This window comes from Argiope bruennichi, chromosome 1 (genome assembly GCF_947563725.1).
Source record: "Argiope bruennichi chromosome 1, qqArgBrue1.1, whole genome shotgun sequence".
In the NCBI taxonomy this organism is placed as follows: domain Eukaryota; kingdom Metazoa; phylum Arthropoda; class Arachnida; order Araneae; family Araneidae; genus Argiope; species Argiope bruennichi.
Window position 1 is genome coordinate 140,046,697 of NC_079151.1, and position 144,179 is coordinate 140,190,875.

The window sequence follows — 144,179 nt, forward strand, 5'->3', positions numbered from 1 at the left end:
TCCTCTGGCTTTCAGTGGTTTGCTTTATTAAATAATGTCCGTTCTTGAGCTATAATGCATGGGTAAAAACTTCTAGTAAGAAGCCAGGGGCAAAACAGATTCTTTTGAAGGAGATATGTGAAAATTAATTGGATTCCTAAGTCTTATATTCACACAAATAATAGAAAAAGGTAACAATTTCATTGTTTGATCATAAAGATTTCTGGTGACTAAACAAAAATAATATTACGCTTTTCAAGTTATTATTTAACTATTTCTTGTTGTTTTGTCTACGACTTTTGTTATTCTACATTTAATTAATACTGCAATCATGTTATGAGATTTGAAATGCATATCTTATTGAGTTTTGTAAATTATGTCGTTCTCTGTAAAGAAAAATTTACATAAAAGTTTAATGAATAAATTGATATTTTCAATGCGAAGTTATTAATGGAAGAAAAAAAAAAAGAAAAAGGCATTACCCATTTAGAGAATTACCTTCTTAATCATATAGAAAGGGATAAAAAGACAATTTCTTAAAATTGAGAAAAAAAAAGTAAATATTGTTCAAAACAGCTAACATATATAGAGTTATCCTGTATTCACTTAGACAAAATATTCAGTTAACAATTATTTTTCAAATACAGTTTTAACTTTAATCTAATTTTTTCTCTTAATTTTGATTTTTTTTTAAAAAATTGACATCATCTTATCAATTATATATATCTGCGTTTCATTTATTTTCACATGTTTAGTTATAGTAAGCAGCTTTGATAAAACATTTATAAAAAAACATACTATTGTTAAAACAGGATGGGAACTCAAATTGTGCCATTTTTTTGTAATCATTTATTTTCACATGTTTAATTATAGTAAGCAGCTTTGATAAAACATTTCTAAAAAACATACTATTGTTAAAACAGGATGGGAACTCAAATTGTGCCATTTTTTTTTTTTTTGTAAAAAAACTAATTTGTAATTTTTGTTTCATTAAGAGCTAATTTTAATTTCTAAATAAAAATTTTTATCTCTATTTCGATTTGATTATTTTGATTTAAAAAAAAAGTCTCACTTGCAATATTAGTTTGGATGTTGATTTACATTTCCAATATTTTTTTTAACCAAGTGTATAATCATATAATCATTTAATTTTTATTCCATAGTATATCTAAATATCAGAAATCGAAACATTCTTTCGCTCTAGTTTATAAAAGTGTTCAAAAAAGATCTTAAAGTCGATGCACAATTTCTCATCTATTTCGTTAAAAAAAGTTGTAAATGCATACAATTTAAAATATTTTAGTTTACGCTTTATTGTTCTGATTTCACTCCAGAATGGCTTATATTTCGTTTAAATTATTTTATGTACTTTTACTTTTGCATATCATTCTAAAAACGCATTTTATGAAAAGAAAATCACATAATAATGAAAACTAAACTCCATAAGCAGGAATTGGAGAATGCTAAAATTCTCCTTTAAATGCCGGTAGTACATACCAGATATATACTTTAGGTAAAAGATTAAATATTTATTTAATTTTTATTCATTCGATTCATCGCCGATATGTGCCTTAAAAGCAGATAAGTTCCTGTGGGAATTGAAACAAAAATCTGTAAAGAGTCAGAGCTACACCATTTTCCAATTAATGATACCACCCCAAAACAAGTTTTTGGTGTTTACAATGATCTTACAACTGTCTGAATGTATTATGGATAAAACATGAGCGTCTTTCGATGTCTCTGCCACTTTATGATTATTACACTGTTTAAATAATCAGGAGGTGCAGGGGCATTAAGCGTTGTTGTGTGTGTGTCTGAATGTATTGAGATTGTTTGCTGGAATGTTGGAATAAAAGAATTCGACTTTTATATATTGGCGAAAAAAAAAAGGATCCCTGAAACAGCTTTATATTCTTAATCACTTTATAATTTTTAAAGCCGGCGTCCTGGCACGTACTCTTGGCCCTAGTTGGCGCTACTGAAAAACAAGAGACACACCATGGGCTTAAAATCGCTGATTTCGTCAGCGAGCTTGTCCATACCAAGTGCCATTAGAATCAACAACAATAACTTTTAGAAGAATTCTTCTCCAGGAATATTGCTGAGAGAAGCAAATTCATTTAATTAAAGAATTGGAGGGTAAGGCAGTTACTGCAATGAAGTGTTGGATGACTAAATATAGTCGTGCAATTCAAAATGTAAAATAATTTTAAGTTTTTGAAATAAACATAATTGTAAAATGTTGATTAAAAATATAATTTTAGTGAAAGTTTATAATTGAAGATATTCACAGTTAGAATATACTGCCCATTCAAAGTTCAACAGTTTATTCTCATAAACAGTAATTTTTTTCTCTTATTTTAATATTAATCATATCATGATTTAATAATAAAGTATGATTTAAAATGTTGTATTTTTATTTTAAAATATCAACAATACTTTTGTTTAACATTCTCCATCAGTATATGATGAATGTCAGCATTCGCCTCTGTAAAGAAAAAAGAAAGATTTTAAAAAAAATATTTGGTGTTTTACCGATGTGTTGGAAATGAGTCGAAATTGACAGGTAAATATCGTCATTAGCCAGAATTCAGCTACTTTTAGTAAAATACATATCTTCTTTTATCCGAAATTAAATAAAATGAGATTTCTCAAGCTATATTATTTATTAACATCTATTATTAATTAACTACTATTATGTATTCACATCTCTGGATAAATTCCAATCCAATTTTGTTCTTAATTCCTTTACTCTTTTTTTATTATTCTAAGAATTAAATCATGATTATTTATAATCATGTGAAATTTGTAAATCGTTTGTTAGGAAACGACAAGTAAAGTTTTATAGAATTAAGAAAAACTTGAAAAATTTAAAAGATAGAAATAACAAGGACAAATGAAAATAATTCCAGTAATTTTAAAAGAGTTATTGCTATTTTAAAACTTTTGCTTTTCAGAAGCTACATTAATTCCTTCAAGCGATCTCATTTAAACAAATGTTCTTATATTTATTGGATGAATGCTTCCACATTATTTAGATTATTCTTGGAATACATATTTAGATCATTTGTAAATGACCATAACCACTTTTTTGAAAATAAGCTCTATCTTCAAGGTATAGATTGAAAAAAAACCCCACAATTGTAAACCGTTATAATTTGTATGATTCATTTGGCGATTAATTATTTCCGAATACAAGAAGTTTTTCTTTATCATTAATAATAGCGTTCGTAGCATTCATTTACTTTAAATCTATTTCTAATATAAATCCTCCATAAAAAGTTTGGTAATTATAGTATTTGAATTCCCATCTCTTTTAATGTCGATTTCTAAATTACACGTTAAAAATGAATGAAAAACTTTTAATTTGTAAGATAGTTGATATCAAATGACGCATTAAAACGCCCAAAAAATCATTGAATTCACTTTTGATTTCGAATAGATAAAAAAACAAAACAAACAAACGTGCTTTTGAGCTACTGCGGTAAATATTTATCATATCGTAAAATATTGGACATATTTGATCAGAAGTTAATCAACATGAGTAGAAAAAAGCTCGTTAGGGTTTTTTTTTCGATTTTTAAATGTTACTCGCTCATTATCCAACGAATTATGTTCAGTGGAAATCTCTCATTTTGCTACAAATAAATTATGTTTTTTTTATAGTTTATTATTCATAATTTTAGTTATTAAAGATTTATTTTAAAGTTTTACAAATAAATATGGAAAGTTTGAGAAATGGCGATTTGATGCTTATATGTGTTTTATTCTAAAAATCAAGCTTCATATGTTAAGTAAACTGTTAACGAGTTTATATAATTTTTTTTGTAGGAAAATATCCTTTCATCCGAATGCTGTTTATCTTTCGTATATTTTCATGATTTTAAAGCGAGGTTAAATGGTATTTTAATTTTGTTTCTTGGAATCAGAGGCTCTCTCATGATATCCATAAAAGATTTTTACAATATTTTATTTTCTACGAGGATATCAGAAATTGAAATCTTGGCACACTTTTATTTTAAGTGATTTGTTTTACATTTGTAAAAATTTAATTTCACAATTGACTGGAGATAACTTCCTCTGTAGTGAATTTAAGGGAAAATAGATTTCAATATTCTATAATAAGAAATTTGAAATTCATTATATAAGACGTAGAAAATAATTTAAAAAAAATCCGTTATTTAAAACCTAAAATATTTGTGCTTCATAAACTTATTTTCTTTTATTCTGTCTATTTTTAAATCGAATTTATTTTGTACAAAAAGCACCAGAAATTGCAATCTTTTCACACTTTTATTCAAATTGATTTGTTTCATATTTGTAAAGATTGCATTTAATAATTGAGTTTTCATTCATTTGTTGACGCTATGATTAATGGTCTCAATAATTTGGGATTTTGTTTATTTGTGTGATCTCGAAGACAATAACCTATTTTAAAACCAACTAATAAATCCATTAATTATTAGTACATCTATTGATTTATTTAAATTTCGAATCTATATGAAATTACTTCACTTTGTTGTGAATTTAAGGGAAAAAATAGATTTCAGTGTTCTATAATTATAATTTTATATTCATAAAAAAAAAGATAAGGAAAATGAATAAAATAAAAAAAAACTCTTCTGTTTAGAACTTCAAACGATTGTATTTCATATACCGGTTTTCTTTTGTTCAATATATTTTTAAATAAATTACTGAACTCTTAATACATTGATACAGCTATTACAGGAGGGATGTTCTCATTTGATATTTGATAAAAGAAGAACAGCTAAAATATGTATTTTGATATTTCGTAAATATTCATGTTTCTGACCCATAGCTAATTTAGAATACATGTTGCCAGCGTCCTGGCACAGGGTTAGAGCGTCTTTCCCGTGATCTATCTTTGCATCCTGGGTTCGAGTCCCTCATCTGTGTTCTGACAGTGAAGTGTTTGAATGTGCCCCTCTGTGAAAAAAAGGTTGCGCAAGCGAATGTGGCGCATGAGTAGCTAAGTTGTACGCTTGGCCCTAGATGGCACAAAAGACGCTCTCTTGGCTTAAAATCACGGACTTTGTCAGCGGGCTTATCTACGATATGTGTCATAAACAACAACAGAATATATGATGACGTTTTCAGTTTTTGACTAAAATTGTCAAAATTTGAGTAATGACAAAATTTCAATTTTGAATTGCGCAGTTTGGATTCGAATTAGTGATTAATATTTATCTAATGGAATTAAGTTAAAATAATCTAAGGCGATCTACAATCTTATTAATTTCTTAATAGGATCTGTAATTCCATTTAAAAAGATTATTGCTTTGTAATAGTGCAAATAAAATTATATTTAAACATTTTAAATTCTTGAAAAGGTATTTGCATTAGTTTGAATTTAATAATATAAATAAAAATTACAAACTGAAAACGGTATTAACAGTTCAATTTTTTTTTACCAACATAAACGTCTTCGGCTATTAACTTGCTCACAAAATAATTGACCATGTTGAGCGTATCGAATTTTTAATTTTTAGAATTCATAATTCAATAAAAATAATGTGTAATTTAATCAAATTAAAATTAGTGACTGAAAATTTCCTTTCTGTTCATTTACCATACAATTTCCCACAAGTTCTATTTGTGCTATTATTTATTAAAAATAGGCAACAGTAAAATTGCAAAATTGAATTAATTACAAACAAAATGAACACTAAATTTTTCTCCAAGTAAATGCTCCTACTATATACTGTTTGTCTATAATTTTTGTTGTCGTTAATTAATACATGAAATGTGGATAAAATAACATAAACTGCTTTAATTACAAATTTCTCAATTATTCAATAAATTATTTAGATGTTTTGTTGGATTGAAAAATTATATAATAATAAATATTATAAATCTATAGAATCATTTTGAAATGTTCGATATTCTTTTTAGCGAAAGTAGAAAACATGCCAATAACCCTTTCTTATTACTTTAATTCAATTGTAGTTGAATATTTGATGGAACAACAGGCATACATCAAATAACGTAAGGTTTCTAACGCAATTTCGCTGTCCTAATCAGCAATAAGTTTGCTTAATTGGAACTAATCATGTTTCTTTATAACAAAGGACCTATTGAATTCCTTTCTGTCGTTGAATGGAATTCCCTGTCTTTTACTCTATTTATCATTCGTTACTTAGTTTGTTCTGCATTCTTTTTGTGTGTTTGTTCAAGTATAATGGATAATGAATTAACTTCCAAAAGCTTTCAGTTGTTATTTTATTACATAATTAGGTATATTTAAAAGAAATGATTAGGGAAAATGTTTCATTAAGAAGACTATGCTTATTTTCACATTCAGTTGATATTTAAATTTTTTTTCTGCTTTCTTTATAGTCACTGTTTTATTTGTGTGGGGTCTTTCAATTATTTACTTAAAGTGTGTCTTCAATATATTTGCTCACCAGCTTTTTTAATATATTTGTAAATTCAAAATAAAAAAGCATTCATTTTTGATTATGTTTATAATAAAACATAAAAATTTTGTTGAATGAAAATTATTACTCTCCTGATAATATTGAAGCTGTTTTAACTATTCTTTAATTAATAATACATATATTCTTGGAAGGCCATAAATTCATAAATTAACTTTTAATAACGTAAACTATGGAAAACAGTATGATAAAAATATACATTTTTTTCGTATTTTTCCAAAACAGAGTTTTTAAAAATCTAGATACATATATTTAAAACTCTTTTTATTCTCGTTTTGGAACTTTTGCATATTGGATATTAGCACACGGATCGTAAAGATAGAAAAGATTATCCTCAGCTTATAATAAAAATGGTAAGAAAGCGGTAAGTGTGGGCTTATTGAATGTTATAACTTTAACAAGATTATTTGGCCGTCAGAAGCTGAAAAAAAAATGAATTCATATTTGAATTAAGTTTTGATGATAAAACAATAAAAAATACGCTGAACGTTTTGCATTTGATAAAATTAAAAAGAATAGTTAAAAGACTGAAAGTTTGATAACATAAATGAATAATATTAATTAGCCTAAATTTAGCAATATTCATTTAACTAAAGAACTGTATGAATAAGAGATTCAAAGAAAAATAAGGAAGGCAAGAAAGTTTGCAATTAGTCTTTCTGTTAAAAAAAGAAATTTCTTATTCCTATCAATAGTATTGAATCTATCAGGAATAAGGAATACCGCCATACATAAGTAAAATCTAATGAAATATAATAATCTAACCAATTATTAACTTTTCTGAACACAAATTTGCTATTGTATGAAAGAACGTATGTGCATAAGCGACGAATTTCCATAAACTTTAAATGCATGTTTATTGAATTTATAGATCTTAGATCCCATTTGAAAGTAAATTGATACACCCCAACGAAGGCATCGTTTGAAACTATGAAGGATATACCCTATAAAATTACTTAATGAATTCACAGTGACATGAAATAAACTCTATTTACTTCCCTTAAACGTACCATGTACTCTCGATTAAATGGATCTCTGTCGAATGACTGGTGATTATACAATTTCGAATGGGGCCAAGATAATGACTCCACCATTGTTAAATGAGAAGCATGAAAGTGAATTATTTAGAGCCATCAGCTCCTCGGAAAATGTTTATTTTGGGTTAAATATTAGTGCTGAAAATTCACTTACGTTTTCTCAAGAATTTTAGTAATTTGAGTTTCCACATGGAAGCGTGGCTATTGTCTCGCAGAAGGTTTCAACTAATTCTTGAGAGACTGAATTGAGACTCAAAGTTATGCTTAATCACCTTTTTGATTACTTCACCATCTAACATTTTATTTTAAAGATATCAATCGTTAAAATATAAAGATACCATTTTATATATGATTTTTATGATGTTCCCGAAAGAGAACATTGGTCATTAACATTGTTATAAAATGGAAACATTGGCTATTTTTGACTTAGTTCATCGTAGGAGACATATGAAAGAATGTAAAACAATTGAGACTGAATAATAAGTACTTAGAGAGCAAATGAAAGAAAATAAGCGAATACAAATGTATTTTTTCACAAAAAGAGCTGAAAGTTGAGCCACATAACCGTATTTCATGATACTCTCGAAAGTCATTGAAGCACAATATGACATTTTTTGTAGTCTTTGAACTATAATATTGTTTTTTTGCACTGTACACATGTTCCAGGAATTGTTGCTTCCAGTCACAATTATTTCGTGGAAAATCTCAATCATTGACTTTCGGATGCGACAGACGCTCATTTTCAAAATAGCAGTTGAGTTCATTTGAATAACCATTGCCATCATTAAATAACCATTCTACTTCACCGAGTAAAATGTTTATTTTTTACTACTTAATTTATACCAATCCTTCAGCAACAGCCTTATTTAGTGCATTTTTAAAAACATTTCTTTATCATTCTTTATTATGAAGCTTATTGTAAGAGGCTAAACATTTTTATCCAACGGATCAATTTCAGGAACCGAAGGGATTTCATACTCTTTTTCCGAAGAATATTTATTGATGAAAATATTATTATTTACGTCAATTATCCTTTTGAAAGTATAACTGAAAACTGACATTTATGATGAATTAGAGAATTTGTTATTGAATAATCCTTTGCCATATAGCATAAATTATTAAAAATATTCTGTAGTAAAGGTTTAATTGTTGAACGATTCTATTTTCTTTACTCATGATTTTAAAATTAAGCCCGGTTTTAGTTTTTTTTGCATTCATTAAGGTTTCTATTTTTACTAAATTCACTCATTTCATTAAATGTTTGACCTCTGCACTAAATTCTGGAATTTTATTTATATAATTATCATAATTCGAAGCTTAAAAATATTTTACTTATAAAGCCATTAAGATAAATCTACATAGAATATTTAACTAAAAATTCGAATGATCATTTACTAATGCTAATAATACTAATGAACCGGGTGGTCACCCATACGGGTAATGTTATTATATTATTGAAGTGTCAATTATTACTTTTATTTTTTAATGTCACGTAACATTTGCAATGTATCGTAAGACGCTCTACATTTTTTGTTAATAAGGCTTAATTTTTAATTATCTTGAAATTACAGTAACTAAAGTATCAAGCGTATTAAAAAAAATCTAACATAATGAAATTTCATTTTATAAATTAGCAGGAATTTTTGCAGTTTTGAAAGAAAATAATACATGAAAACCAAAAACCTTTCCATAGAAAATAATTTTTTTCTCATTGAAAAATCAGAGAGTTTTGAAGTTTCTTTAAGAATGAATGGCATTTATTAAAATATTTATGATTAAAGATTTTGCTATTTTTAAGGTAAGAGAAACAATGTAAACAAAAGAGAGATGTTTCTCGAGGTAGATAAATAATTTTTTTTTTGTGTATCGCTGAAAATTATCAAGGTTGCTTGCACTTGTACAATACGGTGTGTCTTTGCGGAATTCAAAGTAATTTGCAACCATAAAAACTAAAAGTGAAAGAAATTGAAACAAGTGGGGAAAATATATTTGTATAAAATGTAAATTAAAACTAAAATCCAAAAAGAATTACATTTCTTGTCATATTACCAAAAAAAGAAAAAAAAAAAAGATCCTCGTCATTCTAATAATGATGCAACATTCCTATTTTTTAATAATTATTTAAAGGCAAAACTCTTTTATTGATTTCTTTTAACAAAGAATAATTTTTTTGACAAGCTGAAAGATGAAAAATAAGAAACTGAATAGACAAAATCATAGCCGTTCTCTTTCATGAAGCAAATATTTTTCAAGTAAAGTAGAGGATATTGCACAAAAGTTTATTTGTAACTGTAATGGGGCAATATCCTGTTTAATAATATTCTTTATATTAGTATTCATTTTTCTAAATATCACGTCTATTAATATTTTCGCTGACATGGAAATAAAAGCATTAAAGGAAATTCTTTCTGTATCTTTGAATTACTCAGACATAAAATTTAGTAGGCAAATAGTGTCAAAAGGATATTGATAACACATGCTGAAACATAATTCGAAAATTTCATGCCGAAATTTTTTTTTACTTTTAAATTAATTAAAATAAATTGAATTTAAAGTTACCGAATAATTCTAAATCTAATTATTTTTTAAAAAAAATCTCGATGCAAAATATATTTGGCCTGATTTCGTTGTGTTCTCTGTAATATCAGTCTAGAAGTAGTTATGAATGGTTTTTACGTCTTTCGCACTAATTTGAATTTTTTAAAAAGAAATACGATTATTAGATTTTGGTTCTTTTACTATTTTAAAGTAATAACTCTTGGCAGGAAGCAATAAAGATCCATAAAACTCTCCGAGTCCATGAAGACATAGTAACATAAAAACCAGCTTATGTTTACTAAACAGAAAAGAGGCAATTCAAGCATAAACCATAAGCGAACTGCATAATAAAGACAAACATATTAAGTCTTGTTAACAATTATGAATATGTCGAAATGAGTCTAAAGCAAAAATTTAATATATTCACATCTTTCTTTTCAAGGATAAGAAGTAGAAATTTTATTATTTCATACACACAAATTACAATCTTCAAAAAAAAAAAATCCTTGATTTCAAACTAATCTGTAGGATATTATCTTCATAATTCGGTTTCTTGGATTAAAAAAAAGTACCCTGTATTGGTTGATTTCGATAAGTGAGTAATTTCTTTCGATAATAACTTTCTACTATATTACATTTTAAGAATGTTATTCTATTTGTAGAATAATTCTTGTATACAACCGTAAATACTACTTCTATTTTTTCTTTTCTAAAATAATTTTGTTTACTGCTATAAAACAAAACAACAACAAAAATAAGATTTTCATATGTTGGATTTCTATTTCAGAAATGGGATTTTTAATAAAATGGTATTTATTTCTTACAATTTTTGTTCTAACCATTATAAAATTACTTCGAAAAAATTTAAAAGCATTAAGTAGACTTTAATAACTATAAAGTAACAATTACATATTACTTTTTGTAAAAAAATTCTTCCTCTCTATAATTTTTTTTACTGATGAATTTATATAGATTACAATATGACGTCAAACAGAATTTTTGTCTGGAAATTCAACTATCCCTTTAAAAATATTTTCAAAGAACTTTCTAAATGTTTTGAAAAGAGAATTAATAGCGTTTTCAAAATGGATTAGAAATGATAATAAATAATGTGGAATATTTAGTTAAACTATTTATCCATTAACAAATATGTAAACATGTTTACATTAAAAACATATCAAGATAAATTTATAAGGCGGCTTATATATTTAAGCATCTGTTAGATGAAAGACTTAATGCTATTATTTTCGTAACTCAAAGAAGAAAAACATTTTCACTGAAATTTGAAAAATAATAGTGTTTATATAAATTCAAAAGAAATATGGCATGTATTAAAAAAATTCAACCTCATCTAAAATGATTTACTTTTTATTTTAAAGCAAAGAATACCATTGTCTCTAAATTGCAAACCCTTTTTACTGTATTTGTTATTCTGAAACAGTGTATAAAATTAACTTATTTACAAGTTTATCAGTGTATTATTATTAATTTGAAATAATTGTGAAAGTCTTTTGTTTAAATAAAGATTTTAAAAGTATTTGCATGCGTTCAATAAAATTTCAAAAAATATCTTCATTGTTGCTAGAAGAAAAGGTCTAAGAAAATTTAGTGCAAAACTGTATATAAAAATGTTAACCACATCAACTTTAAAACATACATTCTGAAAAAGTAAAAAATTCTTAACAGAAATACATACTTTTAAATTAATATAGAATTATATCGTGTACATTTTTTAAATAGCTAGTAAAAAATAATAGTCCGATAAATTAATTAGTATTTAATAACGTACAAAATTTACAGGCTTTAAGGAAATTAAATTAATTTTATTCGAATGCTAATTGCAGTTTTAATTCTATTTTCTCGTAATGTATAAATTTGTATATTGCTATTTGTATAAAGAAAGAGATAATTATATAAGATTCAAACTTAAGAAACAATCCAGTTTTAACAGGTGTCGATTAAAAATGCTACTTTTTGGGACGTTGGTGTATAAAAACTTAATGTCGCTGTGAAAAAAAATCCAGGTTACATCAATTTTAATTAATTCTAAAAAAAATCTGAGCTAATTTTACAACTGTTGCAAATTAATCCCAGTTAAAAAAGTGCATTGTCATTCTAAAACAAGTTTACTTAAAAAAAAATAAGGGAGTTTCTGTGTTGGTATTTCTTTAAATTTGGACATCTATATTTTTCAGCTCTTGAGCAACCCTGTCGCATATATATAAAATAAATTTTTTAGATGTTTTCACAATGACGAAGTCAGAATCAATGAAAAAAAATGCTCAAGGGCACTTTGGGTGCTCTTACAAAAGATATCACAAAACAGATTTATTGCATTAGACTCTTAATTAGGTATTACTGCAAGCTTATTTATATTCATAAGATTTTTTTTTAATTTTGAAAGTATTAGACAAGAAGTTGGATATGATCACATATTTGAATGCGAAATTGATATATTTTTTGCATTTCCTTGAATACAATTATTTTTTAAAATGACACTTATCTTGAAGTTGAAATGATATTTTACAAATCCGAAAGTCGATGAGAAGTTTATGTCCTCTATTTAAATTTTTCTGTTTCAAGATAATTGTTATCCAAATTCTAATTTAAATGATGAAAATGTAAAGCACTGATTTAATACTTTGAAATTGTAGACAAATTTCAGGTTTAATTAGAAACAATTGAATATATTTCATTGGATTTTTAAAATAATGTAAATCGCATTTCTCTAAATAATTTTATTAAAGAATTCTTAAAAATAGTTAAATGTTTTGTTATTTATTTCAAATAGCAATAATTCAAAAATGCTTCATGTCTTAGGACTTATCATTTGATGAAAATGATGTAGCCTTTTTGTATTTATCATATCTTTAGAGTAAAAAAGAAAAAGAAAAAAAACATTTCAGTTTCTTTGATATATTTCCTTCAGTTATTGAAACTGTTAGTATTAAAAAAAATTCTTCAGAATTTTTATAAATATTTTTTTAATAGATATATTAAAATAGTTAATTAAAATAAATGAAACACGTTCTTTTAAGAATATATTGAAAATTAAGCATTATTACATACTGATAAAGGTTTTAAAAGATATAAATAACGAAGATATAATAATTTTACTGAAGGAAAAAAAATTATTTTATTTTCAGGAAAAACCCCCAGATGAACAGAGTATTTCTAGATATTGCAATTAAACATCGATAATAACGTTCGAAAGGATATAAATTTTAAATTAACCTTAACAAATGTTTTGTTTTTAACCATATATATATAAATATATACATACCATATATAATACCATATATTAACCATTAACCACTTTTGTGTGAAATGGAGCATAATAAAGCCACATATTAAAAATGGTATATCTACCAGAGAATGCAGGAGTAAGGTATTTATAGTAATAACCGAAACCATTGTAAATATTAAAAATGTGTTTGTTAATTAGTATAAGAATTCCTATCATGTATTTATTGCTTTAAGGTGCTTTTCAATATTTTCTGATAATTGTGACTAATAAACTTTAAGAGAAGATCTTGCATTCACCAGGAATAATTTACCATTCGTCGTTTTGTTTGTGATTGCATTTCTTTCTCTTCTCACCAGCTCACTCAGATCTAATAGATCGTTAATGAAGTTCCTCTGGCTTTCACTGGCTTCTTTATTAAATAGTATCGTTTCTTGAACGAAAATGATTAAATGAAAAGTTTTATTAAGAAAATTAGAACACAAGAGCTCCTTTAAACTAGAATCTGCGGAAATTAATAAGATTTTCTACTCTTAGATTCACACAAATAGGCGTAAAAGAAAAGACACACAGAGGCGTAAAAGAAAAGAATAACAATTTCTAAAAGCATTGTGTTATCATAATAGATTTTTAATGACTGTACAACATGACTGTACAAACAAACTGTCTAAATTATCAATAAGTTTTTTCCTTGTCCTTAGAGAGAAACATTTTGTATTTTTCTATGTTTTATTTTGCTTTAAAATCAAGTTATAAATTTGTAATTATTAATTACTTTAATTTCTGTGGATGTATGCAAGAAAAGAGTTACATAAAAATATATTTAAGTGTTAAAATGAAATTACTTGCTATGAAAAGGTAAGCAAAATTATGTTCTTTGGACCTTAAATGGATCTTTACCGTGCATAGTTCTTAATGAAAAAAATTGAGAGAATTAGGTTTTATCTATTCAACAACATTGGGGCATAAAATTGAAAATTTAAACCAATTTGAAAGAATTTAATTGTTATCAGAAAGAAATAATATACATGTACAAAAATAAGTTATGTGACGAGAATTTGGTTATTTCTGTTTTAATATTTTTGCTTTTCAGGAAATACATCAATATTTTTAAACGACCTCATTTAAACTAGTTTGTTTATGTTTGTTCGTAATTTTGCGAAACGTGTTGCGAATGAATCATTTGCGAAATTGCCTAGAACATATTTGAGGTACACATTTAACGTGCCCGTAAATGACCATAAACACATTTGAAAAATAATTCTATCATCAAGGTATAAAAAAAGGAAATCATAAAATCCGTTATTTTTATCGCTTTTATGGTTAATAAGGAAACGAATTTTAGCCACAAGAAAGTGTAATCGCTTCAATGCTAATTCTAATATAAAATAAAATGCACATAAAAATTGGACAATTATAGTATCTGGAATGACATCTCCATTAATGACAGATTCCAAATTACTCGTTAAAATGAATGAAAAAAACTTTAATTTTTACAGCAGTTGATATCGAATGACGCATTAAACCATCCCAAAATCGTTAAATGCTGACAGTAAATAAAATTCGCATTTGATTTCGAATAATTAAAAAAAATGTTTATGTTACGACGTGAAATATTTATGTTGGAAATATTTAATCAGAAGTTAATTGAGAGAAGCGGGAAAAAGATCATTAGAGTATTTTCCGATGGTTAAATGTGATTCACTAATTATGTAACGATTAATGTTCAGTGAGCTATCTCTTGTCTATCCATATAAATCATAATTACTCTAATTTCTAATCCACGGTTTTTTATACTAAAGATTTTATAGTTTCTAAACAGCAGTTAAATTTTGTAAAATGGCAATATTATCTTTATTTCTATGTAAAAACATCCTTGATTTAGTAAGAGAATCCATTAATGACTTTATGAAGTCCTTCTTAAGATCGAAAATCATAAACATTATCCTATCACCATTCTCATAATTTGATACTTTTAAACAACGATTAAAAGTAATTAACTTTTTTTTCACAAAGTTCATGCATTATTTCTTGACAGCATTTAAAATTTTTTTATAAGTATACTACTATTTTTTTAGTAATAGAATCTGAACTTGTTGTTTTTATAGACTTTTAATTAACTTGGTTTACTTCATGTTTATTAAACTGAATTTGGCAATCGATTCTTCCCGTCATTTGCTAATGTACTAAAAATTTGGCATTTTTATTTCTTGTATGGTCTCGAAGACAATAATGTAGTAGTAAGTAGTGCAATCATCAGTTCATCTATGATTAAAAATTTGCATCATTATTTAAAATTTGCTTTTTCCTGAACTGTACCCTAAGCTGATAGTGAATTTAAGAAGAAATGGAATTTTGTATTTATTTCTATAATTTACAATAATGAATTTTAAGTTCAAAATTAAAATACTGAAAATAATTAAAACAAAAATATATATATATACTTTTTAGAACATTAATAAAAATACGATACTTAAAAATGTTTTTTTAGCTTATTTATTTTACTGTGTTCTGAAATAATTATGTTGATAATTGCAGGCTTAAAATTGACACCCGGAATATTGTATGTTTGATAATTCATAAATCACCCCTTTCATATATCGATTATACCACCCATTTAGCATTTATGCTTACTTCCATTTTCGATTAAAATTATTTTCGTTGATTGCATTTGAATTAGTATGTGACTAATAATTTATTGGATTCTATTCTTATTCTTTTATTCATTGTAAATCCTTTAAAAGGTTTTACAATGAAATGGATACAGAAATTCCTATAATAAACATAGTTACAATAACTTTATGACAATTCAAATGAAACATAAATAAATGCTTTGAAATCTTACAATTGTTTCTATTAATTAAGTTTAAGGAACTAATTGGAAAATATAAATATTAACTGTAAAATAATTTAGCAACATGAATTTCGTAGACAGTTAACTTGAGTATGAAACAAACAATTACATTCTACAGATAAATGCTTTTATTTATTTAAATTTTATTTTTATTTTAAAATTGAGTGATTTAATCAAATTAAAATCTATTTCTAAAAATTATTTATTTAGAAGCTTTATGTAATTTTTATATGTCCTTCTACTTTTATCAACTTATTAATCATGCAGCAATGTAAAAAGTAAAAACGAATAAATTATAACTAAAAGAAAAATTCAGATTTTCATTTAGGTTAAAAGCAAAGATTAAAATTATTATTTTTTTATCTATTAATGTTACCTATTATAAACGTTAGTTTGTCAGCAGATAATAAAAGCAATATAAACCATTTCAGTTACAAGTTATTTAACTATATATTAAGAGGTTTCGTCGAATTAAAAATATTATTGTGATAATTTTTATATACAAATTTAGACATTTATACATATTTTCAATGTGAAATTGTTTGCAAGAATTGGAATACTGTCTGCTGCATGTAGAATACGATAGAATAATGCCTTCTTATTCCACTAATCGAATAGCTATAGAATTTCTACTGGAACAAAATGCATTTATTAGCTAATATAAGGTCTCTAACATGCAATAAATTCGTTATCCTAATTAGCAATGATTTTGCTTAATTGACACTAATTACGTTTCTGTATGATAGAGGACCACTGGCTTTCTTTTAGCCTCCGGGAGGAATTTCCTGTCTTGTTCCCCATTCACTATTCGTCACTTGGTATCTTGTTGCACTTCTTTCTCTTTTTTTACTGTTCGTTCTGATATAATGGTTAATGAGTGTTCTACTTATAGCTTCCATTTTGTTATACACTTAGGTATCGTCAAGAAAAATGAATAGCGAAAAAGTTTTACTTAGATGCCTATGATTCAGTTCACGAAAAGTTCATGCTTTATTTTTATTTCGCTGTCTTGATTGTCATTGTTGTATTTGCATGGCAATTTGGCACCATTTACTTAAAAGATGTCTTCATTGCCTTTTTTCTTTGTTGTTTTATTATGATTGTAAAATTAAAAAAAAAAAAACATTTTCATTTTGTTAACTTATTTATGACATCATATAATTTTATTCAATTGTAATATATATTGTTTTGTGTGTGTTTCAGAAACTGTCACTTTCATAAGCATAGAATTAAATGCTCTTTCTTTTCTCTTTTTATTTATTTTAATTCAAGGGACAAGGGTATTTTCGTGGCTTAAAAAAATCGATTTATCCTTTTAAACGTGTAATATAGGAAGCATTTCACCGATTCTGTTGAATATTTAGAGCTATAAATTTAGACACGTGTTTTAATAATTCTTTTCATTCCGTAAATATAAAATTATTATTGTATATTGTATTTATAAAAATTATTTTCAGAATTTTAAGTTATATTATTTTCAATAGTTTTATTTTTTTTAAATATAAAATAATGAAGATAAATTTATTGCAAATATTGAAGTTTTACAGACCAATTTTGATGATTTTTATATGAAAATTTTTGTCTGAATGAACAGATTTATCGATACGAACTTGCTAATTTTCTTTTCAAGGAACCTATTTTTATATTACCATTATATTATTACACACATTCATTGCACACTTTCAGAAAGCAATTATCTTATACAATTTCAGAACGGAAATTTCATATTCTTCATATTTATATTTATATTAAAAGTAATGTGAAATTTCGACTTAGAAAAAACTGAAAAAACTCTAAATTAGCAATTCTTATTTCGCTGACTTTTACCAAAACAAAACATTCCAGTTCCGTCAAAGTATGTTTAAAATAAAAGTCATCTTTTACAGTAAAAATATTTTTTGCTATGCAGGTAATGTTGCAATACATTGAGATATTATTTTTCTAGTGAAAGGAAATTTTTATAAACCATATATATGTTTTATTTTCATAAGTTGTGTAAATTCTCAAATTTTGATGATTAATAAGCTTTTTAAAAAAAGGGTTGTGAACGAAGGAAATAGTTAAATTTCTTTTGTTTCGAAAAATTTAGGAAATTCTAAATGTTAGTTAATTATGATACTGTATTGCAGATAGATAGTTATTTTTTTTTACTGCGGTAATCTATGGATTAAAAAATAATTAAGACATTACATTAAAGAAGTTTCTTCTCTTCTTTAATGTAATATTAATTACACTGAAAGGACGATTTAATAAGCTACTATATTTATTGTATATACTTCTGAAAGAAATGAGAAATTTAATTCAAAAAATTTCCATTCAATTTTATTTTTATTTTGAATGCATACGAAGAATAAAATTCAAGAAAAATAATAGATAGTATTGTATTTGCTTAAAAGAAAGAAAAAAAATCAGTCATTTCATCATTTAGTTGCAATCCACAAACTTTTGACAGTTTTCTAAAGAAACCTTTTGAAAATAAGTAACTAAATTGGAAATTTAAAAACGTTCTTTCTGAAAATTATTTACACCGATTTACTTCTAAAAAATATGAAAAATTCCCAGAGATAATTAAAAAAAAAACAATTATATTTTTCTGTTGATGAATCCCAAAGAAAATAAATAAAAAAAATATGTTGTAATCATTTGCTCGAGAATTATTTCGAACCTGAAATAGAACATCCAAAAAATATTAATAATTGAAAGTGATATGCTTTATAGCAGAATATTTCTTTTTTTATTAATGGTAATTACAAATTCCCACTAAAACGAATGAAATAGTTAATTTATATGGCGATCTGACTATAAGATTTATACCTGTGAATAATTTCTGTGCTTTTCGATTAATTAAATTATTTTCAGATAGGAGCAGTTGGGTAATTAGGAATGAGTTTTTATATTTTTTCTTTTCTTTTGTTTAAAACATTGGCATGAATTGAAAAATAACCATGCAATTTATGTGTGCTTTTTCATGTTTTGGAAAATTCATTAAATTATATATTCTTATTAAATTAATTTATTATCTATGCAGTCTCGGTTACAGTGGCATTCATAAACACCTCCGTATGCTCGCAATTATTCCAGAGGTCATGGGATAATTCAAGAACACCTATTTGTGTTTCTGATGAAAGTAATTTGAAGAGAATATATTTAAAATAATTTTTAAAAAAACTCTTTTTATTATTGCTTCAGAATTTATTTAACGTCTCTTTTCAATTATTATAAAGTAATGTATTTTAATGTTTATAAAAAAAGTAGATTTCCTGGAATATGGAATAAACAAAGATAACTATTTAACATCGCCAATTTAGAGTGACGCAGAACCATTCTATTCACAGTTTTGTTGGGTAACTAAATATTTACATAATTACAAACTATTGAATTTTATGAGTTGCAAAAAAATATTTAAGATTGAGATACGCATTTTCAAGTGAGTCATGGTTAGTAGTTCAATAAATCAGTAGTTAGTAGTAGAAAATATAGCTTTAACTTGAAAGAGAACTTTAATTCCGAATTCAATTTTTTTTGCCGCTTACTAAGTAATAATGTCCGATGGAATAATTTTTATCTGATTCTAAAAAAATCGCAAATTATCATTAACCAGAAAAATCATATTTTACTTTAGACAAATTGGCTCTTTTCAAATCTATTAATCATTAATTATGTTAACTAGCGTCATCTCTATCAAGTCGCAGACTCCGAATAACGAATCTTCCTGCTTGTATCTTCAATATAATAGATTAAAATATGCATATTTGTTGAAAAATTTGCCATGATGAATTTTTAATGTTATTTTATAAATCTCCAAAATCTCCATTTTTTTATTGAAAGTCAATTAGATCATATTTAGATTCCTCTTTTAGCATTAAGTTTAATTTCTTCTGGACTTCAGTTTTTTTTTTTTTTGTTTTCTTATACACTCGACATCAAACAACCTCAAATGGTTATTTATATGTGATTTATTTCGAGAAAATTATTATTTATGAGAATTATATTTTAGATTCTCTGAAAATATAAGTAACTAATTTGACGTAAAAAGAAGAATACTAGCAGGATGGTATTGGTTTCCTAGATTTAATACCACTTCCTATTCTAATTATTATACGATAAAAATTACCAGGGCAGGTCGAAGACGTTATTCGGTCCCTAAAGAAAAAGTCCAAAATGTTAAATTGAATCTTAGTCGTAATTACGTCAGATATTAAGTTAATAATACAGAGAATATGATTAATCTAATTATGCGTAGCATAGCTCCAAGATTCTTTATTTCTATTCTTATATGACATTTACTGTCATTTCATTACTGTCACTTTTTTACATACTGTCACATTTTCACTTACTGTCAAAGTTTCGTTTTGTTTCTTTTCAGCACCTATGCCTTGTAGCTTCATATATTTTTTTAAGAAAAGCGAAACAAACTTTCCAACAAATCCAAAGGGATTCAAAGACCAATATAAATGAACTTATTGACACATATGTACAATATATAAAAAGAAATGAAATAGATGAAAATCGTATTTTATAAGCTATAGAAAAAATTTCACATTTGATATTATTTATTACTAGCCGCCTTTGGCGACCAGCCGGCTCGCCAATCTTAATGTTCGTTAAAATTTTAATAATTAAATATTTTATGCAATTCCTGCTTTAATAGCTTCTTCATCAAAATATTTTAAAAATCATCAAATTTTGATAGTCATATAATATTATAAAGGCCTTCAGTTATAACTTAATATGTATCTCTCTAATTTTCTGTTAGCTCCCGTAGAATTGATACTTTAAATTAAAGTGGAAATGATTAATCTGCAATTAATATAATAATATTTTTTACTCAAACACAGTATTTTTTTGTAATATGATTACTGAAAACAGTCACTTGGCGTTTAAACTTTATGGGCACTAAAGAATATCTTTCTTAATTTATGTAATATTTCAAGAATTTGTCAACTAAATTTTCTCAGATTCATCATGACCAGATCGATTCATTAACAATGTTTCATTTTAAATGCATCAAACACTAAGAAAATAAACAGAATCGTTTAAAATAATCGGTCGAAAACAGGTAAAAAAATCACTTAAAAAACGATGAACTTAAACTAACATAAATACGATTTAATTACAAAAGCATACAACTAACCTAAAAATAATTTAAATCAAATCCGCTTCACAGAGAAAGAGATCTCTCTGTGGCCCGCTTCCGTTGAAAAAAAAAATGTAAACAATCAGAACACAATGCGCATGCGTGAATTTTCTTCGCCAGTTACGAAAAATTAACACAAATGCGTGAATTTTTCTACGCTAGTTGGGGTAACGCTATGCAGATTATACATTTTTAATTTCCTTTATTTTGTGTTATTTTAATTCAAAAGTACTTCAGAATGAATCTGAAACATGGATTAATTAACAACGTTTAATTTTAAATGCATAAAACATTAAGAAAATAAACAGAATCGTTTGAAATAATCCTCCGAAAAATGTTAACCCTAGCCTCATTAATGTTGGCAGGAAAAAAAAGCTGAAGCCTTACTCATTTGGTGGTGGGGAAAATGGAAGATTTTTTTGGCGGGTAAGTTAGTTATTAATTAATAATTAAAATTCTAATTAAAATTTCAAAAAAAAGGGACCCCAGGTGCACATTCCCGACCTCTAAGGTATACATATACCTAATTTGATAGCTGCATGTCAAATGACCTGGCCTGTAGAGCGCCAACACACACACACACATTGAGCTTTATTATAAGTATATATATTATAATTTTGTATTTAAATTTTTGCAATTGCGAATGTTTAAAATAACTTTTTTATTCTTTTTTACACAAACTTTATTAAATTTTTATCATTGTTTTCTATATGCATTATTTTAACGTTGATATTTTATTTTAATTTTTATTTGAGTTATTAGTATTGATTTTTATCCCGTCAATATTTTTCAAATTTTCCTGAATAACGGTATGCATGCCACGGGATTTATTTACATGATACTATATTTTTTTTACGTGTTGTATATGTATGTTTTTGGAATTTGTCCTACATACATTAATGCCACGCTCTCTATTTTATGTAACTAAATGAAGAAATGGAGGATCAAATTAATAAATAAGTATTATTTTATATTTTCTTTTATTACATATATTGAATAACTGAAGTTATTGAATATATTGAAACTTGCATTATTTAAACTATGTTTTCAATTTAAATATTATTCCAATAGAATTCGTAATTCATCTGTTGACCCAAACCTAAAAGCAATATTTGTCTCCAGACGAAAAATAATCCTACAAATATCGCATTATTTGCAAAACAACTTGATATATAATCATTTTTATTTCTCGTAATCTTAGCATACTATTCAAGTTATGTAAAAAATAATTTTTAAAAAGTAATTCCATGTATATAAATTATACAATTGAAACTTTGAAACAAGTTTTCTACAAAATTGCCTGACTACTCTAAAGAACTTCATAATCTTCCTTTTGAGAGGACGCTAAGAAAATTTCTTACCTTCAGATCGAAGATAATATATCATATTTAATATTGTTTATTACTCAGTTTAATGTTAGTTCTTTAGATTACTTATATTCCCATAAATTACTTTTTATGCATATAAAACATAACTTACAAATATATGATAACTTTCAATGGAATAGGATTAGATTCCATTAAGTTTCAAATAGTTAGACCGAAACTAAATTTTCATTCCAACAGAAACTGAGAAACATGAATTTTTATTCTATTTGTTAGAGTGTTTATAGTTAATCTCTAAAAATAAATGTTTCGATAATGATAGAGAGGAAAGAGTCATAATAACCGAGGAAAGTTAAGCTGTTTCATATGGAAAATAGAAACTGGAAACTTCTTCAAAAAATTTTTTTCTCCAATTATTGGAAAAGAAGAGGTTTTTAACAGTGAATTTTTTCACTGCATTAAGACAAATCACACTACCGACCGATAAAATATCTTTATCAGTACAAATTTTCTCAAAACTAAAAAAATATTGAATCTTTCTGTTTCTTTCTGATTTTTTATTTCTAAAATTAACTAATTAGAAATCAAAAATCATATGAAAAGAAAAGTTAATTTTTTTTCTCAATATTTTTCATATTCTAAATTAAATTTTTTACTATAAAAAGATTATCGTTGTAAATTTTGATAATTTTTTTTCAAAGTTATTTCATGTTAGTTTCCTTTGTTGTCTTTCATTTGCAGCCTCTGAGCCATAATAAATATTTCGATAGTTTAGAAGAAAATCCCTGCTTTAAACGATATATTAAATTTTTAAAAAAGGAATTTGTCACTTATTAATTGGTCTTGGTGTATAGAAGATTTTTCTATAAGTTTTAACTTTTTATAAAAGTTCAGCTTTGAATATAAGTTGTCCCTGATCGAATACTAAATTTTTTTTTTTTTTTTTTTTTTTTGCTTTCATACGGAAGACAATTTATTATATTTAATAATGTTTACTTCTCATTTTAAATTGAAATCTTCTGTATTATTTACATTCATACAAATAATTTTGCATATTCAAAGCATGAATCCAAGTATTACGCATTCAAGACAAGAAATATTCTAGTGTTTATCATTAATCAAACATTAAAATGGAATCAGTAAACGTAATGGATAAAATAGAATAAAATCAAATGAATATTGAGCAATTACAGCTTTGTCTCATTTTTAATTCCATTCATTAATATAAGAATTTTAACTTATTAGAATATTTTGATGATTTTTTAAATATTAGAAAGTATAATAGGAGAAATTCTATTAGCAATCATTAAAAACTGTTATAAATGGAAAAATAGAAACTGAATATTTTTATTAAAAATCTTATTTAGTTTATTTTTATAATGGGTTTTACAGTTTGCTACTGAAAAATCAAACACCCGTTTCATTAAACTAAAATTGTCTCTGAATAATTTCCTTCAAAACTAGATTCTTAAAAGATTTCGTTTTAATGCTTTTAAAGATGGTCAGTACAGAATGCGTTAACTAGAAATAATTAAAAAAACTTTTATAAATTAAGGTTTTTTCCCTATATACAATCAAGTTTATTTTATAAAAAAATTATGATTGTAAATTCTGACCCGTTATCGTGAAGATTCAATATCCTTATTTGTTGCTTTTTTAGCATTAGTAACCATTATGCAATACCTATAATTTCTATACAATTGAAATCATTCTTCAGACTGCAATAAACAATAACACATGGAAACTACGTTTATTTAAAGTGTTTTTCAATTTAGAATTGACTTTGATATGAAACTAATTTCCACAACTTTAAAATTTTGAATTAAAAAAAGAGATGTCTTCTAAAGTAGCTGTTTTGAAGAATTGATTCTCCATATCATAAATTCATCTCTAAAATTAGCAAATCTTATGTTATTATCAAAATAAAATGTGCAACATTTTTTTCATAACTAACTTCTTTATTTCATTTTAAAAATGCCTCTAGTAAATGAATTTCAAAACATGACTTATTATGGTTTTATTTCGTCCTTTCTCATCATTATTGTCATTGTAACTATTATCAGTTATATGCAGCCCTTATACAATATTATGGAATAGAAAGAATTGCATGTAAATAATTTAATCCATGTTCTACCCCATATCAGCATTAAAGAACAGTAGTATGGAATTCAATTACTTTCATTTTAAATATAAATTTTTATTCGATATTTCATTGAAATTCCTCATTTGGAAACGCAATTTTTTGTATGAATACTTTTCAAACTGGTTAAAATGTTTTACTATTATTTAATTGGTCGTAAATGTATACTCTGTTGCTTTTGCCATTTACTTATGCTGTTATAGATGATCATCCTTTATAGTTTTTTTTATTATCTTTTATGATCTATTGTTGATTTTCCTTTATAACTTAGAAAAAGATTAAAAGCTATTACATGTTCATTCATTAGTGCTTTTAGGACATAATATTTATGGTATTAATTTTTTGAAACATAAGAGTAAAAAAAAAAAAATCATATCACAATGTTTAGCATTAAAGTGAAGTATATGAATAGTTCTTTTCCTCTAAAATTAAGAAATATAACTATATCTAAACTTATTTAAGAAACATTCCATCTTTAAATGAACTGAAATTATATTTAGAGCTAACAATTATATATCTTTTCATTAGGTTTGTGTTACGCTGTTCGATTAATAATTTAAATGTCATGTATCTATAAAAGAACGTTAAAACAAGAAACAATAAGCAGAATTCATTTCATGTATGGGCTTGTAAGTTTTATTTTATTACGGGATGAATATTTTACACATTTTAATAATTATTCTATTTAAAATAACCTGCTTGAATTAATATATATATATATATATATATATATATATATATATATATATATATATATATATAAATATATATATATATATATATATATATATATATATATATATATATATATATATATATATATATATATATATATATATATATATATATATATATATATATATATAAATATATATAATATATATATATATATATATATATATATATATATATATATATATATATATATATATATATATATATATATATATATATATTTATATATATAATTCGATCATTTTGCTTTCTTAGTTCCTCATATTTCATATAATTGTTTCATATAGAAACTAGTTCGATATAAAATTACCATTATTAATAAAAATCAATCATGCAATATATTAGGAATTATTTGTTCTGATGAAATTTTATAAAATAAAAATCATTCCATAAAAATTAATTGGATATGTATGAAAATAATAAAGACATAAATGTTTTCAATGCCCTAACAGTTTAAAATTGTCAAAGTTTTGAATCCCCATTATGGTGTGACTAAGGAAGTACATAATTTTTTTCCCATTTTAACAGGTTCAATGCAAATAGTGGAAGAAGTTTTCTATCTAAATTAAATTTACAGGAGTAGTAATTCAGTTTTGTAAAAAAATCAAAATTTTCTACTTTTATCGCTTTCTATTCATAAAATCAATAAATTAATATCATTAGGTATTAAAAAAACTAAGAATGATGTTCCCAAAGAAAAAGAAAAACTATTACTAATTTTTCAGTAAAGAAGAAAAAATTATTATTAATAGTATTGAATATTAAAAAAAATGCAACAATGTTATAGCTTAAATGAAATCTCAATAGGTATGTTAAACCAATTAATGAATAAGGTTTTTGATTTACCAAATAGTATATAAAAGAAACGATACATTTCAATAAACATTAAATTAAAGGACATTAAATTTACGATCTAAGATCCTACACCGAAAATAAATGATACACTTCTACTCAAACAACGTTTCAAAAGGTATACCACTATGACGTTTCGTAGTGGCATGGAATGAACTCCATTCACTCCCTTTTAATATGATAGTGCTCTCTGGATTTAATGGATTCCTGTCAAATGACTGGTGGCTATGCATTCTGAATAGGGCAAAGATACTGATTCCTCTTTGTTTAAATAGGGAGCAGGAAAGTTAGTTGTTTATAACTATCCGATCACTCAGAAATTGTTTATTTTTGTTTAAATATAAACATTAATGAAATTTCACCTATGTTTATTTGAGAATAGTGATTAAGGTTTTCTCCTTTTCAGAGATGAGTTCACTCTTTCATAGAAGGTTTCAATTAAACTTTTAGAAACTAAATTGAGATTCAAAATGATTTTTAATTATTTTTCATAGTTATTTCAGAATAGAATATTTTAGTTTAAAGATACCAATCATTAATATATTTATCAGATTATTATTATTATTATATTTAAATATATTTATTATTATTAAAAATATATCAATCAGACTGAAAAATAAGAAAAACAAGGGAATAAAACCCAAGATAAACAAAAAGACAAAAACAAGTAAATGAATAAAAATATTTTTCTTTTTATGAAAAGTGCTGGAAACAGGAAGTTGAGCTTCATAATTGTATTCCATGGTACATTGGAAAGGCATTTAAATACAATATATTTTTTGATGTGATACTTTTTTTAAAAAAATTGTATATATCTACTGTGAATTATTACTTTAAGTCATCATCCTTTGGCTACAATTCAAAACCAATAACTTTTTATTGATGGGCGCAGCATAGACAAATATGCCTTTCGCATCAATATATATCACAAAACAAAACAAATTAACCGGCTATGGATACTGTATATTTCTTACCTTGAATCTAAAAAGTGCAATTGTAATTTCTTGAAAAAACTTCAGATAAGTAAATCGGTTATCTTTTTTATGAACTGCAAAATTTGGAAACATTCACAGAGAAAACCCATATTTAATTCCTTTTAAAATAATTTTCTTTGTCGCTCCTTTCTGAGAAGCAATCGCGGTTTTCAATACTGACCATACCAAAATTCTAAATACAAAGGAATCAAATATGTTTATTCCATGCATTTTATTTTTTTACATGTGAATATACCTAAATTAATTGGTTTAGAATGTCAACGGACATGAGTTTCAAAATTACATTTCAATAAAAAAAACTGATTTATAGAAATAAAAAAACGATAAAAATGGATATATGAAATGCATTATATTTCATCTTATAACTGAAATTAATTAAGGAATCCTTTTAATTTTATGAATGGAATGAAATATCTTTTAAGTGAAGAACCTGATTATTAGTTTCTGATCGGTAATAAGCACCATCATATCCATTATTTGAAGATCCAAATCATCTCTTGATTCATTATATGACTTTATGTTTGTGACAGTATTGAATTAAGCGTTTTATTAAAAGCAAGTTTAACAGTGTCTTTCAGATATTTTCAAAAGTTTCACTCTTTTCTTCAACTAACAAATAGATAAATAAATTATAACATGCAAATATATAAAATTATCTTTCACAATTTCGCTTATTTTGATGCTTAATAAAATTATGGAAATTTCTGTAACTGGATTAAGTGGTGATTTTAAGTAAATTCTTCTTATGTTCATACGGGGAAAAAGATGGAAGACATTTTTCTTGAAATCCATTATTGAAAATGCAAATGGTTTAAATATGAATCAAGCGCGATTAACCTGGTCATTATGAACTATCGGTCATCGTTTGGATTTACGTCTATGACCAGGATCACAACAAAATCTCCCAGTCTATTTCTTGTAGAGTTTTCAATTACAGCATTAGCAATATCAAAATTCTGATTCATCCCATATCGGGTTTGGCCAAAAGGCGACAACTTATGTTTTTAAATCGTACATATAAAGGAGGATCACGCATCTGATGTGTGAATGGTTCTCTCCATTCCATTTAGCCCATTCATTTAAAAGCTTTCGGTAAATGTTTCATTTTCAAAGAGGTTGGAGGGAACTAGAAATACTTTGCTAAAATACAACAAAATTCCAACCATGGAAACAATCCAAGATTTGCCATTAAATCAGGAATAGTTTGATATATATTCATGCTTCATCAAAACTGATCATATGTCTCTCTTGTAGCTGGATTGAAGGAGGTATTCGTTGTCATGTTTGTAAATGACCGGTTTAAAGCATTGTTCTCATAGTGTGTGACTTGGCTTGTCAAATGGGTATGCTTAATGATCTGTTGTAGCCATTTTCATGACGCATATTCTACCATTTTGCATTTTTATGTGTTGATATTTACCGATATTTCATGTTAAAGTCCAGACTACTGAAAGTTCCTTGCTTATACAAAGTATTTTTATGTTTCAATGACAGAAAATAGAGCGTATTTACAGAAAAAATCTTTTAGACTATAGACCATGGGCGCAAAGCTAGATTCTGAACTTGTCTGGCCAATCCACGACAAATGCATGGAATGGCATACCAGTTTCACTCAATTTTCAAAAATGCCATTTTGATCGATCTTCTAAGATCATTACACAACAAATATCTCCATTGTTGTTGTTCATTCATATATCACTGATGTGTATCTCACATTAGTATCATAAGTTCCCCTTGAACCTATTCCGTGCTCGAATTTCGCTTTGATGGATTGGAAATTCCTACTGAAATAGAGTTCTGTGATAGAAGTTGGGAGAACTTGAATGTTACATGAGTTATTCTCCTTCACATAAATTTTATCTTGTTTCTTCATTCAAGTTAAACGTTTGTATGCCACTTCTCTATCTGTATAGAGTGGAATGGACGCAAAAATTGGAACAATTCCGCACTTTTATAGAGTCAAATCCTTCTCAAATCTCATTTTCCATTAAAAAAATATTTTTCGATTTCTTGAATTTTTTTTTGCTTTTCAATCAGTAATAAGGAAAAATTGAGAGATTGTATATAAATTGGAGTGGAGGCGATCTTCTTTGCGTTATCAATTTTTAAAATCGATACATAAATCCCAAATCGGACATTCAGGTACTTGAACCAATTATTAGGTCATAAGCAGGTTAATTAGAAGTTTATATGAAATGGTTTAATTAAAGGTATATGAAAGTGATATTGTTGTAGTGGATTAATATGAAAAAAAAAGTCACAAAATTTTTTATTTGTCTCAATTTGTATGAAAAAGAAATCTTCAAAGATACGAACACCTACTGAAAAGTAATAAAATACGAGTTATATTAATTCATTATTAAAGCAATAAAATATTTAATTTCTTTTCAGGAACTTAGACTTTCTAGTAAGAACATTTTCTATGGGCATTTTAATAGCAAATAACTCATTAATGCTGTTGCAGTTCCAAGTATGAGATTCTGTCTATTTTCATTTGAACACTATTTTATAAATTCCTTGAAGGCTATATTCTAATCTTATGAACCAAGTTCAAGAAATGCACTGAAATTTTATTCTATTTGACTTAGTTGACTACTTTGAAAATAGATTTTTCATCTTCCATGATAATTTAATGCGAAATTCGTATATTGTTGTTTTCATTTAATAGAAAGTGGAATTATTGCTATTATAAAAAGGAACTAAAAATTAAAATCAATGTTAATCTTATTAATGTTATTAAGTTCTTTGAATTTTTAAAATCTGAATGTGAACTTCTGTCAATATATTTAGCAATAAAAGCTGATTCATTGGCTGTTAGGTGCTTAGGATAGTTGGTGATATTCAAATTTAAAACTATTTAACCAAGGGAAAAAAAGCAGGAGAGGAAAATTTGGAACTTCTTATGTAGGAATTTGAATGACAACCATTGGAAGCACTAATAAGAATATTAAAAAAATGGAAGAGTAATTCATAGTGGATTCTAATGCATTGAATTGAAGTAAATATCTGTCTATTGACTAAAAAATATTCTCTAATAAAATAAAGAAAATGCTTTCTTCCCTTGCACTTTTCTTGTACTAATAACATGTCTGACGGCAAAAATGATAAAATCAAATAATTTCGGCAATAATTGTTCTCTTTATTATATGCGACATACATAGATTTTTTAAACATAAAATTAAAAAAAAATCCAACATATTTTAAGAATAATTGAATCTTTATCAGATAATTTTATTGTCACATTTTTACAGAGGAATGAAGGAAAATTTCTCGAATCTCTACAACAAAAGACCCAGAATGATCTGTAATTGCATTAACCAAAGTACAGGAGAGCATTCGGTAAAAGAAAATTATTATCTTATGTAAGATCGTGGTGAGGCAACAACTTCGTTAACTTTATTATCAGCGAATTCTCTTGATTGACAAAAATCATCTTTTTAATTTTCATTTATTCACTTACAATATTTTCGGATCTTGCTGTCGCCATATATTCTACAACTTATATCTTGCTTCATTTCTTTTATCTTTAAATGGTTTAAAAGGGCATAAAGGATTGTTTAATTTTTTTAGTTACGTGTAAAAATATAATTTCGTATAAAAAATATAAGTTCATTTCATGATATTAGCGGAAAACCGATGCTGCAAATGTTTCAATATTTTAAAGCCATAATGTGCAGCAAAATCGCAAAACTTGAATCGATTCGCAAAATGATTATAAACATTAATGCAGAATTTAGATCGATGCAGATCAGAGCATAGGCATTGTTGTTAAGACACACGAAACGTTTTTATTAATTGATATTTAAAAAGTAAACTAAAACTATTTAAACTACTATTTAAAGGTACTTTCGAATTAGTCTGCAAATGCAACTGATTGTCAGAGATATTCAGTTATCAAAACACAAATAAAGCCAACGATTATGAATTTCAGGAAAACTGCATTTGTAAATATCAAAAATAAGAATTAATTTATTAATACTCCTTATAAATTTTTAGAACGAAGAATATATTCGATTACCTCATTAACATTCACTACAATTATATATTTCCATACCATTCCCCAAACCACTACAAATATATCTTAAATGGATTCCTTTTATAAATATTTTAATACCACCAGAAATTAATTTTGAAATCCTTTCCTGAAATTAACTTGCATGGAGTTTCAGTTTAATTTGCAATTTTAGTCACGACCGGCAATCGGAATGATTTCATCATTTTAACGGCAATTCGATTCCGAGCGAATGAGCCATATTTGTTAATAATCAGATAGTTTATTCCGCTGAAGTTCCATTTTCTGAATAAATTAATCCGAATTCATAAATGTTCATTATCGCTTTTGTCCTTTTCAGTTAAATGCAGGTAATGATGAGAAGATATTTTTGCAATTAAAATGAATGGAGAATTTTGAATTTTGAACTGAATTCTCAGGATATTTTGGATTGACGAATTCATACTTTCTTCCAATATCTTCGAAGAACAAATAATTTAATGTTGATTTAAAAATTCTTCGAAATAAACAATTTTTAGATATGTTTAATTTATCTCTTAAAATTATTTTGTTTTCAATAATATCTTTTATTTTTGTATTTAGTCAGATTCGATCAGAATACACAAATTGCAGGTTGATGAAAATTAAAGTATCCCTCCCGAGGGCCTGATAGGACAGAAAATAGTATGATTTGGGAACGTAATATTTTGTTAGTCACAATTTCAAAATATGAGAAAACAGTTTGAACAGATGTCGAAAAAGGGACTATAAAAAAAGACTAAGTAAAATATGCAAGTTTAAACTACACAGAAAGTAAGTCCTGTTCTCCACTCCTTCTTTTAATTTCAGAAAGGCGACAGATATTGTCATAAAGACGGTCTTCCCCAAACATAGTAAATTGGCTATTTGATTATATATAATTAGGGATTGCAATACCGGTATTTTGAGTCATTTGTATAATTTTGTAATACCGGTATTCACAAGTTTAAATACCGGTTATTCGGTATTTACTAGAAATTTTTAAAATTGTCTCCACTATATGTGCATGTATCGCGAACATAGCAAAATAGTATACGTTTTTGTTTTTATGTCCCCCTAACGGGGGAAATTAATTACTTAATTAATGGCTTAGTTAATTGCTTAAATCTAAATTAGCGAAACATGGATTATCCCTGAAAGAAAATATTGTATCCATAACGAGTGATGGAGCAACAATTATGAAAAAAGTTGGAAAGTTGATTGGTGCAAATCAGCAGTTGTGCTATGCACATGGAATTCAATTAAGAGTAATAGATGTATTATACCAAAAATATAAAGAACAGAAGAATACAAATACTGTGGATATAAAAACTTCGGATTCCAACTTTGAAAAGAGTAAGAGTGAGAGTGATATTGACAATGAAGATAATGACAAAGTAATTGTTGAAGAAGATATTGCTAATGAGGATGAAATATTAACCTATCAAGAATTGCTTAATATAATTTATAAAGTTTGAAAAATTGTTAAAATATTTAAACGTTCCCCTATAAAAAGGATATATTACTAAAACATATACTAGCTGAAAATAAAACAGAATATATATTTTAATATTAGATTCTAAAACACGTTGGAACAGTTAACTTCTAAGGATTTAACGATTTTTGAAACTGAGAAATCCAAAAAGAAGTAATCGTCTTAAACCTGTAAATTAATTTTTCAGATAGTGAATTCGACTTAATATCCAAAACTATATCAGCTCTACATCCAATAAAATTGACTATTGAGGCATTATGTCGGAGAGATTTTAATCTATTAACAGCTAATGCAACAATGAATTTCATGTTGCAGTCACTGAAAGAACATCACACATTAGTATCTGAAGAATTATATATTACACTGAAAAATCTCAGAAGAAAGGCATACCGAAATAGAAAATGTCTTATGGTATTTACATAATTCTAATGATTTTAAAAATGAAAATGAAAAGAAGAAAAGAAAATAACCATTTCAAATCTGATTAAGTTAGAGTAAAGTTTCTTAGAATTTTTTTCCTACAAACCTATCTACATTCAGAATTCGGTCCAATTATCGAGGATTATGATGTCACTACTGTCGATAGTGTAAAGGAATTGTCTCTTGGACAAAAATTAGAATTAGCGATAAATAAAAAAATTTCAACGAACCAAAATACAATACAGAAATCAGCTATATCCAAAACCATTCGACGAGAAATCGATTTATTTGAAGCTGAGGGATTTAGAGGTAAATACTTGGAAAAAGTATAATCCGCATTGCTAACAGTACCACTAACTAGCGCAGATGCCGAAAGAGTGTTTTTCGACAGTTGGTAATTTTTGCACAAAATTACTTTTCAGGCTTAATGACAGTACAATTATGTTTTTTAAGATCACGTTTCAAAAATTTGTAATAGTACCCCAAACTGAATAATGATATTTACAATTTTTTGTGATTTAAATAAATAAGATGTTTCTTTACTTTTTTGTGATTATATACTGTTATACTTTATAAGTTACAAATTATTTTTTGTGTTATTTACACTCTCTAACAAACCTGGCAAATAAAACAAAGAAACACCTGTGTTTCTTTCTTTTTCCAAAATTTCTAATACCGGTATTAAAACCGGTATTCCGGTATTAAGAATTAAAAAATACCGAATACCGGTATTGAAATTTTGGTCCGGTATTACAATCCCTATATATAATGTCCAATAAAATGCTGTAGATATTTTCACATTAACATTAAGAATAGTAACCATAAAATATAAGTTCTTTGATTGCGAATGTTAAAGTAATGATGCTAAGTGCCGAGAATATGTACATTAAATTGTTCCCTTTATAAAATATTGAATGAATGAAATGTTATCCGAAGCAACTAAAATATTTACATTTATTACTTATAGATAAACTGAGAGAGATTAACTTGAAAACAACAATAATTACTGACATAAAGATGACATGAAAATAGGCAGAAATAAAGTTTATAGAAAATTAACAGAATAAGAATTTTTAGTAATAAGTTGCTTAGCCCTATGTTTTAATTAACTTTCCTGCAATCTAGTTGCGTTTTAAAGCAATAAGAAGGAAATTGGCGACAGATATTTTTACGATATAAGATGTTAGATAGGTGCTTCATTGCTTTACGAGTTACAGAAACACATCTTATTTTTGGTAAACACAATCAAAAATATTCGTTTAATGTGTTTCTAATCTGCATATTAATAATGCATAATTTCTTATTAAATATTGTCTAATTAATCTTATATCTAGCAGCTAACTTGTTTTCTTTTCTGGTTTCGATCTATTTCGTTCTCGATATTAAAACAACATCGAAATTTACAGTAATTAGCATTATTGTTAGCCCCAATTAAGGATTGCAATACCAGTATACCGGGATACCGAATACCGGTATTTTCAGCCATTTATACAATTTTGTAATACCGGTATTCACAAGTTTAAATACCGATTTTCGGTATTTACTAGAAATTTTTAAAATTGTTTTCACTATATGTTCAAGGATCGCCAACATAGCAAAATAGTATGCGTTTTTGTTTTTATGTCTCCCTAAAGGGCGAAATGAATTAGACTGTGAATAGAAAGTTGCATCGTTCAATCAAGAGAAGTGATATGTGAATCATCCAAGGAGAAGGGTCAAAACTATCCTATTACAGCTCCAAGCGATACTGCATACGCTCAGGATTCGTAGTCTGATATTCGTACCTGTGAAAACAAGATTGTAGTTGTGAAGAAAGTGCGTAATATTTCGATATTTATTAAATTGGTGAGTTTGTTATTCACATTGTATTTGCATATCATACTTTAGGGTTCAAAATATTTTTCAGATTTATTATATATATATATATATATATATATATATATACTCATAAATAATAACCCATATTAACGAATAAGAATAACTTTAAAGAACATAAGAAATCAGTTGATAATACTTCGGTTTGATTAAATGATGAAAAGAATATGGTGGCACGTAAAAAATGTTAAAGAGTTATTAAAGTGAAATTAGGAAGTATAAGCGGACTTCATATACATTTAAAAACGAAACATGATACAAACTTGTTAAAGAGGAAAGAATCTAATTCTGATGAAGATACAAATTTAAGCACAGTTTCTAAACCCAAGCCATCAGGAATTTTAGATTATTTTGGAAAAAAAAAAGAAGAAGAATTTGGGTGAAATTATAAGTAAAATGACAGCATTAGATGGTTTGCCATTTCGAATGTTTTGCACTTCTACTGAATTAGGAAAATCATTGTCTGCCAAAGATTTTAAAAATCTACTAACATCAATTAACACTATAAGAAGAACTGTTATAAATTGCAGTAATGGTGTTCGCAATTTTTTAAAACACCAGCTAATACAATTAATAGTAAATGGTGAAAAATTTAGTCTTACATTTGATGAATGGACAAGTGTAAGAAATAGAAACTATTTAAATATAATTATTTAGTCAGAAAAAAATTTGGAATATAGGATTTACACATATCTCTGGAAGTATGCCAGCCAAAAAATGTGTGGAAGTGCTTAAATCTAAATTAGAGAAACATGGATTATCCCTGAAAGAATAGATGGTATCCTAACGACTGATGGAGCAACATTTATGAAAAAAGTTGGAAAGTTGATTGTTGGAAATCAGCAATTGTGCTATGCTCATGGAATTCAAGTAGGAATAATAGAGGTATTATACCAAAAACATAAAGAACAGTAGAATCCAAATACTGTGGATATAGAAACTTCGGATTCCGACTGTGAAGAGAGTGAGAGTGAGAGTCATATTGACAATGAAGATATTGAAAAGAAGAAGACAAGAATGGAGAATTGACAAGGAGACAATGACTTTGAAGAGAGTGAGAGTGATATTGACAATGTAATTTTTAAGAAGATATTGCTAATGAGGATGAAATATTAACCCATCAAGAATTGCTTCCTATAATTTATAAAATTCGATCAATTGTTAAGATATTTAAACGTTCCCCAAACAAAAAATGCCATATTACAAATATATATATATTAACTGAAAATAAAACAGAATATATATTAATATTAGATTCTAAAACACGTTGGAACAGTTTACTCCTAATGAAGGAACGATTTTTGAAACTGAGAAATCCAATCCAAAAAGCAATTAATTTTTCAGATAGTGAATTCGACTTAATATCCAGAACTATATCAGCTCTACTTCCAATAAAACAGACTATTGAGGCATTATGTCGGAGAGATTCTCATTTATTAACAGTTAATGCAACAATTTCATGTTACAGTCACTGAAAGAACAGCATACTTCACTATCTGAAGAATTATATATTACATTGAAAAATCGCACAGAAGAAAGGCATACTGAAATAGAAAATATCTTACGGTATTTATATAATTATAATGATTTTAAAAAGGAAAATGAAAAAGAAGAAAACAGACAGACAAATTCAAATCTGATCAAGTTTATGGTAAATTTTCTTAATTTTTTTTTATCCACAAACTTATCCACATTCAGAAGAGTTAGGTACATTGATCGAAGATTATGATGACACTTATGTCGATAGCGTAAAGTAGTCGTCTCTTGAACAAAAATTAGAATTAGCGATAAAAAAATCAACAAACCAAAATGCAATACAGAAATCAGCTGTATCCAAAACCATCCGACGAGAAATCGTTTTCTTTGAAGATGAGGGATTTAGAGATAAATACTTGGAAAAAGTATATCGCGCATTGATAACAGTACCACCAACTAGTGTCGATGCACAAAATTACATTCCAGACTTAATGACAGTACAATTGATGCATTATGTTTTATAAGATCACATTTCAAAAATTTGTAATATTACTACAGACTGAACCATGATATTTACACTTTTTTATGATTTAAATAAATAAGATGTTCCTTTACTTTTTTGTGATTCTTTATATAATGTTATAATTTATAAGTTACAAATTATTTTTTGTGATATTTACACTCTCTAATAAAACTGGCAAATAAAACAAAGAAACACCTGTTTTTTCTTCCTTTTTCTAAAATTTCTAATACCAGTATTAAAACAGGTATCCCGGTATTGAGATCTAAAAAATACCGAATAGCAGTATTGAACTTTTCGTCCGATATCGCAATCCCTAGCCCCAATGTAAAGTTTTCAGCTATTTTATTGTATTTAAGCACCACTTTACGAATTTTAGATATTATCATATTAAATTTAAATGAATTTAAAGGGCTGAATGCCGTACTAATTTTAATTTTTATAATGTATATTAATTATAAACTGTAAGTAATTTAGGAATGCTACATAAGCCGATAATAATTACTAGTGTTCGCATTTCCATTTAATTAATATTTATAAAACTTTGGTTTTTCTTATAAAGATATTTTTCTTCGATGAAAGCTCTAAATAGAGCTTTTTTAAAATTTTGTTCCCCAATACATTATAAGATCAAGACTCCTACTGTTTACTATACCGTTCCTTGAGCTAAAATATTGTTCACCATTCCTTTATAGAATAAAGCATTTGATGAACAAAAGAGTAAAATTGTGTTAGATACAACTTTATTGCAACCCAATTAAACTAAAGACCGAAAGTATTTTATTTTTACGGCCCCCGACTATTGTAAGTTGACATCATTCAATGCTACTTGAACGTTCATGGTAGCCACATGTTCTAATGGTCGCTATCCACAAATCGCGATAACAATTTCTATTTTGTTAAAGCAATGATTTTAATTCCAGAAAGATTCCTGTACTTGAAATAGTTAATTGCAAGTTCTTTCCTACCGACTTGGAAATATTACAAAACAAAATAAATTCAGAAGAACAGAGATGCTTAAAATCTATTTTGCATTTATTTTTGGTCACAAAACTAAACTCATCTTTTTCATTGTTCCTTAAACATTAATAAATATCAGGCAATTACACTGTATAAGTGTAATTATGTAAACTGCACGGTAAAAGAACAATTGAAGATTTTAAGAAGTCGAAATTTTGGTTAACCATGAGTAATGAAAATATGTGTGTGGCATGACTAAAATATTTATCATTTTTCAGTTATTTTAATCTTCAATGGTAGATATCACATCACAATTAATGGTACCTTTAATGAAAATCTAAAAATTGAGAAGGAATTATTAAACGTTTTATGGATATAACTAGAATAATTATTTGTTGTTATTCTGAATGGACAAGAGGTGAGATCCCATTTAGATAGAATACTGTAATATCTTAACTGACCACTCACCAAGCAATATTATGCAATTATGCATTGTACATAATTATCTCCTCTGAACACAAATTTGAGGAGCTGCTAAAGGATGAGCATACAGTTTCGGTGAAATTCAATAAGCTGTAAATGAAAATCTGTTAATTTTACGATCTCAAATCTCACGTTGTTAAATGTGAAGGTCTTTCACAAACCTAATTTTACGGCATGATGATATGAGCGCCTCATTATAGCGACTCATTTCCGTTCCACTAAAATGGCTTTCTGTTATACGTTTAGAGTATCTTCGTGAAATTGCCGATCACTGTGTCATTAAAACTCAAGAAGAGGCTGACTGATTGAGGCACTATAAAGAATGAACGAATGTTGGACAATAATGGAACTTGTTGATTTTTGGGAAGATATTTTATATCAATTTGCTCAAAGATCTTTAATTTGCCGTTTTTTTTTCTATACAGAATGTGGCCATTACACCGAGGGTTTCTGTATTATGATTTTTATTAATTAGATGGTCTATTAAATGGGAAAAAGTAGCAAATACTGAGAATCGGCAACATTTCTCAAAAGAAAATTTATAATTATGATATAAAAGAAGGGGTTTTTATTTAATAGTCTTAAATGAATTTATTTTTAACAAAACAAAAATGTTTCATTCAAAATATTAATTTATCTGAATATACATATTCATATACTCGGTTAATTCAATGTCCAGTTAATTATATGTATATACATATAGTTTGTTTATAATTAAAATAATTCTGTGGGGAGTAAGAGTCCTTGATGATATATTTTTAAGAATTTGTAATAATTTCATAGTAGGAAAGAATATTTACTCGAATTGATGCTGAATGTATACGCTGTTCATTATTCGATGATTTGGCAACGCACTTGGCCACTATTTGGTGACTTTGATTACAAAAATGAAGTACAAGAATATTTGAGAATCTTAGCAATATTTCCATTAGGACGGGATTTCCAGAATATCCTATCAAGGAAACTATGTCCTGGCAAGAAAATTATAAAAACAAAAAAATATGTAGATGGGAAGAGTGAAGAAAGTGAGTAGACTCCTGAAATCTAACTTTGGAGAGAGTTTGTCTCCATCGAGTTTTCTATCAGTACTCTATTGCAGCTATTTAGTAAAGATTTGTTGCGCTTGCGATGTTGAATTTTACTAGAGCTCTATAATTTTTTTTGTAGTCTGTGTTTTTGTAATAACGTGTTTACGAAATCGTTTTCGAATTTAATGGACGTTTACACCGTACAATCATAGGAAGAAATTTTATGTTAATATATTGTAAACAAAGTAATTCATTTTTTGAAAAATCTATTTGAAACATGTTAGATATAATTTTGATATTATAAAATGGTAAACTTCTTGAAATCTCAGGACATTACGACTAGAAAGAAAGTTCCATACGTTTTAAAACTAATATATTCTGTCTTTTCAATTGTAATTATCTTACACAGTACATACCTATCTGTTTATAATTATTACTAATATTTCTAGACATTAATTTCACAGTTTTATGCCAATACTTTTTTTGACAAATTATAATTGTAAAGAACTAAGCCATAATAGTTTTCTCTGTATTTAACGAATCAGATAAAGATTTCTTAAATTTCTGTTATTGGAAATTGAGCCTTTCACAATTACTTCAAATGTATGATTTTTTCTTCTTTCAAAAACAGATTGCAATAATATCACCTTAATGAGTGAACAGAGAAAGACCCAGAGAGATAAAGTACCATTTATAAATTCATGCGGGAACTCAATGAAGAAATTTCGTTATCGTGATTAGCAACGATTTTTCTTTAATTAAATTTAATCATTTTTTCAATATGATTGACGATCATGAGACTTGTGCTGCTTCGAAAAGTCATTTACCGATTTCTTTTACTTTTAGCACTCATCGCTCTGTCATTTGTTGTTGCAAATTTTTTTGCTTTTGTATGTTTTCTTGCATCTAATGACTAATTAATGAAGTTACTTTCGTCTTAAATAGCAGCTTTATTAAATAGTAGTCTGCCTGGATAGGAAATGATTAGTGAAGATGCTTTACTAATAAAATCTCCGCCCGAGAAGTATTTTCTTTCTATACACTTTTGTCCGATTTGCTTCATTTTTGCAATAATAGAAGTTTTGAAATATAATTTTTTTTGCTACTTTAATATGCACTAGAATTTGAAATTATCACACATTTTAGTTTTGATAATAATGCTGCGTTTTAATATTTTACGTAATTAATCATCAGATAATTTATTAATTTAATTAATCAATGGAATTTTGATTCCATTTAGGTGATGAAATCTGGTAGTAAATTTAAGAAAGTATGATCTCAATATTCCATATTATTATTAATATATTCCATATATTAATAATAATAATTATATATATATATATATATATATATATATATATATATATATATATATAAAATGGATATTTGTGCAGCAGGTGGCCAGTAATAACAACAGCTTCCATAAAAACAATTTATTTCTTCATAAACATAAAGCTCTCCATTTTGAGTAAGAAAAATAATATTGAACTGTTAAAAACAGGCGCATTTCACAAAAATTCAGTTTACCATCTTAACTCGATCGTAGCGAAAGCTCCATCAAGCAAAACAGGGCTCAAGCGTACTTACCGCGAGCACTATCGCAGATACGACTTGATAGTCTAATATGATCACTTTTGATACACATTGATCCTCCCCTCGGCCGACCTAAAATACATTTAGTGTTTGCAACTTTAGCGATGCCAACCGCGAGAGACATAACTTGGCAACGATCGGGTTTGAATAATGCATTTGAGATCATGGAACGATATTGGAAAAATACACAAGGACACCTCAAAACTTGGGTCCGAAAAATTTTATGTCCAACAAAAGTTATTTAACCTCTGAGCAAACTAAGAAAAATCTTTTTTAAATACTTTCTTTATTAAATTCATTCTCCAAATTTAAAATTTCTTTATTACTTCAGGCAGAGTTTATTCGCCTTTTTTTTCGAAATTTGAAAAACTAACATTTTATTTAGAATTTGTTAATTAAGACAAAAAAAATCCGCCGAATAAAAGATTTTTTAAATTCATAATTACATTTGGAGGCCTTGTAATAAAATGAAATGACATCCATTTAAAAAGTAATAACTTTGTAAACTTTGCCTAATGGTGCGGAAAATAATTTATGTAATAAATAGTGAATGCTGCAAAGAATTGAAAAAAAAAACATTTCAATGTATTAATATATATTATTATAAATAAATGTTCTTTTAATTATAGTGATAGGAAACTTTTATAAAGAAATGCGTGCATATGTAATTACTCTCAGTTAATTAATTGTGCTACGATAATTAATGCTTTTTAAAAAATGGACAAAAATAAAAATATTTAGAGAAAAAAATATAAATTTCAGTTTTGATTGTTTGTATTTTTTCAAAATAATAGATTAAAAGTTTATTTAAAAGGATTTTCGGAAATCAGTTTTTGTCGGACTTTATAGTTGTTCAAAAACGTATTAAAACCACTTTTAAATTATGTAATTAGGTAGATAAATAATCTATGCAAATTCAAAGTTTATTTCATTGTATATCAATATTTTAATTCGAATTATTTTTCATTAACGTAATGGACATTTAAATCTCATTTAAAGACCACCGAATATTTTCAAACGATTTGTAAGATTATTTATTTCATTTCTTTATATCATTTTAAATTCACAGGGATACAAATGTAAACAAAAATTTTAACAATAAATAAAGGGCTATTGAGCCATTAGGATTACGGAACACTTGCGTTCTGAGAAAGTGTTTGTAAAATATTTTTGCATTTTATTCTCTTTGATTTCTTTTCCACATTGAGAGCTCAATAATCAATGAAAACGGAACACATTAATGAAAATTAAGGACCAAGACATAAAATGAGTTAATAAATAAGAGACATACATACGAGATTGCAGTTCAAATAGTATTATAAACCATGAAAAGTTGCTGATTACAGACAGATAAGAAAACGAATGTTATGTCCCTATAGAATTTACTGTTAGCTAAGCAGTAATTTCTTGGATTTTAGCTCACAGAATTTCTCTGACTTTCTTTTTTTACTACCGTTTTCTCCCTTAACAGAAAATGTGAGTTTTCGCTTTCGTGATTTGTCTCTCTTTGGTACATCTTGTCGTTAATTTTTGTTTCTGGTTTTAATTTCATGCTGTCCGTGCTGGAATGCGCACAGCTTTATAGATATTCATTAGCGAGACGACCATTTTAAAAAAAGATGTGTTCATAATTTTTTAACATTTAATTTAGATATCCGAAATTAATAATTTTGGTTTTCCGTAATGATATGTCATTTTTCTGAATTTTCTAAAAATTGTTTTCTTTGAAGAGGTAGTTTTTTTGCACTGCTCATTTCCGAATTAATGATAAGCTACAGTGAAAGCTATTTTAAGCTAAAAGTCGCGGAGCACTCAAAACTGAAGACCCAGTTAGTCTGACTGACTAGAAAAAGGGGCCGATTAACAATTCAATATCATGTTGATTTCAGACGTTGCGATATTCAAAGATATTTGCTTAAAATTTCTGTCATTGCAAGTTTTGAGTTTCGCTTTATGATCGAAATAGATCTTTTAAAGCCCTTTTAAGAATTATTAAAAATTTAACTCCAACAAGTCTTCTTATGGTATCAGCCGAAACAAATGGTTGCGAAAAACAGTTTAAATATAGCTTATTTTGGTAGCATTTGCCTTTTGTTTTTATGCATGTTCGCTCTTTCTGTCATTTAAAACCTAAATCAAGTAATGACATTTTGAACAGTGATCGATCAAGTATGACAATTGACATTTATGACATTTGAGCTACCCACATTACTGAAAATTCCAGCTCCTTTTCAGTGGAACGGTGTTTGATACTTTAAGTTAATTTGTTTTAGATTCATAAATACATGCAATTTAAACCATAGAATTTAAATGCAGACCCTAGTATTATCAAATAATTTAATTTTGTAGAAATAAATGTTTTAAAAGGATTTGAAATTGTTTAACTGTAAATACAAATTCATGCGAATTTTATTTTGTTTTTCATTTAGAAATATCTACAGGATTCTCCATAATGTGTGAAACCTTTTCATTCGAGGGCCGGAAGCTTGCTTGTTGCCTCCTGTTAAATATAATTAAATATCATTATAGTTGAGTGTTTTTCTGCCAAGCCTGCTTGCACAACATATATGAAAGATCACAAAGATTTCTCGATGCTAAAGACGCATATCTGCATTAAATTTTGTTAACATAATTTTATAGTTGTGGGGTGATGGTGGAAATATAACGCATAAATAACTAGCATCGCCTTTGCAGAATATATTAGTAAATATGAATTCGAGAAAGCTTCCGGTATAAATTTATTACAGTAATTTCGTAGCGTAGCTTGTTTGTGCACATCCTGGAACGGAATTTGGAAGACCTTTTCCATAAGGCTCAAAGGGAAGATTAATGTCTTGGAAATTGCACTCAAAGAACCAAATTTGGGACAGTATTAAATCTGTTTCACGATGTTATAAACTGTTTTATCGTTTACTGCACTTCGTTCATAATTCTTCCGAAATCTTAAGCCACACAGATATTTTAATATTAAAGAGTTGTCTCGAAAATGGATCAAGCAAATATTAGCTTTTATAATAGATAATTATTTCTTCCACTGTAATCTAGGTTTTAAAATAATAAGCAAAATCAAGCACCAGTCACCCAATCCCAATCATTGCTCTGGTTTCGCTATTTTTTGTTTCATACAATACTTGTGAACTCTAAATATGTTATGGAAGGTTGATTACCTTCCACCATCCTTCATTATCGAGGGAAATTGAATAAGAAACAAAGTTTCACAATGCATTCTGTGTTTTGAAATCTTGCGACAGAATTCAGCCACTGAGCTAATTAAAAAAAAATTGCTTCATGTGAATGAATGCTCAAAAATCCTCGATGTATGCAACGATCGATGACTTCCTTCCTTTCCATTTCGAAATAATTTACAAAACACAACTCTCAACCCCATCAATTAGAACGATTTCGCTAATTGTTATTGCCAACTTGGCTATATGACTACTTGGAAGCAATCATAATTCTTCATCATTAGTGTAGAATTTTTAAATATATTATTGTAACTACTCTTTTATCTTGATAAGATGAAATTGACATGGCTAAATTATTCTTTTTCCTTCTTCAGGAGACATATTAATGACATTAATATAGCATGTCGAACAAATGTGATAAAATATATCTCATAGAAATAAAAGAAAGTACTATTTTGAATTATGACAGCATATTAATGGTAAATCATTCTGAATAATTAGCTATATTTATAAAGAGACAAAATAAATCGGCGAAATCGGATCAGTTGGGGGCTCTGTCTGTTATATTTTGTTATATTTTAAGGGCTCTGTCTGTTATATTTTGCCAAATATCTTAAAAAGTGATGTGGAGGGGACATCTGATCCTTGGTGACACATCAAAGCTAGAGCCACACGAGTATTCAAGCTGAAATTAAATCGTCAAAATTGTACAGTTAGATACTCTGGCGATTTGGTGATTGTAACTGACAAATTCCATCAAAAAGCATTTAACAAGCAAATGCGCTGTGGAATACTTTTTAAAATTTATTTGGAAAGTACTAGATGAGGGTTGACTATAGATTTGATTTGAAATTCATTTGATATTCAGATAACTGTTGATAGAATTAATTTAATATGGAATAAAATAATTGAAGTTAGTAAAATCGGTACAGAATATTAAAAGTTAGCAAAATCGGTATAGTTTTTGTGGCTGAGGGAAGGCTTTGCCTATTATATTAAATATATCGATGGCGGGCGAGTAGATGGCTGGTAAAGAAGGTCTAAGTTTCTTTGAAATTTGAAGAATCTCTAAATACATATGTGCATAACTAGGAGAACACTAATTAAATGTAAATTTAAACGTACATCTAGAGAATGCTAATTAAATGTGAACTTAAATGTATAACTTGAACAATATTAATAAGTAAATCTAAATATTAAAAGAGAAAAGAATCGCATTTTTTTCAGATTCTTTTCATCTTAATTATGCACAGCTAATGGCAAAAAACAGCAAAATGATACATATATGCGCCTTTTAATACTGAAAATACAACATGATATAAAAATTCAATTTTGGATTTAAAATATTTTTTTTAAATCCACATAAAATATTACGTGGTAGTTTTTCGGAATTTAATTCTTAGAATTTCCTGAATTTTATCGCTTGTGAAGAAATAAAATGCCGAAGAAGAATACGCATTGTCCGAAATAAGAGTGAGGAACCATAATTATATTTTAAAATATCTGTTATTATTTTTATTTATTTCGAACAATTCTAAGAATTATCACAGCATTTTTTTATTCTAAAAGATAGAAAAAAAATGCATTGCAAGCATTCCATTTGAAAACACCTGAAATAACAGCTAAAATATTTAATAATTTACATGATATTCTGCATTTAGAGAAAAATGGATATATCAGAGAGAAAAAAAAATTCAAATTTAAGTGTATATATGGCTTACACGAGTGAAAAATTAGTGGGAATAGTATCCAGAAACATTCAAGCGTACTCCATAAAAAAAAAAAGGTGTAATCCATTCGCAAAAATTTGTAGACTTTCAATAAAGTCATGAATGCAATGTTCCGTATTCCTTACTATGGAGTATATTTCCATAATATTCTTTAACATAATATCATAATCATCACATGAATGTTAAGTTTAGCGAAGCAAGACAAGGAATATTAGATTCATGGATACTAACTTTTGTATACATTGAAGAAAGTTAGGACCAGTTGAACTAATATTTTTTTCTCTTTTTTGCTAATTTTATCATGATGATTATTCATTTATCATGAACTTTGATGATTATGAAATTCACTCACTCAAATTTAAAAACAATTCAGAGATTCTATTTATAATGGTATTAAACAACTGTTTAAAAACTCATTAGAGGGAAATATCATACTTTGCTTATACGAATGTACTTTTAATTTGTTCGTCCAAATACGAAAGAATTTTAATGAGTTATTACTGATGTTATGAAACAACTCATTTAAAACAAATAAATAAATAAATCATATTTTGTAATATTGCATCTGACAGATTTTGTATATTTCTATAAAATATTATAGTTTGTGAATTTTCTGGAATGCGCAAAACAATATTAATACGTATAAGAAAATGAAAATAAATTTACTCATCAAATATGAAACATAAACAACAGAAATAAACAAAATTGTAATTTGTTATGAAATTTTGTTTTAACTTAAATGGAGCTAGTTTTAGACAATTATCTGTTAAGACGAAATACAGAGGATATAAATTTCAATTATATTCTGATTTTCTCATTATAAAAATCTTCTTACAAATGATTAAATGTACAATGTTTTGAATACTGAAAAAAAATCAGATTATCATCCACAAATACCGATGTCAAAATGGTCAATGCATACCTTTGTTATTTTACAATTTTTAATACTAATTTTTTTATGAAAGCAACGAGAATTTATCTTTTATTGAATATTAATATTGCTTAAGGTATAAAAAATAAAATTATAACTAAGAAAAAATATTTGGTTAAAGTAAATTTGAGAAATTGCAATTTTTGTGAAAATATAATTTTAATAAAAATGTATTGATGAAATAAAATTGAAAAATCATAAGTATTTGCTATGTTCCTCTTATTACTACAAATATGCTAGTGGCAGCTGTTACATTAAGACTGCATATCGTTTTCAGTAATTTCAATATTTACTCATTTGCAACATTTACAACAATTTCTTGTTGAGATTTCGATGATCTTATGCAATTAAGAGATAATCACTTAACTAGCCACACCAGACTATCAACATCGTATATCCATAAAGCAGAAAATAGATTATTCAATTATCAACTGAAACCTTAAATTAAATGAAAAGGGCATTTCTTGTTATTGTTTACTGTAACTCAAAATAGTTCAAAAATTGCTTTGAATGCATGATAACTAGGGATTGCAATACCGGAACAAAATTTCAATATCGGTATTCGATATTTTTTAGATCTTAATACCGGGATACCGGTTTTAATACCGGTATTAGAAATTTTAGAAAAAGAAAGAAACACAGGAGTTACTTTGTTTTATTTGCCAGTTTTATTATAAAGTATAAATATCACAAAAAATAATTTGTAACCTATAAATTATGACAGTATACAAAGATTCACAAAAAAGTAAAGGAACATCGTATTTATTTAAATCCCAAAAAAGTGTAAATATCACTATTCAGTCTGTTCTACTACAATTTTTTAAATGTGATCTTAAAAAACATAATGCATCAATTGTACTGTCATTAAGCCAGAAAAGTTATTTTGTGCAAAAATTACAAGTTATCGAAAACTCTCTTTTGGCATCTACGCTAGTTCGTGATACTGTTAGAAATGCGCGACATACTTTAGAGGTAAATACTTTTCCCAAGTATTTACCTCTAAATCTCTCATGTTCAAATAAATCGATTTCTCGTCGGATGGTTTTGGATATAGCTGATTTTTGTATTGTATTTGAATTTAGAATTTTTTTTTATTTATCGCTAATTCCAACTTTTGTTCAAGAGACGATTCCTTTCACTATCGACATTAGTGTCATCATAATCTTCGATAACTGAACGGAATTCTTCTGAATGTGGATAGGGTTGGGGGTAAAAAATTTTTAAGAAAATTTACTATAAACTTAATCAGATTTGAATTGGTTATTTTCTTTTCTTCTTTTTCATTTTCATTTTTAAAATCATTATAATTATGGAAATACCATAAGACATTTTCTATTTCGGTATGCCTCTATTCTGTGCGATTTTTCAATGTAATATATAATTCTTCAGTTAGTGGCGCGTGCTATTCTTTCAGTGACTGCAACACGAAATTTATTGTTGCATTAGCTGTTAATAAATTATCATTTCTACGACATAATACCTCAATAGTCAGTTTTATTGGAAGTAGAGCTGATACAGTTCTGGATATTAGGTCGAATTCATTATCTGAAAAATTAATTTACAGGTTTAAGTCGATTATTGCTTTTTGGATTGGATTTCTCAGTTTCAAAAATCGTTCTAATATTAACATATATTCTGTTTTATTTTCAATTAGTATATATTTTAGTAATATGTCCTTTTTTATAGGGGAACATTTAAATATCTAACAATTTTTTGAACTTTATAAATTATAGGAAGCAATTCTTGATGAGTTAATATTTCATCCTCATTAGCAATATCTTCTTCAACAATTACATTGTCATTATCTTCATTGCCAATATCACTCTCACTCTTACTCTCTTCAAAGTTGGAATCAGAAGTTTCTATATCCACAGTATTTGGATTCTTCTGTTCTTTTTTTTTTGGTATAATACATCTATTACTCCTAATTAAATTCCATGAGCATAGCACAATTGCTGATTTGCACCAATCAACTTTCCAACTTTTTTCATAACTGTTACTCCATTAGTCGTTATGGATACAATATCTTCTTTCAGGAAAAATCCATGTTTCGCTAATTTAAATTTAAGCAATTAAGTAAGCCATTAATTAGCCAATTACTTTCGCCCGTTAGGGAGACATAAAAACAAAAACGTATGTTGGCGATCCCTGAACATATAGTGAAGACAATTTTAAAAACTTCTGGTAAATACCGAAAAACCGGTATTTAAATTTGTGAATACCGGTATTACAAAATTGAACAAATGGCTCAAAATACCGGTATTCGGTATTCCGGTATACCGGTATTGCAAACCCTAGTTGCTGCCAAACAAGGCAGAATTTCCCTAAATACTCTGGCTCATTACTTAAAAATTTTGTGCTTAAATATCAACTAATAAAATGATTGATGAAACAGATAATCTAAAATGTTTTCATTTATGCATTTTTTTCACCATCAAATGTTAATTTGCAGTTTTTTTTCTTCTTGATCTAATTACAATAATCTAACGATTTAAATTACTCTTATGAATTAAGTAATTCCATCATGATAATCAGGATTTTCCATCATGATTATCAGGATTTTCCATCATGATTATCATGATGGAAAGTGAAGAATAATTGGACACATTATATTGTATTAAATTCCATATTAAACCACCTAATGTATTAATAAATATATCTTCACTTTATCCACGAATAATTGCTTGATATCGTATTAAATAAATTTGTGTTTTGAAAATTTAAGCAGTGCTATTTTTTTTCTTGGTAAATTTGAAGTAATTGTGTAACAAAAACTCTATTAATAAATCAGATCTTATGTTGAATAACAGTTGCAACTGGATATTTCCATTTTTGTTTTGTTTTGTATCAATGTATTAATTCCTTTAAAGTCTTTGAAATCCTTAGTAAATTGATATTTTCATTGAAATTTTCAGTGTTTTTTTATTCAAAATAATTTCAAAGGAAATTTGTTAATCTTTACAATTTTAAAAAGGTAGAGTAAAAAGGGATAGGTAAAGAAAATTTACTTTCAAGTATTGCCTTTGATAGCTAGTTTTTTCTAAAAATTGTATGTTTTTTTTTCAGGTTCATTTTGAGGAAGAAAAGCATATATATATGTTACGTTATCAATTCACATATACTTTTTATGGTCTTTTTTCCCTAAAAATTTCAACTTGCTAGAAAGTCGAAATTTTTAGAATTTCATAAGCTCTGTCGTATCCAAAAACATATATATTTATTTAAACAAACATTTATAGTTTTTCCTAAACAGTGAGAAATAGAATTGAAAATTCGCTCTTTAAATATTACGTTTCTCTAAGATGTCAGATTGTTTATTATTTTTATGCTTATTCTTTTTTAAAATTCACAAGAAAGGAAAAAAATCTTTTTATCCAGAAAAGTTAAATTTAACTTTGCCAGTATTATTTAAAACTTTTTCTAGCTCTTTTATTTTTCTCAAATGAAAATGCAAGCGGGTTGAAAAATATTTGTAACTATGATGAACAGTAATATGTTGATATATGAGCTGAAATTTTATTCAACAAAGCCTTTGAAAGGAATATTTAAAAACACACGAAACATTAATTTATTTTGTTATTCATATCCATTTCGTTTCGAAAAATAAATGGTCCTAAAAATGTTTTACAATAATATAGATCGAAAAAGTGAAATGGAATTGAATGAATGTATGGATTTATTCGTGTAGTTAATTTTCTCCCATTTTAGGATTTTGAAATGTGTTGAAGACTGTTACTCAAATAAAAGTATTTGAAAAAGAATATAGTCAAAGTAACACTTTTAAAGTGCGAATTCCATTTTATGTAAAATTCTGTAATGTTTGAACTAATGTTATGTTAACTCTGTAATGTCAAACTCTGTAATGCCCCTCAAAAGGAATTTATTTGTAAGCTTGAAAAATATCAAGGTTTAAACTTTATTTTAACATTTAACCTTTTGGTTTAAATTAGCAAATGTCTTTCTTTGTATATAGAATATGGATTATGAAAATTTCTTAGATTAATTTTTTAATAAAAAACAGTGCACTTTTTCCTTTATGATCAGAATTGAATTTATTGTTATACTAACTTTGGTTCATAAGAAATTTAGATAGAATATGAGAATTATATTTTAAACTTTATAGTAATAGAAAGTAAAAAAAAAAGCCGCCTGCAATTCTTTCTAATATTCCATTTTCTACAGTCTGTTGCACCTGAAATGACACGAAGCACTCTAAATTACTGACTCACTTAGTTAATCAGAACATATAATCGTCTGCCACCGTTTGTAATGCTGGGTCGAGTTAAAATTATCCCTCTCTTTTGATGTACGTTATTATTGGATATTATTTTAATACAATGTAGTTTTTTATATTATTAGTATAATAATGAATAAATGAGTTGATGTCTGACAATTTTTTTATTTCATATTTTTGATGTTTCATTAGATTTTTCCTTTACAAATAATATTTAAAGTTATTCATAATATTTTCTATTTTTTTCATTTAGTATTCAGCATTGAATTTTCTGTTAGTGGATCACTATTTCTTACAATTCAGATTGTTAGTTATTATTTTTATTATTATTAAAATTTATATCTAATATTTTCTAATTTTTTCATTTAATATTTATTGCATTTTTGTAAGTAAATCACTATTTATTTTTATCTTGTTTTTAAGATACTTTTATTTGAGTGGTTTCAGGAGTATTATGCACAGAGATAACCCTGCAAGGAAACAATGGCCATCGAGATAATTGAACGATTGAAAGCGAGAAAAAGTGGTATTTAATCAGATCTGATATTGCTAACAAGATAACAGACTGTCTAGAGGGCCATATCTTCTAATCTGAGAAGAATATCCCATAGCACATAAATCTGTTGACTCAACTAAATCGATCTCCAATCAAGTTGTTAAAAACTAATTTCTATTTGTGTAACTTTCAGCAATTTTTTAGTTATTTAAAAAATTGTATTTATCTCTTTAATTTTAAAATAAAATTAATAGTTTTTATGTTGCTTATTAATTATTTGTATATTATTATGATTTTTTTTGCAATGCATTAATTTCGCTTAGCAATATGATTTTACTAAACTTCACTCATACGAAAACTCTAATGACTGAAGCATGCCATGTCTTAAAATAAACGAAGAATAAATTTTCGAATCGTAATATACCTTCAAAATGTTTATTTTATTATTCATGACCGTTTCATGACTCCCCAGTTTTCCGTGGAAGAGGAAAGTCTACAACCCTGAAACATGAAAATCTTCCGCAAGGCCTAAGGGAAGTATCCTTCACAACGTAGTAGCACCGTATCTCCTTCATTCCGATGTCAGTTAAGTAGAACGGGTCGCATAGTGTCTTTAAGTACCGTAAAACCGTTGAATCTAATTTGTATTTTATTTCTATTCCAGCACTTTCCGCCCTTTAATGGTCTACCATAAGTCATAATAATATCGAATATGTTGGGGAAAGGGAGAGAGTATGTGTTCTGATCTTCCAGAAGATGATGAGACTGTATTTCAGATGAGCGATTAAAACTCATCCGACCAAGGATATTCCGCGCATTCTGATCTCTTTTAGTTTTCGTGCTAAGATTTTATTTTAAATTAGAATTTTATTTTTTAATAACTTTTATTGATTCTTTCGATAAAAGAGCAATAATGTAACAAACTATGGAAAATTAATTCATTCTTATTTGTTCATTATTAGTTGATTTTTGGGACTCGTAGTTCCACAAGATCATCGCTACTGAAAATTTTATAATTATCGCATAGAGAGAGTAATATAGAGATGTATACACACACACACACACACACACACACACACACACACACACACACACACACACACACACACACACACACACACACACCCACACACACACACACACACACACATCTTCAGAATTTAGCAGTTTCAAAATAAACATCCCATTGGTGTCATTTTTCACCACCACCAATTGAGGTTTTTCACCAATGGTGAATGATAAATAAGCACCAATTTACAGTTCTTTTTTTTTATTTTAAAGGAGGGTGACCTTTATGGAATATCCATTATATTCCCAGCTTTGTTTATCAGTCTTTCAGGAAATTATTCGTTATTTTCATTTGAATACGGCCCAAAGATAGGAGAGTGTGAAAACCTCTTAAATATCACAATGTAGAATATAAAAATTAAGTAACTCTGCATGTATTCAATTTTCAATGTCAATGAAGAAAATGCGAACTGTTTAATATTTCTACATCTTTTATCTGTCTTCATTTCAGTGTGATAGAGCAAACATTGTGTTCTTGATAAAATCGCTGCTTATAATTTAAGGCAAATATTTATCTCTTAACTACAGACTACATACACAGTCATAAGATTCTTGTTTAATAATGCGTGCAAGATCATGTTTTCATGTATAATTGTCTATAATGAAAAATAATTTGTGTGTATTCATTAATTACGCAAATAAAAAGAAACAGATACTTGTATGCTTTAATGTAAACTTTCTGCATCAATTTCGTTTTGATTTTTTTTAGTTAGAAATTATAAACCAAGTATTCATATGGATGGCATTGCATTCCCCAGAGGGAATATTTGTCCATAATCTTAAGGAAAGCTCTTTAGATAATATTTAAATATAATTATCATGTTTTCCATTATGCAGTTCAATCAATGGCCATGTACACATTAACTCTGAATTTCAATAAACTCGAAATGTAAGGATGCTAAATTTATGATCCCGAATCAAACTCTAAAGATAAAAGTTATTGTCTTAAGTGAACCTCATTTCAGATTACGATTATCTCTGAGATTCATAGGGGCATGGAATGAACTTAACTCTGTCTCAGTAAAATGCCACTCATCTATACATTTAATGGATTTCAACAAAATTGCCTCTGCTAACGTTATTAAGAGTCGAGTAAAAGGACCGATTCCAGTATGACGGAGGAGGAGGCATTAATAATGAGTTATTCATACCATCCACTGACTTGGAACTCATTTATTTGTGAGAAGCAACATCATCGAAATTTTGCTTTCACTGGAAAATTGTTGATTTCCAATTTTCAGTTCCTGCAAATAAAGGTTATGTTTGATTTCGGCAAATTAGAGAGTTCCAATTACGGTTTATTGCTTACGCAGTAGATTCACTTACTAAAACAATATCTAGAGAAGAAATAGATTTTATAGAATATTTTTAGCTAGTATCAGCTGAAATCGATTGATTGATAATTGCTTTGAGCAGCTTGATTGGCCATTGAACAAATTCATTACTTTCAAAAATTTAGCATTTCAGAATTGCATTTTTATTGCATCGGATTTTGAAATTCTTTAAACACGTATTAAATCGATATCCTTTTTAAGTAATCTGCATATTTGCAGAGATCAAACTCATTAGAGGCTCATAATGGACTCTATTTTCAATCGCTAGGCTCATAATTAATTCAATGGTCTTTTGGCCTAGTAATGTTTTTTAAGCAAATACCATCATATAGTTATTGAGTTTCCATAATATATCCTTGGGAGATGATAGATTATTACTTATGATATTTATATTAGCTTGATGGGAAAACATACAAAAACATTAGACTGGTTTTGAATGTTACAACAATATGCAAAACTTTTGTTTAGACTACAAAGTTTGAAAAATATTTCCGGATAATCCTTAATTTTCTATTTCCCAATTATTCAGAATTTATTTCTAACTGAAAAGCCCAGGAAATTATAAAAAAAAATGTGTTTTAAATTTAAATGATTTTTCTGTACAATATAATAATCCAGAAATAGTTGAAATGATTTTATTTATTAGAATCAAATTAAATCCGAAAATAAACTGCATAATTGTAATGTTGAGTTCTGATAATTTCGGCAATTGAATACTATTTTTATGTGTTATTCCAAAAATACAAATTGGGGCAAAACATCTTATGAATTAGTAGAATTTTTGTACATTTGTTAATAGAAAAATAGTTCAGTTATTGTCAAGTGCTCCAAGATATTCTGTAATCAAAACTGTAATCTCAATATGAAGAATATATTATTTTATCTATTTACTTTGGAGGGTGTTTGAATACTACCAAAAGAACTGCGTAGAGTGAAAATTCTCCTACTACGTACATAAAATCGATCTAAAGAACCATATTCTATAACGCTTAGATTTCGAAAAAAATGTGAAAGAAAATATGATGTCTCTTCCAGGATATAAAAAAAAGTTGTATTTAAAGAAATTTTACAACAGATCAGAAACAAAATTAAAAAAATAATAATAAAACATTTAAAAGATGAAAGTCGCTTCACAGTTTTGGAGAAAAGTTTCGAAAAAAAAAAGTCTCCTGAAAGAAAAATGAATTTTATTACATCTCATGAAACTAAAAAAAAAAAAATATGTGAGAAATAACACAAAAAAAAAATTAAAGTTTCAGAGTTCAGAAGTTTTAAGTTTTTAAGTTTAGTTGTTTTAAGTTCAGACGTGTGTCTGTAATGTAAATGAGCAACTATCGCTTACCGCAGTTTAAAATTATGGAATATTATAGCCACTGTATTGGATGCAGAGATCCATTTGTGCAATCATCAAGATCACCAGGCCTGATTTTTTTTTTGGATTTTCTATGAATTCGTCTAAGGTCATTGGCATATCTAACACCGGTTTCTAACAGAAAAACCTGTTTCTAACATGCAAAACAACCAAATAAGCCACTTTTTAAAAGTGGCTTAATTGGTTGTTTTGCATGATTGCCTCGAAATGCGAGGTGATCATTTAAAGCAGCTACTTACATTAATATCATACGATAAGATCCGTTATTTTCTGTATATATTAATGCTTAATTTCCTTGAAAAGAAGTTTATCCATTACATTTGTTCTAGCAATTTTCTCAAAAACTATATATTCTAGAAATTTGATTATCCGGACATTTCTTATAAATTCAAAATGAAGATAATCTTCGCAAATTTTTCCTAAAGCAATGATTCCTTTCTTCACAAAATGTCCTTAAAGCGACGATCTCTTCTTCACAAATTGTTCCTAAATTGATTATTACTTTTTTCAGAAAATGTCTTCAAAGCGATGATTAGTTTCTCCACAAAATAACCTTAAAACGATGATTCATTTCTTCACAAATACAATAACAATACAAATTCCATAAATAATTATGTTTCAAATCACTTTATGACGCAAGTAAATGATTAAATAGGAACAAAACTCCTTTAAGGTAAAGAAAAGGTTTTAGAAAGTATGTTTTTCAACCAAGTATTTAAGTAATAATATACTTTTGAACTATTTGAAATAAATACTCTTCCACTTAAAACAATTAAATACAGGAATCATATGAAATGATAGTAAATAATTGAAACTAAGCATCTATTGAAACATGAACTTTTAAAGAAGTAAACTTCAATATATTCTGCAGTGTGTCAACTAAAATAAAACTGCTTCAAAGGAAAATTCGTTATTTTATATGACGCTTTTGAAAAGTTTGTATGAACTAGTAATTCAGGCAATTAAAACATGTTAACATATTCTCAGAATTCCAGGAAATTACTTTTTCTTTCTAGGGAGTGAAGAAGAGCTTTAAAACAAACTGAGAAACAAAGTGAATTTACAGCGAAATCCCTCTTTCAATTTCTGTTTTATTTCTGAGTTCTAGTAGTCCCTTTGAAAGGATTGCAAAAATGGCTTTCATCTTGCTTTCCGTTTTCACTTTGTCAAAACAGAAAACTTCTAACTAAATGTAAATTTACACTTGAAAATAAATTTTATTTTTCAAAGTCTTTTCCGTGCTCCAGCGCAAAGTTAGATTGAATTACTTTCCACCACACATACACTTCGATGATAAGAGTTCGGAGAAATAATCTCCTTATCAGCTTAATATATTAAAATTTTTCTAACTATTTAGCAGTTACGTCGCTGAACAGAACTTTTTAGTTGCTTTATGCTCACTGATTTACAAATATGAAGAATTATGAAACTTCAATGCGTGTTCCTCAAGCTATTAATATAAGATGAAAAAAATTGGTTCTGCTTAGAAGTGTCATTTTGTATAAGGAAAACACAATAAATACTGATATATTATATATATGGAAAACAATTATAATTTATTTTTTACGTCACAATTTCTTATAACATTTAAATAAGCTAAAGAAAATGCACTAATGGTTCTTTTTTCTTTTTTTCATCAAAGTTGATTTATTATGTCAAGAATATGTAATTTCTTTTTAGATTTCTGAAACACTTCTTGGTGCAGTACAATAATGATATTTTGTTTTATCCTGAGAACGAGTTTTAGCTGCAACAGATTTGTAATATTGCTTTCCATTACAGTAAATATCCTATTCAAGAACACAGTTTTATAGATAGTTTTGATGGATGCTGAACGGATGTCAAATCAATAGCCTCCAGCCTTGAAACCATATTTGAAACCATTTGGTTGGGTGCTTGCCGAGGAATCTGGCAATTTTGATGACAAAATCGAAGATTCTTGACTTTACAGGTGTCTTTGCATTTAGTGTCTTAATAGTTATGTAGATATTTCTAAAACCTTCATTGACCTATTCTGAAAATATAAAAAGCCGAGAGAAACATCTGCAATCAGTCTTGAGTTGAACAATTAGTTCATTGACTTGAACTCAAGCAAATAGTTGAATTAGTTCTCTCTGAAAAGTTGATGTTGCTAGGTTATTTATTACTGTTCTTATGATCATTTATCTATTGTAGCGATATACTCGCGATTTATATTATATTATCATCTACTTTCTTTTTCTATTATAATTTGTTTAGTTTAGTTATATTAACGCCCCGTTTCAAAGCAACTCTAGGGCTACATGGAAAGGACCTTGTAATTTTGAACCATAGCCAGATGTGGAGGATGACACCTGAGCTGGTATCCCTTTCTCTATACCACACTGTCGGAAGGACGTTTGGCCCCCCGACGATTTAACCCGAACGCTTACACAGCGGTTCTTCGGTGGAAACGGGTCTTGAACCTGAAACCTTCTGGTTCCGCAACCGAGACCTTATCATCAGGCCTCCGCAGTCCTTTTATTTTCCATTAGGACGTCCTTCAATTCATGAACATCATTATTATTCTCCAAATCTTGTAACCAGAATAAATTAACAATTTCTTCTTTTACATGAGGAAAGCAATCAGTTTGATGTCTATTTTGCCTCTTTTTTGAAAAAGGACGGGGCTTTTCCATTGCGCTGTTTTCATTTCTGAATATTTATATTTATTTTACATCATATCAATATAAATATTATATTTATTTTACATCATCTAAAACGGGGAAGGTTTCAACCTGTGTTTGTTGTGAAAAGGATGAGGAACATCGTATAGTTTCTTCGAGCCCGAATAAGTTGGGGTAGCGTAAAATGAGCTAATGTTCCATATACTGGAACATTTTCTCCGAAGCACCCAGGATTGCTCGTTTTAGGACCAACAACCTCTTTCGCCTCTTTCAAAGCTTAATTAAATATCATTATAGCTGACTTCCTTCTTGTTATGCAAGTATACAGTGCATATGCGAATAGTTGAAGATTTTATGAGAAGTTACAAATGCGTATTAAAGGAAGCTCCCATTAAAGTCAGTCATTGTTGCCGCAACTTCATCTCTACTAATGACAAAACTGAACGTTTATTTTACTGTTTTATAAGTGGAACTGCTTCATCCTTGGACTTCATATATTTCTTTGGACGATACAAATTGCTATCAGGTGTATTTCGAAGGAAATTTTTTTAAACAAGCATTTCAGTTATAATTTAATCAATTAACTTTTTGTACTTGGAAAAGTAAACCGATGAATAATTATTCATCTAATGCAAGGACTTATTTATAGCTATGATAAGTAAACATATATAATTATTTGAAATTAAATTTCCTCGAAAACTTAATCTACATCTTTTTATCTCTCAGTAGGTATTTTTAACAACCAAAATAGAGAGAAATAAAACACCAAAATGATGTACCGTTTTGAATGATGTCTGAGAGGAGAATTCCGTGCAGTAAGGGTTAAAAATTAAGCAACAGTTTTGCTTTTTTCACTTAAGAAAATATTGCAACTAAACAATGATTCTTACGTCATCTTAATATTCAAAAATTTATTTTTTCAATGAGATCGAAAATTTTATTTATCCATCCATCCATATCCACCTCAAAAATTTCTTTAGCACAATTTTAGGTAACTGCATTCTCTTTAAAGCTAAGAGCTGGGGAGTGATTTTTATCGTATTTTAGGAACGTAGAAAATAAGTCAAGAACGTATTATGAATAAAATGTGCTTCATACTAATTTATTGACATATAAACATTTCTGTTTGACATCATACTGACAGCTTTGGTCGCTCATCTACTCATTTAAAAACTCTGAACTGCTCATTTTATTAAAATTTATCTTTTATTATTTAAAAAAATTATTATTATTGAACTATATTTAGAACTGCATTTTACTAAGCTTGTAGTTGAAAGGAAAGAAATCAATTTAAAAGGACCATTTGAAGATATTAACGCTTTTATCGGATTCTACCAAAATGCAACTCTGATTACAATTGCATTACATTTTACAATTAACATTTATGTTTGTCATTTTGTGATGTTTTCTTTTAATTGCAAGGTTATTACTTTAATTAAAAATGAATCGCTGATTGCGAAAACAACTTGATCCTTTTTTATATTGCGTTTACGTTTTCTCACATTCTGAAAGTTTGGTCATTCATGTAAAAGAAAAAAAGATTAAGGACTCAAATAAATTATTATTAAAAGTATATAAAACCCTCCAGGTAAAAAGGAGATGTTACTGATTGTTTTAAAAAGTTTGTTTGTTAGTTAAAAAATCAAAAAAATCAAAAATAAAATAATAATCTAAATTTTTAATCCCAAAGATTTGATCTGTTAAATCATATTTTTTCTGCAATAATAGGATCATATGCGTTCCATGTGAAAACTGAAAGCGAATAGCGAAAAAACTTAAAAATCTTTTACGTATAGACTAGAGAGGAACTTTGCAAAATCGAAGATTTTATGGTAAATATATAAAAAAAGTAAGTTTCCTTAAAAATAATTAAAAACTGCTTCCTCGCCTTTGCATTTTGTATATATGTAAAATATATTCTCTGCATATATAAATTATAAAATAAGAAATAATTCAAACATATAATTTAAAACAAATGTTACATTGTTGTATGCAGAGAACTAGATTTATTTTATTCTTCTCATATATTCTGAATATTATATATTCAGAATATATAATATCTTCTTATATATTCTGAATTATATTATAGATTCTTATTATATATTCTGAATATTGTAATATCTTATATATTCTTAATTCTTATAAAATATTCTGAATATTTATTTACGTGTAATAATTCGATCATAATAACCTATATAATTCATCTTCTAAGTTAAGAGTAGAATCTGATTTGAGTAATATTATATATCCGATTTTATTGACAGAAAGCAAACCAATGAAATTTTGAAGAAATAGATAAACATTTCTCATAATAATTAATTGTGGTATCATTAAATATTGTAAATATTATTGATGCATTTATAGAACTTTAACTGACAAAAGAAAGTTTAACTATTAGTTCGCAATTCGGCCTTCTGACATTGAGTAAGCATTCAATTACAGATCACGGCGTATCAATGTTTATCAGAGCCCATTTATAGACTCAATAATCTTATATTCAATTACGATGTGAATTCTAAGCAATTTCTTTGATAGTAATCATACACTAGAAAAGAATTGCGTCATTAGTCTAGAATCTTGCTTGTAGCAGTTGTTAGCATGAGAGAATAATGTTTGGGAATGATAAACACTTATCATTTTTATTTTTTTCTTCGGTTTGATCAATTTCTTTTGAATGTACAAAATTTCAAAAACTCAAAAACTTTTAAGAAAATGTATTCCTTTTAAAATTTAAAACATAATGGTAATTAATCTAAAATTTGGTAAGGAATTTAACTGTAAAATATTTTTTAATAAATCAATGGCATTTCCATTCGGAATTGTTCTCTACTTACAATGCTCAGATGAAATTTAACTGGAACTGTATGAGATTTTAAAGAGGGTTCCTTTTTGAACTGTGGCATTCTAAGAAGTTATAATCGTAAAGGAAAAAAGTTCATAAAAATAAATATTTACTTCACTACAACTTTTTGAAATCTTATAAAATACTCAAAGAAGAGTATCTTTTGAAAGTGAGAAAAAATCATGAAGGATCTGTTTAATTGAACAAACATATTTATCAAATTAAAAATAAATCAGAAGGAACGATAATGTACTTTCATTGCAGTCCAAGGACTGTTTTTGATTATATTAAGATATGAATTTTCAGAAGAGTGAATAAGAACACACACGATGAAATGCTATAAAAGAAAGATATTAAGTGCATAATAGAAATAATAAAAACCTCTATAGTTTTCTTAAATAAATATCATAAATAGTCCTGATGTGTCAATATCGACATCGGAATAATTATATTTAATAATCAAGTGGTTTCAGTGTTCTTAGAGAGCAAAACACTGTCATTTTATTTAGGTGATGGAAAAGGTGATGGCATCTAATAAAAGTTTAGAAAGAATATCGTACAAGCATTTAAAGTAAATATAGAAAAATATGGATGCACATTGTAGAAACAATTATTAGATGTATTGATTTTAGAAAACAAATAAGAAATTTAAGCAAGATAAATATAATTTTAAAACAAAGGCATGGATTACTAGCTTTTTTATCAACTAAAATTTAATTTTAATTGATTTTAAACTGTATAAACAATAGTAATTAAGTTCTGCTTCCTTTATCTAACTAGATGAGAAATAATAAAATTAATATTTTAACTTGCACTAATAATCTTTTTAAAAAATTGAATAGCAAATTTACAAAATAAAATATAATATTTTTTGAAGTTTAAATAATAGAACAATGAAAAACTAGTAATTACAAAATGGCATTTTAATTATTATAATATTATGAGCTTATAATAAATATCGGTACTAAGAAATATCTAGAGTCTTCTAGTTGTCTTAATTTTTCCTTTGAATAATAATATAATAATTTATATCCATTTTTCGACAGAAACTATGCTTTTTTATAACCGAAAAGTTTGCAAACAGAAATTTTGTGACATGACACGTTTAATAACAGTTATATATATATTTACGATTTTGAATATATGTGTTGTTGTGTTATAACTTACTAACTTTACTTTACACTTTACAAGCCCGCTGAAAGTTATCTGTCAGCGATTTGAGCCGAGTGAGCGTCTCTAGTTTTTTCAGGACCGCCAACTAGGGTCAAGACTACGACTTAGCTACTTCATGCGTCACATTCGCTTGCACAACCCCTTTTTGCAGAGGGGCACATTCACACACCTGCCAGATAGAGTACAGAAGTACAGAAGAACAACCATGCCCGAACCGGAACTCGAACCCGGGACGTCCAGATCAATGGGGAATTTTGAATATATAACGAATAAAACAATTGTATTGTATTAATTTGTTTTGTAATAACAGTCAATAATATTTTTAAATACAGCAATATTTTGTCATTTAACTGCAATAAATAATTTATTTGTAATTAAGTTTTGCTCATTTAATATTAAGATTAATTTTTAAGTAATAGATGCTGAAAGTTAGAAAACTTACCAGACATTTGATAATTATTTTCCGGGTCATGCTTTCATGATAACATTCAGTGACACCCAGTATTGTAAAATATTTTGGAAATATTCAATAACATTGTGAATACCGAAAAACACCCAATACTATATCAACAATGTTGTACAATATGTAACATTTTTGAAAAATAAAAGCAAAAAAAAAAACAACCCGAAATTTTTAAAGTTATTATTACGTAAAATCTAGCGAAATAATTTCTTTAAACTTAATAATTCATTTAATTTAGCATTTTAATCTAAGACACGTACAAAAAAATTTCGCATTAAATGCCGAATATTACATAATAGTTTACAGCATGCGGAAAATAATTTTACACTGAAATTCTATATTGAATGTTATTGCCAAAATTTTATTGAAAGTTGCTTGCTTAACTACTTTGATGAAACCTGAGATATAAAAATCTTATTTTCTTGATTAAAAAAGTTGAAAAACATTTTCATGACAGTAAATTCTCTATTTTATAATATGATATAACTTATTTTTATTATTTATTTTTCTGTGTTATACTTGAAATGATTGGTGACTCTTGAGACATTTATAGATATTTGGGCTTTGAATCTTTGTCCTAATTCTAGAAGGTTGGAATTTTAAAATGTGCCTCAGCTTGTCTTTCATTTATAAAAAGTAAAATAAAGTAAATTTAGAAAATAAATAAAAACTAAAATAGTAAAATAAAAAAAGTAAAAGTAAAATAAAAAAAGTAAAAGTAAAATAAAAAAAAGTAAAAGTAAAATAAAAAAAGTAACTCTATAAAGACATCAAACATTTTGCTTTTGGAATGTCCACCATCTTAACATTAACTATTTGCACAACATGCCGAAATTAATATGTCGAGGTAAACAATTTAGAGCTTTAATGAGCGACAGCTGTTTTAAGCAGTTACTTGCGAAATTAACTGCCATAATTTATTTCAATTACAAATCTTAGTTACGACAGAGAAGCACTCGGTGTTTGACTTCAAATTACAGTTTTAACTCAGAATTGTAAAAAAAAAAGAAAAAAAAAAAAAAGATATCGAAGGGCATGATGCATCCGAAGTCGCTAAGCACTCCATCTACCGCCTTAATTCTTGATTTTAATAGTTCTGTGGGTAAGATGCAGTCAACACAAAGATGTAGCATGTTTAAATCTAAAGTTACTTATAAAATACATAGATTAAAAAATAACAAAGAGATACAGTAAAAAAAAGCAGTTATTTCCATACTCGAACTGGTAGTCAGATGAAATTTTAGGAATAGAAATGATAATGAAAATAATATAGGATGACATTTATAAAATTTATAATTTAAGAAAATACCTTTTACAATGCCAAAACTTCATAGCAAAATATTGGAAACTAAATTATTATAATGGATATGACAAATTTTTTATATTTATGCTGCTTCAGTATTGTAAAGCATTATTGAATGATATTGTTTTGCCAAACTTAACATTATTGATAGAAACAACATCAATATAAGTATTTAAAGTATAAAAAAATTTCAAGCAAAATCATGTAGCATATTTAACATTGAAATATGTTACATATGTTAAAATCCTAATACAAATTATTTATTATATTTAGAATTAAGATTATTTAGGAATAAATATCATAAAATATTTATTCTGTTTACTTACTATTTAGGATTAGTGAAATTATGTAGAACTATTTTTCATTATTATGAATACCATTTTATTTAAATTCAACATTATAGCCTTAGATATTATAACAGTATGAGAAGTTTATACTCAAAATTGCTTTAGACATGATGTCAGATAATGAAAATATTTGCCCTAACCAGGTTTTTACTTACTTTTTTTTTGCCACATAATATTTGCTTCGCATTTTGGGAGAAAACAGAAACGTCCATTATTCTTGGAAATAAATATAACCACAACATTGATATCAGTACATTTATTACACCAGATTATTTTACACCAGAGTAGTGCACCAGATTATTTTACAACTTTTATCTGTAAAGAAATTTGTTCGAAGTATCCAATAAAACTGGAAAAGAATCGAACTGTACTTTCTTCAACGAATGGGAATCATTTTATTTTCTGAAATTTTAGCCGTTTGTCTTTGTCGTTTGAAAATGATGGATGGCGTCTTTAAATGTTGATGTGAAACATCAATACTGCCTCAAGGAGATAACGGCCAAGGGCCTGAAAAAGATACGACTTTGTTTCCAATTTCTTTTTGAGATTCTTGTTTCACAACAGCTGTTTTGATTTCAGAGTAATTCAAGCGGGTAAAAAATTCATTTAGATTATGTAATTGAGGTTTTCTTTTTAAGTTTTCGAAATTTTTTTCCTTTTTTATGGAAGAATTCAATATTTCTTAATAATCGTTTGATAAATTTTGTTATTCTATTGAATTTCTTCTATTTTACACTCACATGCATTCAGCGATCTTAATACATGAGTAATTTTATGAAAGTTTTGAAACTTTATGAATATTTTCATCTTTCATCTTTATCATTTCATCTTTCCTCTCTACTTAGTTTTGCTCAGTTTAGAAAATCATTATTTAAAAAAAAATTACTCGTAGATTCCGGTTTAAGTGTAATTATAAAGGCAGCTGGCAAAAAAAAAAAAATATTCAAGAAAAAATATGGCATATGAACTTACAAATGCCTAGGGAATTGTCAACCAAAAAAGAAACAATACTCTACTAGAGGAAGATAACAACAACATTTCTTGCAATGACTCGAAAAGAAAGTTCTTTAACAAATACTATATACAATACAAATAAAAAATATTCAGCATATTATAACCCTTATTTCCTAATTTACTTAAATCAATATATCCCTATCTTATCTATATACTTATAATAAAGCTCAATGTGTGTGTGTGTGTGTGTGTTGGCGCTCTACAGGCCAGACCGTTTGACCTACAGCTACCAAATTTGGTACATGTATACCTTGGAGGTCGGGAATGAATGTGCACCTGGGGTTCCTTTTTTCGAATTATTAATTAGAATTTTAATTATTAATTAAAAACTAACTTTCCCGCCAAAAAAATCTTCCATTTTCCCCACCGCCAACTTTTCCGCCAAAAAAATCTTCCATTTTCTCCACCGCCAAATGACTAAGGCTTCCGTTTTTTTTTCTCCCAACAGTAATAAGGTTAGGGTTAATATTTTTCGGCGGATTATTTCAAACGATTCTGTTTATTTTCTTAATGTTTGATGCATTTAAAATTAAACATTTTTAATTAATCCATGTTTCAGATTCATTCTGAAGTACTTTTGAATTAAAATATCACAGAATAAAGGAAATTAAAAATGTAGAATCTGGATAGCGTTACCCCAACTGGTGTAGAAAAATTCACGCATTTGCGTTAACGTAACTGGCGAAGAAAATTCACGCATGCGCACTGTGTTCTGATTGTTGCCATGACAACCGTTATGAACGGACGATTTAAATTATTTTTAGGTTAGTTGCATGCTTTTTTTTAATTAAATTGTATTTATGTTAGTTATATATATTTTTTGTATATGCTTATAGTTTTAAGTACATCGTTTTTTAAGTAGATTTTTTAAACCTGTTTTAGACTGATTATTTTAAACGATTCATTTTATTTTCTTAGTGTTTGATGCATTTAAAATGTAACATTGTTAATCAATCGATCTGTTCATGATGAATCTGAGAAAATGTTGTTGACAAATTCTTGAGATATTACATAAATTAAGAAAGATATTCTTTAGTGCCCATAAAGTTTAAACGCTCAGTGACTCTATTATCAGTAATCATATTATTAAAAAAATGCTTTGTTTCAGTAAAAAATATTATTATATTAATTGCAGATTAAACATTTACACTTTAATTTAAAGCATACATTCTACGAGGGGTAACAGAAAATGAGAGAGATACATATCACGTTATGACTAAAGGCCTTTATAATATTACGAGTGAATTATATGACTATCAAAATTTGAAGTTTTAAAATATTTTGCTGAAGAATCTGTTAAAGTTGGAATTGCATAAAATATTTAATTATTAAAATTTTAACGAATATTAAGATTGGCGAACCGGCTGGTCGCCAAAGGCGGCTAGTAAAGAAATAAAGCGTTGAATCTAAAAATCCAGTATTGTACTGGATTAAATTAGCTTTATATCTAGTATCTGGAGTGTAAAAATTACTTAAGTGTGAAATATTATATCACGCTAATTCAATTTATAGCCTAAAATGTGTTTTGCCTAAAATAGAATATACAGACGATTTTTTAAACCGCTAATTGCTAATTTTTGCCACAATTTATTAACATTTGTTATACGTTTCCAATTTCTTTTACAAATACTGAAATATAAGAAAACGTTCAATAACCGTTTTAATATAATTAAAAATACAAATATAAATTTTTCATTAATTAAAAATATGAAAATGAATCAAATTAATAAATTATTCCTGATATAAATCTTTAATATTCTACTTCAAATTTTATTTTAATGATCTTGTAGATTTCTTCTAATGCTTTCTGGCAATATTATTTCGTATGCTTTATTGGATTATTCACAAATTTCATTAATTCAAAATTGTCCACATTTATTTAATTATTAATTAATTGGAAAAATTCACAAAATTGAAGGAAAATTTAATTAAGAATGAATTTGTTTCATTAAAAAATAATCAAAATTTTTTTGTCAAATTATCTCAAATAAAATAATAAAAACATTCTTGAACTTTATAATGGCACGAAAAAGATCTTGTGAGAATTCTAAAGTTTGGTTTATTTCTAATTCATTTAAAAATCATAATTTCTAATTTTGATTAATTTCTATTTAATTGAATAATTAATAAACCTCTGTATTTTAGAAAGTCGGGAGCATTTCCCCCTTATTTAAAAAAAATGTACAAAGTTTGATTGAATTCCTTATATATATATATATATATATATATATATATATATATATTAGGTATTGTTTAGAAATTAGGTATTATTGTTTTTGCCAAATTGAATGCTGTTATGAAAAAGAGACAGTATTTTTCGATAAAACTAGAGAATTTATGTTATTTTTCTTCAATCATTTTTCAATATTCTAAATATTTTTGTATCGAATCATAAGGGAAATTATCAATGCCAATTGTTTTTGCTATTTGTTTTAAATTTCTACCATTTGCTACTGGAACTGAAAAAAAAATAACCCTGAAAAGTTATTTTAATATGATAGCTACCTGAGTATGGAAAAAATCGATTTTAAAAATGTAGCAAAAATTTTAAAAACATTATTAAATGCCGCAAACATTCTTTATTTGTTCGAAAATTATACTTAAGTAGCGTGAGATTGTTTTGTCTTATTATTATAAATATCCTCTCTTAAACACTAAAGCCAGTCTGCGAATATTTTTGAACATTATCTGAGCTTCGACTGATTGAAAATTTAAAACTTTCTTCAAGCAATACTATGCTGAACATCTACAGTTCTTTGCACAGTTTTCTGGAAGAAAATTCAGGACTTTCTAGTTTCATGGATTCCTTACAGAAAATAAATGTTTAAAAAATTGGCATATCGAGAAAAATTTAATAATTAAAAATATCAACAAATTCTTAAGATATGCAAGAAATTCTTGCTCTTTCAATCGTTTCTTTCAATTTTATGAATGCTTCAGCATTTAATTTGTTCTTTACAAATAAATAACATAACCAGCAAATTATTCTATGGATTTGTTGAAATATATTTAAACGAAAGTAAAAATTGTATGTTAGCAACAAAATATTCAGACTTTTTTCTGACAGAGTCGCATAATCAATATTGATCGACTGAAATTTGCGCTAAGGATTTCATAAATTTTAGATTATCTTTCATAAATATTGATTTTTGTTGAATTCTGTGGATTATATTCCCATCTAAAATTGTCGCCAGAAAAATTTCACGAGAACAAAGCATTAAAACCAAAAAAAGTGTAAAGAATTATGTTACAGATGATATTTCAAAATAAGTCATCTACATTTCTTGATAAGTACGAGTCTTGTGTGAATCAGATTTCATAATGAATATTTTTTCCTTAAATATTTTAGAGGAGAAGGGAAAACTCGTAATAATGAGAGGCACATTTTCAAATCTGATAAGTTGACTTTCATTTGACATATAAAGAAAAAACAACATCACTAGGCTCATTGTATTTGTCTTGTGTTTAAGTTGCCAGCACAGCTCACATCCAACTGAGGTGCAACTTATGCTATTCTTATATTGACAAACGAAAAGCCTTTCTACATGTACTCACTTGCCGTTAGTCTTTTATGAAAGCACAAGAATTGAGACTTCAAAGGGCGAATGTTTTGGAAGTTAACAAAATTAACTGTGCGAAACTGTCTCCAACTTTTGAAACAGTGAAACAGCATTTCAGATTTAAATCCATGCCCTACTTTAATTTTACCAAAATTCCAAACATATTTATTTAATGAATAAATAAATAAATATTTAAAACGTTAGGAGCCAAAGTTCACGAATGTAAACATTAACCTCCAATTCTCGGGGAAGAATTTGCAAAGCAGCAACTCGTTGGTGGAAGTGGGTAAATTTTCTGTAATAATATTTACACAAAAATGAACAACCTGCGAGTCGGTGACTAATTCGAATAGTTGATGATTAATGCATTGCACTTCAGCTTTGCCTCTTTCAGTGATTAGAAATGATGCACCCTTTGGCTGTTTTACCGACGCCCATTAAATTTAGAGTAGAGTGCTATTTTAATGGGGCAAAGTTCAATCCTTTCAGTATCTCTGTAAACCTTTTATAATGCTTTTGCGAAATGAGATTTACGTGGAAATGTAGTGCTTGTGTCGCACGGGTGGTATGGAATCAAACATTCAGCATCTACGCTTTCATTTAATATTTATTGAAATTTACTTTCATGTTTATCTTTACGCTGATAGCATAAAAATACACTAAGATAATACTTGAGAATCGATTTGATTATTGTGATTGCTTGGTGAGTTCTGATCCGGAAGCAACGATATTTTCATCTGTCTAAAAAGATATCGATTGTTATCATTTAATATAATGCTGCTGAATATTAGAATTGTTTATCTAAAATTGCATGCATTTTATCATATATATATATATATATATATATATATATATATATATATATATATATATATATATATATATATATATATAACTTCCCAGCATAGTTGGTTCCATAGGAGGTCCCAGAGCCTGGCGACGAATTTGGTGACTTTGGCGCCAAAATAGATTATACCCGAAACATCGAGAATTTTCCCGAACCGTCCAGTAGGAACCGAGTTACGCCTCGAACGTTCCTGATTGGTTGAGAGGCTTCTAGCCCCGCCTCCTGAGACCTATAAAAGGAAGCAGCCGCAGCTGCCGGGCAGTCGTGGACCAGTGGAGTTGTCGTAGTCGGAACCGACGCTAAAGAACTGACCTTCCAGAGTAAAGCGAAGTAGCGACGGAGTGAAGCTAGTGCTGAACTAAGCTGTGTGCTACTGTCTGTAGTAGAGTCTGTTGTATGCTGCTGGTTATGCTGTTTTGTATGCTGTTGTATGCTGCAAGTCTCGGCTGAAGATAATCGTCTTCTGTGCTGTATATAGTTGTCGTCTTTGTGCTGTCCTGTGTGTCTTCGTGTAAATAAACGTCTTTGTTTTATTTTCTACTGCCGCCTGGTGATTGAGCGTTCTTCACACCATATACCCCTCACTATCCAAACGAACCCCAGAAATTTCGTAACAATATATTATATATATATATGTATGTGTGTGTGTGTGTGTGTGTGAGGTTAAAAGTTAAAATGTTAAAGGAAATCCAGCATCTAGCTGACGGCGAAATGCAACCATCCATCGTATTCTTGACAAAAGGGGAAATCTGCTGCTACTGATTAAAAAATATGCAAAGTTTATATTAACAATGGAATGAAGGATAATGAAATGACGAAATCGTGCAAGGAATGTTGGGAAAAATGTAAACGTTGAATCTTTAAATAACGAACCATGCTAAAGTGAAAAACTCATTTTACAGCTCAAACTAAAACCTGAGCGAATCTTTCGGGTGGTCTGTACTTGATCACTTTTCGTTGCAGTGCGGACTTTGCACCTAGTTGCTATCACTTCTTCTCCAATCACCCTGTTTCTGGACTGTCAGAGTTTGGTACACTAAGGTGAAAGGATATAAAAGTGACTGTGAAAATTGGTTGTCAGGCTGACATCTATGAGGAAATCATCAGAAGTTTATGATAAATGATTAAATCGACCAGGAAATGTGTAGAGAAAATGGAGAATCGCATGTAAATCGTATGTATTTACTTCTCTTTCATTTCAAAATGGATGTTACTTTATTTAAAATCCTAGTAATTAATAATCACACTGATTTTTTCTAAATACTTGGCAATCGACTACTGATTTCGTTTTACCATAGGTGAATATAAGTAAATCTCAAGCTATTTGAAATATCAAAACCTAGATTAACCTCTGGAAAATAATTCTTTTATTATTGAAACAAACAAGCAATAAAGATTTGCTGCTTATGCCATGAAGGATCCTGAAGTTTTGAAGGATATTACCTTTTCATATGGAAGGGAATTTAGTAACTTCTGTGCAGACAAAAAAAGTGCTAAATTTTATTGAAATAAAAAGAAATTTAGGACGAAAGGACAAATATGGCGGAGGTCATGCATAGGCTGAGGATTTAAATAAAATTGAATTGGGAAAAATGACCTTAATTTATAATAACACTAGCGGCCTTTGGCTTGTCTCTTAATAGCTTCTCAAACAAAAAATTTTTAATCTTCAAATTTTGATAGTCATACCAAACTTATACTGTTGTTTAGATAGTTTTGTTCAATTTACTATATATATTTTGCTAATTTGTTGTCATTTCCGGTAAAACTTCAACTTTAATTTAAAGTGGAAATGCTGAAATTGCAATTATTGTAAATATATTTTTTAATGAAACCAAGCGTTTTATTTTATTTATCATTTTTGTTGTTATTTATTATTATTATTATTATTATTGAATATGAGTACTGCAAACAGAATCGTTCGGTATTTAAGTCTTATGTGAACTACAAAATATTTTTCATAATTTGCGTAATATCTCAAAGAATAATTCAACAAAAATTTCTCAGATTCAGCATAAAATTCAGTTTTTAGTTTTGCTTTCAAAAGGATTGAAATGAAATCAATAATAATATTTTGTTCCGGCCTATAAATATATTTCAAAAATTATGATGTCTAAATTTTATGCAGTAAGGTATCATATTCTGAGAAATATTCCGGAGACACCAAATTTTAAATAAATGAATGAATGTTTCTATTTCCCACGATTAACTAAGACTGATTTATGAAGTTTTGAATGTTAAAAATTTAGAAAAACTCAACATTTTCATAATCTTAGGCCAATTAATCTTGAGAAACCTGCGCGCTGATTGGCGTATTTTCTTTGAAACGATCGATGGAAAATCTAAAATTATCGTTTTTTTATTGAATAGTGATATTCAAATTTTCATAAATCAGTCAGTTTAAGTGATTGATTTAGTTGATTGGAAATTAATTCTTTATTTAAAATATTAGTGTTTCAAGAACATTTTGTTAAACGTGATTTCCACAGCAGAAGCTTTATGTAAAATCAAAAATTCGTTATATATTAGAGTATTTATTGGATCAAGTTACATAAAATATAATTATTTTCCATTTAGACCATTTTAGCAGATCTGTGTCTATTACTAAAGGTTTACAAATTAGCAGTGTGGCCCTGATTTGAATGGATATAATGGATAATCTTGTTCATATTAAACAAAACTTGCCTTAAAATAAAACTGATTTATTGGATTAATAATACAGGTAGTGTAAAAGATCATAAAATAATTTTTCTTGAATTTATTTTTTAGAAAAAAATAATATTTCATACTTGTTTCATTTCCTACAGACACGTGACGAAAATCATATTTTTGCAGATTTCATTTCCAAAAAGATTTAATTTATTTTTAAATGGAACTTGTGATGGCAACACTTTGAAATCGATGGAAATCGATGTGATGGCAACACTTTGAAAAAAGCTAATTTTTTCCCCATGAATGCGAAGCGTGCTCGTGCAGCTTAAATTTTATTTTTATTTTGTACGAAAAAAATTGTTAAAAAATATAGTTAAATTTTTTATTTAAAAATTAATTAAAAAAAGAAATTTAATTTTAAAGTTAAAACATTGGTATCATTTAAAAGATAAATTTTTGTTCTTTAACTTGATGTAAAAATCTTTTTTGTGCGGTAATATTTTCCGAAGTTATAGCAGAAACACGCTAAAATTTCGCTTATTTTTTAAATAAATAAAATTTTAATTAAAAATTCGAAAAAATAACCCCGAGGTGAACATTCCCGGCCTCCAAGGTATACACGTGCCAAATTTCGTAGCTGTAGGTTGAATGGTCTGGCCTGTAGAGCGCCAACACACACACACACACATTGAGCTTTATTATCAGTATAGATAAATGTTGAACAATATATTAAAATATCACCAGATAATTTATTTAAATGAACATTGAATTTGGGAATTATAATTTATATTATTGTTAAAAAATAATATTGATTTGGCGTGGAAATTCACAGCCTACATTATGGGTAAGTAGTTTCTTTACTTTGCTGATATTGTAATAATATTATCCATCAATTTTGATTTAGAACTGTTCTGAGTGTTTGTGACATTCTTTGGATAAGCAAGCGAGAAAAAAAAAACTTCGCAGTAGAAACTAAGCAAAAGATATTAATAAGGAGTGGTTAAACATCACAACAGAAAATTGTCACAAGTCTATGAACTGCGAAATTAATTTGTAAGTAAAGAAATAGATATGAATGCCAAATGTCAGTAGTATTTGATAATTAGAAATATTTTCTAAATTTTTATTATATAATATTTTATTAAATATTATTGCTAAGAAATAAGATGAATTATTCACTGTAATTTTTATTTTAGTAAACTCAGCTAAGGGACATAAGACAACTGATAGATAAGAAAATTAAGAAAAAGGACAATTAAATATGAATTCTTTTAAATTCGAAATGCTAAACTGATGGAACACATTAAATCATTCAAACAGTTTATAATTTTTAGAGTTGATGATTTGCTTCTTTATTTCATGTTCATGGTTTATAGAAGATTTAAATCAATTATAGACAATATTCTTCAATTTAGATGCAGTTTCTCATTTTTAGAGTTGATAATTTGCATCTTTATTTCATTTTCTTGCTCACACCCATAGCAAGATTTATGTCAATCATAGACAATATTCTTTAATTTAGATATAACGTGGAATTCATTACGTATGTGTAATTGCATTTGATTTTTTGAAATCCAAATATAGTGTATTAGAAATTGTGTATGATGAATTTATTCCAGTGACCTGGATAATGGATGATTCTTCTAAGAAAAATTCTAAGCGCAATTAACATAAGCACTAATTTGTTCGAAAAGTGAACAAAGAATAGCACTTGTAAAAAATAACAATACACAGCAGACAATAAGTCGCCAATAAAATAATAGCAGAATCAATAGGTCACAACATCTTCAAATCATAATGCGCTTAGACCTTCAAAGACGGAATGAATTAATAGCTCTATTGGGCTTTAATAGTTTTCAGGCAGGAAATGACGTTACATTAATTCACCTCAAGAGTTTAAATGGTTTCCTGACAGGAATTGACGTTACTTGGAATTCTATAGAAGTATTCTATAACTTGGTACCCGATAGAGACAGGGCTTTAAAACTTGAATTTTCCAAAACCAAAATTTTTGTCTCCAAAGTTTCCATGACATTGTAAATCGTTAACAATACAATTTATTGAATGAAAAAATTCTTATTCTTTTATTTGGAGTTTTTGGAATTTTTTTTAACAAGTCTGATTTTACATGAAGCCATTTTCCAAAAAATGAATTAACATTTAAGATTCATTAAATAACTGGTCATTCAATAATCAAAACTTCTTTTTAAAAATAAATTCCATAAGTTAACTTCATTAAAGAGTAGTATTTACTTGAATGATTTATAAAATTCTAGCACTGTAAAAGCAAAAATATATAGTGAAAACAGGAAGGGGTTTTAATATGTAGGCAGAATCCTTGATTGGATGAGGGCTCAACGACTCTCTGGAAGTGCCCTCGTCGCCATCCGCCAGGAATTCTGATATTAAGAGAGTATTGTGATTTACGGTACACCATTAAAGGGCGAAATGCGCTAAAAGAAGTGGAAATTACAAATTAGAGAGAACCCTTCCATAGCACTTGAAACACGCCCATTACACGATATTTTCATTCAGCTGACATTGGAATAAAAATAGGTTCGCTGTAATTGTACTTGAAAAGTCGATTCTCTCATAGTTGATTGGATCCTTTGGAACTTCGGGAATGTAATTTTTTCTCTGTCACAGAAAACAAGCCTTGAAAGAACCATGAATTTTTACTAATAATAAAGATAAATTGGTGTGTACTTGATTTTGTGTATGTATAGGGCAATTCTTTAGATTCAGTCGAAAATTTAGAAAGATTTTAGAGATAACTTTCAAAAATATTAAACCACCAAATTGCTTTTTATTTTTTTATTTAAAAAAATGAGTATTTTTTTATTAGAATCAGCATTTATTGTAATCAGTTTAATCAGCGATCAACTATTCTCTGAATTGTGACATAATAAATAATTCATAATTAAATATATTTTGCATAATTTTCAACTAAATATTTGATATTTGAAAAGAAATTTAAAGTGCTTTCAATGTTTTACCAAATATTTATGGAGTGATTTCTACTGAGTAGAAAGCAGAAGAAAGATTCTGTCAATTATGTATGCAGTATTCATGAGGAATTGGAAAGAGAAATTAATTTCCAACTGAGACAATGCTCATATTTAAATTAATTATTTAGTAATGAAAGTTTTAATAGCACATTTATGTCATGGAACTGGAATTCGTAATCAAAGTTTATTTATATAATAAAAAGAAGTGTGTGAAACTATGAAAATGACACTCTTTTTATATTGCTCTCAATTTAGGGTTTAAAATATTTTTCTGAGGGATTTATGAATATCAAGTCACAGATAAAGAGATTTAATTGAGATTAAACACAGTAAATATTTCCAGCGAATCAGCTGGTCCCCAAAGATGGCTTGTAAAAAATAATAAAACTGAATTGAAATAAGTTGAAAATAAGAAATAAGAACATTGCTATAACAAATAAAAATATTTTAAACATAATTCTTTCTTATTTTTCGAATTATGACCGAATAAATTTTTTCTATGGCATAGAACTGTAAATGAAAAAAATTGAATGTGTAGTAATTAATTGATGGCAAATAATAAAAATATGAAATTCAGAAATTGGTAGACATTTAAAAATAATATTAATTAAATTAAATGGTTTTTGTTTCTAATTTAAATAAAACATAGCTTTTAAAAACCTTTTAAAAATGAGAGTTAATATCTTTATAATATGCTGAACCATACTTAATTTCAAGAATGAATTTTTTTTTGAGAGGCTTATAAAAAGAATGAGATTGGTAAAAGGCTTATAATTTTTTGTTTTAATCAAAACTCGAGAACTAATTAAAAAAATAAATTTCTAATCTAAGATCAAATATTAAATTAAACAAGAAAATATAGCGTAAAGGATAAATAAAAAGTTCACTCAAAAGTACCATCTATCATATTTTAAGCTGCAAATTCTGATGGGAACTTATTCCAATTTTGATGGCGGAAAGATAATTTTATCACGTGAGCAAGGAATAACACTATTATACTTTCAGAAATTTTTTAGATTTTTGAATTGCTAGAACATGGCCTAAACACGCAAAAACAAATCTTTCCAATACATTGATTGCCTAGCTTATATCTAAGCTTTAATCAACTAATCTTATTTGTACATTTGGATGTCACACATTTTAAAGTATTGCGTTCTGCTGTGGAAATGTAAAAATGAAACTTTTTATTTGATGCTCTTCAAATTTAATACTTTGAGAATGAGTTCTTCATTTGAATAGTTCTTCAAGTGCCATTCGGATGCTGGAATATGACTTTTTAAATTTATTCTGGAATATAGAAATGTTATTCTTTAAAATAACTTTGCAACACAATTTGATTTATTATTTTTGAATATAAATAAGCTTGCGTTCCAATTCGAAAACTGGTTTTAGAGGCTGCCGTATATGTTTTCACTTTATTTCAGTTTTGAAATATTCAATATGAGTTAAGAAGCAAGAAAGAGGAACGATGACATCCATTTATAATATTTTCAAATCAAATGAAGCATAAAAACGATTCAGGATTTTAAGTAAAAAAAATTAGTTCAACGAATTTTGTTACTTTAAAAAAAATAGATAAAGATCTTTAATTTCATTTCAGTAATATTCGATCAAAATCTGGAATTTTAAATTATAATAAGCTCCCTAGAATCTAATCATATCTTTTTAATTATATTTTAAAATCCTTTTGAAATGTTTCATCGAATAGCACACAGTAAAACATTTGCAAAAAGAAAAGATAGTAGAAGAAAATGCAAGTGTACCTAATACTATATTGTATTCAAATTTGCTATATTAAAATTTCCATCATGTAAAATAGTTAGCCATCATATAAAATAGTTCCATAAAATAAAATAGTTAGCCTGATTTCATTCGTTTAACTACCGTTTTTTTTAAAAATTTGCAAGTTAGTTTTGAGACATTTAACCGCCATTGGAGCATTTTTAAAAAGGCTTATTATGCATTCCTTCCCAAAAGAATAGCAACTGTGAAATTAGCAGTAATAAATTTTAAGCATGGGCTAAACTTAGTGAATTTATATCTGCTAATAAGCTCTGTTAAGCCGAAAATACTCATTAATACATTAATTTCCATCGCTTCCAAGCATGAACGCGAACCTCCTTTAGTGCAGATATGAGTATATGCCCTCGCGAAATGCCTGCGACACTTCACTCATGCATTAGCATAAACTTCTCAGGAAGGCTCGATGCAGCCACTTCAGAAGCTGTTTAATTATACGTGGAAGGCGAAATGGTGGCTTTCGATCTTAAAGCGAAAAATCAAAACACGCTTTGGAGGTAATTTTCGGGTAAATATCCTAGGGTGGAAAGCATGATAAAATCCAAGCAACTTTTAATTACAGAAGAACGTTGCTGTTTTTCTCTTAAGAGAATTATCAGGTTTATTTATATTCTTGAAGTTTATGTTCTCTAAGGTTTTTCAAAATGAAAGAGACATATTGTTAAACAACAACAAACAAAAATGGCTTATTTTAACAATTTCCCTACTGTAAACTAAGATGAAATTTTACTATTATACTATAAACTAAGATGTACGTATTCTATACGTATTCTAATATAAACTAAGATAGCATTTCTCCACATACGTGCATCACTTATCGTATCGTATGTGGCACTCTTATCAGTGCGCAATTTTTTATTAACTTGATTGAAGCTGAAAGTAAAGCATTCTGTTATTTTTATCATATTATCGCTTATCCATTTATGCAAATGATGATGAATTAGATGCTAAGTATTTTTTTTAGAGAAAACTCCGTTTTGACATTTCATATTAATCAGTTTATTTATGAAAATTTATGTAAAAAGACTCATAATTAAACTGCTAAATATAATAATGCTTCATAAACTGCTTATGTAATAACGTTTCGTAAACAAATTTTAGTGACCAACTGTTCATCAGTCATCTTTGATGAACAATTGGTTCGCCGGAATGAATGGTGAATAAATTCTCAATTTTTATTGAAATTTTCAATTAATTATATTTTATGCAGCTTGATCTTAAATACTTCTTCAACAAAATATATACAAGCTTCAAATTTTGATACTCATATAATTCATACTCTTTTAGAAATGATACACCTTTATTTTCAATGCAGTATGTAGTTTTAATTTTCTGTTTCTAACATTGCAATGAACTTCCTAAATTTCTGTAATCTCCCCTTAAATTTGAACTTTAATTTGAAACTGAAATCATTAAGATTTAGTAGCTAATGCAAAAATATTTTTTTTGAAAATGTTTTGCTTTTTATAAAAATATGGATATATAAAATAGAATTTTTCAACATTGCAATCGTATATGTACTTTAAATTTTTTTAAAATGATTTTTGAAATTCACTGGGAGATTATTTAATAAAAAATTCTCTGATTCAATTCAAAATTCAGCTTATTACAATAAGACAGAATTTATAAAATAAAGCTCATATTATTGAGGATCTAAGTAAAAATTTAAAATCTGTAACTCATCAAAATATTTATTACATAAGATATAATTATTTTCTTTATTTAGAGTATTTTCTCTATCAGTTATATCTGCATTTTAGTAATGGTTTAGAAATCAGTTGCTGGGATCCGATTACAGTGGATTACCTGTACATATAAGCTTATTTGCCTTATTTAATACAGTATTTTTTGTATAAATAATATAAATATTTTGAAACGTCAAATTTTTTTTCTTTTATTCATTTTCTAAAAAATAACCTGATTCATATTTATTAAATTTCAAACAGACATGTTTTAAAAACTACAATTTTTTTTAAAGATTTAGTTTCATCGAGAGCTAGCTTAACATTTTCAGTTGATCTTTTGTCAACATGAGGGCAACTCTAAAATAAAAGCTAATTTTTTTCATATGTGCGTACCTTGTTCAAGGAAGATAATTTTATCTTTTGACAAGAAATATATTGCTAGAAAGTATGCTTAAAAATTGATTAAAAACAGAAGATAATTATACAACGTACTAATTATCTTTAAAAATATGCAATTTTAAATTTTGGTGATATAAATTTCATTTTTGTGCTGTAATAATTTTTGGATCAAATGTTTGATTAAGATCTTTGCTAATTTTTTTTAAAAAAAATTTGCTCTGAGTTAACACTTTTGCCCTCCAAATTATATTCATACTTCGGTTTAGTACCTCTAAGTCAGACTGTCTAGCTTTCTTAGCGCCATGTAAACACGTAATTCTTATTAAAATTGCGTATAATATGCATTAGCACATTCATTTTTATTATTAATAGATATAATGTAAAGTTTAATACTTGTTCTAATACCAAGCACATTTTTTTCATTCGTACAAATTTTTTCTTTATTGAATTTGTTTATAATAATAGAATTTGGATGATATCCTAATTCAAAAGTTATCACTACACCACATCTAGAAGTTTTTAATTGCGTATGGATTAATTATTCTTTTTCATTCAGATTTGCAATAGGTTACATTTGTAATATACATGTAGTATGAGCCCCTATGCTACTCCCTCTACCTCGCCGGCAGATGGCAGTAGTGTTCCAACTAGAAGTATACGTGAGGCAAACGGCAGAAGAGAAACACTTGGTGTGAGAGTGTGTGAGCTTCGAAGTTGAAGGATAACAGCCATGCTATGTTCGCCTGAACTGCAACCAACCCTATACTTTGTTCTTTTGCTTAATGTTCGTGTAGTCCTGTGTTCGTTTATTAAAATATGGAAAAGACAAACGTGTAGTCTTCTTTCGATTGAGGACACGATCCTACATACATCATTGTTTTTAAGGTTATTTCTATTTTTACACTGAGTGTAAATGGAATTAATTTTTTTTCCACAAATTGTTGCTAATTTTGGAAATTTATATAATTTGAATGAGAAGAGTATAATATCAAATATAATATGTCAGTAATTCACTTAACAGAAACAACCGAAGAAAATTAAAACTTGAATTCTATTTAGATTACTGATCAAAAAATAATATATTTTAAATACACCTGGATTTTTTTTTTTTTAGCATATCTTCATACTACTTACATATCTTTGATAAACAATACGCTTAATAAAGTTTATGAAATTATTGCAATTTTAAATACGTTTCATAGATGAAAGACAAAATCTACATTCAGAATAAAAATTTTCTTTCTTATAGATACTCTAAATAAACCCTTAATCTGCTTTTATATGAATTTTTTAAAAACGAAATATGATGCATGTAAAACAGTTTTCAAAATTTCCTTAAGCAAAATATTTTCATAATAAATAGAATAATCAATGAAAAATAAACTACGAAAGTCATAAAAATCGTATTTATGAAAAGAATTCTTGCATAATTATTTTTAACTTCAGGAGAATGGTTTGACATATCAGGATTGAGCTTATACGTTGTGAAATAGAACTACTTTGCAGAACAAACAAATGTTTGAACGCATGGCATTGCAATTCTCTGAAATTGACAAACAAGGCAAAGTGAACAAATTTGAACATTAAATACAAAAATAAAAGTAATCTAAGGACAAAACACAATAAGCGTTTTAAATGTCAAAAGTGAAAGTGTTAGAAACCCTACAATAATGATAATAATAAAAAATAAATAAAATATATAAAATAAAAAAAATAAAAAATGCAACGGTTTACATTTCTTGTAGAAATTTTCATACTATATACTTTCTTATAAGCTCTTCTAAATTACTTATATGACAACCGGTTACATTTCATGTTTACCATATTGTAAACCCCTGCTTGTTTGAAACTTTGATATTTAAAAGGAGGCTTGAATTTTATGACTCTTGCATTGCTAATTATTTTTTGTCATTTTCTATTATGAATCTAACATCATACTAAATATCAAAAACAATTATTCTTTGAAGTATTAATAAGTATTATAATGTTTCCTTTATTTTCACATAAATAAATATTAAAATTTAAAATATTTAAATACGTGTAATACATCTAAAATATTTAAAATACGTGTAAGACAATTCTTGTTTTAAACAAGATTTCTTCATATGCTTTGTAGCTGTTTAAATGAGAAATATATTTCACAATATTTGCATTGTTGCCTTGTCTGATTAATTGGAATTGCCAGAATAAAAATAGATTTATTGAATATTTTTGATGAGACCAAATGTAACTAAATTTAAATGCTGAGGAATTAAACAGTTATTTAACCGGTATAAATTTAGATATTTTGAAAGATTATTTATAATAACATATCTAATTTCATTATTCTTGTGTTTACACTAAGAATGCATTTTTTTTACAGGCAAAGTACTTCAAAAATAATTCTGTACATAAAATATGTGCTATTTCTAATGGCGTATTATCCAATGGTTTAATATTTCACTTCAGATGTCAGAGAAAAAAAGATAAAGAACTTTCAACTAGTGCATATATTATTCCATTATTTTAAATCTTTCGAAATAAGAACTGTATTGCAATGTTATATAATTTTTTAAAACAATATTTCTTTCTATATTTATAAAAAAATATGCAATGAATAACTCCCCATTAAGGGTAATAAAATGTGACAAAAATACTCTTTTGTAATTTTTTTTTGAAGTTTTTAAAAATTTATTTTTAAATCAATAACCTGATGATTATGCGTTCATTTTATTTCGTTATTTGCTTTCGAATTAACATATACATTTCAGATTATTTTTATTTTCCTTTTAATAATTATTTTGTGATAATAATTATTGATGAATAAAATAAAGAGTTACAAAATATAATTCGGTCTATGTTTTAAATTGGAATATTTTTTATGTTCAAATTAATACCAGCTGAGATCGCTGCTGCCAAAACAGTTTTATTTCATATTTTTTAGAAAGTATAAAATGAACGACATATAATCGACTTTTTTTCATTTTTATAATCACTTTATTTGATGGGCAACATATTTTATAGGGTCTCATTAAAATGATATTCGATAATCATAGATATGCGTTTTTAAATGTGCAAGACAATTTGCAAATATGCTAGCTGGCGCCTAGTCTGGAAACACTAATTTAAATAAGATTTTCTACAAATATTAATGGTTTACGGAGAAATTGGAAATTTTATGGAAATGGTTTAAATCCTGTTACATAAATTATTCCTATTTATGATATTCATTCTAGTTCTCTGAAAATTTTCAGTCATTTTAAAATATTGATTCAGAAATAAATATAAATTAAAATAATGATTAGAATTTTAAATATTGATTAAGAGTTTCAATTGCTAAAAAAAGCAAATCATACTTTTATATTCTTTGTTCTGTTCATTTCTTTAGGAGATATGTCTGCCATTATGATTAATTATTTCCAATATAAGTTTCAGTTAATCTTTGATTCAATGTTTTGAGCATGATTTTAAATTGTTAAATGTTGAATCATAATTTTAAACAAATGACACAATTTGCGATCAAATTTTATTTAAAAAAAAGTCAGGCAAAAATCAAAATTCAGCATTTAGCAATACAAGTACTGAATTTGAAATAATGAATCGTAGTAGAATCTTTCTGTGTTTATGAAAACCAAATTGTAAAATTAATCTTTATAATTAAAACTTCGAATTAAGTGATTCTCGAGAGATGCATGAAAAATTCCAGTGATTAAATATTTAAAAAATAAACAAATTCTGAGCCACAGATGTATTTGAATAATTCACCATTATATGTTTCACTTCACCAGCGCCAATCCCTTGTCTCGATTCAAAATGACAGTGCCACTGGCCATTTTGCAGGAATCCATTAAGTTCAGATCGGACTGCCATTTTAGTGGAAGAGAATTGAGTTCATTCTGTGGCACTCTGAATCGCTCAGATCGTCATGCCGTGAAATGAGGTTTGTATAGGAGCATAACGTTTATCTTCTACATATTATCCGAGATAATAAATTTCAGCTTATTAAACTTCAGTATTGATGTGTATGTTTCTATTAGTAGCAAGCCCAGTTTCTGTACTTGAAAGGTAATTAGTAATGAAACAGAGATAATGGTTGATGCAATAAAATAAAAACCATGCTTCGGTTCAATTTTTGGAGAAGGCATGACATTTTTAAAAGAAAGTTACTCGTTTCCATATTTTACCAATATAAACTAATAACAAAAATGGGAAAGACATAGTTACCTAACACAGAATAATATAATAATACATCTAATTTAATCGTTCATAATATCTAATTTCTAAATTGATTCAGGTAGTTATGAACTTCCAGGTTAAAAAAAGTTTCAAAAGACGTACAGAGTTATATTTTATGTTAAATAAACATTGAATAATAAATAAGTATTTTAATAAGTAAGTAATTGTGAAATCTATCTTTTTATTAGCTATTAGTTATATTAAAATACTTGATATCCTAAGAAAAGTAGATACATTAAAGCGATTCAATTTTCTAATTATAAAACTCATCGAATAATGGTCGAGTTTAAAGCGTATGTGGATAGTGATTTTGGATTGCAATTACCAGCTTTTAAAAATGTAAAATATTTCAGAGAAATTAAAAATGTAACTGTGTAAAAACTGTGTTAAAAATGTAAATTAAATTTGAAATGATAAATTTTTGAATGTTTTGACACTAATGAGGGCACATGCATTAGCTACATGTTCCTTTATTACTTTTTGATAAGTTACAATATTAATTGTCATTGAGAAAGTGATAAAACAAAGATTATGTAAGATTACATACATTAAGGATTCATTTATTATTTTAGTTTCTAAGTGTTATATTATTACGAATCCGAAATGTTTAAATTCTTTTAACATGCGTCAGAAGCTCGAAGCAATTTACAATTTTACTATTAGATTGCATGCATTACTGATTTCACTTTCTCTATAATATATAATTCTATATCATATTAGGTCGTCTTTAAATCATGAATTATCTTTTGAAAAGAAATTTGACATTTATTAAGATTATCTGCAGCTAAGCTTTATTATTTAAAGAAATATTTTGTAAATATTTTTGCTTATTCAATATTTTCCATAATAATTAATTTAACCTTTTATAGAAAGTAAATATTTGTTGTTTTAGAACACGTGCGGATGAAAGTGAGGTGTTTACAACTGGAAGCAATGGATTAATTGTCATCTATCGGCATCCTACACAAATTAACACTTGATACACCTCTTCCAAAGGCTTGTATCCCACTCATTTCATCCTACTCCTTCGTCTTCCTAATTTTGAAAATATGCTTAGATTATTATTCTACTAATTAAGTAACCTGATATACCTGAATGAGAAATCAACAAAAAATTTAAGAAGGAATTTAGACTGCAGACTAATAAAGACACTTGATAATTTAGTTTACATGAGAATATTTTTACTTTGTAAAATTTTTATTTTCATGCTTTATTTTTCGGATTAAATTTATTTGATGTAAAATAATTTACTATTTATTTATAAAAGATGTATGATCGAAACAATGAAAGTAAGAAATGTTGTTGTTGTTTCTGATGGCACTTGCCATTGACAAGCCCACTGTTTGAAAGTCAGCGATTTAAGCCGACAGGGAGCGTCTCTTGTTCCAGTAGCGCCAACTAGGGCCAAGAGTACGATTTTGCTACTCAGGCATCATTCATTCGCTTGCACAACCCCTTTCTACAGAGGGGCACATTCACGGATCTCACAGAGCAGATGAAGAACAACCATGCCCGAACCGGGACTCGAACCCGGGACTTCCATATCACGAGGAAAGCGCGCTACCTCTATGTCAGGACGCCGAAACAAAAGCTCTTATTTATAACGATAGACGGCTATTTATTTATAAAAGATAAAGATAACGAAATTTACTAAATTCTCTATTTTTTATTGTTAATATTGATACATTTAGATAGAATTTATATAATCCTATTTATTACTATATAGTAGATTGATAAAATGTAAACTGAGATACAATGTATAAAATTATATTTATCAATATATAGATTGATATTATACAAATTGAGATATAGTTTATACGATTCTATTTATTAATATATAGATTGATAACATATGGATTAAGACAGAATTTATATAATCACATTTATTAAATGAATAGGTCTTATTTTTTTAGTTTATAGTATTGAAATTATAACTCAAAATTTATTCCAGCATGATAAGGCATATTTTCTGTCTCTCAGAACGCTTTTAAGAAATTTAAAATTATTGCAACACTCAGAAACATAAATAATATTGTTTATTTTGATGATATTCCAAATGCTCGCCTGTATATGGCATTCTGAAAGAATCTGTGAGGATCAATAATTCAGTAATCAATTGCTTGTACACTCTGGAAACTGACAAATTAATTTTCTGGCCAGGATGAATACCACTTATAAAATACATAAATAATGAAAATTCGAAAGTTACACCCCGTGCTCATTCCGTTCCCCAATCCCCATGATTCACGATGTGATTCTTTTGGGATCACTATGTGATTCCAGTGCACCATGCTCATTCGTCACATAGTTATGTCATTCCACTAGAAAAAAAACTAAGATACATTGATTATAAAATGAAAAATTACATTTTTTTTAATTGTATGAATCACGAACATTAACTTTTCATCAATTGTCAAAATTAAATTAACAGTATCTAAAATTAAAATTTTCTGGTATCAGAGATATATGTGAATGTTAAAATACAAAAATGTATCATTCTATGATTTTTAGACTTCTCATTCCTAAGAGTAGTGTAGTTCTGGTACTCCAAAATACTCAGTTTCTCGCTTAAACATAAGAGAAATTTCCCATTGTCCTTCCAAACCCAAAATGGATCCCTGGTTTAAAAGTGGTTGATATACAAAAGAAGTTTCCACTGAGTTGATATCTATTAATCAAGTGTTATATTCGGACATCCTTTGGATTTTCTTTCTTAACCTCCGAGTCCTTCTAAACTACAGGTTTAAAGAATAAAGTACGCATCTGTGGTGTTTAATCAATCAGCCTTAACGGAAGGAATAAGAATTTTTCAGAGATATCCTGGGTGACTCGAGATACTCCTTAACTTCGTTGAATGGGAGACATTTTCGTATTGATAGAGTTGAAAATCAAAATTTAATTTACTTCTGTTTCCCTGTTTTGATCATCAATATTGGTCTATAAAATAATAACAATGAACTATTTACCAAATGCTGCAAGTTTTATAAGATGCATTTACACATGTCAATCAACTTTATTGGACTAGATATTACTACAAAATGACGTCATATTATTTTTATTTTAAATTATACTTTTGCAAAAAGGATAGAGCACACTGAATGGTTGGCAATACTTCAAAACTGAAAATGTGAAATTAATTATGTGTTATTAATGTGAATGTGTGAAATTAATTATGTGTTATTAATGTGAATGTGTGAAATTAATTATGTGTTATTAATGTGAATGTGTGAAATTAATTATGTGTTATTAATGTGAATGTGTGAAATTAATTATGTGTTATTAATGTGAATGTGTGAAATTAATTATATGTTATTAATGTGAATGTGTGAAATTAATTAGAGATACTTTTGAATTTAGGAAAATTCGCTTCGTATACAAAAATGTAATGCATTTATTAAGTTAGTCTCGATTGTATCTTCTTATGAAGGATTCTTTAATACTTTCGTTTGCACTAACATCCCATTTTTAACTATTTCGATTTGAGCTCATTTTTTTGTTACCCCCAAAAATATCACTTCCACAGAGGCAACCGTGTAAATAATATAAAAATGTGAGCGTCTGCTAAATGAAAAATAAGTGATTCAATCTGATTTTGCATCCACATAAATATTTAATATATGTATAAGTTGGTCAGAATTAAAACACTCCTATTCTGAACTCTCTATACGTCGAACTACTCAGGGTAAAGGTTTCAAAGCTATTGAACATAGTATTCAGGATTTGTGGAAAAGAAGTACACGAAAAAAATCAGTTCCTCAAACACTGATAGATGCCGACGTATAACAGAAATATATATTGAAAAAACACAAATAATCATTAAAAAGAAAACAAACACATGCGGTATGGAAAATTTTCTTTTTAATTTCTATTACTGATATGGAAAAAAAGATTAAAAAATTGAAGGAACTTAAACCGTCATTGTAACCATAGCAGACTCTTTGGAAGTATTAAGCACATTTTCATTTAAGTGGAACAATCAACACTCATAGCTGTCATATTTGGGACACGGAAAGCCCTTGTATTTTCCAAGAAATTCCACTTCATTCACCGAAAATTACAATCTGTTGTAAATTTACATCCACATTTATTCTTTGACCCTTCTTTTTCAAAGAGGCTTCGTACAATGACCTTGTGATATGCACATTGATGGAAGAATGCTCTGAAATATGCTCGAAAATTTTGTTGTACTTCAAATGCAACAGTGCTAACGTTTTGATTCAATTACTTTTATGCAAGATGGATCGCTTCCACACATAGGACTCTGTGTGCAATAGTTTTACCGTAACAATTTACTAATGATAGAGTAATTAATCACGCGTTTCCAACAACCTGGCCATCCCGTTTTCCAGATCTAAATCTCTGTGGTTTTTGACTGTGGGGATACTTAAAAAATTCTTGTTTATTGAGGACGTCTGGTAACCTTGGCAGGTTTGAAAGACAGTATCACTCTGCATGTGAGAAGCATCTCAATCGACGTTACGATCCACAGTTGAACAAGCTATCCGCAAGAAACAAATTTTAAATCTAGAAGAAGGGAACCATATTGAGCAGTTTTCCCTGTATCGGTAAGGTCCTTGTGATTGAATGTTTGATATGTTCGAATAAAATGTTTTACAAATGTGTATCTTGTGCCTTTTCAGCATATTTTCTGTTATACAGTGTCATCTATCGGGATTACTGAAAATATTTTTTTCAAGTATTCCATTTCCCCATGTCCTGAATATTATGTTCAACAATTTGGTGCTTTTACAATGAATAATTTGCTGTATAGAGATTTCAGAGTAGGGGATTTTAATTCTGGCTACCTTGTATATAAATATGTCCAATAGTTTCTTTCAAGTGTTGCTGGGTTTATAAAATTATGATGATGCGAATGGATGCGAAGTAAACATAAAACAGTACTAAAATAATTACAGAAATAGCTGTGGGTTTATGGAATAAAAGGTACACATAAAAAATGAAATGTTGCATCGAGATATAGTGAACGAGGTATGTACATCATTTAAGATTTCAAGCTATTAAGCACGGCAATTAAAAAAATTGCTATGAATGAGATTTTAATAAATAGTCTTGTGTTCCAATAAAGATAGATTTAAAAAAATACTAGACATTCCTTAAATATGTTCTTTATTCTTATAATGAATATTAATGAGTGTCATGACAAGAAAAATGTTAAAAAAATATAATCATAGGAAACGCCAATGTGAGAGCATTTAATAATAACTAAAATGTCAAAATTTAGCATTAAACATGCATAAAGGTCTTCAAATGATGCATTAATTTCGCTCTGAACCTAAAAATTTCTAGATCGATTAAATTTCTTAAAGTTCTGATTAGTAGATTCCATGCAGATTATAAGCTCTATCCAGCTTAATGGAAACCCTGGAGCAACCACATAATAAGTTAATTTAATAGTAAGAAATGCAATTTGTACATTTCGATTTTAACTTAATGGCTGAAAACTCTTCGAAATTAAATCACAACTTTATACATTTCATTAATATTAAAGAATTAAACAAATAATTCAAATCTTTTATCATGCATGGAATAATTTTTGAGGAATATTTATATTTTCCATAATAATATGTGCAGGCTGACGAAAACGTTGTCGTTTTTTTTTTTTTTTTTTTGATTATTCATAAAATGTTCGCACTTTTCTGCCTTACAGCATTCTCCCATTTTCAAAACATGACTTTCTTTAGAATATCTTCTAACATGATGAGATGAAAAGCCATTACTTGAAACAAGGCTAGAAAAAAAAAATTGGAGAAGCAGGCAGGAACAGTTTCTCTGCTCGGATACGCGCATAATCACTCACCTGCAATTCCTGGCTGCCGACAAGCAAGAGAGCGTATCTCTCCCCGCTATTAAGAGAGTATTATGATTTACGATGCACCATTAAAGCGCGAAAAGTGTTAAAACAGGAGGAAAATACAAATTAGTTGGGGCCCTTTCACGCCACTTAAAGCACGAGTCATTATACGACCTTTTCCACTCAACTGACACCGGAATGAAAGCAGGTTCGTTGTAATTACATTTCAAGGAGTCGACTCCCTCGGGCTCTTTCGAAGGTTTTAGAGTTTTAAGGATGGAGTAATTTCGATGCGATGGAAAACGGAGCAAACCCTGAAGAGCTCATGAATATTATAATAAATAAGTTAAAGTTTGTACAGAAATGGAAATTTTGCTTTCTATTATCTCCAAGACAAAGAGTTCATTAGATCTTTGTATATTGCCCAAAAGATATATTGTTTAAAATTAAAGATCTGTTCCATTACAATAACGTAAATTGAATTGTAAAAAAAAACAAACAGGAAAATTGACTTAATAGATGGAAAAAGGAACCCCAATACCGGAAAATAATACTTTTTTCAATAAATAAAAAATATATATATTCTAAATATTGTGTTACAAATTCAAATAGTTATGAGCGTTGTGTATTCATCCAGAGTTTTTCAAACGTAGAAATAATATACTTTAAAGGCACATTTTCAAAAATTCTGATTTTTTTTCTTAAAAGATATATATTTATATACAAAAACACCTTAGCTTTTTCTTGGACCTTGGAAAGCATGGAATTATGTACATTGTCATAAGTTTTGACAAATTTTTCTGTAAAACAAAAATTTAAATATTCAGTTTTTTTACCTCACATGAAATGGTGTACATTAATTTGTTACTAAATTATTAATTAACCAAACTAATTAATTGATTACATTAAATTAACTAATGACTTAAATAAGCCAATCTCAGTCCTAAAAATATTTTTAAGTACATTGACTAGAAAAAAAGTGGTCCTTTAAAGGATTTGATTATGTTAAAGTGAGTTGGTTTATTTATTTAGAAAAAAAGGGTTGGATGAAACTAATAATGGTAATAATATAATGGTAATATGAAACTATGATATCAGTGAAATCTTTCAGTTCAAAAGAAGAATATTTTAATGGCTCTGGTAGTGTTGAATGTAGTTTCCAATTATGGAACAGTTTCATATTACCATTAACAGATGGTGCGGTTATAATTGTACAGCATTAAAACAAAGAATGGAATGCTGGATATCACAGAGAAAATGAGTCCAAGATAGAGAATTTTCACTGGTCCAGAAATACTATATCTAGGCATAAAGCAGCTAAAAATCAATTTTTCAAACCACTTTTGATTTAATTGTGTGTATCGCTTAATCGGGAATAAATTTGGAATTTACTGTGTTTAGGGAAATGTTCTGGAATACGATATTTATATATTTTTTATTTTATAAGATGGCAGTAAAAAGAAAGCAATTTGTAGAATATTCTGAATTAAAGTGAAGAGTACTTCGGGCACTATGTGGACGGAATTTTCTCAAGACATAATTTTTTATTATATATTTAAATTATAAGTTGACATCAGTATTACGAAAGATTTTGATTCTGATAAAATTCTCCATCTAATTAAGTTTCTCATATAATTTTGGAACAATATAATACTCGATTTCAGAAGCATGCTTTTAGCTGTGATCAGACTTGTTAATGATAAAATAATCACAAAAAGGTGGATTGTAAAGTTATAAGAAATTAATTAAATGCCCAACTTCTATTAATTCATTTTTTCAAAAAAAAATAATATAATAAAAGATATAAAAAATTCTTAGTAATTATTTTAATAGGTAATGATATACCTTCGATATTAAAAGAAGATAATAAAAATATAACATATATACAAAACTGGAGAAAAATTAAAATGAAATCTACGATTGCAAATGTTAAGTTATCATGTGAGAACATTAATTTTTTTATACTTTCATTTTCAATTTTTCTAGCGGGCAAACAAAGTTTTGGAGCTCGACCGATTTTGAGTTGGAATAACAGCTATGATGTCATAGTTCTACGTCAACCTTTTAAAAACGCACCTGAAGCCAAAGAAGCATACGTAATAATAAAGCAATGCTGGTAAAAGCTCATCAACCTTTTAAAAACGCATCGGCTTTCAAAGAATCATACGTAATAATAATGCAATGCTGGTAAAAGCAGGTAAAAAAATATATGCGATTAAAAGATGATGATGAAAATTGCCATTTATGCTTTATTCCTTGCCTACGCGATTTCGAGCTTCAAAACCCCATAACCAAAAAAACATCATGTTCTCACATTATAATAGAATGCGATAAAAATGATATCATAGAAATAAATAAATTAATATACATCAGATTAATTTAGGCGAATGTTTCGATCATTATATGGGCATTGATGATTTTGATGAATTAAATGAAATGAGCCGAAACAATGTATAAAATTATTATCAACAAATCAAGAACACATTTTTAATATTCGGTTTCATTTTAAAAAGCTAAAATATTATAAACTAACTACCGCAAAATTATTATCAACAAATCAAGAACACATTTTTAATATTCGGTTTCATTTTAAAAAGCTAAAATATTATAAACTAACTACCGCATTCAAAAATATCTTTAAAAATTTTAATTCCTGTCAAATTCAGATAAAACGCTTTATAAGTATTTTTTTTATAACTGTATGAGTTACTTCGGAATACATTCATAAAAAAATAGGAAGCGAATTAAAAAAATAAATAAAATACATCTCTGACTTGCTATATGGCAGTTACGAATTACTCATGTCTGAAATAGCTATTAATAAATCTTGAGTTTATATTTTCTAATATGCCTTTCAAGTCCATGATTCTCATTTCCCTCTGTCTGACTAGCATTAACAGAAGCCGCGTTTAATGCAGATATGGATCTCTGGTCTCTAGATGCAACTTTTCTCGCATGATGTATTGGCATGTCCGGAACGAAGACTTAATCCACCTCGCTAAAACGCTATTTAATTATTCTAAATAGCAAGTGAAAGGGGCTTCCAACCCTAAAGCGAAAATTCTGGACACGCGTGGATGGAAGAGTTCTAGAATACATGCCTTGATGGGAAGTATGATAAATTTCTCATGGGCTCCCAGCTACAGAAATGTTTTGCTTCTATTCTAATGATAGTTATGTTCGTTGCACTTGCAATTTACGTACTTTGTAGCTTTTTAAAACTTTCGAATGCTAGCTTTTAATGAAAATTCGTGAATTATGATTATTCAACTGTTACTCTAAAGTAATAAAACTCATTAATTTGTTCTATATAAATATTTAAAGAAATTCAATGAATATATAAATATTTATGTCAATATAATATTAACCGTATAAATATTTAAATGAATCGGTAAGATAAAAATTGAATATAGTGGATATAGTTCATATGACAGTGCAGACTAAAACAGATGTTTATTAGTGGGATATAAATGAAAAATGTATTACTGATATCATAAATTCTGGATGGACCAGACCTCTACCATAATTTTCTATAAGTGATAAGACACGTTAAGATAAATAACTTAGCAATAGAATATGATTTCATAAACGCAATGTGTAATGTCACAGGGGCTCGATATCAGTGATTTTAGTAAAATAAATTAAAAGACATAACATATAAAGTGTAATATACAAGAAAACAAATTTGAAATAGTGCAGCATACACTGCATCATTATCAGCACTAAATTTCGCACTCAGCATGAATGTCAGAAAAGGATAGACCACCTACCATCAATAAACTTAAGAAATTACTGAAAATAAAGCGGATTTTCGATTCAGAACTTCGAGAGATGCTCCTCGCATATTTTTGTTGCCATGACATTGTGAATTTCGGTACCATTACACATGTGGTCTATCCTTTTTCATTTACTGAATTTACTGGCAATGAATCCCCTACTATGTTTGATCTCTGCATTTGAAACCGTCATTCTCTAGTGCAAAATTTGTTTGCCTTGATGTGTATGAAATTTTGCAATGGAGTTCTAATGTAACCTAACTACGCCTAAAATAATGGATAACTTTAAGTGGATGGATAACTTTAAACTAGCTACTCCGACCCCCCCCCCCCAAGGCATACGGAAAAATTTGAATGACCGGATTGCCGCAACAGCAACAACTGTGGTTGAATTATAAGTGCAATCACCGGTCACGGTGCATTACTTCCATTGGGAAGTACGTCCCATCATTGATGTGAGGAGTCAGACCCCCTCCCCCCACCTTTTTCTATTCCCATCAGTTTGGCGAGAACCAACTCTCATTCCGGAAGCTTCTCATCCTCAATTACCAGGTGCCCCCCGAGGGGATTAAATGGACGGTTAAGAAAGGCGTTGAATTAAGCATTGTATGTATTAAAATATTTTGAATTATATATAATTTTCTTTCTTTGCTTACATTAAAAGAAATTAAAGCAATTTGCTCTTTATTTTTAAAAATGCATAAACTTTAATATTTTTTTATTAAAATAAGAATTTTTCTGATACCTAGACACAAAGAAAATATATCTTAGTGTTTTTTGTTAGAATATTATTTTACAATTCAGTTCTAATTTAATTCTTTTTCCCTTCACCGAATGATAAAAATATATGTATAAATTTTGTTGAGATCTCATGAAAATTGCATTTTAAAAGAAATCGCACAATAATTTTTTATATACTTTGATAATCCCAAAATGTTAAAAAAATGCAAATATAAAAGAAAAAGAGGTGTTTTGATGCAAAGTTAAAAAGGCATCTTATAATTTTGTAAAATAAATTAATGAACAACGTTTAAGTCAATTACAAAAATCTTATGTTTATATAATAAAAATTAAATAAAACATATTCAAAAATTATAAAATATGTTTGAAAAAATAATATTAAAATTAAAAAAATTTTTTAAACAAATTATACCTATATCCTTTACTTAAAATTAAACACTTTTCCAATTGCACTATCAAAATTTGAAAGAAATTAATTGTGAGTGAATAGGAGATTATTTTTCTTTCTTTGACAAAAAACAAAAAAAAATTTTCTTCATTCTAAAAACACAAAACAACAAATGCACAGAACTAGCACTGTATGAAATATTCATTAAATAAATGATTTGGAATTGTCAGCTAAAGAAAACACAGAAAACCAAAGCAAGAAAAATGAAAAAGAAGTTCTTGAGTAGTTAGTTAGTTTCTTAGAGAACTCTTTCTCCAACCATTTTATCTCAAGACACGTCTCTACTTAATAAAATTGCCACTGAAAGCAAGAGAAACTTCATTAATTATCCATTAGATGAGAGTGAACACGTAAAAGAGAAAGAAATGCAACAATAAACAAAACGACGAATGACAATAGCGCTGCAAGATGGCGGAATGCTGCCAATGAATAAACGGAATTCTTTAGTCGTCGATCATATTCAGAGATAATTAATCTCAATTAGGCGAAATCATTGCTAATTACAGAAATGAAATTACTGTATGTTGAATTTATTTAGGAAATTGGTAAAATAATTTGTTCTTTTGAAGCCATTGATGTGTCATGATTGAAATAATTAAAAGATGTTACTAACTTTTACACTTTATGACAGGTATATTTATTGTGTTTAAATATAAAGAATTTTAAATATGTTTATTTTATTTTTGAACAAATTTTACGAGATGACTTTTCTGTTTTTAATTCTGGACAATCTATTGAAAAAAAATCTTGGTATTTTGCATGCTGTTAAAAGTTTAATGCAAAATAATTTGTTGAATTAATCTTTCAATTACATTAATATTTTTGTTGTTTTTATTGAGAATTATTTAAACATTTTCCTTGCTTTAAAAGGATAAACTTTTATTTCAGAAGATACACTATAAATATATTATTATATAAGCATGCAACTCATAGTATATTAAATTATTTCCAAAATTTTGTAATATTATAGTATTTGTAATATAATTTTGTAATACCAATTTCATAAATAAAAATTCCATTGAATTAAATTATTTAAAAAGAATCAATAATATATAAATTTCCAATGCATTCAAACCTTCTTTGAATGGAGCAAAGAACATTAGTTTTTTTTACCAAGGGCCGGTGTAAAATCATTCTAATCGCAGATGAGACCTAATTCAACCTAACCAATAAGTATTGAAACAAGCTTATCTCCGAAGAATTCAGAACTTGTTATTTGTCCTGCAGTGTCCTAGAAAAAAACTATCAATTTAAATTTAAACAGTATAAGTATGCTCGACAAATTAAAAAATTTAATATTTTCAAAAGCAAGGGGAAAAGAATTTAGAAATTAGGAATTCTTCTTGTCAAAAGAAGAAAGAAATTATTAAATTAATAAAAACAGCAGTTGCAAAATAAAAGCTGTTTGAGGGTTAAAGCTAATGAGGGTATAGATGAAAAGTTGCCATATTTCCGCTTTTTCCTAGGAATATTTAAAAAAAAAAATAATTTGATGCAATTAATGTAGTAATCCTTGTACTAGCCGAAGAGAAATTGGTGCTTACTAAAAAAATATATGTATTTTTATCGGCAATTGCTTTTCAGAAACTGAAGCTCAACATTTTTTATAATATTTAAGCATTTTGGAAAATAAGTAATAACCCCCTCAACCTAGGAAATATCCAACCTGTTGTCTAGATACATTGATTTGATACTTTTATTCGCCAGATATTATTTTATAAGATTTTGAAGTTTTGGATCATCATACGAAAGATTTGAATTCAGGAAGAAAACTGAAAATCCTTATTATCTTTCAAAAGTGTTACTGTTGACTAATTTTGAAGTATAAAACTAGAATTTGAATCCGCATAAGATAATTTTTTTAATTAGTTACTCTACCAAATTTCATCTGAATGATCTCAATTTGAAAAATAATGACCCTTAAATTTCTTTTCTACTGTTTCTATAAAAATAACTTTATTGTTTTATTTGAAAAAAAACTCAATATCTGCTAGGTAATGGTAGATTAATTAATTAAGAGTAGATTAAATAATAAAGTAGTAGATTAATTATCAGATTATTTTTTTAATTATATACTCTATCAAATTTCACTTGAATGAATCAATTTGGCAGTGGTAGATTAATTAATTAAGTGATAGTTAATTATCAAAGTGGTAGATTAATTAAAATTCAAACTACATATGGATAGTTCATCATAATTTATAATATGAAAGCCATTCTTTTAGGAAATCAGTCTTTATTTTTCTTATTTTATCAAATTTTATTACTTTATCAAAATTATTTATTAATTTATCAAATTTTGATTTAAACTGATTATTTTTTCGGACCATACGGGTTACCTCTCATTATCAAATTATGCCATTTTTTATTTTCTTGATATAAATGTTTTAAATCTTAAAAAATAATATCAGACTTCCTAATCGTTTTTCGATATCTATACCTTAAAAATACCATTTTCATTAGTACAGTTTTTATGCAAAGATGTTAAGCATTTCCCTCGTGTTCGTTTAGGGTTATCGGTTTTGATATTAAAAACGAAAAAGAAGGGATAATGTTTGTGATAAATTAAGGAATTTATTGAAAAAACATAATTGCATAGTTATTGGGCTCACTTCTTTGTTTTACTTGTGTTTAAAAAATCATCTGCCTATCTCTCTATCTATGTATATATATCAGGTTATTTTCTTATTTATTCTTTCATATATATGCTTGTAAGACTACGTTGTCTTATTTATTTGAAAAATAATTCGTTAAAATTTTCAATTTCATTTACATTTTAAGTCAACAAGGGCTTTCTTCAATTCAATTATTCTAGTTTCAATTTCGTTCCAGGTTCTTTCTGATCTGGTTCTTATTGCCGCATGTTATAGTGAATTCTATAAGGTATAATGCTATTATAAGAAAGCAAATAATCTGAGATATTTATAAGATACTCTAGAAAAGCTCTTCTTTGATAATAAAAAATAAATAAGCTTTTTATTTTGCGTTGTTCTAGATACATTTTTCTTGGAATTGTGTAAGATTTATGGCGAATTTAAATATATAAGATATGTAATTTTATTTATTTAATATATATATATATATATATATATATATATTAGATCAATTTGATAATCAAATGGGAAATTTATTTAATTATCATTCTGTAAATAATATTGATGAATTTAATATAAAAAATAAAGATAATTTTGAAACAATACTGATATATTTGATGAAAAGAATCCGACATTTTAAAATTAGGGTTACATACAGCTGAAGAAGAAGCTATTCTTCTGAGAAATATTGTAAATACATTCTCAGAATAAGCTTACTAATAGAATAGAATACATCATTGCTTTTACATCAAATACAATTATACTCAATGAAAAGAGTTCTTTTTAAAGAGTTATGTTAAATTTGTGAACTATTAGTTATGTTCAAAGCAGACATTAATCTGTAACTGGTATGTTTCTTGCACTAAATGCTGCAAAATAGGAAGCTGGCAAAATTATGATGAATTTCTTGGTGATAATGATACTTGCAGTTAAGATTTCAGTTACAAGTGCTATCGTAATCTATAATTGTGAATCAATTTTACCATGGTTTTGTTTTTAAAATAATCTTCTGTTAACAATCTGCACAGCTGTTCTAATGTTTTTAAAGCGTGAAATTTCGAAAATGATTTAGCTATAAAAAGTTGTATTCATGCAACTACTAAAAGTATTAACAGTATAAATATCAAATTTTTTTCGAAATTAGATTTGCTATCTTCTGTAAGAAATTATGTCCTTTATTAAATAATCGGATGCAAAATTATTCTTTTAAATTTATGGAAGGAAAAAAATATCTGAAATAAAATCTAAAAAAAATATTATTTATTCCTCATGTACTAATAATAGGCAAAATTTTTACTCTTCACAGAAAATCGAAATTATTCTTTGGCTGCCAGAAAATTTTTAGTCATATGATTTTGAAAATAAATAAATAAACGAATAAATAATGAAATAAATAAAAATTAAAAGGTAAATACATAAATAAAAATAAAATAAATAAAGTTTCTTTTCTCACTCATCTCTATTTAAACCCATCATAGTGGTGGAATTAACATTTCAAAATATCAGAATAATATTACTGCTTTATCTATTAAGTGTAGTTTACCTCAATGAAATTTTTTTAATTAAATTTAATGTTTGTAAAATATTGTGTTTAAGATATATTATGAAAGCATCAATTTATTCTAGAAATGTCTTTAAAATTTTTGAATTCATTTAAGTATGTCTCAGCAGTCTCCACAAAATTATTTTGGGCTTTATCTTCAAGCAAGTCGAAACACTAAAATTATAGAAAATAGTAATTGACTTGCTATAACTAATGGAAGGTTTAGTAAGAAAGGGGGAAAACAGTGAGCTGTCTTTCCGAAATTTTTTCATATACTCTTTAGTGGAGCTCTTATTATCTTCTTCCACAAAAAAAATTAGTAAGGCTACGAATGCCCAGCATGGCATTGGTAAACAGTTGGTATATCCATATAAATTTTTACCGAATTTATTGTGCAAATATACATTTTGACACCTTTCGATTGATTGTAATTACAATTTGACACGGAATTGCAGTCACAACATGAAGTAACGAATTTCATTGAATTAAATCTCTGTATTTATGAGTTATTGTGTTTACATTGTATGTGAGAATATAAGTCAGCAAATAATCAATCCTTTGACAGAATTAATTAAACGTTGATGAGAATTTACATTTTAGATACTATACCTGTGTTATAGTATCTAATTTGTAACTTCGATACTATATTGAGAATTTTATATAGAAATTTATTTGAATATTCTTTACGCTTTAAATATATTCGTAAATTTTATTTGTATACTCTTTACGTCTTACAGTTATTGAGTCCTTGTATTTGAACAACCAGACAGGCAGGCAGACTTTGAATGGATTCAGTTAAACATTGATATAAATCTACAAATTTGGACTAAGAATACATCAGATTTCATTTATCTAGCTTAGAGAGTCTTTGAATTATCACGTTCAGAGAGACATAATGACCAACATATGTTTCTTTGAACTTTGGAAGGTGTGTAACTCGGAGATTCATCAAAATCTGGAATTCGAATTTTCGAAGATTACAATACTTTCTTTATACTTCGTATACAATAAAGTAAATAAAAAACAGAACTTCGATTTTCATTTTTAGATATCAAATGAGCAGTGCTTTATCTATATCTATACTTATAATAAAGCTCAATGTGTGTGTGTGTGTTGGCGCTCTACAGGCCAGACCGTTTGACATACAGCTACCAAATTTGGTACATGTATACCTTGGAGGTTGGGAATGTGCACCTGGGGTTTCCTTTTTCGAATTTTTAATTAGAATTTTAATTATTAATTAAAAACTAACTTTCCCGCCAAAAAATTCTTCCATTTTCCCCACCGCCAACTTTTTCGCCAAAAAAATCTTCCATTATCCCCAGCGCCAAACGAGAAAGGCTTCAGTTTTTTTTCTCCCAACAGTAATGAGGCTAGGGTTAAAATTTTTCTGCGGATTATTTCAATAGGTTCTGTTTATTTTCTTAATGTTTGATGCATTTAAAATTAAACATTGTTAATGAATCAATCTTTCAGATTCATTCTGAAGTACTTTTGAATTAAAATAAAACAGAATAAAGGAAATTAAAAATTTCTAATCCGCATAGCGTTACCCCAACTGGCGTAGAAAAAATCAGGTATTTGCGTTACGTAACCGGCGAAGAAAATTCACGCATGCGCATTCTGTTCTGATTGTTGCCATGACAACGTTATCAATGGATGATTTAAATTATTTTTGGGTTAGTTGCATGTTTTTGTAAGTAAATTGTATTTATGTTAGTTATATATTTTTTGCATATGCTTATAATTTTAAGTACATTGTTTTTTAAGTAGTTTTTTTAAAACCTGTTTTCAACCGTTTATTTTAAACGATTCGTTTTATTTTCTTAGTGTTTGATGCATTTAAATTTAAACATTGTTAATTAATCGATCTGCTCATAATGAATCTAAGAAAATTTTGTTGACCAACTCTTGAGATATTACATAAATTTAAAAAGATATTCTTTAGTGCCCATAAAGTTTAAACGCTGAGTGACTCTATTTTCAGTAATCAGATTATAAAAAAATGCTTTGTTTCAGTAAAAAATATTATTATATTAATTGAAGATAAATTCTTTCCACTTTAATTTAAAGCATAAATTCTACGGGTGCTAACAGAAAATGGGAGAGATACATATTACGTTATGACTGAAGGCCTTTATAATATTATGAATGAATTATATGATAATCAAAATTTGAAGTTTTAAAATATTTTGATGAAGAAGCTATTAAAGTAGAAATTGCATAAAATATTTAATTATTAAAATTTTAACGAACATTAAGATTGGCGAACCGGCTGGTCGACAAAGGCGGCTAGTAATCTAATAAAAATGAAAAGCGGCAAAATGCTCAAAAAGCAATGAGAAAAACAGTGGTTCAAGATATAAAAATATAATGTCGTTCCAGCTAAATTGAACTTTTTTTCTTTCCTTTTACAATTTTCCAACATTTCCAAGTTTGGTTTTTACAGCTTTTACTAAGTTTAATCTTCGATTCGTACTGTGCCATATTCGATTCATATTGTGACAGGTAAATAAATCAAAACCGTAAGTCTTATATAAGAGATTAAACATAATAGCTTCATTGACATAATATAATAATCAACATTATATAAGAAATATATTTACTTTTATACCAGTTCCTTATTATTTTATATTTCAGATAACTTCAGTATTTATTTTTTCTGAGCAGTCAGAAACGGATTGCTTCAATGCTTCACTAATCTGATTAGAATTGATCTTCAATAGAACTTTCTATTTGACCGATATTCTTCACATTTGCTAAAACAACACTTTTTCTTCAATTTAAGATATTTTAACTTTTTTTATTCTCATGGATTTAGTTTGCAATATTATTTATATTATGAAAGTAATATTATCCCTATCATTACTATCATTATATTTATCCTTACATTACTATCTCTATCATTACTATCATTCTAGTATTAATAATTGAAATATTTTTACAATTTCGGGTTTAAATATGCTTTAAACATTCCATGACTAGCTTTTGAAATACGATACTGTGGTAACAAATGTACTTGTGCCCTAAGATTTTAATACTTCAATAAGATGAATGATTATGTCACATCATATAGTTATATCATAATTATGTAATTTCTAACCATGCGCATCCTGAAGGAATATTTGAATTGATGCAAATAAATAAGAAAATGAGAAATACCATCAAAGGATATTAAAGTTACCAATATTTGAAAAGTTTATTTTTAACTATATATAATGTTTTGTCCACAAAATTGTAATGTCTCCTTAAACCAAACACAAATATTACAAAAACATATTGCATTAAGTCTTTGAAGTAACCAAAAACAGATAAAATATATCTTGCATTAAGAATTTTATCTTGTATTAAGAACTTCGTAAATATATCCTACTTGATATATTTACGAATGAAAGAGAAAATATGTTGGTACTTCCAAAAGTATTTCTATTTGTTAACAGTTAACATTTTGTAGAAAACAGGATTTCCATTTAAAAGTAATGTAAGAAAATTGAATTTTATTTGTTTGATAAATATACTTTAGTTCCAAATCTTTTGGTTTTCTTGAACTATTTAAGAATGAATTTGCCGACTAAGAAATGTTGTATGTTAAGAACGTAAGTATTATGTATGTTTTACGTTTAGAACTTAAGTATTATTATGTATGAAAATAAGTATGATAAGAACTTTAACATACTCTTGCTCTAATGTATACAGAAATTTGGTTGGGACGTATTTATGATAAAATGTATGATTTTTCAAATTAAGGCTTCAATAGAGCTTAGTTAGATTTATAGTATTATTGTGGGAAACAAATTTTATAAAATGTCATAAAATTGTTTTGAAAAATCGAGGATTAATTTTTAGATCACAAATTGCTTATAGAATGATTCTTTTCAACTTGAATAAATTAACCTAGGAATAAAATTTAAAAATAGGACTGGAACACTGAGATTTTGCATCAAAGGAAAGTTAGAAATTCTAAAGAAGAAACGTATGCACATTTTAGACAAAAATTCTTTTAAAAGACTCGTCATAATTATTCCAGTAGTTAATTCATTGCATAAGAACTTTAACATGCAAAAGAGCGATGTTAAATAAGATATCTCCTACTTTCTTAATATGCATCTTTTGTTTAACTTGGAAAAAAGCTTTGAGACTTTCAGTTCTTGATTCTAACATTGATTTAAATGATATTATTAATTTTCAAAAAGTCAACCTTTCCACTTCATGTTATAAACATATATTTAAATCTCACAATTTTAATAAAGATTCACATAAACTTTTTTTAAATGTTACTATATATATATATATATATATTTTAAGTTTCTTGTGACTAATAAAAATTGTTGCTTATATTTATGTAATTTTTTTGGTATACGACGAGAAATATTTGGAATTTTTCGAAATTATTTGCCACATCAAATTTTCTTATTTTAAATAAAAAGAAATTTACAATTTATAAAAAAAAATCATTTTGTTGAGATTATATTGAATACTAATATTAAAAATATTTACAGTTTCTTATGCACTTTATTTGCAAGTATTCTAAAAATAGATGTATATCTTTAAACTTTGCTATAAAAATATGTAATGATATAATGACTTTTAATTCTGCTTTTGGATCACTTTTTCTTGCCTTAAAAATTTACTTCAGTTTTGAATAATGTTAGTTAAATCAGCCATTTAGTAATTTATTTTCTTTCATTTCATTTCTTTCAGTTCTCCACGGTTTAAAACTAATACTTATTAATAGTAGTAAGAATTATCAATAATAATTACTAATTTTATAACAAATAAAATTAGTAAAATTAGCAAAAAAGTCACCTTAAAGAGTCAATCAAAAATAGGTATTTAATATAATCTGGACACTGGACAATTTACAGATCAAAAGGAGGGAAATAAATTATCAGAAGAATGGTTATTTCGCAGCTGGCTATTATAAATAATTCATTGTAGAAATGGTCAAATAATTAAAATAAAGTTTTAATACATCATTTTATAAATATGAAGCAGTTAATAAATAATTCGGATATTTAATAAATTTTAACATCGATAAAGAAAGGTTGCGATTAAAATCACTCTAGTAATTGGAAAATATGTGAATGCGAAACACATTCCCTGTGAAATGAAAGAAATTACTCAGATGTTTGGAGGTGAATTGTGCTATTAAACCATCGCATAAATTAAAATGTTCACAATATTATTTAATGACCATTTTTCCATTTTTTTTTCTTTTATGAAAAATGAAAGCTTCGTCGATAAATGTCGATTTATTTTATGGCTACTTTATATTACATTTGTAATGACTCTGTCAGAAATGATTAAGCTGAAACTATTTCATAATTTTTTTGAATTTAGCAAATGCGCATTGGTAAAATGTTTAAGAAATTTTAATTTTGATATTCATTCAAAAGTTGTTTATGATTATTAACCCAGAAAATATGATTTTAGTTTGTTACCATAAGTAAATTCGGGAGCGCAATTATTAAATTCACTATTAGTACTAATATTGAGTCAATATTATACTAAATATTAGTAATAATATTATGTACTAAATATTATACTCATAATAATAATTATAATTAATATTGACTGATAATAATGATAATTAGTCCTGAATATTATACTCAATATTACTACTAATATTGAGTTTAAGTGTTCAGAATATGAACTTTATCTCCTGACACCAAATTTTCAAATTCAGATCTACTATGGTTTGAGTTTAGCCACTTCAGCACTTAAAAGTATTTTCAGAGTTGAATTCTACTTTTTAGAAACAATACAATCACTTTCTGTTAAAAAATAAGAACATTAAACGTCATTTTATTTTGTTGCTGTTCACAAATGTAATTAGCTCATACTCGATGAAATCTTGTTGGTGGCACCATTATTACGTCATATAGTTATTAAATGAGTCAACTCAAAAAAAAAATTACAGAAGAGGAAAAGAAAATATTTATAATTTAATTGGAACATAAAACTCTAATAGTTAGTTGTAAAAACGTATGGAGCCACATAAAACTGTTAAGACGAAGTCTTACGAAATAGGAGAGATTCAATAAATTAGTTTCAATCCAGGAGATAAAACTCCTTTTTCCCTTTATTGAATACGAAGTGTTGAAAAAGTATTGCAATCTTCAAAAAAAAAAAAAAAAAAAAAGCATTCTTTTGTTATTAAGTCACTTTTTCTCTGGCCGTATAATTCAGAAACAATTCGAACAGTTTAGGAAAATTTTAACGAAATCCATTCACAGGAATTCTATTTGTCTTCTGTGCGAGTATAAATGAACTCGATAACTTCAAAATGCGAAAAGCTTGAAAAAATAAACTGGTAAGCAAGATTAGCATTTAAAATACAGTATATATCCTCAAAAGCAAATTTTGAATCAAATACGCCCAACAATTAACAGTTTATCGGTATGTACTTTCACATGAACGTAACCATAATAATTCATAATCGCAATGACTTCAAGCAATGAAGGGCCGCGGTGGCCTGTAGTAAGTTCTCGGCTTGTGAGCCGTAGGGTTTCAGGTTCAAGATCTGATTCCACCGAAGAACCGTCGTATTAGGGGATCTGTTGCACGTTAAATCCGCCATGCCAAACGTCCTCCCGCTGGTGTGGTGTAGCATGTAGAGGGAGTGCCAGCTCAGGTGTCGTCCTCGTCATCTGACCACGATTCAAAATTACGAGGTCCGTCCCAAAATAGCCCTAGTGTTGCTTTTCAACGGGACATTAATAGAACTAAACTAAACTTCAAGCCATGAAATTCGGTGTATTATTTTCCGATTACAACTGTAGTTTTATGTCACATTTTGTTGCAATTGGCCGGCAAAAAGCGTTCAAAATAGATATTCTTCCGATAGAATTAGTGTTAATTATTAAATGATTGCCAAATTTCCATATTTCATAACTAAAGTTCACCATTACCATATAAGTAATGCAAGGCCTTACCCATGGTCCACAGAGGAATGTGGGGAAAGAGGAATGAAACCATTATTGGAAAGCACGAGCTAAAGTTTCGGGAAAACACTCTCACTGATAAATTACTACAAGTACTTAAAAATGGAAAAATATTTATCAAAATAAAATTTAAAAAATTAGCACATTTTTGTAAATTATTATGTTCATATGCTTTCAAAGCATTATTGACAATCAATACTATTTTGATTTGAGGCTTTTGGCAATCGTCATTGCGAATTATCATCATGAAACAACGAGAAATCTAGATTTGACTTAGATAATTCATAGTTTGAAAAATTACTTTTTATTCCTGAATAAAGAAAAAAAATACATTAAAAAATTTGTTTTGTCAAACTATTTTACTAAAGGGGATTTTAAGAACACAGTTACTTTTCTTTCCAGCTTTATTTATGAAGAAAAAGAAAAAAGAAACATTTTCCACAAGAGTCTTTTAGTGTTCAAACAAAAACATCGGACGCATCCTTGATGAATAACTACAGATTCAGGCTCCAAAGTGCCATCCAAAGGAAACAATGTAGCTCAGGAAAAAGGAAAGGAAAAAGAAATTACCTATTTCTAGCTTCTTTCTGAATCTTTTTCGCTAATCATTTTTTCTCAAAGGCACGCCATTATTTAATAAAATGACCGTAGAAAGCTCGGGAAAGTTTATTCATTACACATTAAGTCTGAGTGAGTGAGTAGAGTAGAAGAAAATCTGAAACAGATAAATAAAAGGATGGCATAAAGTCTTGCAAGACGGAGAATTAACTTGACAAAAGAAATCCATCCTCCTTTATAGTTAGAGATGATGAATGCCAATTAGTAAAATCGTTGCTAATTAAGGTGATTTTCACAAATGCAGATCATATGTAAACAGATGCATGATTTTTTTGTTTGTTTCATCACATCTTTTACAACTTTTCATGAAATGTAATTAGAAGAATTTTTTATTTTCTGAAAATCTATGTCCATTAATCATGCGCAAATAATACAAAATATCATAATTTAACTGATGATTAAAGAATTTAACTAACATCATAATTAAACAAACTGATACTGCTTTGATTACAATTTATCAATTATTTGAATTTAATTTCTAAAATTCTTGTATTTTAAAGATTAAAAGAGAACAAAATCAATAACATAAAACTAGATATATTTAATTTTAAAAGCAGAACTAATTATAAAAATATAAAATGCATCTCATAATTTTTTTTTACAGTATCATTTAGCTTCAATTCTTAATGAAATAGTTAAATAATGAATAGATGATCTTTTGCATCTCATTTACAGATTATTATTGCTGTTAAAAGAACAAGCTTTACAAAAGAACTTTAATCACGATCACGTTAAAAATACACAGAAATTGCTGGAAAGTAAAATGAATTTAGAAAATATGAAAGTTAATTATAAATCTGAGTCAATTGATTAGAAAGTTCAACTATAATTTTTTTTGTTTATTACAGGCAACATGAATACATCTTTCAAGAAGTACCAACATGATACTTCTTTGAAATTATTCCAAAAAGGATAATTATTGTTATTAACATTATTAACAACAATTATTAACATTATTAACAACAATTATTAACATTATTAACAACAATTATTAATATTATTAACAACAATTATTAATGTTATTAACAACTTATTAACATTATTAATAAAAGATAATTGTTAATAATAATATTGTTTTAATATTATTCTTCCACTCCCCCCCAACAACAAATAAAGCTTTAGATGAATGCAACAATACACTATGATTAAATATTACATAATATTATAGACATGAATTACTATTAAGCACATAAGATGGACTGAATTGATGGAAATATTCATTGAAACTGTAGTTAAAAAGCAGTTCCATTTACCATTATTTAAGTGCATATTTACTATTTGGCATATACGATTTTTTTTTTAAATGCACCAAGTGTTAAAATATCTTTCACGAAAATGATAATTTGAAAGTATATGATGATGATCAGGATATGAATGACAAAAATGATATATTTTTTATAACATCGAAACCTTCATGTGTGATAATATCTCGTATCATTTTGTTTGTGTTTTTAATTTTATCTAAGTTTTATCACAAGTTTTACATTTTATCTAGTCAAAAATTTCGTATTGTCAAGCATTTAATATAGTATATTTGTTGATTTTTATTATACTCCTCAACGTTTCATAGGAAAAATAGTTGTTTCAGTTTATACGCATACATTCATTCACAAAACTGTTTTTTTTTTTGGCAACGAAGGCAATCAGATTTCTTAAATTCAGTGAAACTTTCATTTTGGTAACATTATTTTTCAGTTTTAGAGAAAAAGAAATTTTCTTAAAACTTCTAGAAAAATAAGAAGACATGCAAGCATTTTTATTTATTTTAATTTTAGCATTCATTTTGTTAGCAAAAGGAATAAAGAAAAAATGGATTATAAAAAAAATAAGGATTATAATTTTTTTTAATCGTAAAATTATTTTTTTTATTTTAAATTGTTTTAAATAATTTAAATATGTGCGATGACAAAAATAAAATTTTAGTTCAATAGCTGCGAGTGTTTTCCATCTCCTTGTAGTTATTTATTTTTAAATTCCTGGATTCCTAACTTAATTTCGTAATAATTATGCCACTAAAAAATTTCAGTTTCCAAAAAATAAGTATCTTAATTTGAAACAAAATAGTAAATTGTCTCATATTTCATTCTGGAATATCGCAGCTCTAGAATGTATTGATCCAAAAATTCACTAGATATATAAGTTAAATTATAAGGAAATTATAGATGGTTTGTAACCAGTCACATTAAGTTTCTCTAAAAAAAAAAAATTCTGAGAACGCTTATTTTTCAAGAAACTGGTAAAATATATTTTTATTGGAAAATTGACTGCAACATAATCAATGAAAAAAAGTTCAAACATAAATCACTTTTAGCTAACATGTTTCATTTAAGAACTCTATCCGATTTGCCGAAACTTCAAAGGAAAAATGGTTGATATATAAATCTCAAAATCCATATGTTTTTGAGTTCACATGATTGATAATCTTTCTATTTTCGAAGAACAGTAATCAGAGAAAAAGTTCTGGAAAAGCAGTTTTTCCACTGATCCTCGAAAAGAGAGAATTCAAGCAAATTAATATTTTTGTCAAATTTGAATGAAATATTTCTGAAAACAGAACATTACGAAGGTTATAGATGATTGTTTGCCGAATAGACAGGCATGCAATCAATTCGCCTGTGAAAAGATGAATATATTAGTTGAATTAATAGGAAATAGAATTACAAAAGGAATCTTCCGAATGAATCTGTATTTCGAGATTTATTTATAGTAGATTATCTACTAGCTTATGGTTTTATATTCCCTAATCAATAAGCTTTGATATACAAAATTGAGTAAATTGTAACCGATTTATTTTTACTATGATATTATAATAAATATATTGCAATTTAATATGCATTTACAAAATTACCCTGAAAAGTACTATTTTTATTTCCTCGTATTGAGAAAATATAGTAATCGTCAAGAAATTCGAACTCGAGATTTCAACGAGTCTCCAAGTTTTAGATCTCTCTGAGTTCGAAAAACATATTTTTGGTAAATGGCTGTCTGTCCGTCTGTGACAAAAAAACTCAAAACTGCTTTCAGATAGAGCGTTGAAATTTGGAATACGATCTTTAGACTAAATTTGCAGATTTCTGTCAAATTTGGTGTAAAATCGGTTGAGAGGAAGTCCGTTTTTCCAGTTGCTCGAATATGAATTGGCACGATAATTATAAAAAGAGGAGAACTAGATATATAAGATTCGATACATATATTTAATATCTATAGTGTAGACACCTATCAGATTTTGAATTATATCCAATCATGAGTTGACCGTCTGTCTGTACTTTCAGAAGCATGTAAGCGCAATAACTCTGAAACGTAGTTACTTAAATATATCAAATTTGATATGGGAATTTGTGACTACAAGTGCAGTTTTGTATCAAATCTGTGTTTTTAATCGATTGAGAGAAATGTATCTGAAGCCTGAATTTGGGTATTATTAACCGCGTACTAGGGATTCATCATCCAAATCCTCGCCAAGAGTGAACACTAGAGATTCACGCCAAAATTTTATACTAAATTCACGCCAACATTTTATATTTCGTAATTATTGTACGCGAATATCATGCAAGGCGTTTTCAATCTTGACAAGTTTATTAGGGTGTATTCTAGAAAGTTTGGGAAGGTCACTCGCGCTGGTTCTACTCTAGCTTTTCAATTTAAACAAATTGTATTTATTTATTTGTTTTTTTAAAGATTTACTCTTTGTCATAAAATATTGTTTCGATATTTTTTTCATATTTTTTTTTTAATTCATATTTCTCCGAGTTAATTTTTTTATCATCTTTTTGAATGTTTGCGAAGAAGCAATGCTCCAGCAATTGCATTTTGCTCTGCAATGGGATTTCTAACTTTGAAATATGAAAAAAAAAAAAAAAAACATGTTATAATGTTTCAAAATCAAAATGTTATAAAATTTCAAATCAAACAACATATTTTTTCCTACTTGAGATTTATAGAAAGCGCTTGAAAATGACAGTGCTTTCTTTTGTTATTATAAGAAAGTTTGGTGGTATCGAAATGTGTCCAAATACCCTCTAATATTTAGTTATAAAATATAAAAGTCAAGTAATTAGTATTAGTATACTCTGTATCGAGAACCAAAATCGGCAGCATAATCATTCAATAAATAAGAAATCACAAGATTATTTAATGACAGGGAAGCCGCAGTTTTGATTTAATAAGAAGTCATCAAAATTTTAAACAAGAAGTTTCAGTTTAAAAATCCAGCTAGAAGGCTACAATATGTGAATTTCGTTCATTTTTTTAAAAAATTACAATAATAGTAAAAAATGATAAGGGAACATGAAATTTCCATTGTGTTCATAACTACTTATCAGATTTTTATACAATTCCAAACATACTACAGGAAACAGTAATTTTAACAATTCCATTCAAATATTAATTCAATCAATTTCTACACAAGTGATAAGCTGAAAAAAACTAAGACTCACCTCAATTTTTAAAATTCTTTATTGCTTTAATATTCAGGTTATGTGTCCGCCTTTTACAATTTGAACATTAAACACGGTAAGATCCTTAATTTTATAAAATATGGTTTAATTTCTTGGGAAATAACTAAAGACTTCAGTGTATGTAAGACTTAAAGTAAATAATTTTCTAAAAACAATCAGGCAATTCATCTATATTGATTTTTTATCAAACGGGAGCCGCTATTAGTCAAGCAAATCTTGAAAGGCTTCTTCTTCACAAATAGTGACTGATTAGATAGCCAAACTCTACTTAACATTTGATCAAAGCACCTACACTTAAAATCTTATTAAACGGGCAATTCTTGTATATATATAAATTTATTTCGTTTATCTCGGAAACGGTTCTAACGATTTGGATCAAATTTAATATTTAGATAAAGTTTTGCATTTTAAGTTTATCTACAGAGTGTTGCCGAATGCGATTAACAAATTCAGAGAGGTAATAGAAGGTATCAAGAGGATTAAAAATCACTATACAACATAGGGTTCCAAACGACGTTTAGTAGGCGAAAATCGGAAAAATATAGGAAGCTCGAAAAATGTTGGAACTTAAAAAAATTAATAAAAAAAAATAAAAAAATGATATTTGAATTATGAATTTTCTTTTAAGTGAAAGTACATTCTTAAAGGTTATTTTTCATGTAGGTAACATACCGATTTGATGATCAAGGGGGTCATAAATTACTGAAAACGAAAATAGTAGTTTATAACCCCTTATCTGCAAAAATATTAAAACTCGAAGAAAAATAAAAGTTTTAAAATGTAAGGAATTTCATACTCTTTAATTTGATATAAGCTTGCAGTATAAAAACTGGGTTGGTTTTAAGATATTCATACACTAAAATGTGTACCGGGAAAATCGCTGCAACATCGATACCGATGTTTGTAGTGGATATTGTCAAATTCAAAAGATAAATTCAAAGAGGTGTTAGTAGACATTAAGGGGATGAGCTTATATTATGGTAAAACATTTCATGATCTGCAAAATTCTGATTTCAAGCTAATAATGCCCAACTGCTTGAACGACCCTCAAGAGACTTTTACCTGATACCAACGGAAATATATGCGCCATTCTGGCTCATTAAATTTGCGGAAATCATAAAAAACAAGTAAAGATGAGTTTAAAATGGCCATCGAAAACAAATACATACTTACTTTCTAATCCTCTATACTGAAGAATGATAAAGTAGTTGATAAGAAGGGGAAGTTTGAGATGATTAACAATTCTGTAAATAAAATCTTTTGTGACCTGAACATTTTCCCATATTTCTTCATGCATAAAAAAAATCAATAAAAAAACGATTTAAAGTATCGCCATATCTTTATAGGTTTAAACAAATTGTTATTTCTTGCACTGTGTTTATATTCGAATAAATTTCAAACTTTCAGTTCTAAAGTTATTATAAATTTTTGCTTGGTCTAATCATTTTATCCCGGTATCTCACACAAGATTAAATTTTCTTTTTCGTGTTTTGAATGAGCAGATATTTTTAATTACTAAAAATTTAGATTCGTATATATAAAAATGTAAATAAAATTTCTTTATCTAAGTATTAAATTTTTACATGTAATATATGAGTGAAAAATATTAGGGTTTTGAGATTACAAGTAAAAAATAAAATATTTCGCTGGTTCTTCTCTCTTTTATTCACTTTTTAAAAACCCTTAATTTTAAGTGCAAGAAAACATTGCTCATTGTACCCTACATAGAAGAAAACAAAAACATTTATCTTTTTTTTTCTCTCTTTGGCACTCTAGTGAATCAGTATCCACGACCAGGATTTGTCGAGTTCTTATCTGTTCCCATTTGTATTTGATATCAGTTGGAACATTACCAAGACTAGTATCGTTCCTAATACAGTGACAATGAATATTGTCTCAGGCTCTAACATCCTGGATATATTACTAAAATATTTTTCTGGGCAATTCTAGACATTTGAGTTTCATTAATCATGAATTTGTTGGTGCGCTATTTTAATAAATTTTAAAGCCACATACAGCTTTTAGCATTTAATTAAACAAAAACACAATTTGTCAAAAAGGAGATAAAAGAGGACAGTGTTTTTTTTTTTTTTTCATACTTTCTTCATGCTCATCTTGATGGATTACGTACTTAATGCATTAGTTTTTTTTTTTCAAATGATGCTTATTTAAAACATTTCTACAGTTTTATCACAGAATGAAAAAAAAAATGTAGAATGTATAACAGTTGAATAAAATGGTTAGGATGATTAGGATGACTAGAATTCCATGAATATTTTAAATATTTTCTGAGCATCATATGGAAAGCATCTTATGCCTGAAATGCTTTTATCTTGCAATGGATAAATTTTTAACTCCAGAAAAATTTCTCTCTTGTTAATCCCAAATAATATATTTATTATATATATACATTCTCTAAGATATCCACATTCATATAATACTCTATACGCTGGAAATGAAAATAGCTTTCATGAATTTTTTTTTTATGTACATATTTTTAAGCTGTTAAAAATTTTAAACTAATAAGCATGAATGAAGCCTAAAAAGTTAAAAGAAATTATTTTCATATGCATATTGAAGACAAATAAGTACTTTATCTAAAATCAATAGGAGAAAACCAAGTTAGCGAAACCGCATAATGTAAATGAAATTAATTTAAATAAATTAGAATTGTAAATCATATTTTCTAAATGCTAAATTAAGAAGATTGTTTTAGATTTTTTTTCTTATTATAATCATTGTGGCTTTATATCCTTCTGTTATTTTTTTAGCCTCATGGTTTTACAATAATTGTTTTATTTTAAATAATTTTTATAAATTGATTTCTTTTGGTAATACACTGATAAAGGAAGTTTTTATTTGTTTTTAAAATTTATTATTATTTTTTTTTAGTTTTTTTTAAAATTTCAATTACTTTCTATATACTCTGTGCCTTAAAAAAAAGACAAAAACCAAAGATTTCAGGATACAAAAGGCATCATTTCGACGACGCAAGAAAAAATTTCTTTTTGAGGGGGCTTAGGTTACGATTTTAATCTAAACAATCGTATGAAATATCATCGCCAAAAAATTATTTTCTATTAGCATTTTGAATATTTAAGAATGAATATTCTAAATATTCTAATGTAATTAATTTTTTTAAGTATATGAAATGTAAAGATCTGGGCGTACTGAATTTACATTTCGGAGATTCTCTCAGTGTAAGCAAACGCTGTGTTTGAATGTACGAAAGGAATCACTGCAGGTTTCTGGAAAGACTCTTACATCTTTTAATGGTTGTTGTGGATGGGAATTTAATTGCCCTATATGGACATATTTTCATATTTCAGGTTACGTTTATTTATTATTTTTTTTCATAAGCACCAAGAAAAGGGAATGGAGGTGAAGCAAGTAAGTTTACCACAAAAGGAAAGAACTTTTAACAGGCCCAGCACTTGGAGATAATATCATTACGCCATTCGATGTGTCTTTGTAATTCTTAGATGTTGAACTTAAATGGTCTTTGAAATGTAGGCAGAGTTACTATTCGTGTAGTTCTTGTAGGGATGTGTTTGTATTTGGCATAGTTTCATACATTCAAGATGTTCAATTTAAGAATCCTGCTGATCTTAAAGTTTATAGTTTAATGTTTGATGAAAATGCAACCAATTCATCAAACAAGACAAATGAATTTACACCTTCTGATTTCGAATGGAAAAAATAAAGATTTTACATAAATATTCAACCAATTAAAAGCTGTTTATAAACGAACAATTGATTTGATATAGTGTTCAACTAAAATTTTCCACTCCAATTATCGCTATCGAAATAACTGTTAATTCATTTAACTCATTTGACTAGAACAAACCATTGATTCTTGTCTTATTTAACCCTTTAAAGGGCCATTTTTTTTCTAGTCATATTATGTTAAAATATTTTAGGCTTGAAATTAAAATAAGAAAAGGGATTCATTTAGCTTATTAGATAAATTTAATTTGATTAATTAATTAATTTGGTTAATTAATAATTAAGTAACAAATCAAGAAACATCATTTCGTCTGAGATAAAAAAAACTGAAGCATCTAAGTTTCTGACTTACTAAAAAAATTTGTCAAAACTTAGGCCTACCTACATAATTTCATACAAAGATTGATAAATTTGGTGGGAAGCATATTTGCCATGGCCCTAGAAAGTGTTAACTTGAACATTCGTAACTCTATAGATATATTTGCAACCTTTTATATATAAATTTTAAATCTATTTAGTTAATATATTCTGGCAAGAGCATTTACTAATAGAAAATTGAAAAAAAAAAATTTCTGAAATAATTTCATACTGAAACATTGAGAGTTTTTCAAGTATTTATTGGCATGTTGTAGAAGATTCATCAGTATTTTGGAAAAAAGACACTTAAAAAAATAAATAAATCACTTTATGTTACTTCTTTGCAATATATAATCTGATATTGCAAAGTCTCTCGTCGCCATTTTCACTATTGCGATCCGTCTTAGGTGATCAGTTTCTGTGCTTAAAATGTTAACATATCTTCATTACTATGATATGCAGAAACGCAAAGGTGCAGAGACCCAAAGCAATATTAAAAGATTCCAACTATGTGAAATTAACAAAATTATTTTGAGTAGCGTTTTAAATTATATAAAGTGTGTATATATTTTTATACTCTACTTGAATCAGGAGCATTATAGGAAGCCTTTTTTATACAGACTAAATAAAATGATTCGAACTGGATGTAAATATCATTAATATTCGAAACATTCTTTTAAAATGTAACAAATAACTTTGTAATAAATATTAATAATAATTTAAAACATCTTTATCTTATATTTGTTCTTATAACTACTGATCAACAAAGATCTTCAAACACTTCTTTGCATCTACATAGAACTTAAATCACATATTCTGTCAAATTCTACCAAAGAACAATTTTGAAAAATTATACTAAGAAAATGCAGCTGAATGAAATGCTTGCGGAAAACAGAAATATGCCGAGCAAAGCCATCAGTTATATCACTTCATGCGAACATCTTATCAGCCTGGATTATTCAGAATTCTTTTCGAACAGCTGCGTTTGAATGAAAATGGCATGGAAAAGTTCAAAAGAAATTGGATGCAAGTGGCATTATTTTCAGAATCCCAAGCTTTTACTCTTTCCAAGACAATATTGACGTTTCACGTCAACTTCTTCAAGCCCTCATCCATCATTTTCAAATGACAAAGACGAACGGCTGAAATTTAGAAAACAAAATGATTTCTACTTGTTCTTGAAAGGAAACTTCGATTTCTTTCTTTCGTATAGTTAAGAAAAGGCAGAAAATGGTTTCCATTTCTAGATAGTTATCAAATTCATCTGTCAAAAAAGTTTTAGAATAATCTGTTCTGGTACTCAAGAATTAATTTAAAAAATTGAATGCTTTAAACAAAAAAGTTGGGCATTTTTGTTTGAGAAAATAATGAATGAAAACTTCTGAGAGAATAAATAATTAAATGCCAGATGTCGAAGGAATACTCATTTTTTGTTTATTTTTATCATTTGAATAAGTTTTGATGACAAGTATTTTCATATTTAATTAAAATCAAAATCGTAGCTGATTGATTTGAATGAACTTTAAAAAAATTAAAGATATATTTCAGAATTGAACCAGCATTTTTTTAATTATATTTAAATACTGATCATATTTTAATAATCCTTTTCTCCTTCATTACCAAATTCACCTTTATTCTAAAGTTGGAAGATAAGTAATGAATTATTGAAATGCTAAAAACTTTCAAATGAATATAGTTATTAAACAAATTTGAATAACATCTTTAAAACTAAAATTATCTTTCTTTGAATAAAAGACGGTGCAGAGTTTAAAGATTAATTTTTTGCTCCTTCAATTTGTTTTCTCAAGTAGACTTAATATTTAAGAACTTTCTTTTATATATTTCGTGTTAGGCCTTTCACCATACGCTCTGTAAGACTCTAAAAGTGATAAGTTTTCGGAGGAATGCTCCTAATATAAATGTAGATATGGCGCAATTCATTTCCAATATTCTAATTTTTTCCACATGCTGAATGATTATATAAATAATATTACATATTAATCATTATTTTTGAATTATTATTGAAAGAACAAGGCATTTTTCAATAAAACTTAACTATTTCTTCCAAGAATATTTTTTCGGTCTAAGTTTTGTTCAAATAAATGATAAGGATTTAGCTTTATTAATAATTAATTCATATAAGTTTTTTCCTGAATCTTTAAATTATAAATTAAAGCATTTAAAAATCTTAAGACATTTTTTATTGAAATTTACCTTTTTATGATGTTTAATCAAAAGAAACTTTGAGGTTAAATGTCATCTTCGATTCAAATTTTCACCTCTGAGAATATTCACTTTCTACGATGTTTGAGTTTTTAATTTCCTCTATTATGAGCAATACGACTACATACTATATTCCAAATATTCAAACATACTTTGAGAAAGAAAACTACAATTAGTATGCGATCATTTCCGAACTTTAAAATATCATCTACGTATAAATGCTTGAGTTTATGCTAAAGTGCTAGAATTTTATTTTTTAATCTAAGAAAAGAATAGTATCTAGATACTCTGTGTTTTTTCACAGGTAGTTTTACTAATTCTGTGAGTAAATAAGCTTTAACGTTCTTTACAATGGGAATTATGGGATAATTATAAAAGAGGAAAGTTGTAACACGCATTTTATGCAATGATTTTTAAAACTTTATATCAGAAATTTTATAAAACGTGATTTTGATGATTGAACGTATTAAATAAGCACAGTAAATGCCTTTACAAAACTAGCGAGAGATTGTATGAGCGTGTTCCATTTTAGCTTATTAATGAAAAAAAAAATATTTCGTGGATTTTCATTTAAAGTAAATTAATCGATCTCATCGAAAAAAAATTACATATTTATTTTGTATATTTATAAGGTTATAAAATAAAAAGAATTATTAAGTGCAGTTTATAAATCCGTATAAACGTTCAAAGCAGGCGATAGGACAAACTATAACAGAGTCTCGGGGAAAGTTGGAACACGGGTTTTCCTCGTGTTTTGATTTGTGTAATTATTAGACTTCTTACTTTAATTGATCAGCTTCCTAATACTGATGCATTAATCTGAACTCAGGATCAATATAACATTTAGTAGTCTTGGCAGAAAAAAGACTCTCGATTAATATCTTCTCAGTGATCTTGACATTCACGTCACAATTTTTTTTCCTTGATCACGTACTTGAAGCATTTTATCAAATCTTGACTTTCGCTGGTGGTTTGAAGCGTATTCCGCATTGCTTCTGTTAACAATCCGAAATTAACACAAGTCTTGTTCATTGACTACCCAGTATAAATTTTAATTGTTAGTCCACCATCTCACGAGCAGAATCCTCCCGCTGGTGTGATGTGGTGTGGAGAGGGGGGTGCCAGCTCAGGTGTCGTCCTCGTCATCTGACCGCGGTTCAAAATTACGAGGTCCGTCCCAAAATAGCCCTAGTGTTGCTTCAAACGGGACGTTAATATAACCAAACCAAACCAACCAAACTCACGAGCAGAAGAAGCCTTTCAAAATCATAAAAGGCATATTATGTTTTACTCCGTTTACATAATATACCTCTTATGGATAAAGGAAGAGACAAATTTTTTATAGAAATGTCACCTTAAAATTTCTATAATATATCTGAAAATTGAACCGTTTCACCATGGATTATACTGATATCATTAATGTCATCTGCAACCTCTTTAAAGATAAGCATTAACTCTAGAATGGTGTGTTTTTTAGGGCTTTTTATTAGCAATTTGATTGATGTGAATTTGCTGGATAAACTAATTTTTATTATCTTGATCATGATTAAAAATACGATGTAATTATATCCCCCCATCCTATTTGGTTGTAACCATGCATATGAATATTAGACTCTTTACAAAAGATAAAGCATTCAATGGTAGGTTGTACTTTTGAAATAAATTCCTTATTTATGAATTTCTTTTCAAATAAATACATCGATTTGATAATCAAATGTAATTCTTAAGGAAAATCTAAATTACTCGTAACAGCAATTTATAGAAAAAAAGTGATTCCAAAGCAAATGAAATGATAAAAAAATATATATATTGGAACATACTTAGGAAATCCTCTTTCAAATCATAAACAACAATTTTTAACAAACATTCCATTTGTAATACAAAAGTTAAAGAAGTCGAATGTTATATTCTTGTAATAACATCTGAAGTATTCGATAAAATACCAAATTGAATATCTTTGTTTGATTCACGATTTAATAAATAGAGTTGAAATTCTCTTAAAATAAAAACAAACAATATTTAAATGATGAATTTTATCGCTTTTCATCAAGTTATATTCTCCTAAAGCTTTCATGTAACAGTTTATTTGAAAACTTCATTGAAAGTTTCCATTTCATTTCATCTTAGAAAATCATGGTTTCAAGTTTCCAATTTCGATTTCATTTGTAGCTTTTAGCAAAACTGTTTTTGCATTTTAGTCCATGCTCATATTCTAAAGAATGACGCAAGAGAAATATTTTTTAAAGACAAAATTATTTCAAGTCTCAAAATTAATTCAGAAATCAATTTCATCAGAATTCGAAATTTTTTCCTCTTGAGCAAAAAAACAAATAAATCGTTTCCATTTCTTTTTATTGCTAGTTATAGGTTCGCATCTCATCAGAATTTTTGATCTCCCTCACGAAAAAAAAAAACGCGTTTAGTTTCAATCTGAGTTATTTTTGTATTTAAAAAAGTTAAATTCGGAAAAAAGACAAAAAAAAAAAACCTTTTCTGAATTCAAAGTTTAATAGGAATGCATTTGATTTTATCGTGTAGTAGTAAATAAGCAATAAAAGTGAAACATATGAGCCTAAATTTAGTGTGCGATCTCAAAAGCATTCAAGATTCGTTTTTTTTAAATTAAATATTTGAAATAAAACGTTGAGTGTTCTCTGATTCAGAAATTTTATGGCTGCAATTTGCTTTTTGCAAAAGCAACATATTAACGAAAAATGCATTTATGAAATGTAAAAATCTTTTCAAAAAACGTGAAAGTAATTTCTTTTTATTTCTGAAAACATCATGCTTTAAATTTAGTATCGAAATTAATTTTTTCTTTGAGTAAATATTTTTCACTTGAAGATTTAAAAAGAGTACAGTGAAACACTGTTTATATATAATGTTTTTATTTTTTAGTTTTGTAATATTCAGAATGCCTATTTTTTTACAATTTAATGAACTAATTTTTTTATAATTCAAAAAATAAATAGATTCCTTAAACAGCTTAAAATTTGAATAAAAGGGTAATTTTCCATTTAATAATACATAAATTATTATTTTTATCGATTTATATATTATTATGAATTTAAAAATGTATATTTATTAAATCTGACAAACTGACTTAAGTAACTGAATAGGAAATTTAGTAAAAATATATAATAAATTCAGATGCTTGCTAATAATACTGAATGTCAACAAATTATAAAATGACGCAAATGTGGCAAAATGTAATATATATATATATATATATATATATATATATATATATATATATATATATATATATATATATATATATATATATATATATATATATATATATATATACGTATATACATATATACGTACATACATACATATATATATATAATACTTAACTGATACTGTTTATTATTTTTGCTAATTAAAAAATGATTAAATACAATTCAAACTCATATAGCAGTGAAATGTTCGAAACTTTTTTCATCACCAACTAACAAAACATATTATGAAGTATAAGTACGCGAAAATGAAAATACATTTTTTATATATAAAAATCTTATATAAAAATCCTCGCACTAGGTCGTACATCATCATCTAGTATTTCAGAAATACGTACTGAAAATCCTGTATACAAAAACCAATTTCCATGATACTTATGGGGTCCTATCAGTAGCTGTGTGTGTGTGAAAAGCAGATGTTTAGTCTCTATTAATTTTAAGATAATCTTTTCTAAAAATCATAAAGGCCAATTTTATAGCCTTTTAGAAGTTTATTTTAGCACAATTAAACTGACAATCCATCATAAAGCAGCACAACGATTAAGTTTAGTTACACCTTATATTGTGAAAGATGGTGAGATGTCGAAATCTTTGCTAATGCCTCCGTTTTCAAGTCTGACATCTCACCCAAATGATGACATTTGATAATAGATGATAGATTTAATACTCATGATGAATCCCACATACTGATGTGCCTTCTGAACTTGGAGCGTTCCAGAATGGAAGCCGAGGCCAATCACCAGGCCACCAATTGTCATTTGTTATAATATGATCAATATTTAACAGCTTTGGCATAGGAAGGAAACTATTGTTTTCGTTATAATATTTCATTTTATCATAAAAATTTTGCTTTGTTCCCAGATTTATAATTTAAGAAATGAAATCATATCATCTAATACTCTATCATTTAAAAATATTTTATCATTCAGTTTAGTTATGAAGTATTATATAATCCATATAAAACTTGTAACCGCTTAGTACTAGTTACTTTTATGAATTATGCAATAAAAATTGAATAACTTCAGCCAAAGAAACTCCTGAGTAAGCCTTCCCTCTATATTCTTTATTTTATTATTGAAGAATTCTCGGAGTTAATGCCCATAATTAAGTCAACAGTTTTGAAGAATGCTAAGAAAATTTCTTCACCAAATAAGTGAATAAATTACAGTTAAATGCACTTTTAGTTCATGATGCAACAACAAAAAAGAGTTTAAAAAGTTGCTCAAAAATTTTAAATTTTGCTAGTAATAATTTCTTGCGTTTGTTGTTTAAATATGTGTGATGTTTTATCCCTAAGAAAAGATGAACTTTATGTAAAATATAAGATCTTGTGATCTTGTTATGATCATTAATTAAGTAGAGGCAAAATCTCCACAAAGATTCTCCGTTTGCTGCAGAACCTTATTTCTATATCCCTTATTTATAATTAATCTCCTGTTTATACTTATTTACTATAGAGTTCTTTTTACCTGTGTAAAAGGGTAATTTATAGCTTATTCCATGCATTTCAAATTTTTAGGAGGAGCAATGGAATGGTTATTTATGAGCGTCTTCGTTTCTTACCCATTAATCAGCTGTAATTATCTTATTTGCTTGACAGTGAGATAAGAATAGAACCCACTATAGATCCCTCTTTAGTGTCGAATTCCGGATTTGTTTGAGAATGGGACACCTATATATTTCAGTGTGCCCATTCTCCGCATTATTTCTCCCTCATTGTCGAAAGAGACATACCAATTTTCACGAATAATTGCACTGATTTGGAGAGCAATTTAGTGTGATAGTGAACATCTCCTTAATGATGCAAGAGAAGGTTTCAGCATCACTCCAATTTTGAATCTGTCAAGTCTGCCTTTTCCGAATGCTATTAAGTGGTCATAGCGGCATTTCAAATGAGCAATGCTACATAGAAAAGCCTAAAAAGAATGTTAATGCCTTTTATGAGCATTCTTACATTACAAATAAATTCAGTGAATTCCGATTAAAGATTTTATGTTTCTTACATTATAATGTTCTGTAATTCCATTTCATGGTTGAGACAGCTGATGTAAAAAAATATATGACGAATGCTGAATATTATTCCGATTTTAAAATATACCGATAAAATTTGAATACATATATTTTGGTACTATTTTACACAAGAGTTATTTTATAACATATCTTCAAATGAAATTTTATCTCCAGAAAGTAGTACAATATGATATCCTAATAGGAAATAATCTAAATTCATTCCAATCTACTGTGAAATAACATCACTTTTCTTTCATATTTCGTGTCTTGCATTCCAATGTTTAAGTTTAATCAATGATGAGGAACTATACTGTTATCAGAAAATGAAAGGGATATAGGCAATATTGGAAAATGAAAGTTCTGGAAAGTAATTTAAGAACGAAAGGTTTTTCTTCTTCCTATTTCGTGTGGTCTGGTTTTCTGTTATTTATCCATTGGGTAGTTTCTTTAATATTCACCATGTTGGAAACAAATTTCATCATTTTCTTTTATTTTCATGCATATCATTTGCAGTAGCTCTTGTATTTTCATTTTGTGTGTAATTTGATTCACAGTTGCGATCATTTCGATGAGGTAAAAATTGAAAACATTGAACATATCTCTTAAGGCAAGTATTAAAAGAATTTTAGTATAAAAAAGCAAAATTTTAGAATATAAAAACATTGTAAAATTTTATTAATTATTGAAAGTAATTTTTGATTTATACTTCCAGTTCTTTTTAATTCGTGAAATGTCATTACTGGATAGTTTCTACTTAAACTCTTTCTTAGTATCTAATAATTAAAAATTAGTAATCCTAGTTAAGTATACAACATCCAATCATAATTAAGTGAACAGTCCTATTGATATTTTTTTAAACCTAAACCTAATCTGTATTTTTAAAAATTCTTTCTGCTTTTCAGATATAAATTTCAAAAATAATTTTAATTGTTGTCTCAACGACTCAAAAGCTTCAAACATGTAAAGTTCCTTTAAAACAATGTTCATTATGTTCAGCTATAAAGGACATTATTTGAAAATAGAATGAGAGTTTAAGAGATAATTTACTGTGTTCAAAGGCCTTAGAATAGAGTTGCACAAGATAATTATACAGAGTTTGTAAAAATGAATTAAATTGCAAGATTGTAATTCTAATATTTTTTTCACAAAAATCTTCTGCATTCTAAACACTTTGTTTTATTTTTATCATATGACATTCATTTGGTTTCCTGATCATAATTCTGCCTTTCTCTTCCTAACTCCAATTTACTGCACTCCCAACATTTTCGTGGTCTTAGAGATAACGATAGATTTAAGGGCTTATTCAGTGACTTGACCTTTGTTTCTATCTTATCAGCCAAATTCAGTGAATTTACATTTGAATTCTTCAATCAGTATTTTCATCATCAATTCATTCAAATTGTTAAAAATTCAGATCGTTTTTAATTTATTAATGCAAATTTAATCAAATAATTGATTAAAAACTTTTTGTAACATTAAGATCTAACTTGTAAAAATTCGAATGAAAAATATTTTCCTTTCACTGCTTAAGAAGGTACTGTTCATTTTGGTTAAGTAAAATGACACTTTTTAATGGAAGCTTTTCTGTACACATATAAATTCTTTTCAGTTAAAGGTTTAGTTAAAAGTCAAAGTTTTCAAAAATATTAATCTTCAAGAAAGAATAATTGCATAACATTCAAATAGGCACTATACTCTCTATATTGCCATGCACTATGAATAGGAGAGAGTGTAATATGAGAAATAAAGCATTAAAGCTTCGCTTTGAGAAACAATTTTTGCAATGAAATCAATATTTAATATGACATTTCTTTTAAGTATTCCATAATATTTTTATGTTTTTTTTATTTACCTGTAAATAACGAACAACAAACGAAAGGATCATGCAATCTTTGAAGAAACGAAAAATTAAATATTTCCAGTTTTATTGGATTAATACGAATTCTACTCCATATTACTCAAAATTAAAATTTCTATGATTTTAATTTCACATGTAGAATATTTGACTGATAAGTACGAATTGTCACTTAAGATAGCAGAAAAAAAAATCAGAGTCTGCAAGATTAACAAAGAAAGAAAAAAAATCGAAGGATAGGTTTTTTCATCATTTATAAAACATATATAAATTTGCCAACTATGACAGCCCCAATAAAAATTACATCATAAAAGACACGATACTTCTGTAGAATGTCCATACCAAAATAGCATGTCCGATGCGAGATAGGAGTTTTAGACCCCGAAAAATCTTTTCGCCAATACAAATTAACTGTGCGATAGACTGTCGTCTAAATTTAACATAATTAAATTTAAAATAATTAATAGCTATTTTTTGCAAGATTATTTAAATTCATACTAAAACTAAATAAAGAAACAACTATTAAATTAAATGTAATAAAGTTCACTGAAAATTTGTTGCAACATGTTTTGTGAGAAACTATTAGTGAGGAATCATTTGCAGTGCTCCCAAGAAAGCCACTCTTTAATGCTTAATAAAACAAGAACCACTAATTGTACTGATGTAAAAACATCTTCAAGTGATGAATAAGAAACTCTATCATGGTCAGTTTTTCCTATTCAAAAATCGTATCATAGTGTAAGACATATACATAGAATGCAGCATTCAATTTTTATACAGATTTATCAGTAATAGCTGCCCTTAATAAATTGCATTTGCAATACGAATTAATTGCTGGTTAATTGTAATTACAGTTATTTTGTCTTTCATGAACTGAATGAAAATTAAATATTGTCTGAAAACAATTCCGATGGGTAATGCGTTGAAATTGAAAGAAACTAAAAGAAATAGTTAGTTCAATAATGAATTAAAATAGATCACATGATTTCTCATATTAGGCGTTAGTATACTAAGGAATAAAAACTGCAATAGTTGATTTATTAATGGAATCATTTATCAATTTATAGTGATATAAGTAATTGCTAATGTTATAGATGGAAATTGACTTTATGCTTCTATTGAATTAACCACATTTATATGCAAAATAGGACTTAATTCATTAAGAAAATCCTTTAGAGCATTTGTCTCATATTTTAGTTTATATATGTTATCGTCGTAAACGCAATTCGAAAAGTAACATGAATATTAAATCGATTACAAATCTAATTGGCAAATTTAAACATATATATTTTATAGCTTTAGAATAAGAACTACGCACTTCCCCTTATTCTAACAATATCAAAAAAAAATAATTTATATAATAACTATACAAAACAAAATGTCTAAAGATATTAATATGGAGAAAGTATAATATTAATGTCAATAAAAGAAATAAATAATGTCTTTTTAGTTACTTCCTTTTAATATAACAAAAACGAAAACTATATATTAACTTTCTGAATTAAATAGTGACTTGAATAAACAAACATTATTTAATATATTAATATTATATTTAAAAAATAAGTTTATGTTACACAAAACTTTGAAGTTATATTCATCTTCAGAAGGCCTAATGATGGAGTTAATTAGATAAATACTTCCTTTAATATTATTCATATACTAGTTTAAATTTACTAATACAAAAATTCAATATTTGACTGAATGCAAAAAATATGTGTTTGAATAAATATAAATCTGTTTTGAATGTTGAATTCAATTAAATAAATCATTTGTCAGGCAAGATTTATTTAGTCGATTTCTCAAACATTCATTACGCATTTTAAAAGAAATGATGTAATGATTAAAATGTGTAAGGACATATTTAGATAGCTAATAGAGAAATAATCTGCTGGACGTGAAGATTCTTAATGCAAAGAAATTTTGTTATGTATATGTTCACGAAAGTATGCTTAATTAATCTATTTGCCTTATATCTTAAGGTTTATAGAACAGTATGGAAATAAAATAAATATTTGCTAAAATCTAGTGATTAGAAATATTTACATTGATGCTTTAAAAAACAATTTTTTCTCCAGTTTTCTTTTTACTTTTTTATATTTGTAAGTATAAAGTTAATTCTATTCGGTGTTTCGCCGAACTACTCGTATAATACTTTTTTAGGACAAATATTTCCAATTAAATTATAACTTTTTGTAATTTTTGTGTTTGTTTGCAATATTCAAATAGATAGAAATAATTTATTGAAAGCAGCAATGGAACTTTAGAATTTAAAGATTTGCTTATTAATTATTTTTTTTTGATTGTTTGAAGTGAAAACTTTTAATTATGTTTGTTGTTGATAATAAGTATGGCATTTTACAATTCTCATTAGCTCAATAGCGGAAAATATCCGAGTTATGGAAAAGAGAGTAATCACATAATATTCTGCATGAAAGAACTACATACACAACTCCGGCGCATATCAACTGTCAGTGATAATTCAGTTTTGAATTTGTTGCTCAATATGCGGGTGTAAAAAAGTAGCCACATAAGGATAATGTGAAAGTAAAACAACATTCAGGTACACATAGGATAGTTTTTTAAGGTATATTTATCAACTAAATATAATTTGGCTTTGTTCTATCAAATGTATGACTATTGAGTTCTTGGTCCTCTTATGTATGGATCATTAATTCAGAGTTTTCTATAATGTAATTGGAAACTTATTTCCATTTCCTTAAATTGTATTATGTATTTTATTTTCATATTTGAAAGTGCTACACTGACTTTTTAAAGTCATAATATATTTGATAAATTAACTACATTCTAAAATAGACAAAATTGAGTTCTGTATCTGTTGAGTTGAGTTGACTTCTGTAATTGAGTTTTATTTTCATTTTGTCCTCCTTTGAAACAATGTCCTATCGAAATTGTTTTTAGGTTTAAATTTTAGCTTAAGTAGGTTTCTTTGTTTTTCTTTAGCAGTATATATTTTTTTAGAATAAACATTCTGTTTATCTAGGTAAATTTCGGTGGAAATTTACCTAAATAAACAGATTCAGTTCTAATTCAAATAAAAAAAAATAATACAAATTACGTGCTTTTATAAATATAGTATTTTCACTATTTGTATATCAAGATAAATATACCGGTATCCAATCATATTTAATGATTTTGTATGAATCGTACTATAAACTTTCAATTCACTATAAAAGATTATAAGAAAATCACAAGGGAAGTGTAATACAAAATCAACATAAAAATTTAAAACACACGAAAATAACAAGAAATATTTAAATTATTGTTTCCTCCACTTTTAACTTAATTGCATTTTAAATTAACTTTCATCAAAAATGTTTAGTGCCTATATCTCAGAACTTGCAAAAGTAAATAATGAGTTTTATGTCTTTTTATTTAGACATAAAAATGCATTACCTTAGATTTAATTACTATTGCAATGCATTTAGTTAAAATTGTGATTACGGCATAGAAAATGATAAACTAGTATTAAAATAATTTATGGCATGTTAATTATAAACAGATACAAATCTGAGTTCTTTGAATATATAAATATGAAATATTTAAAAAAACATATAACAAAAGACGATTTTAATTTAAAATATTGGACAATCTCCATTTTTAATGAACCGTCTTATAAATGTTGAAAAGAAAAACAACCCACACTGATGGCTACAATACATTTTGCATCATATTTAATTTCGGTTTTAACTTGCTTTCGTATCGTTAATGGTATTGAAAATCCATAACAATTTCTATAAACACTTTTTTTTATTTTTATTGTTTACTTTCATTTTCATTCCTTTCTCCTTTTTTGACAAATGTTCGAAGCCAATTCTTAAATATTTGAACCTCATTAACCATTGTTCGGATTTCAAAAGCGCCGCCGCCGACATCATTTACAGTTTCCATAATTGATAATGCCTCCCTTTAAACGTCGTTAACACCGTTTTAGTTTTAGCGGAAGAATACACTGTGATCTGCCTGATTTGAAACTATGATAGATGCTTAGAAGGGAGTAAATTAGTGTTTTGGAAATAAGAATGTAATGTTTACTTGCTTTATTAACATCCTTTTTCAGGATTTGTTTAAGTAACAGCGAGAATATTTTTCATTGAATGTCATTCATTCGAAAAGTAAATTACATCACTTCAATTCAACGGCGGAAATCGTTTGGTTTTCTAGATTAACTGAAATTAATTCTCCAGTTCCGCTTAGAGGAGAACTGTGTCGTTTCATAATGATTAATTTCGACTTGAAGAGTTGTAATTATTTTTCACTCGAACGCTCACACATCATTTGTTTTCCAAATACACTTATTTTTATTCTGAGAATTCATACGAATCTTCATTTTGAATCTTATTTGCTACATTTCTCGTTCGAAAATTAGGAGACATTTGATTAATTGCATTTATAAGTATGATATCTTTAAGATTTCTTAGCTGGAAGCGTGTATATTTGATTACTTTTTAAATGTATAATTATCGTCTTCTCATTTTAACCTAAGCACATTCTATTTTCATTTATGTTATTGGAACTTTTATGTTTATTAGAACTGATAGCACACATCCATTCAGAAAAAATGACTAAATACATTTACGTCCGATCTCGATGATTTAATTCTGCAAATTAAAAAAAAAAAATGGAACTTGCGGTTCCATTATGGAAGACTAATAAGTGTTTTAACGAAGAGATACATTTCTGATACCATTTCATGTATTTCAATCTACTTAAGTAAAGAAGGCTCAGTAAAAGGAAATATCTGATCAATTTCAAGCATTGCAAAATAAAATTAAAAAAAATAATTAAATGTCATAAATTATATATCTACCAGCAAAAAAACAAAATTTCTAAAAAATATATATTTATTTAACACAACCATAATTATAGAATGATATATTTTCACTAAATGTCGTAATGTAAAGGTCACAATGTCCAGAATACATCAATCAATATGATAAACTTCTGGATTGCAGGTCCGACTCAGTAAGAAACTATTTATTAAAACTGCGATTAAATTATTTATTAGTGAAAGATTATTAGAAATAAGTTATAGACCAATCACGGAATATTTAGAATAGTTACTTTTACATTTCTCTATAATGTTTTGTTCACAAAACTAATCCATAACTTCAATAAAAAAGTACTGTCATTGCAAAAATAATTTAAAAGGAACTCTTTTTATACAATATATTTAACTTATTTATACAGAAAATGGAAAAAAATATATTTCAAGGTTTCATCGTTTAAGTTTGAATTGAGTGAACATTTGATAAAAAAATAAGATATATTCAAGTTATATCAAATATTATATAATATATTTCTTGATTTAATATTCATATACTTAAATTCATTAAAAATTGGAAATTTTAATAGAAATGACGGATATAATTTAAAATATAATAAATTTTGCAATTCTAATGATAGTTCTATAAGCGTATTTTCATTGCTATTTGCATTTCTTTTACATTTCTCTATAATGTTTTGTTCACAAAACTAATCCATAACTTCAATAAAAAAGTACTGTCATTGCAAAAATAATTTAAAAGGAACTCTTTTTATACAATATATTTAACTTATTTATACTGAAAATGGAAAAAAATATATTTCAAGGTTTCATCGTTTAAGTTTGAATTGAGTGAACATTTGATAAAAAAATAAGATATATTCAAGTTATATCAAATATTATATAATATATTTCTTGATTTAATATTCATATACTTAAATTCATTAAAAATTGGAAATTTTAATAGAAATGACGGATATAATTTAAAATATAATAAATTTTGCAATTCTAATGATAGTTCTATAAGCGTATTTTCATTGCTATTTGCATTTCTGAGAGCTCTGCAAGGTTATGGAATACTGAATAGAGTTTAAAGTGCTAGAATTCCAACAAAATGTACAAAAAGTTCCTTTTTACTTCTTGTTAAGATATAATGAATGTTACGATTTTATTTCTCGAGATTTACATTTCAAAAGCTTTATTTTTTTCTTGGAATTCCTACTTCGTTTGAGTAACCACATTAGTGGATTGATTTACTATTATATTATTCTTGAGTTAAAGAAAAACAATATAGTAAATCGAATTTAAAATTTAATCGAATATCGGGATTGAACGGGGGAAAACCCACCGTTCTTGATGAAAAAGGATATGATACTTTATTTAATTACTTAAATTTCTACATACAACACCTCAAATCAGATAAGACATTTTTCTCTTTTCACTTCCTCCATGGAAAAGAATACCAAGTTGGACGAGAAATAACCGATTATATTTATGTAGGGAAAAAAAAGTGGAGAGGGCGGTAAATTTAGGTTCCTCGGAAAGGATAAGAGAATGGTGCATAAGTGGGAAAGATTAATTACTTTTCTAGAAGATAACGATGTAGAAGTATATAAAAATGTGAAATTCTTTTTAAAAGAAAATTAAACCCCTTTCTTTCTGAGAGCGAATAAGAACTCCCTTACAGTTTGATTCTCCATTCTTCGTAGGAGAAATTAGAAGCAATAATCGCAAAGGTGGATTATACATCCTCAGAACTAAAAACGCTTTCAGATAAATAAGATTTCAAAATGTTAATAGTGTATAAGTCTTTAATAATATATGCTCAATAATAATACAAGATAAATTCTTTAAATATATTGTAGATGTCTGAATATCAAATGCAAAATTTTAAAGTTCTAGTATTAACCCTTAACTGGGGACGTGCGGTCTGTGAGACCGCTAGCGATGGATTTTCTGTCACCCCTATTCTATTTTTAGCTCAATTGAATGGATTGAACCTGTAGCTTCCTGTTTTGTGACCTTGAATACACGTGCACTTCTTCAAGCGATTTCAGCAGATGCTTTTTAAAATAATTCAGTTATTTCTTCGAGCGCGGTCTCTAAGACCGCATCTCCCTGTTAGTGTCCCAGTGATAAACAAGGCTTAGCAGAGGGCGCTAATACTTGGGCCCCGAAATATCATTCAACTTACTGATCCTATTATGAAACAGTGCTCCAGACACTTCTAAATGAAGCAGTAAATGATTTTAAGGATAAGGATAATAGTACAGAAGAGTTTTTTCGATGACAATTCGCATTCAACAGATTTTGATATGTATGTTCAAACATAATAAATTTTTCTAGTCATAATGTATTTTGAAAAATTTATAAAATATATTAATATGCCAAGAGATATATATACAGAATTTATAGGTTGATTTTTATACTAGTTCTTTACCTGTATGTTTAGAATGCCCTAGAAAATCGTGCTATGAAAGTCAAAAAAAGGGTCAATTTTACCCACTGTCAGTTTTTTTATTTTTCATATAAATGTTGAATTTTACATTATATTGTCTTCTATATACCTTCATGTACTGTAAAAATAAATATGATTTAAAAAGTAATATGCCTTTTCAAGATTACTATTTATTGTGACATGTAATTTGAGAAGAAAATGTATGTTCCAATGCATTTATTTTTTTCAATGACAATATATTTTGAAAATTTTCTAAAACATATCTATATGTCAAGAAAAATATCTGCGCAATATATAGGCAGTTTTTCATACTAATACATTGATTAGAAAATTTAATTCGAGTGTAAATTAAGTGTGGTCTCGTAGACCGCACCTCCCCAGTTAAGTCCTAAAATTTCACCTCACCAGTTAAGGGTTAAGCAAATAATGCATGAAACTAATGATCCTGAATGAAGGAGATTTCTTTTTTTTCGCTAAAGAAACTAATAACAAAGCATGAAAGTCTAATGAAAGAAATGCTTAATATTTTCTTCACTTTCTTCATTAAAAAAAGGATGAAAGAAGAAATAAATTGTTTTAAACGAAAAAATTGCTTAGATAAAAGTAATTTAGATAAAAAAAATTAGAAACAACATTTTCAAGATTTCGCTTTATAGTAAGTACACTTAAGTTCACTGAAAATTTAATATACTTACTTTATAATCTCTGAGAGTTTCTGTGTAAATTCACTACCGCAATTTAGAAAAATATTAATACATAATTTATATTTGTCAGTATAAGAAACTAGATCAAAATAATTTATAACAATTAAGCTCTTTATAATCACTTAATTTTTATTTCTTTCTGAAATATTTAACTTCTTTGAAAGTGAAATCAAACAAATGAGTTAAAGTAATTCATTTGTTAGGGAAAATACGAAGAGATTTATCCACTTGTCGGTTTGAATTTCAAATTAAATTAAAAGTCTCTCAATTACCCTACTGTCAGCTCCTTATTTTCCCATTTATTGCCCTTTTTAAATTATTCTAAATAAAATAAAGAATGAAGAAGATAAAAATCTATCATAAGAAAAAATGTATTTAAACAAAGCTAGAGTACTTTTTTTTTGTCTTTAAAATTACTGAGACAAAGATATGTATATTGTTTTAAATTATTGAAATAAATTATAAATTTCAGCGAGAAAGCATAAAAAGTAAGGAAAATTATTTTATATAAATAGATAAAAATGAAATGTGATTTTTATTAACTTTATGAATTTAATTAACCTCTCATTCTCGCTCTGATAGAGAGAAACTTTTTCCCCAGGAGAAGAAATGATGAAAAATATTCACTTTTTGATGCCATTTAAGAGATAAATAAATTAATTCTCACATTTCAACTGTGAAATTTCTTATGCTATGATAGCAAAGATAATTCTTTTTCAAGTTTAAAAAGAAGTACTCTTTTAATATGAGAAACAAATAAAAAAATATAATTATGATTTTATTTTAAAACTTTACTTATTTAATTTTCTGAAGACAGTGCGAAGATATATGACTTTCATTTTCAGAAACGGAGAAATCGTTGAATTTAAATACTATAACAATGCAGTTTGCTTATGACTTCCTTAATGCACGTATCATTTCATTGAAGCAGGAAACGGAAGTAGAAGTTTCGACACTAGAAAAATATGGTTCGCTTGAAATTGTAGTACAAAATGTTCAACACTGAGCAAAATTATAAAGCTATACATAATAAACATTATAGAATAAATAATATTGAATAAAATTAATTAAGATATTTCTTTGTAACGTCATTTTCGAAAATCTCTCAAAGTTTTAATTAGAACCCCCCCCCCAAAAAAAAAGAATAATTTTGCAAGATCTTCGGAACCTGGCTATATGAATAAGAGGTATTTCGATTTTCGTGAGAAATGGTTTTTAAATGTTTTAGTATTATATGCAAACTCGAATACAGCAACACATAAATTTATGCAAGTATTATTATGAAAGGTGAGAATAAAGGTTGATAATTTTAAAAAAGTGCAAATTAATATAATTTGCATAACCATTTACATAATAATTGGTAGATATAATGAATACCTAACTTAATAAAACTCATTATAAGGAAAGTCGTTTTCAGAATTATCTATCTAGATATATAAATTCCGTTGTAGCTTGAATTTATTCAACTTGGCTGGTTGATAAATAATAATCTTATGATCCCAATATGAGTGGGAAGTAAGGAAGTCTTGAAATTGTGTGGGTAAAACTCTTGCCCACATATGAGGGGGAGTTAATTGTATCGGGAAATGCTTGAAAGGAGTAGAAAGAAAGTATGTAAATGCCATTAGTGGTGTGCTTAATAATAAATAATCTCTGGGGAATATTATTAACATATCTGAAGATTTTCTGGATTTAACAATTGTTTTTTATTTAATTAGATTTACAAAAATATGAGAGACAAAAATAATAATTGTTGAAAGTCAATTTCAAATTTGAAATGTTTGCATTATTCATTTTATTATTGTTACATTTTTTATATAGAATGTATTAAAGAAAATGAAATAAATCACCAAATTCTTTTTATGATTATTATTGTAACCTAACTTTCCTATAATCCTCTCTAACTGAATTTTTAATGAAGATTTTTAGAATAATTAATTTTGAAATAAAAATTAATGTATTGTAAACTAGTATTTCAAAAAAGTATTTTCAGTTAGGAAAGATTTGGGTGTATTGTGCATTTTTAAAGCTGATTCTCAAATAGAATATAGATTATAATGTAATGGAATTTCATGTTTAAGTTGCAAATGAGATTCATAATCGTATTTTTATCCATAAATTCCTAAGTAAAATGCATTGGAGCAATATTTCGTGTTAATATATCATTTTCCATTGATACCAAAATATATAATTATCTACGACCGCCTTTAATTCTGAGCTAAGTTAGAAAAAAAAATATCATTGTCGTTTTGGTCTACGCCATTTCCTGATGCGACATATCAACACTGGTTTTGAAATCTAGGAATATATATTATTTTTAAAGCTTAAACTGATTTATTTAATTCTGCACGAATAATTAGCATGAATAAAAATTAGAAATGAAAATGCAAACTTCACACTTATTTACATTTCTTATGCTGAATTGTAGCAAAGTTCAATGGGCTGAGGTCGACAAATATTATAATTTTATACTTCTGCCCATTCATTATTTTCACACTTCACTAAACAGTTGGAAACTATTTCTATTATTTTTTCAGCTTTTCCTTTTGTCACTGTGTTTCTTTTCTGTTGAAGTTTTGTAGTTGAAACAAATGTCATCTAATATTTATTTTGAAGATATTGGTTTATCCTCGTTTTTGATGAAAAATTTTGATTTAAATGATTTTTTAAGTTCAAGGAATTCCGAGGCTTTATTTATTATTTTTAATGTTAAAACATATTTGAATCTGAAATATGTTATAAATTATATTTTTTTTCTTCAGCTCTCTAACAGTGAGCATGAGTTTTTCTACAACTTTTGTTAATTAATCTATTTATTAAGAAAAAAAATAGCGCATCTATACTTTCACACATAATAATTCTTTAAATATTTTTATTTACATTTTTTTTTAATATTATTGTCAATTATAGGAACAACCTGGTCAACAAATTCGAATATTCGTGAATTAAATAATATTACAGTACATTCGTATAGCTTAGATCCTTTCTAAGTCGACCATAATATTTTGATAAAAGATAGACTAACGCCAAATATACTATTAGTAAAATGAACAAAAGAAAATATTGCCAAAAGAATTGGATCCAAAGATTTTGTCAAATCTGCAGAATAGTACATGCATTAAGTCTAAAAATAAATTTTTTAAATCATATATATCTATCAGTCAAAAATACCTTACGTTATGCGTAGGGATTGCAATACCGGACCAAAATTTCAATACCGGTATTCGGTATTTTCTAGATCTTAATGCCGGTATTAAAAATTTTAGAAAAAGAAAGAAAACACAGGTGTTTTTTTGTTTTATTTGCCAGTTTTATAAGAGAGTGTAAATATCACAAAAAAATAATATGTAACTTATAAATTATAACAGTATATAAAGAATCACAAAAAAAAGTAAAGGAACAATTTACTTATTTAAATCACAAAAAAAGTTTAAATATCACTATTCAGTCTGTGGTACTGTTACAAATTTTTGAAATGTAATCTTAAAAAATATAATGCATCCATTGTACTGTCATTAAGCCTGAAAGGTAATTTTGTGTAAAATTTACCAGCTGTCGAAAACGCTCTTTCGGCATCTACGTTAGTTGGTGATACTGCGCGATATACTTTTTTCCAAGTATTTACCTCTAAATCCCTCATCTTCAAATAAATCAATTTCTCGTCGGATGGTTTTGGATATAGCTGATTTCTATATTGTATTTTGGTTCGTTGGATTTTTTTTTTTATTTATCGCTAATTCTAATTTTTGTTCAAGAGACAATTCCTGTTCACTATCGACATTAGTGTCATCATAATCTTCGATAGCTGAACCGAATTCTTCTGAATGTGGATAGGTTTGCAGGTAAAAAATTTTAAGAAAATTTATTATAAACTTAATCAGATTTAAATTGATTGTTTTCTTTTCTTCTTTTTCATTTTCATTTTTAAAATCATTATAATTATGTAAATACCATAAGACATTTTCTATTTCGGTATGCCTTTCTTCTGTTCAATGTAATATATGTGCTGTTTCTTCTGTTCAATGTAATATATGTGCTGTTTCTTCTGTTCAATGTAATGATGTGTGCTGTTCTTCCATGACTCCAACATGGAATTTATTTTTGCATTAGCTGTTAATAAATTAAAATCTCTCCGACATAATGCCTCTATAGTCAGTTTTATTGGAAATAGAACTGATATAGCTCTGGATATAATTCACTATCTGAAAAATTAATTTACAGCTTTAAGTCGATTATTGCTTTTTGGATTGTATTTCTAAATTTCCAAAATCGTTCCATCATTAGGAGCAAACTGTTCCAACGTGTCTTAAGAATCTATTATTAACATATATTCGGTTTTATTTTCAGGTAGTATATATTTTTGTAATATAGCATTTTTTTGTAGTGGAACGTTTAAATATCTTAACAATTTTTCGAACTTCATAAATTATAGGAAGCAATTCTTGATGGGTTAATATTTCAACCTCATTAGCAGTATCTTCTTCAACAATTACATTGTCATTATCTTCATTGTCAATATCACTCTCACTCTTACTCTCTTCAATGTCGGAATCCGAAGTTTCAATATCCACAGTATTTGTATTCTTCTGTTCTTTATTTTTTTTGGTATAATGCATCTATTACTCCTAATTGAATTCCATGAGCATAGCACAATTGTTGATTTGCACCAATCAACTTTCCAACTTTTTCCATAACTGTTGCTCCATTAGTCGTTATGGATTCAATATATTCTTTCAGGGATAATCCATGTTTCGCTCATTTAGATTTAAGCAATTAATTAAGCCATTGATTAGCTAATTAATTTCGCCCGTTAGGGAGACATAAAAACACAAACGTATACTATTTTGCTATGTTGGCGATCCCTGAACATATAGTGGAGACAATTTAAAAAATTTCTAGTAAATACCGTAAAACCGGTATTTAAACTTGTGAATACCGGTATTACAAAATTGTACAAATGGCTCAAAATACCGGCATTCGGTTCCCGGTATACCGGTATTGCAATCCCTAGTTATGCGTATGACTTTCCAACAAATTTGTACATTTCTGTCACATTTTGAACGAAATCCGTGGATCATGAACAAACTATTTTACATCCCTTCCCCAGTGAACCCGATAGTTGAAAAAAAAATAAGTAGATGGATTTAGTTAAATTTATTCAATAATAATAGTTTTAAAGTTATCCAATGATAATAGTTTTAAAGTTATTCAATGATAATAGATTTATCATAGGTATCAGTATTTGGAAATGCACATTGATAGATAGCAATTTTTTGAAAGTCCAGTGGGTCGATAAACTGAGGACCAAGTATACTTGGGAACTGAACACTGGATGTTCCGCGTTACGCTTACTACCTAACCGGAATATACCATGTACCTCAGGGCCCACGGTCAAGAAAACAGATATGGGCACTGTAGGTCTTCGCTTACACGGGGGTTGTCATGCCACTGAGTTTAGTTTTAGTTTTTGTTATTCAAAGGGTATTTAATAAACTCATAGTTCAAAATTTTTGGAACTTATTATCTGCCCATTGCGGCATTATAAATATATTTTTACCTTTATTAATATTCTAAATATTTTGCTCAAATTTTTGAAACGTTGATTTTTTTTTGAAAAAAAAAGGAAATTGGGAAAACTGTTATTTTTTATATGAAGAGATTTTTGAAATAAAACAAAATGCTTTAAAATTATTATGATTGAAAAAAACTTGTCGAAATTTTCTTCAACTTATATATAAGTACTTTCCTTATTTTGAAAAGGTTGTGTCCAATTCGTATTTGGCTTCAAAAATTGAAATTATTTAAAAAAAATTTCCAATAAATATTTAGTGTTATTAGAAGTTGTACTATTAAAAAAAATATATAAAAGAAACGGTATTACTGATCAATATCTATTATGATTTCTTTAATTATAAATTAAGAATAAAATGAGTCTCGTTTACAGAATGTTTAAAATACTCCTTACACTGGATTTTTCTTAAATTACTAGAATAAAAAGAAATTTATCTAAAAAAAAAGATGAAGGTGATTTTAATTAGTGAGCTCTGAAATATCAGCATGATGAAAAAAATTATAAATCTTTAAAAGTTGAAAGAAACTGAGAAGAATGAAGGAGTTTGTTTTGCTGAACGAAGAAATAAAACATGAAATTTTGAATTAAACACATGAATGCAAGATATTAATCTTTGTCTATACATGGATGAAAGTATCGTTTATATTATTTTCAAAATATATTCTTAGTTTTATAAATGTTTTATTTTTGTTTGGCAATGAATCTTATTATAAATTTAGTGAAAGTAAAAATAAAAAAAATCCCTATGATGAAATAATATTCAAATAATGATAGAAATGAAGACAACAAATCTCTCTTTCGATATAACAAGCATTGATAAGAAAGTGAATTAAAAATATGATCAACAGATTAAATATCAACAATTTTTTTTTCTTTCAAAATATACTTTTTTAGCACTTTCATTTTCTGAGAAAGGGCTGATGAGCTCCAGCAAAGAAAGAAAAAAAGCAAATTAAAAAGAATTTCAATATTCCAATTCTGTAATATCAGATTGAAATTGGAATCATATTAGTTTGAAAGAAAGAAAAACACTAGTGCTTCATATTCAACACATGCCAATGTTCTTGTATAAGTCATACTTAAATAAAACCATGACATTTAAATAGAATTTGCGAGGAAAAATATCACAAAGAAAGCTAAAGATTTCTGAAAATTTATTATAAAAGGTTATAGCAGGAATAATATAAATTTAATTATCTTTGAATTGTAAAGTTTTGCAATAAATAATTAAATAATAATAATAATAATAATAATATTTTTATAAAATTTGCGTGCTTTTCTGGACGCCTTTAGCTGATAGTTATGCTTCATTATTGGCAAAGGTGCGGGGCAGTGGCTAGAAGTCACTTTAGTAAAGGGACACTATTTTCATTTAAATCTTATTTATAGTACCGATTATTGGGAACATTTTAAGGGGAAAATTATGCTAAATTTTTAATATATATTTCTTATATGATCTTGCTTTAAAGCAGATCTAAAATGCAGATTAAAGCAGATCTGATTACTATAGAAGTTCACGTCCGATCTATTGATAACCTTCAAATAAAAGAAATTTAAACAATATAAATTTATGAATTATTAATATGATCTTCATTAATTTTTATGATAGATTTCCATCGATCGACAAACTTGTCGATTTAAGTTTTGAAGAATGATCTCGGCTTTTCCGTTAAAGAAAGATCGTGAGGTGCTTTTATATATCTTCCTTGGATCTTAAATGTTTGCGAATGAAACTGTTCTGTGATGACCGAAAAAGGTGGTAATCAGATGACGCAAGATAAGAAGATATGGTTGGTTTTGAAGAATTTCCCATTTCAAATCTTGCAGCTTTGAATAGTTTCTTGTGTAGCATGTGGTTTGTCATTGTCCTAGGATAAGATTTCATCTTTTCTATTTGCCATGCCTGGAGATTTTTCTCGAATGGCTGCATTATTTCTAGTGAATACTGCACGGTACTTGTCTGATGTAAATGTCTCACCACACTTGAGTAGCTCGTCCAAGGTACTTGTCTCACCACATTAGAATCACCACCACTCACTCCATTACATTAACTAAAAAAATTCGATGGTATTTTAGCAAATACACAATGGCCCTTTTAAGGGTGCAGCCTAGTCTTTGCTACAAGTTATTTTCTTAGCTCTTTTGCTCTGAATATTGTTAAATAAATGTCCACATCATGCGATACAGCTTATTCATTTTGTTTAGGAGATCTGTTACTGCGGTGTGATAGTAAATGAACCAAGCCTTTTTAAATATTGAAACGCTATGAAATTATCAATACTGCTTCACCGATTTTAATCATTGATTTTTATAGAGTTTTTAATCTCTAAAAAACAGAGCAATAGCATTACGAGTAGAGATTGCAATACCGGACCAAAAGTTAAATACCGGTATTCGGTATTTTTAAAAATCTTAATACCGGGATACCAGTTTTAATACCGGTATTAGAAATTTTAGAAAAAGAAAGAAAACACAGGCGTTTCTTTGTTTTATTTGCCAGTTTTGTTAGAGAGTGTAAATATCACAAAAAATAATTTGTAACTTATATATTTTAACAGTATATAATCACAAAAAAATAAAGAAACGCCTTATTCATTTAAATCACAAAAAAGTGTAAATATCACTATTCAGTCTGGGGTACTATTACAACTTTTTGAAATGTGATCTTAAAAAACATAATGCATCAATTGTACTGTCATTAAGCCTGAAAAGTAATTTTGTGTAAAAATTAGCAGCTGTGGAAAACGTTCTTGCGGCATCTACGCTAGTTGGTGGTACTGTTAGCAATGCGCAATATACTTTTTCCAAGTATTTACCTCTAAATCCGTCATCTTCAAATAAATCAATTTCTCGTCGGATGGTTTTGGATATAGCTGATTTCTGTATTGTATTTTGGTTCGTTGAAATTTTTTTATTTATCGCTAAATCTAATTTTTGTTCAAGAAACAATTCCTCTTCACTATCGACAGTAGTCACATCATAATCTTTGATAATTGAACCGAATTCTTCTGAATGTGGATAGGTTTGTGGGTAAAAAATTTTAAGAAAATTAACTCTAAACTTAATCAGATTTGAATTGGTTCTTTTCTTTTCTTCTTCTTCATTTTCATTTTTAAAATCATTATAATTATGTAAATACCGTAAGACATTTTCTATTTCGGTATGCCTTTCTACTGTGCGATTTTTTCAATGTAATATATAATTCTTCAGATAGTGATGTGTGCTGTTCTCTCAGTGACTGCAACATGAAATTTATTGTTGCATTAGCTGTTAATAAATTAGAATCTTTCTGACAAAATGCCTCAATAGTCAGTTTTATTGGAAGTACAGGTGATATAGTTCTGGGTATTAAGTCTAATTCACTATCTGAAAAATTAATTTACAGGTTTAAATCGATTATTGCTTTTCGGATTGGACTGCTCAGTTTCAAAAATCGTTCCATCATTAGGAGTAAATTATTCCAACGTTTTTTAGAATCTAATATTAACATATATTCTGTTTTATTTTCAGTTAGTATATATTTTAGTAAAATATCCTTTTTATAGAGGAACGTTTAAATATCTTAAAAATGTTTAGAACTTTATAAATTATAGGAAGCAATTCTTGATATGTTAATATTTCATCCTCATTAGCAATATCTTCTTCAACAATTACATTGTCATTATCTTCATTGTCAATATCACTCTCACTCTTACTCTTTTCAAAGTTAGAATCCGAAATTTCTATATCCACAGTATTTGGATTCTTCTGTTCTTTATATTTTTGGTATAATATATCTATTACTCCTAATTGAATTCCATGTGCATAACACAACTGCTGATTTGCACCAATCAACTTTCCAACTTTTTTCATAATTGTTGCTCCATCAGTCGTTAGGGATACAATATTTTCTTTCAGGGATAATCCATATTTCGCTAATTTAGGTTTAAGTAATTAATTAAGCCATTAATTAGCGAATTAATTTCGCCCGCTAGGGAGACATAAAAACAAAAACGTATACAATATTGCTATGTTGCGCGATACCTGAACATTTAGTGGAGACAATTTTAAAAATTTCTAGTAAATACCGAAAAACCGGTATTTAAACTTGTGAATACCGGTATTACGAAATTGTACAAATGGCTCAAAATACCGGTATTCGGTATCCCGGTATACCGGTATTGCAATCCCTAATTACGAGTAATGGTTGATCTTCCAACATAAAATCGTTTATCTGAAATCAACCAAACCCTTTTTTGCACAACACGCAGAGAAGGAACACAGTTTGAATAAACAAGTAAAAAGTTTTTATGTGCATATTTAACATTCATACTTTTTCAAAATTCCTATAGCGTTATATGTCAGAAATCAACCAATTTCTTTTTTATTTAAAAAAATATCTTATTCAAAATCGACTTATTCTAATAAAAATTCAAAACTATTGGTCATAAAAGGCATTTATCTTTTAAATGAAAGCAACCCAGATAAGTAAATGTCGACTTTTCCCTGTAGAATGCTCTCTTGCTCTATCTATGAGAATCGTTTATAAATTTGGTAATGACCTGAAAAAAAAGTATGACGTAATCAATTTCTTTTATATAAAATTCATTTTCACTGCCAAAAATCTTTATTTGAAGTAAAATAATAAATTAATTGAAATTATTTATCAGTTATTTTAGATAAAGCAGACTTCCATATCTAAAATAAGTATGGTTACTGATATTGCAACCGACTGATAAATATGGTTATCATTTTTGAAAATATGATATCTTATTGAAATACGTCTTCTTTGCGGTATAATAATAATGTAACCCTTTTTACAATCCAAAAAAAGAACAACTTTCGAAGATCGTTAGTTTTATAATAAACATACAAAAATCGCAGGAAAGAAACTTGATAGGGAAAAAAATATAAAATGAAATTGATTTGAGATTTTCTCTGAATAAAAGTATAAAAGTGATCTTCACCACAAATGTAAAAGGCATAATAAGTTTTTAAATAATTGCGATGCATACTTTTTTATAGATTGAAATAACAACAACAAAAAGAAAAACTGAAGCATAAAATTTTAATTATTATGAGATTATACTTATTTCACTCACTAAAATATTGAAATTTTAAGACGACAACACTGAAGCTTCATATTTTTTTTTTTAGAAAATCCATTAGATAATTGAGTGGTGAAAACAAGCAACTATAAAAGAAAGCGGTATTGAATAATTAAATGGATACAAAAATTGCTATTCTAAAACAATTATAGATACTTGTGAGATTTCTTAAAACTTCGCTTTTATAAATTTATATCGTTTTTTTTTTATGTATACGTTTCTTACAAGCTGCGAAATAATATTCTTAAAAATATCAAACATGTAATGTTTTTTCTTTGCCTTAAAGAGAAAAAAAATCCATCGATTGGCTAAAAATAGAAAAAAAAAAAAAAAAAAAAAGAAAAGAAAGAAAAGAAAAAGAACTTAATTCTGCATCTACCTATTTAGGGAACAAAAAAGAGTAATTTAGAAAAAATTAAAATAAAATGTGCATCATCAACTTAGAATATGAAATGAATGAGTAAAAATAATTATTTTCCCTCGATGGAAGTTAAAGATAATTGGAATTCAAAATCTGAAAATCGTTAAATGGGGAAATTTTTACTTGAATATTCATTAACGTCAGGGTAAATCTTATTTCCTAATATTTAGAAAATGTATTTTTACTGTAAACAACAGAAAAAAATTAAACATAAAAAATATATGTTTTGTCTTCATTTTTATCCAATTTTATTTTTATTCATAACGAACTAATATGAAATAATTTTTCTATCTCAATTTTTCGCTGTATATCAAAATTTACACATATGTATAGTGAATATATTTTAAATCGTAATATTTCTTTTTGTTTTTGCATTTTCTTAATTAATTTTTTGTTCTATGTTTTAAAATGGTAGCGCAGTCTTAAATACTTTGTTCAAACCGTAATAGATAATACTCTTAATATTTTTTGAAAAAATAGCAATTGTAAGAATTTTAAACTAATATTTACTTCCACACAAAATATTTTTTGAAAAGAACCAAATCGAAAGCATACATTTTCTAATTAATTTCTTTTGTCCTTACATTGATTCATCAATTCTTTTCGTTCAAAATAGCATTTCAATTGCATTATCAAATATTTGTTGAAATGCTTAAATATTTTCTTATTACTGTAAATTACTTTATACTTCGAAAACCAGTAAAAGCTATAATAAAAACGTACAATCATTCTTATGCCTTTAACATTTATACTCATACTTTAACATTATAACTTCCTAGGAATTCCTTCCTAAATTAAAGACTTTATTTGATTAAATCATTTGAATAAAAATATTTAGAATTTTATATCTTAAAGTATATGAGGAAAAAAAAATCAAGTTCATTTTAATGTTCTGGAGAAATATCGCTTTAAAGCATTATTTTTTTAACAGAATCTCAAATTTTACTGAAATACTACATTTAAAGCAAAAAAAATTATAAATAATAATTTTTATAAATAATAAATAACAATTTCTTCCACCTTAGCATATCTCACAGGATTAAAATTAACATCGATAATTTAGCAACCGAAATTAAAAATGTAAGCATTCATTACAAGTTATAATATAATCCAAGAGACCTTTTTCAAAAATGCATTCTTTAATTTTAGAGTTTTTGTGCTAGATTAGACTTTAGATGTAGGAAGTAATTATTATTGTGGTTTAATGACTCAATAAAAGCAGAAATTGATATTTTTTGAAATTTTACTTTAATCCAGCAATCTTGCGCCAGCATTTAGTGCGATCGAAATGTTTATACTTTAAGAAAAAATAATTTAAGACTTTTTGAATAACTCTCCTTCGGTTGTACAATTTT